Source organism: Pan troglodytes, chromosome 7, assembly GCF_028858775.2.
Source record: "Pan troglodytes isolate AG18354 chromosome 7, NHGRI_mPanTro3-v2.0_pri, whole genome shotgun sequence".
In the NCBI taxonomy this organism is placed as follows: Eukaryota; Metazoa; Chordata; class Mammalia; order Primates; family Hominidae; genus Pan; species Pan troglodytes.
In genome coordinates this window covers 24,384,349-24,528,527 of record NC_072405.2, presented here as the reverse complement: position 1 = coordinate 24,528,527, position 144,179 = coordinate 24,384,349, and the positions used below count along the sequence as shown (strand labels likewise).

General features: G+C 36.2%; 1 protein-coding gene across 2 annotated transcripts; it reads left to right on the top strand.

Moving 5' to 3' along the window:
- Window positions 1–37,113: 37,113 nt before the first annotated feature.
- MSR1 (macrophage scavenger receptor 1) lies at window positions 37,114–122,499 on the top strand. 2 transcript variants are annotated; one of them, XM_016959120.3, is made up of 10 exons: window positions 37,114–37,319; window positions 52,308–52,414; window positions 55,004–55,117; window positions 61,519–61,931; window positions 66,124–66,310; window positions 75,237–75,317; window positions 80,062–80,142; window positions 86,757–86,810; window positions 109,800–109,988; window positions 120,156–122,499. In XM_016959120.3, the coding sequence occupies exons 2-10, from the start codon at window positions 52,312–52,314 to the stop codon at window positions 120,287–120,289; spliced, it is 1,356 nt and encodes a 451-aa protein (XP_016814609.2). In that variant the 5' UTR covers window positions 37,114–37,319; window positions 52,308–52,311; the 3' UTR covers window positions 120,290–122,499. The 2 variants fall into 2 exon arrangements, with proteins under 2 accessions (XP_016814609.2, XP_016814611.2); XM_016959122.4 differs by lacking the exons at window positions 109,800–109,988; window positions 120,156–122,499 and adding an exon at window positions 89,313–91,019 and having other exon boundaries at window positions 37,116–37,319.
- Window positions 122,500–144,179: the final 21,680 nt, after the last annotated feature.

The following is a 144,179-nucleotide window of genomic DNA, read 5'->3' as shown; positions in this document are numbered from 1 at the left end:
GTCAAAGAGAATATTATGTCTAAAATTTGAAAATATATGGAATTTAATAAAAATAACACAAACATCAAAAAATTGGAAGAATGCAGCTAAATTGCCCTTAGAGATAAATGTGTAGCATTAAACATTAGAAAGGAAGAGGAAACTTATTCCAAAAAATGTAGAAAAAGTAATAATACAGATAAGACTAGAAATCAATGAAATTGGAAACAGAAAAAAAATAGAGGTGCCTTTGTTTTGTGCTGCTGTAATGGGATACCTGACACTGGGTAATTTAAATGAACAGAAATCTACTGGGTCACAGTTTTGAAGTCTAGGAAGTTCAAGATCAAGGGACCAGAAGCTGGCACAGTCTTCTTGCTGTATTATCCCATGAAATCCCATCCTAGGTTTGTTTTGTGCTGCTAGAACAGAGTACCTGAGACTGGGTAATTTAAAAAGAACAGAATTTCTTTCTTACAGTTCTGGAGGCTGGGAAGTCCAAGGTCAAAAAGCCACACCTGGTGGGGGCCTTCTTGCTGTGTCATCCTATGGTGGAAAGCAAAAGGGCAAAATACCATGTGCAAGAGGGAACAAGAGAGGGCTGAACTCGCTTTTATAACAAGCGCACTCTTAGAATAACAAACCCACTCCCACAGTAACAACATTAATCCACCCATGAGGGTGGAATCCTCATGACAATAACCTCTTAAAGGTCCCACCTCTCAACACGATTGCATTAAGGATTAAGTTTCCAACACAGAAACCTTCCAGAACACATTCAAACCATAGCAAGAAGAAATCAATAAAACCAAAAGCTTGTTCCAATACTCCAGCCAAACTAATGTGTACAAAAAGTGGAGACATAAAGTATCAATGAGAGAGAAGACATCACTCAATATTCTAAAGGCTTTAAAAAATAATTAGAGAATATCATACCAATATAGTTGCATACTTAGAAAACAATTAATAAATTTCATGAAAGACACAAACTAACAAGATTCATACCACTAAAACCATATCACCTGAAAGGCTCTATTTCTCTCAGAAATATTTAATTTGCAGTTAAAGCTTTTCCACAAAGTAAATCCGTTACAGGTATCCACACTACTGAATTCTACCAAACATTTTAGGAGGAAATATACCAATACAGGTCAAACTATGTCCGAAAATACAAATGGAGAAGACACTTGCCATCTCATTCTATGAAGTCAACATTATTCTGATACCAGAACGAGACAAATACATTACAGAAAAAGTAAACTACAGGTTAATAGTCATCATAAAACTTATTACAAAAATTCTCAACAAAACATTAGCAAATTTAATCTAGACATAAAAATAACATCATGACTCATTGGAACTTATCTATGAGCGCATGCTTGATTTAAATTTCAAAATTAGACAATATAATTAACAAGATTAACAGATTAAAGGTGAAAAACCATATTTTCATTTCAATAAATGCCAAAAAAAACTAAGCAAAGATTTATGATAAGAATTTTAGGCAAAATTGGAATGCAAAGGAAAAATTTCCTTATTTATAAAAGGTAATTACAAAAAAGAAAGAAGCCTATGGTAGAACACTTAATTCTTTACCCCTAAGTTTGTTAGCAAAGCTAGGTTTTTCGTTCTCACAACTTTTATTAAATGTCACACTATAGATAATGTGTAGTAAGTAGAAAAATAAAGTGATAAAATGGATGTTAGAAAGAAAACGTATGATTATATATAGAATACATAATTTCTTGTAGAAAAACTTAGGAAATCTATGCAAAAATCACTAGAACTTTTATGTGATGTCAGCAAGGTTATAGGAGTCAAGGTCAATATATAAATATCAATTGTATTTCTATATACTAGCAATGAACGATGTGAAACTAATGTGAAAAAATACTTTTTACAGTACATCAAATACAAAAAATTAAAGGAAAATGTTAAAAAAAATTGAAAAGGAAAAATTTAACAAAGGCTGTGCCAAACCTTTCAACTGAAAACTGTAAAACATTGCTGAGAGCAACTTCAAAAGACCTATATAATTTGTGAGCTATACTATGCTCATTGAGCAGGACACTTAATATTGTTAAGATGCTTTTTCTCCCAAATAAGTCTATAGATTTTACAAAATCTAAATCAAAGTTCCAGTAAGCATTTTATAAAATTGGCAAGCTTATTCTAAAATGTATATGAAAAAGCAAAGTATTAATAACTAAATTATGCAACTCATGCTTAAAAACCAACAACAAATTTTGCAGAAAACATAACTGTTATATAAGTTTTAAAAAATGAGTGTCGTAGTCTGCTCAGGCTAACATGACAAATTACTATAGGTTCAATAACTTACCCAAGAGAAATTTATACTTAACATTTTTGGAGGCTAGAAATCCAAGACCAGGATACAAGCATGGTTAGGTTCTAATGACAACTTTCTTCCTGGCTTACAGACAACTGTATTCTCGTGTATTCTCACATGGCAGAGAGAGAGAGATGAAGAGAGATCTCTGATCTCTCTTCTTATCAGGGTATCAATCCCAACATGAGGGCCCCATCCCCTGACCTGATCTAAACCTGTTACCTCGCAAAGTCTCCATCTCCAAATAGTGTCATATTGGGGATTAGAGTTAGGGCTATAACATATAAACTTTGGGGGGGACATAATTCAGTCCGTAGCAGTAGGCTAAAGTTACTCATAATGTGTATATTAGAAATGTGTTTTTAGAAACTTCATTAGCAAAAGTAAATGGTGTCTATTGCATCATTGTTTTAAGCAATATTTTCATGATCTATGAAAAGGATATTTCACAGCCTAATTATTTTGAGAGGCATATGTCTTAATGTTCCTTTGTTCATTTATTTATCTATTTAAACATGTATTCAACGTCACAAAAAGATGCTATGGTGTTGATCTTAAGGACCCAGTCTCTGGAGGTGAGCACACAGGGCCTGAATCCCCTATCTGCCACCTAATAGCTGAGTGACTTTGAATAAGCTTTATTAATCTCACTCTGCCTCACTTTACTAATTTATACAATAAAAGTGATAATAGCACCTATCTCAAAACTGTTATGAGTATTAAATCAATTGCCACAGAGTGTCAGATATGTATTAGATTAAAACAATTAATTCATATTAAGTAGTTATGAACATATATTATATGCCAGTAATACTATGTGACTGCACATAAACAATAAACACAACTGGAAGCAAAATATTTTGATAACAATTCCTTATCCAAGTTTTTCTCCTTATCACTTTTTCACCACTTGAGTTGCTTATGTATATCTAGATGTTTTTAATATCTTGTGACTGCCAAATATGGACCAGATTTTTAAAAGTTTTAAAACACGTGGCAGGATGTATTGCAAGTAGTTTCCAGAAATGGTAAGAGAAAATGAACATATAAAAATTTCTTATATTTTAAACAGGCATTTTAAACACAAGTAGCAGATATTTCCTGACTTTGTGTATTTTGGTCCTAAAATTTTTATCAGTAATATCATTCAGTATTTTTCTTTTTCTTTCGAGGTTTCTTTTTTTTTTTTTTTTTTCTTTATGGGAAGTTTATTAATTGTGGACTTAATTTCTTTAATACATAAGTGAATAGTCAGATACTTTCGAGGTTTCTTGATTGTATTTTTTTGTTGTTGAAAAAAAGGTGTTGTGGCTCATGTCTGTAACCCCAGCATTTTGGGAGGCAGAGGCGGGCAGATCAACTGAGGTCAGGAGTTTGAGACCAGCCTGGCCAACATGGGGAAACCCCGTCTCTACTAAAAATACAAAAATTAGCTGGGCATGGTGGCAGGCACCTGTAATCCCAGCTACTTGGGAGGCTGAGGCAGGAGAATTGCTTGAACCTGGGAGGTGGAGGTTGCAGTGAGCCAGATTATGCCATTGTACTCAAGCATGGGTGACAAGACAAAACTCCATCTCACAAAAAAAAGTATTCCTTGATGCATATATGCTGATATTTCCTTCCACTGCATTTTATTGGCATTTTTTACTTTACATTTTTAATTCATCTAAAATTTGTTTTGATTTAAGTGGTGAGGTATGGATTTGACTTTGCTATTTTCCATATATGTATAGCTATTTGTCTTCATGTTACTAAAACATCAATATTTCTTCTTTCTTTCTGAAATGGAAAGATGTTTCCAATGTTTAACTATAACAACTGGAGAAGAATGACAATTTTACTGAGATGGGAAAATGCAAAAGAATAAGAATATTTTGAAAGGAGGAGTAGAAATGATATATTTTGAAAGTGTTATATTAAAGATACTATTAGTCATAAAAGTAAAGTTGTCCAGTTAAATATTCAAAGCTAACTATATGGCTTTGGTAGTCATCAGTATGTGGATGGCTTTTAAAGCCATGGGACCAAGTGATATCTCTAGGAAGTACACATAGTTAGGGAAGAAAAATGTTTAGAAAGCTTTTCCCTGGGTCTTTCAAGGATCTAAAGCCGTGTTTTTCAGTATGGTAGCCATTAGCTACATGTGGCTATTAAGAACTTGTAATTTGTTAGTCTGAATTGAGATGTGCTAAAAGTGTAAATAACAAACCACTTGATTTAAAAGAACTTAGTATAAAAAACATAGTATTAAATACATTATCTCATTAAAAACATGTATATTTACTACATGTTGAAATGGTAATATTTTGGATACATTGAATTAAATAAAATATAGCACTAAAAATAATTTCAGGTTACATTTATGATTCAAATTAAATTTCTATTGGACAGCACTGATCTATAAACCAAAAGAAGACCTATCCAACAAAATGGGTGATATGGTTTGGCTTTGTCCCCACCCAAATCTCAACTTGAATTGTATCTCCCAGAATTCCACCATGTTGTAGGAAGGACCCAGGGGAGGTAATTGAATAGTGGGGGCTGTCTTTTCTGTGCTGTTCTTGTGATATTGAATAAGTCTCATGAGAGCTGATGGGTTTATCAGGGGTTTCCACTTTTGCTTCTTCCACATTTTTCTCTTGCCACCACCATGTAAGAAGTGCCTTTTGCCTCCTGCCATGATTCTGAGGACTTCCCAGCCATGTGGAACTGTAAGTCCAATTAAACCTCTTTTTCTTCCCAGTCTCAGGTATGTCTTTATCAGCAGCATGAAAACAGACTAATACACTGGGCTAATGAGGAATGAAAGGGAAGCGAGCAAATCAGCAAGAAAATATGATGTTCTGGAGGTTACATTACAATTTTAAAATTTTGTCAAAAGGGAAAAGATGAATTGGATTAAAAAGTGATTAATTAGGCCAGGCGCAGTGACTCATACCTGTAATCCCACCACTCTGGGAGGCCGAGGCGAGTGGATCATGAGGTCAGGAGATTGAGACCATCCTAGCTAACATGATGAAACCCTGTGAAATCCTGTCTCTACTAAAAATACAAAAAAATTAGCCAGGTGTGGTGGTGGGCACCTGTAGTCCCAGCTGCTCGGGAGGCTGAGGCAGAAGAATGGCATGAACCCAGAAGATGGAGCTTGCAGCAAGCCAAGATCATGCCACTGCACTACAGCCTGGGCAACAGAGTGAGACTCTGTCTCAAAAAAAAAAAAAAAGTGATTACTTAGCCATTAGACTTTGTAATAAGGGTAAGAGTAATTTCAATGCAGTTTTAAGAACAAAAGTCTGTTTAGGAAACAACCCAACGCGCATCACTGGTAAATGGATAAGCAAAATGTAGTGCATTTGATGCAGGAGAGGCAAACCCCCACATAGGGCCTTAGCTTGAGAGGGTTCCTGTCTTCACCCAGGAAAGAATTAAAGGGCAGGTCAGTTGTGTTAAACAGCAACTTTTGTTGAAGCAGCAGTATACAGCATCAGCAGAGGTACTCATCCTTGCAGAGTAGGGCTGCTTCATAGGCAATGTGCCCAGAGCAGCATCTCAGAGGCAATTCTGCAGTCATATTTATATGCACTTTTAATTATATGCAAATTAAAGGGTGGATTATGCAGAGATTTCTAGAAAAAGGATGGTAACTTCCTAGTCATTGGGTTATTGACATGGAAAGGGACAGTACCTTTCAGGTGTTGCCATGGCAATTGTAAACTGACATGACACACTGGTACGCATGCCTTATGGAAAGCTGTTTCTTCCCTGGCCCTGTTTAAGCTAGTACTCAATCTCGTCCAGTGTCCAAGCCTCATCTCTGGAGTCAAGTCCCATCTCCTGAGTAGAGTTCTGCTTTCTACCTCATTTTCATACACTGGAGCACTATATAACAATAAAAAGGAGTATATTACTGATACTTGTTTCAACATGAATAATTTCTTTTTAGTTTTGCTAAGTGAAAAAGATGAAAAATACTACATAGTTTATAATTTGTTTATATAAAATACCCAGAGAGGGACTTACTGACTGGGGCTTCCAGCCATGCCTGTCGATGTTCTCTGGCCAATAGAGATTTTAAAACTTCCTGGGACAGAGCTTCTAGAGGGAGGAGTGGGCCACCATCTTTGCTGTTTTGGCAATTTAGCCATACCAGCTTCTTGGCTTTGGAGAGCCCAATCTGACCAAGGGCAGAGCAGTACCCAGTACAACAGAGTTGCTCTACAAAACTATGGCTAGATTGCTTCTTTCTGCTGAACCCCTATCCCATTTCTTCTAACTAGGTAAGACCTCCCCACTGGGCTCTCCAGCCACCTCCTACAGGTGTGTTTGGGCTGGCAACAGGTCCATACCTTGCTGGGAAGGAGTTCCCAAAGAAGGAGGCAGGCTGCCATCTTTGCTGTTTCGCAGGCTTCGTTGGTGATACCTCTAGGTACTGGAAAATCCAAGGCAAATAGTGTCTGGAGTGCAACACTAGCAAACCACAGTAGCCCTATGGTAAAGTTCCCTGACTGTTAAAAGAAAAAAAAAAAAATGCTGTCCAAAGGAAAGCAACCTCAAAGATTGAAGGTAGATAAGTTCACAAAGATGAGAAAGCATGAGCACAAAAATGCCAAAAACTCAAAAAGGTAGAGTGCCTTCTTTCCTCCAAATGATGCAGCACCTCCCCAGCAAGGGTTTGGAACTGGACTGAGGCTAAGATGGCTGTAATGACAGAAATAGACTTCAGAATGTGGATAAAAATGAACTTTGATGAGCTAAAAGAGCACAATGATTTAAACCCAATGCAAGGAAGCTAAAAATTATAATGAAGCAATGCAGAAGCTGACAGCCAAAATAGCCAGTATAGAGAAGAACATAACTGACCTGATGGAGCTTAAAAACACACTATAAGAACTTCACAATGCAATCACAAGTATCAACAGCAGAATAGACCAAGCAGAGGAAAGAATCTCAGAGCTTGAAGACTTTCTGAAATAAGACAGGCAGACAAGAATAGAGACAAGAATAGAGAAAAAAGAATGAAAGAAATGAAAGAATAGAGAAAAAAATAGAAAAAAGAACGAAAAGAAATGAACAAAACCTCCAAGAAATATGAAATTATGTAAAGAGACCAACTCTACAACAGACTGGGGTACCTGAAAGAAGTGAGGAGAATGCAATCAATTTGGAAAACATAGTTCAAGATATCATCAAGAACTTTCATAACCTAGCTGTACAGGTCAACATTCAAATTCAGGAAATGTGGAGAACCCCAGTAAAATACTCCATGAGAAGATCATCCTCAAGACACATAATCATCAAATTCTTCAGGATCAAAACGGAAGAAAAAATGTTAAGGGCAGCCAGAGAGAAAGCCCAGGTCACCTATGAAAGGAAGCCCATAAGCAAAGGAAAAATAAGATCTTTTTCAGACAAGCAAATGCTGAGGGAATTTGTCACCACCAGAGCTGCCTTATAAAATCTCCTGAAGGAAACACTAAATATAGAAGGGAAAAATTATTACCAACCACTACAAAAACACACTGAAGTACACAGACCAGTGTTACTACAAAGAAACCACAGGAACAAGTCTTCCAATTAGCCCGCTAGCATCATGATGACAGGATCAAATCCACACATATCAATACTAACCTTAAATGTAAGTGAGCTAAAAGCCCCAATTAAAAGACAGTGTTGCAAGCTGGATAAAGAATCAAGACCCACTGGTATCCTGTCTTCGGAGACTCATCTCACATGCAAAGATACATATAGACTCAAAATAAAGGGATGGAGGAAAATTTACCAAGCAAATGGCAAACAGAAAAAAAAGGGATTGCAATCCTAGTTTCTGACAAAACAGACATTAAGCTAACAAAGATTAAGAAAGACAAAGAAGGGAATTATATAATGGTAAAGGGTTCAATTCAACAAGAAGACCTAACTATACTAAATATATATGCGCTCAACACAGGACCACCCAGACTTTTAAGGCAAATCCTTAGAGACCTTCAAAGAGGCTTAGGCTGCCACATAGTAACAGTGGAAGACTTTAACATCCCACTGACAATATTAGACCGATCGTCAAGACAGAAAATTTCCAATGATATTCAGGACCTGAATTCAGCTCTCAAGCATATGGACCTAATAAGTATTTACAGAATTCTTCTCCCAAAACAACAAAATATACATTCTTCTCATTGCTACATGAACATACTCAAAATTGATCATGTAATTGGAAGTAAAACAGTCCTAAGCAAATGCAAAAGAACTGAAATCATAACAGTCTCTGACACCACAGCACCATCAAATTAGAACTCAAGAATAAGAAATTCACTCAAAACCATAAAACTACATGGAAATTGAACAACCCACTCCTAAATGACTTTTGGGTAAATGATGAAATTAAGGCAGAAATCAGTAAGTTATTTGAAACTGATGAGAAGAGAGAACCCTTGTTGCCTTGGATTTTTCAGTCCCTAGAAGCCTGTGAAACAGCAACATGGCAGCCTGCCCTTTCCTCTGGGAACTCCATCTCAGCAGGGTATGGACCTGTTGCCAGCCTGAACATACCTGTAGGAGGTGGCTGGAGACCCAAGTTGGGAGGTCTCACACAGTCAGGAGGAATGGGATTGGGGGCCTGCTGAAAGAAGCAATCTAGTCACAATTTCATAGAGCAGCTGTGCTGTGCTGGGTACCATTCCACTCCTGGTCAGCTTGGATTCTCTGATGCCTGGATGCTGGCATGTACCAGAAATCTCTGGGACACAGCTAGGGCAGGGTTAAGAGGAAAATTTACAGTACTAAATGCCGACATCAAAAAGCTAGAAAGATGTCAAGTTAACAATCTAACATCACAACTAAAAGAACTAGAGAACCAAGAGCAAACAAAACCCAAAGCTTTCAGAAGACAACAAATAACCAAAATCAGAGCTGAATTGAAGGAGATGGAGACATGAAAAACTATTCCAAGGATCAACAAATTCAGGAGCTGATTTTTTTTAAAGAAAATAATAACAAAATACATTGCTAGCTAGCCTAATAAAAAGAGAGAAGATTCAAATAAATACAATCAGAAATGATAAAGGGGATGTTACCACTTACCCCACAGAAATACAAACCAACAGTCAGAAAATACTATAAACACTTCTATGCACATAAACTAGAAAACCTAGAAGAAATGGATAAATTCCTGGACACATATACCCTCCCAAGGCACAACCAGGAAGAAATGGAAACCCTGAACAGCCAAAAAAAGGCCCATGGCCAGATGGATTCCCAGCTGAATTCTACCATAGGTACAAAGAAGAGCTGGTACCATTCCTACTGAAACTATTCCAAAAAGTTGAAAAGGAGGGATTCCTTCCTAACTCATTCTATGAGGCCAGCATCATCTTAAACAAAACCTGGTAGAGATACAACAAAAAAGACAACTTCAGAGATCCAGCAAAAACAGACAACTTCAGGCCAATATCCTTACTGAACATTAATGCAAAAATCCTCAACTAAGTACTGGCAACCCAATCCAAAAGCACACTAAAAATCTTATCCACCATGAACAAGTAGGATTCATCCCTGGGATGCAAGTTTGGTTCAACATACAGAAATTAATAAAAGTGATCCATCACATAACAGAAGTAATGACAAAAACCACTTGATCATCTCAGTGGATGCAAAAAAAGGCTTTTGATAAAATTCAACATCCCTTCATGTTAAAAACTTCCAATAAACTAGGTATCGAAGGAACATACCTCAAAATGAAAAGAGCCATATGTGAAAAACCAACAGCCAATATCATACTGAATAGGCAAAAGCTGGAAGCATTCCCTTTGAAAACAGGCATGAGACAAAGATGCCGTTTCTCACCACTCCTTTCAACACAGTATCGGAAGTTCTGGCCGGGGCAATCAAGCAAGAGAAAGAAATAAAGGTATTCAAACAGGAAGAGAGAGGAAGTCAAACTATCCTTGTTTGCAGATGACATGATCCTATATCTAGAAAACCCCATCAACTCAGCCCCAAAGCTTCTTAAGCTGATAAGCAACTTCAGCAACGTCTCAGAATACAAAATCAGTGTAAGAAACTCGCTAGCATTCCTATACAGCAACAACAGTCAAGCTCAGATCCAAATGATGAATTAACTCCCATTCACAATTGCCACAAAAGGAATAAAATACCTAGGAACATAGCTAACAAGGGACATAAAGGACTTCTACAAGGAGAACTACAAACCACTGCTCAAATAAATGATAGATGACACAAACAAATAGAAAAACATTCCATGCTCATGTATAGGAAAAATCAATATTGTGAAAATGGCCATATTGCCCAAAGCAATTTATAGATTCAAGTTATTCCCTTTAAACTACCATTGACGTTCTTCACAGAAGTAGAAAAAATCATTTAAAAATGTATATAGAACGAAAAAAGAGCTCAAATAGTCAAGGCAATTCTAAGCAAAAAGAACAAAGATGTAGACATCACAATACCGTACCTAAACTATTCTACAGGGCTAGAGTAACTAAAACAGCATGGTACTGGTATAAGAGCAGACACATAGACCAATGGAACAGAATAAAGAACACAGAAATACGACCACACACCTACAACTATCTGGTCTTCAAGAAACCTGGCAAAAATTAGCAATGGGGAAATAAATGGTGCTGTGATAACTGGCAAGCCATATGCAGAAAATTGAAACTGGACCCCTTTCTTACATTATGTACAAAAATTAACGCAAGATGGATTAAAGACTTAAATGTAAAACTCAAAACTATAAAAAACCTAGAAACAAACCTAGGCAATACCATTTAGGACATAGATATGGTCAAAGATTTCATGAGGAAGATTCCAAAACCAATTGCGAAAAAAGCAAAAATTGACAAATGGGATCTAATTAAACTAAGAAGCTTCTGCACAGCAAAATAAACTATCATCAGAGTGAACAGACAACCTACAGAATGGGAAAAAATTTGGCAAACTGCATCTGACAAAGGTCTAATATCCAGCATCTATGAAGAATTTAAACAGGAAAAAAAAAAGCAAGAAAAAAACAACCCCTTTAAGGAGTGCACAAAGGACATGAACAGACACTTCTCAAAAGAAGACATATGTGTAGCCAACGTCATACAAAAAAAAAGATCAACATCACTGATTTTTTGAAATACAAAATCAGAAACTGATCTTTGGAAATACAATATCAAAAACTGATCTTTTGAAATACAAAATCAAAAACTGATCTTTTGAAATACAAATCAAAACCACAATGAGATACCATCTAGCACCAGTCAGAGTGGCTATTACTAAAAAGTAAAAAAATAACAGACGCTGGCAAGGTTTTGGAGAAAAATTAACGCTTTTACACTGTTGGTGGGAGTATAAATTAGTTAAACCATTGTAGAAGACACTGTGGCAACTCCTGAAAGACCTAAAGACAGAAATACCATTCAACCCAAAGATTCCATTACTGACTATATACTGAAAGGAATATAAATTGTTCAGTTATAAAGACATACACACACGTATGTTCATTGCAACACTATTCCCAGTAGCAAAGACATGGAATCAACCTAAATGCCCATAAATGATAGACTGGATAAAGGAAATGTGGTACATATACATCATGGAATACTATGCAGCCTTAACAAAAGAACAAGATCATGTCGTTTGCAAGCACATGGATGGAGCTGGAGGACATTATCCTTAGCAAACTAATGCAGGAACAGAAAACCAAATACCGCATATTCTCACTTATAAGTGGGAGCTAAACAATGAGAACACATGGACAGATAGAGGGAAACAACACACACTGGGGACCATTGGAGGGTGGAGGATAAGAGGAGAGAGAGGATCAGGAAAAATAACTAGGGGGTATTAGGCTTGATACATGGATGATGAAATGATCTGTACAACAGACCCCCAGGACACAAGTTTACCTATGTAACAAACTTGCACATGTATCCCTGAACTTAAAAGTTAAAAAAAATACCCAGAAAGGACAAATTTATAGAGACAGAAAATTGATTATTGGTTGCTGGGAATGAGTAGGAATGAGAATTAACTGTAAACCAGCAGTTAGAGTTACAGAGAGGTAACAGAAATGTTCTAAAATTAGATTGTGGTGATGGTTATGCAATTCAGTAAATTTATTAAAAATGAGATAAATATTTAAAACGGGAATTTTCTAGTATGTAATTTATATCTAATAAGTCTGGGTTTTTTAAAAGTATATGATAAGAGAAACTAGAGTGTGACTATAAAGACTGCTTTTAAAGAAGTATTATGGTTGTAGGCCGGGCGCAGTGGCTAACGCCTGTAATCCCAGCACTTTGGGAGGCCGAGGTGGGCAGATCACGAGGTCAGGAGATGGAGACCATCCTGGCTAACACGGTGAAACCCCGTCTCTACTAAAAATACAAAAAATGACCGGGTGTGGTGGCGGGTGCCTGTAGTCCCAGCTAATTGGGAGGCTGAAGAAGGAGAATGGCGTGAACCCAGGAGGCGGAGCTTGCAGCGAGCCAGGATCGCACCACTGCACTTCAGCCTGGGTGACAGAGCGAGACTCCATCTCAAAAAAAAATTTTTTTTAAATAAAAAGAATTATCATGGCCGTAAAGGCAAATAGAGAAATAAGTGATTTGTAGAATTTATGTTGTCAGTGATATAGTTTTTTTATTTGTTTTATTTACTGATAAGAAATTTTACAACTTTTACCTTATGTCCCCTTCATTTAGGGCATTTTATGGGGGCACAGGTATTTTTCTAATTATACATATATCTCAGGGTTCTTCAATTTCTGCGTTTGTAAAAATATCTATCTCCTTTACAACCAGTAACAACTGGGAAGAGTATAAAAATCTGTTTATATACTCTTTATATACTTTTAGGGTACATGCACATGTACCCTAAAACTTAAAGTATAATAATAATAAAATTAAATTTAAAAAAATCATTGAGTCACAGTAATTTCACTGAGGACTCTGAAGACATTGCTTTACTGTTATTTCAGCATTAAAGGGCAAGTGGAAAATTTGCTTTTTCCCTCTTTAATATGTGACTTGATTTTTCAACTGGGTATCCTATAGAATTGCTACTTTTATAGTTAATTACCATGACCAGTAATTAACTATATTGATCTTCATTGACATTCATTTTTTATTCAATACTTCCTCTGGAAAATGACCATTGTAAACTATAGATTTCTATTTTTAGTTTCAAAAGACTGAATGTTTTGGCCATTTGATTTGTTCTATTGTTTTACTTCTTAGGGATACTAATTATCTCTATGTTGTATGTAGTTTTAACTCCCTGCTCTTCACTCATTTATTTTGACCAAATTCTTCTCCCTGTGATTAACTGTGCTATCTGTGGAATGTCTTCATATTTCTCCTCTTTTCTAGAATAGGCTTGATTTTTAAATCATTTTCTCACTGATTTATGGCAGATTACTCTTTGTTGTTTAAAATAACTCTCTTCTTTGAGGTTTTGTGTCTCTTGTTTGAGCTTTTGTTTCAGATAACAGGTTTTCTTTAATTTATTTGATTTGTTGGAGTAATGCTTATTCATAATATTCACCCATTTTCTCATGAATTTTTTTCATATTCATCTGCCATTTGTTTCCATGGTTCTATCAGTGCTTTTTCTTGTAGTACTTACATGCATCCACGTTGAACCCCTTGCAGATATAACTTATCATTGAATGGGGGATTTTCATATTAAATATTTTTTAAAAGATGGCATTAAGAAGGGGTCAGGAGAGTGAAGTGCCCTTTATATCTCATGTGCTTCATTCTGTGTTCTCTAAATTTAACAACAATCAGCTTTAGGTATCACTTTGCAATAGTCTAGTTTTTCTAAACCTCCTTGGCTTTAACTAAAGCTCTGTCTTTCCATGTGTCTTAGTGCTTTTTTTTTTTTTTTTTTGGCTGTAAGAGAATATCACAAACTGGGTAATTTATAAACAATAGAAGTTTATTTGGGTCACAGTTCTGGAGCTGGGAAGTCCAAGACCATGGTGCTGACATCTGGCGAGGGTCATTCCACAGCAGAAGTATCACATGGTAAGAGAACATGCGAGAGACAAAGAGAAAAGGGGCGCTAAACTTCCACGCTAACAGCATTAATTCATTCATGGGGATAGAGCCTTCACGATCTAATCACCTCTTAAAGGCTCCACCTGTTAACCATGGTGAAATGGCAATTAAACTCCAACGTGAGTTCTGGAGGAGACATTCAAATCACAGCACTATAATTATTTTTATTTTGCCGGGTCTGTCCCACAGACCCTGGCCAATGGATGAAATGAGTACTCAGACATAGGTATGCAGTGTAAGAGCTACTAGGTGACTGCCTGGCTCCAGTGGCCAGAGAGCAGCAGTCTGGAGAGCTTGCTTTTATTCAGTGCAGGCACAATGCTGAAAACCTGGAGCCCACACAACCTGTAGGTAATTAACATTTCTTGTTCCCCTTTCAGGGAATCTCATGCGCACGCGGGATGTTCAAAGGTCAGTTCCTGGTCAACATAAGTAAACAAGCCTGTTTAAGATAAATCCCCCCATACTGCCTTGTTCCTAATCCTTGCCCTCTGCCTCAGGGTTATAGAACAGCTGCCTTCAGCTATTCTCCCCCAGGGCTCTGCAGAACCTTCCCACCTTTCAGCAGGTTTGCATCCTTTCCCTGTAGTTTTTCCCACCACTCTAACTGATCCGTCACATTATTTTTTATTTATTTTATTTTTTTAATTGAGAAAGTCTCTCTCTGTCACCTAGGCTGGAGCGCAGTGGCATGATCGTGACTCACTGCAGCCTTCCGCTCCTGGGCTCAAGCAATCCTCCTACCTCAGGCTCCCAAGTAGGTGGAACTGTAGGTGTACATCACCACACCTGGCAATTTTTTTTATTTTCAGTGGAAATCAGGACTCGCTATGTTGCTCACGTTATTGTTTATTATTTTTATTCCTTGCAAGATCGAAGAGACTGTGTTGTTCATATTGTAGTTTTGGTCCCATAGTCTCCACTATGCTATTCCAGCAGCCTGCTTTACATAAAAATTATTCCTCTTTGTTTCTCACGTTTCAAGTTAGTAATACAAAATAAAGATCTAATGTGTGGCAAGCAGCGCCAACTACTGAGCCAGATTCTTTTTTCCAAGTGAGGGAATTCTGATGGAGCTCATGATACGATGTCTATTTTGGGGTAACTTTCTGAGTTAATATTTGTGTGTGCCTTCTCTCCATGGAAAAATTTTACTAAAATTGACAATTCTATCTTTAGAGATTGTAATTAGGAATTACAATTGCTTTCTTGTCAAAGGTGCAGTCGTCTTTTTATGAAATTGTTTTCAATTGATTTTAGAAAGATTACTTTTTCCACGGTTTTATATTTGAACTACTTAAACTAAATTTTGTAAATGTTAAATTTAAAATACTTTCAGGAAATTGAAAGGTGAAAATATCTAGAAAAAATGTATATGTGAATTTCGACTTATACTGTCGAAGTAGCGTGTGGACTCTGGATCTAGAGACATGAATTGGGGCCTCTTTTATAGAAGTGCTTCTAAGAATCATGAAATCCCTGAACTTGCATGGGCAGACAGCATTTTGTGAAAAGTAAAGCAAAACATAAACCAAAAAATAGATAGTGAAATTGGCTGAGAAAGAAAGTTCAATGGTATGGGAGCAGAAACAGAAGTTAAAGGAGGAGAAATTTTTAATGAGTGATTTTAGGCTCAGTGGTGGCTTTAGAACATTTTCTCTGATGATGAGGATGAAGGCACATTGCAGTTGATTGAGAAATCATGTGGTGGCAAGAATGAAAACAAAAAAAGAGTGAAATAGAATGAGGAGAATGTCAACTAAAGAAATTTTAATTTTAAAATATTTATTTGCTTACTTTTATTAAGACGTTTTCATAAACCAAGGAGAAGGTGCTGGAAGAAGTAGAAAATTGAAAAAAAAATCAAGAAAGAGCACAGTTGATCGGAAAGACTTATGAGGCTACAGAAAGTGGTAGAATTCAGGACAGAAGGGAATATGTTATTTATCTCTGAACAGCAGGGGTTGTAGGGATAAAGTCACCCTCTGGCATTAGTGGCAAGGCTTACGAAAGCATATCTAGGGAAGTGTGTATCTTTGAGTCTGTATCTGGAGGAAGGTCAAGTTTCTTAATCTCATTTTTCTCAGGAAGGCATGAAATTTGATATTTTGCTAAGTGTAAAGGAAAAGTGAAGTTTGATTGGAGCTTGAAGAGATTACCAAAAACCTTAGATTAGATACTGAAGGGATAAATAACAAGTAAAGAGACTGGCCTGTTAAGGGGCCTCAATTAAATTGGAAATAATAAATTTGTAGTGCAGACCCTATAGCATCTCACGTGTCTTTCACTGGCCCTAGCAGCCCGGGAGTAGAAACCAAAAGTTTACAACACAGGTTTGATGAAAATTGGAGATTTGAAAGACAGCCCCCGCAAAAGATAATGGAAAGTTTGGTGAACCTGTGAGTGATCATAGTAGTTCTAATTGTTAAAACTTTGTCTCCTGGATAGTCAGGAAGAATAGGAACCAAAACTTGGAGAAAATTTAAAGACCAAGTGCAGGATTGCCTACAAAGGTAAAATAATTTTTAATTGGTCTTAGGTAAACTTCTGACAAATTCTTTCATTCTCAATTCCAACTACTGAATATTAATCTATGTCCCATATTGTCTGTCAAACATTTTAAAATGAAGATATATCCTCTGAAATATTACAGGACCACGTTTTAAAACTTTATGCATTTATGTCTAGAATGTGTACACGTGAGTGGTGGTTTTTTAAAATCACAGCATGACAATTATTTATGAATAGTGTTCCTCCCAAATCAGAGGAATTCACATGCAAATATAGTTAAGTTGCCCGTAGTTGTCCCAAATTTTTGAAAGGCATCAGTGAAATGTAAAAGAAGCAACTTAGAAGTTTCCAACACTTTAAGACTTAAATGAGTACTCGAAATGTGATATTGAAACAAGAGGACAGCTGGATTACTTAGGTTTAATAGTGGTTGAGCCAGGTGCAGTGGCTCACACTTCTAATCCCAGCACTTTGGGAGGCCAAGGTGGGTGGATCGTTTGAGCCCAGGGATTTGAGGCCATGCTAGGAAACATACGGAGACCCTATCTCTACAAAAAATACAAAAATTAGCTGGACTGGGTGGAACATGCCTGTGGTCCCAGCTGTTTAGAAGGCTGAGGCGGGAGAATCACTTGAGCCCAGGGGGTTGAGGCTGCAGCAAGCAGAGATAGCAATATTGCGCTCTAGCCTGAAACATGGCAAGATCATGTAAAAAAAAAAAAAAATAGTTGAGGGTAAAGATAACTAATCATGAGAAAGACCATTTATTTTATGTCAAATAATGAAAAGTTTTCACTTTTTTCATTATTCCAAATTTGAAGTTTCTATGTCTTAAACAATGCTGATAATCATGCTACTGTATTTAGAATCATTGTTAAACAGTTCTTATCCCATCTGGAAAGACTGTAAAATGTGTATGTTGTAATGTCATTATTATATATATTTTTTATTTATGGATGCTACAATTGTGTTCTTCCCCTATCTATGAATCTCTGCTTAGATTGGTGTGCAGGCCAAATCTGGTTCCTTCTCATGCTCTGATTTAACAAACTTTATATTTATTTCTGATAGTGATGCACATCATTATGTCAAATTTAGAATACACAGCTATTAACTTTATTGCTCCCCAGATCAAAGTCAGCAGTTTTTCAGTTTGTTGGATTTACAACCCATCCTTGTAAGACTTGAGATTACTACATTCATCAGACAACAAACAGAAGGAATCAATATTATTAAAAAATGGATGGCAGGGAAAAAAATTCAACTCTGGAACAGAGGTTGGGTTAAACGTTAAAATACTTACCTTAAACATCTTATTTCTCTATTTTAAAATCTGAGAATCCAAAGTATATTCTCATACTTCCAAGCTTCATTCATGTCTTTTGATAGGAGTTAAAATTGGATACAGTTTGATTCTGTGTTCAACTCAGAAAAGTTTTCAAAAAATATGTGTCTGATAGCTCAACAGAAACATAAAATACTGAGAATATTCTATTTTAGAATAAGAGTTTACTAGCTTCAACCCTGATACAGATGTTACCTCATAGTAATTATAACCATTTTTTCTTACTTTCTGATTTATTAACATGACATTTTCTAATTTGAAGACTCAGTAGTTCTAGCTGAGCTTATTCTCAGCATCATCTAAAATTTTAGTGTCAAAAGATTACCAAATGATTATTTAGTCAGAATCTATTTCAAAATTGTGTAATTTGAAACAAGATATCTAATTCACTTTTTTTGTTTAGAATGTATTTTTTCACATGTACTATAGATCCTATGGTGATGAAATATTAAATAATTTAGTGACTTTTTTATATATCCAGAAAACATTGGCTTTTTTTTTTTTTTTTTTTGAAGAAAATGTTTTTAGTGAATATCAGAGACCCACATTTACCTGGCTTACTCCAGAACCACAATATGTGACTTTTTCACAGCAAACACCGCATCTCTGAAAACTTATTTTCCTCCTGATATTTTGATGATTCCTTTCCTGAATCCTCATAGTAGCCATCTCAAATTTAATTATTGCATTCTTTTCAATGTCTTATTTCTAAATCAAATGTTCTCCAACTCGCTGTCTTTATATCCTTACTTCCTTGCTTTCATTCTGTCCTTCTCAGCTACAGCAATTCTACGTATGATGTAAGAGTCAATAACTAGCCATGTTTTGCTCTGACCAAATTATCAATGACCTCTTCATAGCATTTCCTGTGTCAACTAACCGGGCATTAACCATATAGATATTAATTATGTAGAAATAGGTATAATAATAACATACATATTTGTATACTATTTTAGTTTGCTAAGAGCCTTTACATGTTTTCTAATTTGATTGTCATAAATGAATACAGTCATGACTGCATGCATGAACAAATTAATGGATGTCATTAATATCTGGAAAGCAATAAATATATGCTAATTGTTTAGAAAACTTCTTTTAACTTAAGCTCTGATAATGTTTAGTTCAACCTAATACATTTTGAATCTATTACTGTTCAAAAGTGAAACAGTGTTAGGAAAATTACAAGGTCCAGTGTCTACCCTCAATTTCTAAATGAGAGTAAAAGTCATAGAGTTAGACTTGGATTTAAAACTACCAAGGTCACCTAGGAACTCTCATAATTAGGGGAATAGACTGTTTTTCTTCTCTGAAATAAAATTTCCCTTCTAGCAGTAACGCACACATGGATTTTACCAAAAATTAATAAGATTGAAAAATCTATATCAAAAACAGGCTATACTATCTTTTTTTTTCTTTTTTTAAGATGGAGTTTCACTCTTGTCACCCAGGCTAGAGTGCAATGGCTCAATCTCAGCTCACTGCAACCTCCACGATTCTCCTGCCTCAGCCTCCCAAGTAAGTGGGATTACAAGGTAATTTTTGTATTTTAAGTAGAGTTGGGGTTTCACCATGTTGGCCAGGCTGGTCTCGAACTCCTGACCTCAAGTGATCTACCCACCTTGGCCTCCCAAAGTGTGTACAATCTTTTATCTTTAATCAACATTTGTAATTTAACATTTGTTAACATAATTTTTGGGCTATTATCTAAGTTTTTAATTGTATGTGTCCTGAGTCAATTTTTCTTATCAGCACCTGAAGATGACGTTCTTTTCAGAGGTCCTGTTCAATAAAATGGAGAAAATATTTAGAAGTTTCTCTGTATATAGCTGAATAATAGAGTCTCATTGAAGTTGGTTCAGTGATGATGGTGTGTGATCCATTAGGTTGTTTCTAGCTAAGTAATGCTCCTGTACACCAACCTCACAGCATCTGTCATCCAAATTTCTTTGTCAGCTAAATTGCAAGTTAGTACATATTCTGAAACTTCAGGTCATTTTTTCAAGTAGTCAAGCCTCAAATACCAACAGTCTATATTACCTTTTCTTGAGCTGATATGCCTTCTCATGATCTTAGGATTCTGTCACTAGAGAAGGGTTTAAAAGTAAGCTTCTTTCTCAGGCATGCAAATTACAGGGCAGATGGTTAAGTGCACCTCGTTATGCTATCTTTGGAAAAGATAAGGAGAATGGTGACCCATAGAATTAATAATAGGTGAAACAAATTAAGCAATAACTTGCCAGGCAAAAAAAAACAAAAACAAAAACAAAAAATAAATAAAGTGAGCATCATAAGTAGAAGAAATTTTATTCCACACACAGTGAGGGTTGCACATGGATGTAGAAAAGAAAAGAGTTATAAAAAACATAAAAATTCTCTTCTCATGTGGCTTTTCAAATCTCTAGGGAAAAAATAAACCATTTCATAAGCAATGAGGGAGAATCTGACTATCATTTGTGGAAGAAAAACTAGACCCTTCCTCTACACTAACCAAGATTAGAAAAGAAATACAAACACACTAGAATAAATGTTAATTCATCAATTTTATTACCTAATTTTGACATGTGATATCAATACAGAAAGGTAAATGAAATGATACGTACAGTTTAAGAAATTATTATAAAATAAACAACTATGGAACCACTCAGATCCAGAAATAGATCAGCGGAAATAGATGGGCTCCCAGAAGCCCATCATCTGCTCCTCCCCGATTACAATACCATCCCTTCGCAGGAGGTAACTACTGGTACAACTTTTGTGATGAGCATGTACTTCAGTGTTTCTTTGGCTTTATCACATCTATGCATCCCTAAGCAGTTCTATTTTCAACTTTATGTGTTTTGTAAGCATTGCTTCATTGTTTTCAAAATTATAGCCAGGAGATTGAGTTATACTGTTTTCTACATCTTTATTTTGCACATTTTCATTGCTGAGTAATATCCCATTAAAACAATATACTAAAACAGTAATCCTCAAAGTGTGGTCGGCTGATCTCTTGTGTTCTCAAATCTTTTTCAGGGGGTCCACAAGGTCAGAACTATTTTTATTATAATACTATAATGCTATTTGACTTTTTTTATTGTTTCATTTGCATGAATGTCGCAAAGTAACAAGCAGGTAACACAGCTTCTTACTTAACATGAATCAATGCAGTGGCAACAAACCGTCACAGTAGCCACCGTGCAATAGTTTAAATTGTGAACTAAACTCATGACTTTTTCATGAAACAGTATTTTTACTAAAATCATCACTGACAGTTGCGTGTAATCCCAACACTTTGGGAGGTCAAGGCAGTTAGATCACTTAAGCCCAGGAGTTCAAGACCAGTTTAGGCAACATGGCAAAACCCTGTCTCTACAAACAAACAAAATGAAAATTACCCCGGCACGGTGGTGCATACCCATAGTTCCAGCTACTTGAGAGGCCATGGCAGAAGGATCACCTGAGTCCAGGGAGGTCGAGGCTGCAGTGAGCCATGGTCGTGCCACTGCACTCCAGTCTGGGCGATAGAGTAAGACCGCAACTCGAACAAAACAAAAACAGATAGATAGATAGATAGATAGATAGATAGATAGATACATACATACATACATACATACATACAAACATACATAGATACACACACATATTCTCAAGTCTAAACTATATATATCGTGTATATAATATATGTAATTTCTAATGAGATAAATAATTATATGAATCAGTGCACTACAATATATTTTAATTTTATTCTTAAGTGGTACTTGGGTTTTTTCCAATAGGGTTGTAATGAACATTTCTTTGAAGATTATGGTACATGTTTCTTGGTACACATGTGCAAAAATTTCTCTGAGATACTTACCTAGAAGCAAAATTACTGAATTACCTTATCTCCTATTGCTAGGTAATTATTTTTAGAAATATTTTATATAGTCTGAATACTAGGCCTTTTCACATTAGGTATATTACGAGTATTTTCTCTCGTTCTGTTTTTTTCTGTCAATTTTTCTTACTAAAACATTGTTTATATGATACTGAGTTAGGAAAGATCCTTTCCAAAAAAAAAATAAGGGCAGGAAATAAAACCATAGAAGATTGATAAATCTGAGTACAAGGATTTAAAAAAATCATATTATTAAAATACCACAATAGACATGGTCTTCGGAGGGTGTATGTGTCAAGGAATTTATCCATTTCCTCTAGATTTTCTAGTTTATTTGCATAGAGGTGTTTATAGTATTCTCTGATGGTAGTTTGTATTTCTGTGGGATTGGTGGTGATATCCCCTTTATCATTTTTCATTGCATCTATTTGGTTCTTCTCTTTTCTTCTTTATTAGTCTTGCTAGTGGTCTATTAATTTTGTTGATCTTTTCAAAAAACCAGCTCCTGGATTCACTGATTTTTTGAAGGGTTTTTTGTGTCTCTATGTCCTTCAATTCTGCTCTGATCTTAGTTATTTCTTGCCTTCTGCTAGCTTTTGAATGTGTTTGCTCTTGCTTCTCTAGTTCTTTTAATTGTGATGTTAGGGTGTCCACTTTAGATCTTTCCTGCTTTCTCTTGTGGGCATTTAGTGCTATAAATTTCCCTCTACACACTGCTTTAAATGTGTCCCAGAGATTCTGGTATGTTGTGTCTTTGTTCTCGTTGGTTTCAAAGATCATCTTTATTTCTGCTTTCATTTCATAATGTACCCAGTAGTCACTCAGGAGCAGGTTGTTCAGTTTCCATGTAGTTGAGTGGTTTTGAGTGAGTTTCTTAATCCTGAGTTCTAGTTTGATTGCACTGTGGTCTGAGAAACAGTTTGTTATAATTTCTGTTCTTTTACATTTGCTGAGGAGTGCTTTACTTCCAACTGTGTGGTCAGTTTTGGAATAGGTGTGGTGTGGTGCTGAGAAGCATGTATATTCTGTTGATTTGGTGTGGAGAGTTCTATAGATGTCTATTAGGTCTGCTTGGTGCAGAGCTGAATACAATTCCTGGATATCCTTGTTAATTTTCTGTCTCGTTGATATGTCTAATGTTGACAGTTGGGTGTTAAAGTCTCCCATTATTGTTGTGTGGGAGTCTAAGTCTCTTTGTAGGTCTCTAAGGACTTGCTTTATGAATCTGGGTACTCCTGTATTGGGTGCATATATATTTAGGATAGTTAGCTCTTCTTGTTGAATTGATCCCTTTACCATTATGTAATAGCCTTCTTTGTCTCTTTTGATCGTTGTTGGTTTAAAGTCTGTTTTATCCAAGACTAGGATTGCAACCCCTGCCTTTTTTTTGTTTTCCATTTGCTTGGTAGATCTTCCTCCGTTCTTTTATTTTGAGCCTATGTGTGTCTCTGCACGTGAGATGGGTTTCCTGAATACAGCACACTGATGGGTCTTGACTCTTTATCTAATTTGCCAGTCTGTGTCTTTTAATTGGAGCATTTAGCCGATTTACATTTAAGGTTAATATTGTTATGTGTGAATTTGATCCTGTCATAATGATGTTAGCTGGTTATTTTGCTCGTTAGTTGATGCAGTTTCTTCCTAGCATCAATGGTCTTTACATTTTGGCATGATTTTGCAGTGGCTGGTCCTGGTTGTTCCTTTCCATGTTTAGTGCTTCCTTCAGGAGCTCTTGTAGGGCAGGCCTGGTGGTGACAAAATCTCTCAGCATTTGCTTGTCTGTAAAGTATTTTATTTCTCCTTCACTTACGAAGTTTAGTTTGGCTGGATATGAAATTCTGAGTTGAAAATTCTTTCCTTTAAGAATGTTGAATATTGGCCCCCACTCTCTTCTGGCTTGTAGAGTTTCTGCCGAGAGATCCACTGTTAGTCTGATGGGCTTCCCTTTGTGGGTAACCCGACCTTTCTCTCTGGCTGCCCTTAACATTTTTTCTTTCGTTTGAACTTTAGTGAATCTGACAATTATGTGTCTTGGAGTTGCTCTTCTCAAGGAGTATCTTTGTGTCATTCTCTGTATTTCCTGAATTTGAATGTTGGCCTGCCTTGCTAGGTTGGGGAAGTTCTCCTGGATAATATCATGAAGAGTGTTTTCCAACTTGGTTCCATTCTCCCTGTCACTTTCAGGTACACCAATCAGACGTAGATTTGATCTTTTCACATTGTCCCATATTTCTTGGAGGCTTTGTTCATTTCTTTTTATTCTTTTTTCTCTAAACTTCTCTTCTCACTTCATTTCATTCATTTGATCTTCCATCACTGATACCCTTTCTTCCAATTGATCGAATTGGCTACTGAAGCTTGTGCATTCGTCACGTAGTTCTCGTGCCATGGTTTTCAGCTCCATCAGGTCCTTTAAGGACTCCTCTGTATTGGTTATTCTAGTTAGCCATTCATCTAATCTTTTTTCATGGTTTTTAAGTTATTTGCGATGGATTCGAACTTCCTCCTTTAGCTCAGAGAAGTTTGATTGTCTGAAGCCTTCTTCTCTCAACTCGTCAAAGTCATTCTCTGTCCAGCTTTGTTCCATTGCTGGTGAGGAGCTGCATTCCTTTGGAGGAGGAGAGGTGCTCTGATTTTTAGAATTTCCAGTTTTTCTGTTCTGTTTTTTCTTCATCTTTGTGGTTTTATCTACCTTTGGTCTTTGATGATGGTGACGTACAGATGGGGTTTTGGTGTGGATGTCCTTTCTGTTTGTTAATTTTCCTTTTAACAGGCAGGACCCTCAGCTGAAGGTCTGTTGGAGTTTGCTGGAGGTCCACTCCAGTCCCTGTTTGCCTGGGTATCAGCAGCGGAGGCTGCAGAACAGCGAATATTGCTGAACAGCAAATATTGCTGTCTGATCGTTCCTCTGGAGGTTTCGTCTCAGAGGGGTACCCAGCCATGTGAAGTGTCAGTCTGCTCCTACTGGGAGGTGCCTCCCAGATAGGCTACTCAGGGGTCAGGGACCCACTTGAGGAGGCAGTCTGTCCGTTCTCAGATCTCAAACTCCGTGCTGGGAAAACCACTGCTCTCTTCAAAACTGTCAGCAGGGACATTTAAGTCTGCAGAGGTTTCTGCTGCCTTTTGTTCGGCTATGCCGTGCCCTGAGAAGTGAAGTCTACAGAGGCAGGCAGGCCTCCTTGAGCTGCAGTTGGCTCCACCCAGTTCGAGCTTCCTGGCTGCTTTATTTACCTACTCAAGCCTCAGCAATGGCAGGCGCCCATCCCCCACCCTCACTGCCACCTTGCAGTTCAATCTCAGACTATTGTGCTAGCAATGAGCGAGGCTCCGTGGGTGTGGGACCCTCTGAGCCAGGCGCGGGATATAATCTCCTGGTGTGCTGTTTGCTAAGACCATTGGAAAAACACAGTATTAGTGTGGGAGTGACCTGATTTTCCAGGTGCCGTCTGTCACAGCTTCGCTTGGCTAGGAAATGGAATTCCTGACCCCTTGCGCTTCCCAGGTGAGGCGATGCCTCACCCTGATTCGGCCCACGCTGGGTGCGCTGCACCCACTGTCCTGCACCCACTGTCTGACAAGCCCCAGTGAGATGAACCCGGTACCTCAGTTGGAAATGCAGAAATCTCCTGTCTTCTGCGTCGCTCATGCTGGGAGCTGTAGACTGGAGCTGTTCCTATTTGGCCATCTTGGACTTATCACCATTTGATTCAAGTGTTTTGAGAAGCTTAAATATATTTTTAGAAGGAAATTATTTTATTCAATCCAGTGATAGATACAACAATAACATTTCCACAATTTTGTTTTAGTAGATAACAAAAACAATGACTTGCGTGCCTGTGATTTAGAACAAAAGGGTATTCTTTTTCACAGAATCTATGAATTTCATAAAGTTTAATTCATTTTAAAGATATTTCAAAACATTTCTGAGAGTTCCTTAAAACTCATTTTATTTATTTATTTTAATATTACTGAAGAGGAGTTAATGTTGGTTTTATAATTTCAAATTTTAATATCTTAATTTACTGTTTACAATTTTACAATACATTTATAGATGGAATACTAAAGGTCAGGCATGATTATATATATATTTTTAATGAACTTAATTCTGAGAGGTTCTTTTCTAATTATGATTTTACTTCTCAGATGTCACACAATTAGTGAATTCCAGAGGCAGGATTCTTCATTGTTATTCTTATAAAAATTTTGGTATAAAAATGAATGAATTATAAAATATAAAAATGTTTGGTTCCTGGAAAACATTGAGATTCTACAATGCATTTCTTATGTAAATAACACTGTTTCTTCATTGAAATAGTTTTTTACTAGCTGATTTTAGAGGTCCTACCTTGCTCATTTTTCATGTTGTATGAATATAGCAAGGAATTTGGATGCAAGGAGTTTATTTCAAGATGTAAATATAATCATGTCAGTAACCAGTTTTCTAACAATTCTCCTTAATCTGCCTTAGCTAGTAGTTATTTTACAAATTTAAGAAATGCAGTGTTTTTGTTATAGATTTTAAAGTCAGCCTGGAACATTTGATATACTAGTCTCCACTACTGTAAAACAAAATAAAATGAACAAATAAACAAAAATCTCTTCCATATGATGTAAAAACAGCCAGAGAAGACTCTTTGGTTAAGATAGTTTCATGTGAAGTACTGTGTAAATTCGCTGTAAGCATTATGACAGACAGGAAAGAACTGATTTACATTTTGAGAAAGCTTCTGCCTTGCAAAGGAATTTTCTTAAGATAATTTGTATTCATATCTAAATAATAAGAGGCTCAAGATTAAGCACTGGAATTGCCATTCATAGTGTAAAGAAAAATGCAATCTTGAGCCATTTATGTTAGTTCCATTTTTTTTTTTCTATTTTTCTGAATCATCATCTTCTTTGAACAATTATTCAAAAGATAGTGTTTTCTTTTTGTCCTTTGTGGGGTATCCTGCACTTTGGCTGATGATTAAAAACCTGCCATTTCCTTTCATCCTCATTAGCATACTCATTGTTCTCTTTAGTTAGGTGCTTTTTGGATGCCATCCTTGTCCTGCAGAGAGCTGCAGGATTCCATCAGATCTGTTCAGGCACCTGAGCCTAATTAAGGAAGTTCTCACTTCTCTTTTTATCATAGATTTGGTAAATGAGGATGTTTACAGCTAAGTGTCTTAGGATTGAGTGAATACTTTAAAATACATCAGTGCTAAAGATCATAAAGCATATCACATATCCACATTACATATGTAATAAAAAGAAATAGAACATGACACATTTTCATGTAAGAATCTGTTTATTCATAGTGCCCATGATGTGGTAGAGATTGCATGCCATTTATAGCGTTACAGTTGGAGTAGTGTAAACTGCTACATTGTGAACTATAACAACTGAACTGAAAAAGAAAAGAACAAAGACAGAAACAGTCCTGGACAATGGAAATTAAAGAAGAGTGATTGGTATTCTTTTGATCCTCTGGTTTCTCTATGTCGGCTTCTCTTTGGTTACATCAAGTATCATTAGTATTATAGTTGTAAGAACTCTGGCTAATGTAAGCAGCAAAGAAATGTGCTGGAAGAATATCTGATCCCTTAGAAAATCATTGGGGAGGCTGAAGAGCCCAGCTAGAGAAAAGGGCATGCAGGAAGCAAAGAATGCTAAGCACACAGGCCCGGAGCCTCCTGAAGTTAAGGAGGTTGCTAATAGCACGACCAGCACAGGATGCGAGATAATCAGTCTTCCACTGGACTCTCATTCTGGACATTGCTATGAGTTGTTTATTACCTATTTTAACATCTTCGTATTATTTTTTCAAGACTCAAAATCCAGGCAGGATTAAATAGTTGGCTTGACCCAGGTCACAGCCTACACTGCAGTTGTCAAGGAACAGACAGAGAGCCCTCGGTGCTGTCAGCCTTGTGATGGGGAAATGGACCCTGCTTCCCCAAAAGGCATTTGCAAGGAGGGATTTGAAACTGGAAGGATCTCAAGTGTTGTTTAGTTGAAAGACCATGGCCCATGTCAGTCATCACTGTCATATCCACAGATAATAGAGTGATGGAAAGAAGCTAACTGAGAAACAACGTGGGTTCTATTCAAATTCAGTTATTAGCGTTGTGTGACCTTCTCTAAGCCTGGGTGTCCTCAGTTTTAAACTGGGATAATATTGTTTTGCCCAAAATATCTCATTTCATTGTAAAGAGTGAAATGAGATAATTTATGCAAGGTTTCTTTCCATTTCTTTTCATTCAAAAAAAATTATAGGTAGTAATGGTCTACCTGTGTGAGCAAAATACAAAAAAAAAGGAAGAAGTTAATAAGTTAGTAATAACCATTTATTTGCTAAGAAATATATAAATGTGAGGTATGAGGTATTATCAGCAACGTTTTTATTTACAAATATATAGAAAAGATACATATTTATTTTTCATTGTTTGAAAATTAAGACAAATGGATGAAAAAAACAGTGCTATGATAAATATGAAACAATTAGGAGAGCAGAAAATTAATGTTGAGGTATTCCCCTGCATTGGGGATCTTTCTCCCAATCCAACCATCCATTTTTGTGTGTGAGGGAGTTGACATTCTTATAAAACCCCAACTGTAGAACGAAGTGACTGGTCTAACAATGGATCTTTCACCGAACGTGACCCATCAGAACTAATTCCTAAAGCTTTTAAACTTGGAACCATCTATAAAATGTGCTGCTGGTCAGAAGCAGTACTGTGTGGTATGCATCATTGTTGAATATATATGCAGTGTGTCTGCTCATTGTGGTGCTAGGGTAATCACTGAAGCAGGAAAGGAAAGTCCACATCTTTAGCAAGTGCTTTTTCCATAGAGGATTAAACATTCCTTCCTGGAAGAGATCAGGTGTAATCACTGTGCTGCCAGATTACTGGCTGGGCCATCTCAGGAGTTTTCAGTATTTGTCTCTGCTATTTGCATATTAGAAACTCAGGAGTACCAGTATCCAGACCAGCTTTCTGAGTTTTCAGCCTCTGCTATTTGCATTTTGGAAACTCAGGAGCACCAGTATCCAGATTGTCTTGTTGAGAAAAGCCTACGTTGTTCAGCCCATGAACCACTTCAGTCTCCTCTGCATGGCCATTTCCCATATGCTATGGCTAGGGCAAAAGCTGACTGACTTTGACCAGATAGGTCATCTTGTCAGCCAGATTATCGACTCTACATAGTGGTTGCTGTCTAGTGGACATTTGCACAGAAAGTGGATGTTTTCACATTGTTGCCCATTTTGAGAGTTTCAGCCACATATCATTACCCCAGAATCGCAATCTTGCAACATTAACATTTGATGGTGACCCTTATGTCACCAGTTCTCCCAGAGATGCAGTATTGTTTTCGGATTACCATCCTGGTGGGGAGGGGTCGTTTCAGTGGCTTCCATTTAGTCCTTCTACCATAAGAGTTTTCACTCCATATATCAGGAAACGAATATGGATTCTGCCAATAATTAAATATATATCTTCTTAGTTCGCATTTTGTATCTGTAGAAATAACAGCCAGTTGGGTCTACAGTTCCGTAGGATTTACTATGAGATGCAGTTGGGTCAAGACTTTCCATAGTGCTCAGGATGGTCAGAGTTCTGAGCCTCAATTAATGAGCCCCAGTACATAGCTTTGTTTTCTCACTGAGACACCCTCTAGACATGGCTTCAAGGAAGGTTTTATAATATAACCCTTGTTGTGAGCTGAAATGTGGCCCCCAAATCCTAGCCCTGAACATCTCAGGATGTGACTGACTGTATTTGGAGATGAGACCTTTATAGAGGTAATTAAGCTAAAATGAGGCCATTAGGGTGAGTCACAATCCAATCTGACTAGTGTCCTTATAAGATGAGGAAATTTGAACACATTAAAAACACACACCAGGGGCACTCATGCACGGAGTGACAACCACATGAAGAAAGAGAAAGAATGCAGGAATCTGCAGGCCAAGGAGAGGGGTCTCAGGGGAAGCCAGAGCTGCTGACACCTTGCTCTCGGTCTTTGAGACTCCTGAATTGTAAGATATAAATTTCTGAGTTTTAAGCCACTCAGCCTGAGGTATTTTGTTGTGGCACCCAAGCAAATTAATACAGTTCTGCTGCTATAACAAAGCAGCACTAACTTGAGTGGCTTAAAATAACACAAATGAGTTATCTTATATTTCTACAGGTTAGATGTCCAAATGTGTCACCCTGGGCTAAAATCAAGTTGTCAATGTGGCTGCATTCCTTTCTGGATACTCTAGGAGAAAATCTATTTCTCTGCCCTTTCCAGCTTCTAGAGGCCACCCACATCCTTTGTTCTGTGGTCTTCTTTCTTTCATCATCAAAGTCAGCAACCTTGCATCATTCTGGCCATTCTTCCCCTCATTACATTATTTTCTCTGAATCTCTTCTGCCTCCCTCTGCTGCTTTTAAAGATCCTTGTGATTGAATTGGACTCACTCATATAATCCAGAGTAACTTCCCTCTTTTAATGTCATCTGAACGAGCCCATTGTAACCATAATTCCATGTGTAATCTTAATTTTCCTTTGCCCTGTAATGTAATATTGTTCTGGGAATTCAGATGTGGACACCTTTGTGAGGAGGGCATTAGTCTGCCTACCCCAGTCCTAATAGCTAAGATGCTGGGTTGCTTCTCTAGGGGCCGATCATTGAAGAAGTAGTGGATTTTTGAACTGGTACAGTTTTTGAACTAAGATGTTATGAATCTCCACAATAATGAGAATTAGGTTTATCCTCAGCAGACTTGAACATTTTTGGATTGTATAAGCCAAGTAACTCATTAAGAGGCCATCCAACATTCCTAGACCATAAATATTTATTTCATTTTTAGGTAATTAATATGGAGGATTCACTCTCCTCTGTCTCACAAATCTCCTGCTAGCCTACCAGTCTGCCAAACCTAATCAGGAACCAGAGGTCAGGGGATTCATTTGATTCTGTCCAAAAAGATCATCCTTTTGGAGAAAATAGAAGGGTGAAGAGTGGATCTGGAGTGATAAATGAGAAAGGTTCTATCCCCCAACAGAGACCAGGAGACAGAAGTCTTATCCTTCCTAATGACTACTTTTCAAAGGAATGGCTTTCAGGTCCTTGAAAAAAAATACTCCCAGGTCATTGAAGAAGACAGTCCTAGGTGATAGGAAATATATATACCTCTCAAAAGGACAGAGAAATAATTCAATGTTGTAAGCCCTTTTTTAGTAAATGTTCTATTAAAGGAGTCCGGGGACTTATTGTCAGGTATTGGCTAGAACAAACAGTAAATTCAATGACAGTCCTGAGCTATCCTAGGCAGGAACCCAAAAGGGGGTTGGATGGTCTCAGAGATATGGCCTTGAGCTGCTAGAAGCCATGTTAAGGTTTGGTGATTGCTTCTTGAAGAGTAGATAATAGAAAACAAAACAAGTTTGTTGAAGTCTCTCAGTGCAGGTGTTTAAGTGGAGTGTCCCTATCAATCATTTTTACAGTTCTCATTACCACATTAGAATTTGCCAATGAGTGGTGCTCCCAAGTGATTTGGGGAGCAAAAGAGAAAAAGACATGTATTGTCTGATAGCAGGAAGATCAAACAGCAAATGACAGGTTTGAGCTTTGGAAGTGCAAACCAAAAAGTATCTGAGACAGGTCTCAATTAATTTAGATGTTTATTTTGCCAAGGTTAAGGACATTCCAGGAAAAAAAAAACACAGTCACAGAAACCATTTCTGGTCTGTGACTTTCTCCATAGATGATATTGAGGGCTTCCATATTTAAAGGGGAAAAGCTGGCTGGAGGAGGGTATGGCAATCCACATCTTGCAAGAGAAATGGAGCAGGTAGAGGGATAATCAATCATATATTCCTCTGTTGCTCACTAAATCTACACTTTGCATAAGATAAAGTGAACATGAAATAGCTACCTGTGGGGGTATTTAACCTTTTATCTGTAGCTAACTGCTTAGGAACAAAATGAAAGGCAATTTCAGCTTTCAACTTAAATTCTTTTTTCTTTTGGCAAAGTTAATTGGGTTCCTGAGTTCCTATTTCCCTTTCACAAAGGCCATCTTGGAGCTTTAAGCAGTAGTTTGTGGAGATATTTGGAGGGGAACTGAAGATGTATAGAATAAGCAATTATGTATGTTTATGAAGGCGACGTGAGCCATGTGGCTTAGAACATCACAGAACATACATTCTAGTTCATGCTCTGTCACTAGCCAGGTGGCCCTAGATAATTTATTCAGGAGTCTTTAAGTTTTCTCATTGCAAAATAAAGAGGGTTTGCTATGAGAATAAAAGGCAATCGAGCATGTGAAATTGCTATAAAGTCAATGGTATCCACCTTGCAACAATCCTTTTGGCTATAGCATAAATTCTTTTCTCTCATTTGGGCCCCTAGGCTGACATTCCATCATGATTTCACAGACTTCTGGTTAAGAATTTGCTTAATGCATTTTGCTCTGGCTTAAATTAATTGACACTTTTACAACTTTGAAACTCATTTAAACTACATGGGTCTTTCCTACAATTCTGAAGCCATAGTTCCCTAAACACAGTGCAATGTGCATTTATGTTTTTAAAATAGCACATAAAAGTGATCTCATATTCACTTTCATTTCCTTGCATTTTTGTATCTTCTTAGTTAAGACATCATCACGAGGAAAGGGTGAATTGTCAAATGTTGCTTGCAGGAGACAGCTGATCTTGCAAGGAAATTAGTCATTCGTATTTTGGGCATATGTTATCCATTCTACTTCCCTAACTGTCTAAGGACAGTGTGACTTTTAGGGTCTTAGGTATGCTTACTTGCCTTTTAGTGTGAGGTTGTATATTAATCTAGCTCGGAGCTGGGTTACGTCTAACATTTCCTGTAGATACAGCTGTCAGAAGGTAAAATTACCTGTAGTGTCTCTTTGTTGCCTCTACTGTATTTAGGTTCCCCTACAAACTTCCCTTTCAAAAAAAACCTTGCATCTCTTTCACCTGTCATCCACTGTTATCATACGGGAGCTCTGTTGACGGAGGGGTGAGATGTGGGGGCGGGGGGAGGTGTTCTATAGTCTTATGATTAAATCTCAGTCTTTTAGTGGGCCCTTGTCCCTGGACTGTGACCTTCATGAGCGTTTCTAAACTTTTTTTTTTTTTCCTTTTTCTCCGTCAAGTTGAACTGCAGCTGGAAGACTAGAGGGAGCGAGCATTGAATAGTTACCCTTCAGCTGCCTAGCTAAGATAACGCTCTGATAAACTCTTTTCACTGGGGAGTAAGCCTTTGTTACAGGAAATGCTCTATGTATATTTTAAAATCATTAGATTTCCCTTCTCTCTGCCAGGGACATCAGGTGATATTTTTTGGTATATACTGTGAGAACCAAGTTGTATTCCTGGAAGTAAAGCCTGTAAGTGTTTAGGGGGCGCCTTGAAGACTGCAGCCCCCAGGAGGCTCCAGTGCTCACACTGGTCCATACTCAGCCTCTTGCCAAATTCCTGCTTAGGTGTTCCTGCCAGTTTGTGGTTCCGCTGGCATCACCTGCAGGTGATCTGGTCTCTGCTGTGATGCTCTGTAATCTCCTCTCTCTCCCGGTTTCAGGCTGGTGGTTTCCTTGAGACCTCAATTCTCTGATGGGTCCAAGACGTCATTGATTTTTAGTTTCTCCAGTTTTTTTCGTGGTGTCGAGATATGAGTGATGACTTCCAACCTCTTTAGATGTTGAAGCTGCAACTAGAAGTCTTCCATGAACTTTCTTTTAAAAATAGACAGTATGGCATAGTGCAGTGTTTCTCAAAAGAAAATAAATATATTGATCTCTATACCTTATTAAGTGTTGATATATTATTTTATTATAATTTTATGTTAAAATAGAGAAACACGAATTTAGACCTAAACACTGTAAGCCTACAGTTCTTAACCAAGTTTTTGAAATATAATGCATATGTTAATTAAATTTTAAAATCTCGCAAAAAAATTAAAATTTTAACTAACACCACCAATTTAAGATTGTGTGGGCAAGCCAAAATATTATTATAGGTTTAATAGAAGGAAGATACTATTCAATTATGATACTATCCTTGGTCTGTTTCTGTTTTTTGACTTCAGTAATTCTCATATAGGAAAGTTCTGTTTAATAAGGCTATATAAAATGTTACTCGTACCTTCACAGTTTTCTGCTTATGATTATCAAAGAAAAAGCTCTGCCAATATGCAATTTTTCAATGTCAATTTTAATAAAGAATGTTTTGATAATTCTGTAAATGCTTTATAATCCCACAGCAATATCTGTCCATTGCAGCGTTATTAAAATCTGTATTTAAATCACTATTTACTTATTGCTTTGAATTAAGAACATGAAAAATTTTATCTCAAAACTTTATCATATATATCATACAATAAATAAGTCATAATGTATTAACTATATATTATGACTAACAACCTGTTGTAACTTTAGACATACAAAAATACCTCTTAATGAGTGTAAAATGTTAAATCTTCTTTTGAGTTCAGTATACCTGTACTACAATGAGCCCTAGGACATTTGAATCAATTCTCTCAAGCCATTTGTCTATTTGATTATGAATCTCTATTTGGTCACTGGACATAATCTTACATAGACCTCATTCTAGACACATATATCCATAAGCAAGAAAAATAAAGTAATTGGGATCCATCACAATAACTATGAACAAAGTAACTATCCACATGATCTGGAATTTGCCCATATTTGTGGTTTGTTTTCTGTATACTGTTTTTGATGGAGATATTATATAGTCCCCTAATAATACATATACCTACTTCAGCTTAAGAAAAAACTATATTTTGCCAAATTTTGTAATCAGACTGGGTTTAAATACCAGCTCTGATGACTCATAACTCTGATCTCAAGAAATGTACTTAACATCTCTAAACATTAATTTCTCAATTAGGGAAGTGATATGACAAAGTTGCTGTGAAGTCAAATGAAGGAATGAATGCAAAATCCCAACCCTTTACACATTACCTCTGTTCTCAATTAATCATTGGCTTGAACTGAACATTTTTTACATGGTTCCCTGCTAAAGGTGTTTTTACATATAGTAAGACCTAATAGATAATATTATGTTACATAATCTATAATTATTATATATAAAACTATATAAAATTATATAGTACCTATTTAGACATATAAAAAGGGAAATTTTTTAATGAAAAATTAGATTGGCTGAAGAGTGTGGAAATCATCATATAGGGAAGTGGTTAGCACTGTGGATATACACCAAACAATATTACGGAGACATACTGAAAATAAAGCACACTGACAGAAAGAAACCTCATTAGGATAGAATTTTGGGAGGTTGGTGTCTTGTTATTCCCAGAGTCTGACTTTTCTAATCACGTAGTATTGTCAGGGATATCTAAATTTTAAACTTCAGATTTTGTACAAAAAAACCTAAAAGGACTATATTTTAAAATAAGAAGCATATACAAATAATTGTAAAGGAAAGAGTGTGAGTTTTGTAGTCTCCAGTTCTCTGTCAGTAAGAATTTGATGAGGAATAGCCAATAGCATTTATGCTGGTCCAGGCTGGATCAAATTGTGATCGTACTTCTAGTCTTAAAGCTGCCTGGTTAGAAATTATGCAGCTTACTTTGATGCCTGTCCTACTACTACTATTAGCCTTTTAGTGGTTACCTTAAGAATGACTGAATAATACTGTTACTTTGCATCTCTCAAAGACCGTGCGCTGCCCCCACATGCTTTCTTGCAGACGTATTGTCTTCTGAAGGATGGTGCCCATGGGCACAGCAATTTGGGGCATCTTTTGGTAGGAAGCATGATTTCTCCTATTTAGGCACAAAAGAGTGACTACGGAATATAAGCTAAACACCTTCTCCCAGAAATATCAGTTGTAAAAGTTAGCTCATTAATGTAATGTTGAACGTTTTCATGTGAGTCATCCTTGAACTTCTTGAATGTGAGTAAAAAACGGAGTTGAATTGTATAAAACCCTGATGGATGGCAGAAGGGAAAGAACATCCCTTTCATCTGATCCATGCCTGAGATTCCTTCCCTCTACTATACTACTGGAAATAAACAACTTGTCTGGTGCTCTAAAAATTAATGCTATTATCATTATAGAGAGAACAGGAGTGAGTGCTTTTAGGTTATTGTTCTTACTAAGGCATCTTTTCTTTCTTCACGTGTTTTGTGTTTGAGGCTAGGGATAAAGGTACAGGAAAAAGGACTTAAGAAAAAAACCCGAATCACTAAACATGGAGTCTTTTTTTTTTTTTTTTTTTTTTTTTTTGAGGTGGAGTCTCACTCTGTTGCCCAGGCTGGAGTGCAGTGGTGCGATCTCTGCTCACTGCAACCTCCGCCTCCTGGGTTCAAGCAATTCTTCAGCCTCAGCCTCCTGAGTAGCTGGGACTACAGGCGCATGCCTGGCCAATTTTTGTATTTTTAGTAGAGACTGGTTTCACCATGTTGGCCAGGCTGTTCTAGAACTCCTGACCTCAAGTGATCCAGCCACCTCCGCCACCGAAAGTGCTGGGATTACAGGCATGAGCCACCACACCTACCCAAACATGGAGTCTTTACTCAACATTATAGTAACATGAAAGAGGAGATCATGAGAATTAATGTATGTTTTAGAAGGCATAGATTACTTATAAAAAAGGAAAGATCAGGCTGGGCACGGTGGCTCACGCCTGTAATCCCAGCACTTTGGGAGGCCAAAGCGAGCGGATCATGAGGTCAGGGGATCAAGACCATCCTGACGAACATGGCAAAACCCTGTCTCTACTGAAATACAAAAAATTAGCCGGGTGTGGTGGCGCACGCCTGTAGAACCCGGGAGGCAGAGGTTGCAGTGAGCTGAGATCACACCACTGCCCACCCTGGTGAGACAGCGAGACTCCGTCTCCAAAAAAAAAGGAAAGCTCAATCTGCTGTAAATTATGTGCTTGTTTCAACAACCCTTGTTTCTTTTCCTTTTCACTTCTCTTTTTTTTTTTTTTTTTTAAAGCGGCCTAAATGGGGTGAAGAGTGAGTTATCTGACAAATTTAGATTTTGCAAACCTGTGCATTGATGAGGGTGCTATTGAAACACATTAAGAAAGATTTTCAACGCAGGAATGTGTCATTTCCTTTCTTCATGTACCAGATGCTGAAATACTATGAGATAAAGATTTTAGGTTTCAATTGTAAAGAGAGAGAAGTGGATAAATCAGTGCTGCTTTCTTTAGGACCAAAGGTAAAGAAAAAAAAGGCTTATTTTAATGTTTTTTCCAGAATTGTTTCTATTCATTGTTATGTGTGTACTCTGTGTGTGTGTGTGCATGCATGTGTGTGATATATATTTGTGTGTCTGTGTGTGTATGATGAGATGAATGATTTATAGTAGAATGCTTTATTGTATCAGCAATAATTTGGTTTGGTTTTTTTCAATAATCAAAAAATAGGGATTTCTGCTAAATTTTCCATGAGTGAAAAACATATATGTCCACAAGTACATATGAAATACACCAAATGCTTTGTAGTTTGAACTAGCAATGGGGTTTTTTCATATAATTAAGCATATTTTGTTTAAAATACTGGTTTTATTCAAAGTATGATTTGATATATTTCACCTATTCTCCTTTCATAACTTTTCATGGAACATTTTTGGCTTTAATCTAATGCCTTTTATTATCTTTCCTTGATTATATAGCAAATATTGGCTGGGTATCTACTATATGCACTTCATTGAACTAGATGTGGGGAAAGGATACAAAAAATAAAATATAGTTCTTTTTGTGCTCAGGAATCTTACGATTTAAAACATATCCCCAAATAGGCATAATGTAATTTGAGCGCCTTAAGTAGTATGAAAGTACTATAGATAATTACTAGCACCTTAAGTAGTATGAAAGTGCTATAGATAATTACTATGAAAATATAGGCGAGGTCAAAATTACTTCTATGGGAAAAAAGTCTATCAAAAATAAATCTTCATGGAGATGCTAGAAATCTGATTAATCTTGAAGACTAAGTAAGATTCACACAACATATAATGGGAGGTTGGCATTTGCACTGACCAGGTAAAAATACTTATAGAAAAACCATAGAACTGAGATTACGAATGTTTTATGCAGTGATTAGCAGTTTTATGCAGTGGGTAAGAGCTGATCTTCTGGGAGTAGACTGCCTGTGTTCAAATTCCAGCTCCCCTGCTCCCTAGTTGAGTAACTTGACTAGTTACTTACACATTTCAGTTCCCTAACCTGTAAAATGGAGAAAATACTACTGTGTACCTCATGAAGATTCCGTGAGAACAAAATAAGAAAAGCTCATATTTTAAAAAAAGTGATATTTTAAAATAACAGAGATTCATATATTGATGGTTTTCTGTGTACCAGGCAATTTACAAAAATTATTTTTAATTCTCGCAATAATTCTTTAAATTTATATTGTGATATTTTACATATCTAAAGAAACTTCAATTCAAATAAGTTAAAATATTTGCCTAAGATCACACAGCTAAATGATGTCACAGTGAATACTCAAATCTAGATTTCAGGTTCAAAAGTTGATGCTCTTTCTTCTTTGCTACCAAGGATGAATATCAGTGACATCAGGCACAATATAAATATTTCCATTTCTTACTAAAATCTTTCTTACAGACAGTTTCCTTAAGCATAAAGCTGTTAGTTTCACAAATAATCTTAATTTAATTTTCATTTTATATACACATTCAACTGCTGTTACAAAAATCAAAGTTATTATTTTATATAATAAGGAGTATCACAAGCTTATTATTTATTCCAAATCTTGAAGATAAAGTTGACCTTAAGAATATGATGGGCCGGGCACGATGGCTCACACCTGTAATCCCAGCACTTTGGGAGGCCAAGGCGGGTGGATTACCTGAGGTCGGGAGTTCAAGACCAGCCTGACCAACATGGAGAAACCCTGTCTCTACTGAAAATACAAAATTAGCCGGGCGTGGTGGTGCATGCCTGTAATCCCAGCTACTCTGGAGGCTGAGGCAGGAGAATCACATCAACTCAGGAGGCGGAGGTTGTGGTGAGCCAAGATCACGCCATAGCACTCCAGCCTGGGCAACAAGAGCGAAACTCCATCTCAAAAAAAAAAAAAGAAAAAGAAAAAAGAAAGAATATGATAAAAAAACTAAATAGGGAAAAATCTTAGGAAAATGAATGCATGTCAAGTATGAAAAGACAGATGGTAAATATGTATTAAACATAAAGAGCTGATTCACATGCATAGGTAACAGAAACCTGTGGGGATGTATAAGCAGTGAATATGAATAGATAATAACCCAAGAAGAACAATGTATGACAGACAATTACAGTGAAATCTCTCTCTTACATTAATAATAAAAAATAAAAATGAAAACCACTTTTAGGTATTATTTAACTCTTATCAAAATCTAAATGATTCCAAAATAAGCTTTATTATTCAATGGTAGTGAATTTTGCTTGAAACTGCCATATTCATATATAAGTCTGGAATATTTATAAATTTATGTTATCTTTTTAAAGATCACTAAGACAGTAGAGCCCAAGAAGTTCAAAATAGTTTTCCTTTCACTTTTTAGTTTCACATATGGTGAATTATCCTAAAGAAACATTTTAAAAGAAGAAAGCTAAATTATGAAAACAATGGCCGGGGCAGTGGCTCACATCTGTAATCCCAGCACTTTGGGAGGCCAAGGAGGGTGGATCACCTGAGGTCAGGAGTTTGAGACCAGCTGGATGAACGTGGTGAAAAATGCAAAAATGAGTTGGGCATGGTGACAAATGCCTATAATCCTGCTACTTGGGAAGCTGAAGCAGGAGAATCACCTGAACCCAGGAGGCAGAGGTTTCAGTGAGCTGAGATCACACCATTACACTCCAGCCTGGGTGACAAAGCAAGAGTCCATCTCAAAAAAAAAAAAAAAAAAAGGAAATATTTATTACGTCATTATTTATATCAGTGAAGCATTGCCCCCTGGCAAAAGGAAAAAAAGTTTAAAAGAAAAAATTATATTTTAGAAAAATGGCTGTATTTTTTATTTAGAAAAATGGCTGTATAAATAAGATTTTATATATATAAAATATATATATAAAATAAGATTTTATATATAAAAATATATATAAAATAAGATTTTATATATAAAAATATATAAAATAAGATTTTATATATATAAAAATATATAAAATAAGATTTTATATATGTAAAAAATACATAAAATAAGATTTTATATATGTAAAAAATACATAAAATAAGATTTTATATATGTAAAAAATACATAAAATAAGATTTTATATATGTAAATATACATAAAATAAGATTTTATATATATAAAATATACATAAAATAAGATTTTATATATATAAAGTATACATAAAATAAGGTTTTATACATATATAAAGTATACATAAAATAAGGTTTTATACATATAGAAAGTATACATAAACTAAGGTTTTATACATATAGAAAGTATACATAAACTAAGGTTTTATACATATAGAAAGTATACATAAACTAAGGTTTTATACATATAGAAAGTATACATAAACTAAGGTTTTATACATATAGAAAGTATACATAAACTAAGGTTTTATACATATAGAAAGTATACATAAACTAAGGTTTTATACATATAGAAAGTATACATAAACTAAGGTTTTATACATATAGAAAGTATACATAAACTAAGGTTTTATACATATAGAAAGTATACATAAACTAAGGTTTTATACATATAGAAAGTATACATAAACTAAGGTTTTATACATATAGAAAGTATACATAAACTAAGGTTTTATACATATAGAAAGTATACATAAACTAAGGTTTTATACATATAGAAAGTATACATAAACTAAGGTTTTATACATATAGAAAGTATACATAAACTAAGGTTTTATACATATAGAAAGTATACATAAAATAAGGTTTTATACATATAGAAAGTATACATAAAATAAGGTTTTATACATATAGAAAGTATACATAAAATAAGGTTTTATACATATAGAAAGTATACATAAAATAAGGTTTTATACATATAGAAAGTATACATAAAATAAGGTTTTATACATATAGAAAGTATACATAAAATAAGGTTTTATACATATAGAAAGTATACATAAAATAAGGTGTTTCCTATATATAAGGTTTTATATATGTAAGCAAGTCTTTGCTACATAATAATTCAACACATATATATATATGTTGTTTTATATATATATACATATGTGTTAAATTATTATGTAGCAAAGACTTGGAACCAACCCAAATGTCCCTCAGTGATAGACTGGATAAAGAAAATGTGGCATATATACACCATGGACTACTATGCAGCCATAAAAAAGATGAGTTGATGTCCTTTGCAGGGACATGGACGAAGCTGGAAACCATCATTCTCAGCAAACTAACAGAGGAACAGAAAAACAAACACTGCATGTTCTCACTCATAAGTGACAGTGAACAATGAGAGCACATGGACACAGGGAGGGGAGCATCACACACCGGGGCCTGTCAGTGAGTGGGAGGCAAGGGGAGGGATAGCATTAGGACAAACTCCTAATGCATGTGGGACTTAAAACCTAGATGATGGGCTGATGGGTGCAGCAAACCACCATGGCACATGTATACCAATGTAGCAAACCTGCACATTCTGCACGTGTATCCCAGAACCTAAAGAATAATAAAAAAAATTTCAAGTTTGAAAAATTCATTTGAAATATTAAAATAATGAAGTGATTTTAAGGAAAATGCGTAATACCAAATGATACATGCATGATGATATGAACTATGTTACAGGTATACATATATCCAAAGACTCGAGTTTCATTTAAAAAATTAAGGGTTTTTTTCCTTTATTAGGGTGATGAGATGACAGAAATTTCATCCTAACATATCTATAATATTATTAAAATGTTTTATAATAAAAACAAAAAAGTAAGGTATATGGTTCCCAACAAATTAACCTTGAAATTCTTTCATTATGAATTTCCTGTAAACTTTTCATCCACTTGATAAAAAGCTGATATTACAGAAACGTGTTTCACTTCTCATGAGCACGTGCTTTTAATAGATTACACAAACTCCAAGGATTTCACAATCCTTTATCAGCACATTGACATTTAATAGGAAGAGTAACTTTATGTGAAGCTACTTTTTGTCCTAACTTTGGAACTGATATTAAAAGGCACACTTGAACAGTGTGAGTTGTTCACTGCCTGCTAATGAAGGCTCATGCATGTATGTATGTTCACGTTACTAAAAAATTACAATGATTATAACCAGAGTAAGCAGCTGAAATAATCTGGTAATTTTAATAATAAATGCTTTTGAAGCAAAGTGAGTTCACTGAGGGTAATATTTTTTGTTTCAGTTTGCTAGTTACGTGCAGTGCAGAGAGAAATATTTTATTTTCCAATATGTAACAGAAGAATTTTTAAAATCCCTACTTTAGTGAACCACGAAGTTTTCTTGAGGCATAACCTAAGATATAAAATCTAGTCATCTTGAAAAATATCTTGCCTTTCATTTATTTATGTAATTTTAAATACAGCATTATGTATGTAATGAGCACCTTCAGGAACTCTCTGATCCCTGAACCAAAGAGATCAAAAGTCCACATCATGGATCTGGCTTGGATGAGAGAAGACAGATGATAGACAAGACAAATAAGGAATATATGTTTTTGGGGGAAAGAAAATGAAAATGAAGCCAGGATGGGGAAGACAAAGCCCCAAGGGGTTGTAGGTTGAAAATGGATGTTCAGGAACAGTCAGCTTGCTTGCTTGCTTGCTTTTTCTTTCTTTCTTTCGTTTTTTTTTTTTTTTTTTTTTTGAGACAGAGTTTTATTCTTGTTGCCCAGGCTAGAGTGCAGTGGCCTGATCTTGGCTCACTGCTACCTCTGTCTCCCAGGTTCAAGCACTTCTCCTGTCTCAGCCTCCTGAGTAGCTGGGATTAGAGGTACCCGCCACCACACTCAGCTAATTTTTTGTATTTTTAGTAGCGACAGGGTTTCATCATGTGGGCCAGGATGGTCTCGAACTCCTGACCTCAGGTGATCCACCCGCCTCAGCCTCCGAAAGTGCAGGAATTACAGGTGGTCTGCTTTTTTGAGTCAGACTTTAATGAGGGCCTGAGTGAGACGAGAAGGCATTCAGGGGCTTTGAGCATGGGAGTGACTCAATCTGCCTTACTTTTTAAGAGGATTCTTCTGGAAAGTGTGTGGAGAATTAATTCAAGAATGTAAGCGTGAAAGTCAGGGAGCTATTAAAATCAACAAGGTGAGGCCGTGCTCAATAGCTCATGTGTGTAATCCCAAAAATTTGAGAGGCTGAGGTGGGTAGATTGCTTGAGGCTAAAGAGTTTGATATCAGCCTGGGCAACATAGCAAGACTGCATCTCTAGAAAAAAATAAAATAAGTAACTGGGCATGGTGGCATGCACCTGTAGACCCAGCTACTCAGGAGGCTGAGGTGGAAGAATCACTTGAACCCAGGAGGTCAAGGTTGCAGTGATGTGATCACATGGCTGCACTCCAGCCTGGGCAAGAGAGCAAGACCTTGTCTCAAAAAAAAAAAAAAAAAAAAAAGTCACGGTGAAAAGGATGATGGGGCTTGGACAGGATGCTAGCAAGGAAGTGACAGGAAGCCCTCAGTTTCTACATAGCGTTTGAAAACAAAGCAACAGGCTTGGATGAGAGATTGGATGTAGTGGATGAGAAAAGGCGAGGAAAAGAAGACCTCTAGGTTTGCACCATATTAGAATTCTAAGCAGGGGTGTTGTTAGGCTGTGCATATATGGGTCTGGAGTTGAGAGATGAGCTATGGGCAAGAGATAAAGACTTAAGAGTCATCAGCCTTCTAGATTATATTTAAAGCAATGAGGCTAGTGAGATCACGAAGGGAGTGAAAATAGAAGGAGAGAAAACAGAACAGAAACTGGACCCTGGCTCACTCTGCTGTTGAGACTTTGGGGAGATGAGGAGGAATACCCAGAAATAAATAAAACTCCCCTGGATGTGCTATCTCAGTGCAATTATCAGTATCTCTCTTCTCAACAAAAAACCATGAGCATGAACAACTTTCATTTATGCACTCAGGGACTTTCATTTTTATACATTTATTACTGCCAATCTTGCAAGGTTTTATTTCTGCTTCTACCACACAGGAAAAACAACTTAAATTCTATGTGGCAGGTTATGGATTTCTTGCAGGCCACGAACTTCTTTGTTCTTTTCCATGACCCTGACTGCTTCTTGTTTTTCTCCTGCAGTGTCAAAAAGTTCTTCCTTGTCTTTTGTGCTGAGTCTTCTTCCTCTACTCACCCACTGAATATCATGTTTTTCAAGTTTATGTCTGTGGTGTTTTTTTTTTTCCTGAAAAAAGGTATCTTCTACTGTTTGACTTTTTCCCTACTATTCTTTGTTAAAATGCTGTGTTTTAGATGCTATTAATTTGTCCTCTCTCTTAATGCCCTTGGATTTTCCTCTTAATTGTCTGCACCATTGCTGCTACCCAAGATGCCTGGCTGGATTAGATAAAAATAAGCCGAAGTCCAAAAATTGGAATAGAATGGAAGGAATGGATCAAAGGAAATCAGGAGTTTTTGTGCAGTCGGATATGGATCTTATAGATGAGAGCGGTCTAGAAAAGAAGCTCTGGCTTCAGATTGCGTGACTGTGCTTTGCCGGCATATGCCTAACTATATCACATATTCTCCACTATACAGTAAGTAGATGATAATAATAAGTGGGTATGATAATAAATAGATGATGTAAATGGATGATATACCCACAGTGAAAATCCTGGAAAAAGAAAAGTTAGGTTGCTATAGAAACTCCATGTTTGTAGCTAGTTGTGTTATGTAAAACAAAAGCTGATGCTGAGATTGAGGTCTGGGTTGGCTATATTGGCTTGATCAGGACACAGGCAGTAGTTCTAGCCATGGAAGTAGATGAGATTCTCAGAGAGACTGTGCAGACTAAGAAAAAAGACAGTAACATCAGAAAATGCCACAAATCCTATGGCTTCATTATCTCTGATGATTGTGATCTTTTTTTTTTTCTGGAAAATATACATACCAACATTTCGTGCAGTTCATGATAAACCAATCCCTTTTGAACACTGCCCAGAAAGCAAACAGACTTCCCATGGTGCACAAATGTAGCCATAGGGAATATTGTTCATTCCTCATTGCACTGAGTATGCTTCAGTGTTCACCTCCCTTCTGGCCCACTACACCTGTCAGGGGTATTTTATAGACCAAATAGTGTCAGTTAGTCTAAATCACTCATAGACATGTACACGGTGGTTTTCCTTTTTCAGAGATTAAATAAATATTCCCAAGGTAACCACAGTTTAAAATATAGTAATCCACAAAATATTTATTATCACTTCTATATGCTAAAAAAAAATAAATCAAAGGTTAGAAACTTAAAGAAAAACAAAATCAAGCTTCATCTCTAGTTCAAAGTGAAAGAGAGAAAAGCAAAATGTTTAATAAACAATATATATCGTCTCACTAATAATATCAATCCAGGTCACTACTGCCAAAGCAAACAATAAATTTTTACTTCATTTGTATAGATAGTAATTCAATGTTATATTTTGGGTAGGTTGTGAAAGCCAGATCAATTTATGTGATCAGAAAAATAAAGGAAGAAATTGATGAGTCGGATGCTACCGGCTACATGCCTCTCCAGCCTCTTCTTTTTGAACCTCCTTTGTACCTGTTTAGAGAAAAAGCATAAAGAGTGTACTACCAACCTAACTAAGGTTATTATAGTCTGTTTGTTTAAAATACCATTTTTTTCTCCTTTTGTCTTTTTCCCACTCTCCAAGGTACTCAAGAAAATTGAACAGATGTAATAGATCAAATTAAAACATTTTATTTCCTGAAAGCCTTTTTTGCCTGTTGTAATGTGCAGGACCCCTCTCCTTTAATGGGAGAGACAGGAAGTTACCTGAATCTAGGCTGAAAAGGTTATGTGAAAAGAAAGTATAATAATAAAAGGGACACTTGGCTTTTTAAATCTTTCTTTTCTCTTAACCTAAGTAAGGCATATTAAAAATAAATATGTTAAGGTGAAAAATAAATGTTGTCTTTATGAAAAATTAAAACTGTTCTCAGTTCCATATTGTTCATACCTTCATGTTTTTTAACATGTTATTTTCCATCCTGGAATGACCTTACCCCAGATTCTGCTCATTTTCAAAACCCTGATTCATTGTCATCTTTTCTGTATTCCTACCTTGATTACCCACTTCCCCAAAAGAGTTAATCACTCACTTTTGTACTATGCCTGTGCCATATATATATATATAATTATACATTATATAATAATATAAATATATTTAATATTATATATTGCCAATTATATGATATATAAAATATATAATATATAATGTAATTGCCAACTAATATAATATATAATATATTAACATAATATAAATTACATATAATTATACATATATTTATATTATATATTATATAATTGGCAAATATATATGGTATTACATATAATATAATTGGGAAATATATATTTATAATATATGTTATATTAATATAATAATATATTCATTATATATTATATATTTATATAGTTCCCTATTATATAACATATTATGTAATATATTAACATATAATATAAACTATATATTATATAATGTATATATAAATATGTATTACACGTTATATATGTAATTATATAATGAATATTTATATAGTTATTCATCTATTCATATATGAATATTCAGCATATTCTATTTATTCAGTATATTCAATATTTATTTAATATATTCAATGTTCCAGGTTGCTTTAGGCTCTAGTGACATAATGTGGACAAAAGCAGACATGGTCCCTACTCATTCATAGTTCACAGTGTAAAGATGTTTATCAGATTCAAAAGTCTTCAGCTTTTTTCACAAACGTTCTTACCTGATAGATAGAATAATCTGAGATGTTTATTTTGCATTTCAGTAAAAATGGAGGCAGAATATCTCAAATGTGAGGATCAAAGCCATAATCAAACATATGGAGAAGTGGCCAGTAGGTAGCCTGAAAGGAAAGCTTTTCTGGTTATAGACATGCACTACATAATAATGTTTCAGTCAACACAGGACCATATGTATGATGGTGGTCCCATAAGATTATAATGGAGCTGAAAAATTCTGTCACCTATTGACCTCATAGCTGTTCTAAGGGAATAGGAAATTGCATTACTCACATATTTGTGGTGATGCTGGTGTAAACAAGCCTACTGCTCTGCCAGTCATTTAAAAGTATAGCACATACAGTTATGTAAGTATTTAATACTTGATAATAAATGTTAATGGTTTATGTATTTACCATATTATACTTCTTAATCCTTATTTTGGTGTGTACTCCTCCTATTTATAAAAAAAGATTCAACCATAAAGCAGCCTCAGGTATGTCCTTTAGGAGGTATTCTGGAAGAAGGCAATGTTATCATAGGAGATGACAGCTCCATGCCTGTTATTGTTTCTGAAGACCTTTCAGTTGGAGAAGATATGGAGGGGAAGACAGTGGCATTGATGAGCCTGACCCTGTGTAGGCCTAGGCTAATGTGTGTGTTTGTGTCTTAGTTATCAACAAAAAAAGTTAAAGAAGTAGAAACATTAAAAAAAAAAAAAGTTAAAATAGCTTATAGGATAAAGCTGTTTAGAAAGAAATTATTTTTGTACAGCTACACAATTTATGGTTTAAGCCAGGTGTTATTACAAAAGAGTAAAAATGTTGTTTAAAAAGGTTTCTAAAGTATTAAAGGTACTGTAAACTAGGGCTAATTTATTATTGAACAAATAAAATTTTTTATACATTCAGTGTAGCTTAAGTGTGCAATGTTTATAAAGTCTACAGTGTTTCACATTCACTCACCGCTCACTCACTGACTCACCCAGAGCAACTTCCAGTCCTGCAAGTTTCATTTATCCAATTGCCCTGTACAGGTGCAGAACTTCGTATCTTTTATACCATATTTTTACTGCATTTCTCTATGTGTAGATATGTTAGAAACACACATACTTGCCATTGTGTTCCAACTGCCTACAGGATTCAGCACAGTATAACATGCTATATAGGTCTGTAGCCTAGGAGCAATAGGCTAGACCACACAGCCTGGGGTGGGTTTGTTGCCTAGCAGCAGTAGGCTAGACCATCTAGGTTTGTGTAAATGCACTCTATGATGTTCACACAGCCATGAAATTGACTAGCAATGCATTTCTCAGAACGTATCTTTGTCCTTAATTGACACATGTCTATACATACCAGGTATACTTGAACACAATTTTTGCGAATCCATCTTTTACAAACTGAGTTCAAAGTTAAAAAGCATTAGTACATAGTTCCAATTGCCTTAAACTATAGGGTTTTCGTTTTTCTTTTTTTTTTTTAAATTATACTTTAAGTTCTGGGATACATGTACAGAATGTGCAGGTTTGTTACATAGGTATACGCATGCCATGGTGGTTTGCTGCACCCATCAACCCATCATTTACATTAGGTATTTCTCTTAATGCTATCCCTCCCCTTGCCTCCCACCCCCTGACAGGCCCTAGTGTGTGATGTTCCCCTCCCTGGGTCCATGTGTTCTCATTGTTCAGCTCCCACTTATACGTGAGATCATGTGATGTTTTGTTTTCTGTTCCTGTGTTAGTTTGCGGAGAATTATGGTTTCCAGCTTCATCCATGTCCCTGCAAAAGACATGAACTCACTCTTTTTTTATGGCTGCATAGTATTCCATGGTGTATATGTGCCACATTTTCTTTATCCAATCTATCATTGATGGGCATTTGGATTGGTTCCAAGAATGGCGATCATTAAAATTCAAGAAACAGCAGATGCTGGAGAGGATATGGAGAAATAGGAATGCTTTTACACTGTTGGTGGGGTGTAAATTAGTTCAACCATTGTGGAAGACAGTGTGGCAGTTCCTCAAGGATTTAGAACCAGAAATGCCATTTGACCCAGCAATCACATTACTGCGTATATTCCCAAAGGATTATGAATTATTCAACTATATTTTAAAGTGAATTTTGCTAAGTTTTATTGTCATGTCAGTTTTTTTTAATTATTTGGATTTTTTGTTCATTTGTTTTGTTTGGTGAGTAAAACTGCTCTTTAAATCTAATAAAGGGAGGAAATAGAGAAGAGTGTGGATCTAAATAATCCAGTTTGGCTTCTTACAATAGTTCATTTTCCCAGATAATTGTTTATTTATTTTGCTTTGCCTCTACCTGAGAAAGGAGAAGATTTGGGTTCTATGCCTACCTCCCTTCGTTCTCTTCCTCCACAGTGGTCAGATCCGTTAAAGAACACAGTCCTTGGTCAGATCAACATAGGATTCATGAAAACCAACTCTCAGAAAGGAGGAATATGCAACGATTGTCACTGCAAACTTCCAAATAAAGAATCTTCTTAGTGATATTTTCAAAATATATTGACAGGAGTTGAGTCATATCCTTGCATGTCACTGCCTCTCCCCACAGTGGGATGAACATTTGCATCTGAATGATCGCCCTTCATTTCCTGGGCTGGATTTGACTTTGCTGTCCTAAAGATGCCAGTGCACTCAGTTAGAACTGTGCTGTGCTAAGTCCATTACACAGCATTCAAGAAAATAAGAAATGATCAGAAGATGTTGGCTTTATGCTAAATTTGTCAATCACATGAACGGAACTGTGTCCAACAAAAGAAGTCATAATCACCTTTTATGGAAAAGGTTCTTAAAATGTGGTCCTCAGACCAATTGCATCACCTCTTGAGAATTTGTTGGAATTGCAAATTCTTGAGCCCCCACCCCAAATATCAGAAACTCTGGTGGTGAGGCCCATCAGTTTCTTTTTATCAAACCTTTCCAATGTTTCTGATACATGTTAAAGAGACACGGGAACATTTTTAAAAGCTGCTTAGTATGCACATAAAATAGAGATTTTGCTGGAAAAGGTACAAGGACATATTTATATGGCTGCCAATGTAAAATGAGAAAAGCTCTGGAAAGTGAAAGAGTGAATGAGAGAAGAGAGAAGGGAGAGAGAGAGAAAGAGAGAAGGGAGAGAGAGGAGAGAGGGAGAAGGGGAGAGAGAGAGAGACAGACAGAGAGAAAGAGAGAGACCAGGTACAATGGCTCACACCTGCAATCACAGCACTTTGGGAGGCAGACTTGAGGTCAGGAGTTCAAGATCAGCCTGGACAACATGGTAGCAGTGAGCTGAGATTGCACCACTGCACTCCAGCCTGGGCAACAGAGTCAGTGAGACTCCGTCTCAAAATAAGTAAATAAATAAATAAATACTTTTTTTTTTTTTTTTTTTTTTTTTGAGACACAGGGTTTCACTCTTCTTGCCCGGGCTGGAGTTCAGCGGCGCAATGTCGGCTCACTGCAAGCTCTGTCTTCCAGGTACAAGCGATTTTACTGCCTCAGCCTCCCGAATAGCTGGGATTACAGGTGCCTGCCACCATACCTGGCTAATTGTTTTGTATTTTTAGTAGAGCCGTGTTTCACCATGTTGGCCAGGCTGGTCTCGAAATCCTGACCTCAGGTGATTCACCCATCTCAGCCTCCCAAAGTGCTGGGATTACAGGCGTGAGCCACTGTGCCCGGCCAATAAATAATTTTCTTAAAAGATCCAGGAAATATTTATTTAGTCCAAATATGCAAAACTATTTGTTCTAAGGGAAATTATTGTTTTTTCAGCAAATAGAGTAATTAAAATAATACTAAGGAAATTCCTTATTTGGCAGTTCGCAATGACAATTTTTATGTGCATCATTTCTGAGAACTGTTTTTTCTGAATCCTATGTTGATATGGACAAGGACTATGTTCTCTAATGGATTTAAACATTGTGGAGGAAGAGGATGGAGGAAGGCAGGCATAGTTCCCAAATCCTCTCTTTTGTCAGATAGAGGCAAATTAAAACAATTATCTGGGAAAATTGACTTTTGTAAGAAGTCAAATCAGATCATTCAGATCCAGACATTTCTTTATTTCCTTCCTTTTACTCTATTAAATTACTGATTAAATCATTTTACAAGTTATTTTCTGTCACTTGTAAAAAAGTTTTCAGCTAAGAAAGAAGAGATACCTCTTTTTCCACACTCAAAAAACACACCTCTAAAAATAGACATACATGTTTGTAAATAGAAAGATACATGAGAGGGTTCCACATACATCTGTCTTTTTACGTGAAAGTTAAAACTTATGGGTAAGTTTAATACATTGCTGTATATGAGAGATATACACATTTAACTAATTATGTTTTTTTTGCTAAAATTAAATGTTATTTATTACAGATTGTGTCATAGAATATAGATTCCATTTCATTTTTTTTAAATGCTCATCATCACTGGCCATCAGAGAAATGCTAATCAAAACCACAATGAGATACCATCTCACACCAGTTAGAATGGTGATCATTAAAAAGTCAGGAAACAACAGGTGCTGGCGAGGATGTGGAGAAATAGGAACACTTTTACACTGTTGGTGGGACTGTAAACTAGTTCAACGCTTGTGGAAGTCAGTGTGGCAATTCCTCAGGGATCTAGAACTAGAAATACCATTTGACCCAACCATCCCATTACTGGGTATATACCCAAAGGATTATAAATCATGCTGGTATAAAGACACATGCACACATATGTTTATTGCGGCACTATTCACAATAGCAAAGACTTGGAACCAACCCAAATGTCCAACGATAGCCTGGATTAAGAAAATGTGGCACATGTACACCATGGAGTACTATGCAGCCATAAAAAAGGATGAGTTCATGTCCTTTGTAGGGACATGGATGAAGCTGGAAACCATCATTCTCAGCAAACTATCGCAAGGACAAAAACCCAAACACCGCATGTTCTCACTCATAGGTGGAAATTGAACAATGAGAACACATGGTCACAGGAAGGGGAACGTCACACACTGGGGCCTGTTGTGGGGTAGGGGGAGGGGGGAGGGATAGCTATTAGGAGATATACCTAGTGTTAGATGACGAGTTTGTGGGTGCAGCACACCAACATGGTACATGTATAATATATGACAGACCTGCAGGTTGTGCACATGTACCCTAGAGCTTAAAGTATAATTAAAAAAAAAAAAAGAAAAACTGAATAGATTCAATTTCAAACTGAAATTTCAGTTTAAAACATTATGCAAAAGAGCCCTAGCCATTTCATGTGGAATTAATATATTTTTCCATTTTGTTTCATAGAAGTATGGAGCAGTGGGATCACTTTCACAATCAACAGGAGGACACTGATAGCTGCTCCGAATCTGTGAAATTTGATGCTCGCTCAATGACAGCTTTGCTTCCTCCGAGTAAGTAGAGGGGGATGGGCTGCCCATGGAGGTTGTTCTTAGAGTTATTGACAAAATATCAAATTATAGTCTTGAGACTTACCTTAAATGTATGTGGATGTTAAAATAATACTTATTTGACCAATAGGGGTATTCTTGAGACAGAATAAAAATAAGCTTAAATAAAAGTAAGGCAGTATTATATGAAATTAAATTAATCTACAACACTGATTGAGCCTTCTGGCTTCCCAGCTACAATATTAGGTTGTGGAGATAAATATGATCCTAGAACCGTGAGCTAATATTTGAAAATCATGGGTGGTAGGTGCCTGTATTAGTTTTCTAGAGTTGTTGTAACAAATGGGAGGCTTAAAACAGAAATTTATTCACTCACAGTTCTGAGATGCAGAAGTCCAAAATGCAGGTGTCAGAAAGACCATGTGCCCTTTCGAAGGCTCTAGAGAAGAATCTTCCTGTGCCTCCTCCCAGCTTCTACGGGCTCCTGGCAGTCCTTAGTGTTCCTTGCCTCTGTAGCTGCACCACTCATCTTTCCTGCCTTCTTCGTATGGTCTTCTCTGTGTAGCTATTTGTTCTTTTCTTACAAAGACATCAGTCATTAGATTAGGGTTCACCCTAATCCAATATCACTTCATTTTAACTTGATTACATCTCCAAAGACCCTATTTCCAAATAAACTTACTTTCACTGGTACCTATGGTTAAAACTTTAACATATCTGTTGGTGGCACACAATTCAACCCATATAGCAGTGGAGAAACATGTTTGCACAGGTTACGACAACAGCTAAAAAGTAGCAATACTCAGCTGTATCTCAACAGGATCATTTAAGATGTCAGGAGAAAGTTACTTATAATTCTGCTAAACCTCAAAATATAAATACATATCGCTAAGGGGATGGGTGGAGGCAGAAAAGAAAGAGAAGATATTTCAGTGTGAAGAAGCAGCATATACAAAGTTAAAGCGTCATATATGAGTTCTTACATAGCAAACCTGAAATACAGACCTCAACTCCAGGGCACAGTGGATCTTGTGCTCTGTGTAAAGGATGGATGGGAGGATGTGGCACAAGTGAGACACATGTAAGAAAAGATAATAGTGAGGGCTGTTACAGACAGAAATGATGAGAGTTTGAAGAAGAAGGAGAGAGACATCGGGAGCAGAGAAAAAGCAATCAAAATGTTTGAGAGCTATTTAAAAGGTAGAATTTACATTTGTGATGATAAATTAGAGATGAGAAGATGACTCCTACTTTTCAGGCTTAATCAACCTGGCAGGTGGACTATATCTCCACTTGCTTCTATTATGGGTTCTTTTTCTTTTTTCCTTCCATCATTTCTTTCCTTTCCTTTTCTCTCTTTTCCTTTTTTTTTTTTTCTTTTTGAGACAGGGTCTCACTTTTTCACCTAGGCTGGAGTGCAGTGGTGCGATCATAGCCCGTTGCAGCCTCAACCTCTTGGGCTCAAGCAAGTCTCCTACCTCAGCCTCCTAAGTATCTTGGATTACAGGGACATGCTACCATGACTGGCTAATTTTTGTATTTTTTGTAGAGACAGGGTTTCTCCATGTTGCCCAGGCTGGTCTCAAACTCCTAGGCTCAAGCCATCCTCCCGCCTTGGCCTCCCAAAGTGCTGGGATTACAGGCGTGAGCCACTGCATCCAGCTCTTTTCTTTTCTTTACTTTTTAAAAACTGTCTCTTATTTTCTTTTCAATACCTTAAAATAAAAAAGTTTGTTTTTAATTTAACAATTTGCAACCTGAAAGCAACATTTACTTTTTTTAATTGATCAATGAAAGCAATGACCATAGAAACTAAATTTTTAATGACCATTGTATTCAACTAATCAGAGAAATGACTTCCTCATCTACTGTTTCCCCTCTATATTGATTTGTCTCTACTACAATTAATATCCCATTATATAAATCACAGTGCCATATAAACGCATATGAATAAAAGGTTACTGTTATTAATATGTTCTGAAATATAGAGAGAGTGGGCTTCATTGATCCATTCTAAAGATTAGTAAAAATGTGAATCACTTTGTTTATTTCATTTTTCTTAAATATTGTTTACACTGTATTCAAATCATAAGAGGTATCCAGATACAAAACTATTGAGAAGGAATTGAACAAGAAAATTATTTTAACATCATAGTCATTGAAAATAAATATTTGCCCTATCTGATTTTAAAATATTAGAAAATTGCATAGTTACTTTAGAAAATTTTATTGTCACCCAGAATATTTTCCCATATGAACATTGAATAAAATTTATGTTTGTATATGTAAGTGTCGATATTAAAATTTACCAACTGATTCCAAAAGATCAGACAAGCACAACTTGTAGAGCACAGTAACTTTCTTGTAGATGTTTAGTGAGTGGATAAGTCAATCAAGTGTCTATAATGATACCTGGATTGGCTTTTCCTGTGACTGTCCTTTTGCTTTCTACTGCAAAGATGTGGAACATTTTTTCTTCTTTTTTATTCCAATAGGCTTGGTAGTAAGAATATAATTGGAGATTAAAACAATTTTAATTATGGAAGAAGACAACACTTTCTAACAGTAGGCTGGGCTTTTTTGTTTTATTAGATCCTAAAAACAGCCCTTCCCTTCAAGAGAGACTGAAGTCCTTCAAAGCTGCACTGATTGCCCTTTACCTCCTCGTGTTTGCAGTTCTCATCCCTCTCATTGGAATAGTGGCAGGTAACGTAACCCAGAGTTTTGAAATCTAGTAACTTGTCCTGTGAATTATTCATTGCCAAAGCAAAAAAGAAGCATTCAGTCTTTTGTATATGGTACATTCATAAAGAAAATACTGCATTACAAAGTGTCCTTCAAATTTGTTAAGTTAAAAAACAGATTCCGCAAAGTTAAGTAGAAAAAAATAGTTTTTAAATTAGAAAAAACAAAATAGAATGGAAAAAAAGAAGTGCAAGATAAAAATACAGATTTGTAATAGTAAAATGAAAAGGGCTAAACTCTTTCAAAAAGATATTATCCTCTAGAGTCCTCTCCTTCTAATGTGGGTGACAAATTTTAAAAGTATTCATTTTGCCAATGTGAAGAAGTAAGATGATCATTTACATTAACAATAGCTATAATATTAAAAAAAGCCTGTTGTCCAGGAGAAGCTCTTCTATTCTTAGTACTGAGAGCAGAAAAAATATTTCTGTCAGTTTTTAAAGAGCGGAGACTTTGTAGAATAATGGCCTACAACTTAGTAAAATCCAGCTTATATGACCACATTTTTCATAGGGATATTATTTAAAATATCTCTAAAAATAACCTGATAGTATCTTCTCAAAGAAAAAATATACAACGTGATACTTGGGCTCAAAATGATGTTCCTGAGGTATATATTTCTTTGGAGAGTCTGACTTGAACCGGAGATAGATTTGACTGTTTCTACAAGGGTAGATAGCTTGTATACGCTGTAAGCACTTATGTAAATATTATTCCCCTCGTAGCATTTTGGATGGATTTGATGTATTTCGATTGGCATTTGAATTTATATGCCTTATAGCTCTCCTCTTCTCTATATATGACTGATAAAATGTCTTCCCATATGCTTTTTTTGATTGGCATTTGAATTCGTATGCCTTATAGCTCTCCTCTTCTCTATATGACTGATAAAATGTCTGCCCATGTGCTCTAATAAGAGATAGGCTGGGAATAAGATACATTTTTATGTGCATACTAAGCAGTTTAACAACAACAACAAAAAAGTTCCTGAAGACCAGGCCAAAGTTCCTCTGCTACAGGGCAGTCTAAGGAAGTATTCCAAGACAGAGCAAAAATTCCACTAAGAAAGAAATAATGAAAACAATAATACACCCTTACAATTAACCTCTCTACAGAGACTGTAATTATTCTCATTATGCACATAAGAAAATTCAGACAGCTCAGTATTGGAGCTGGAGTTCCCATCCAAGACTTCTGAACCCTAGTTACTCTGGTCTCTTGTCTCCCAGTTTAATTAAGTCTTTATAAAACAACATGGTTGGCCAATAAAAAAACAAAAAAGTCGGCTGGGCACGGTGGCTCATGCCTGTAATCCCAGCACTTTGGGAGGCCGAGGCGGGCAGATCACGAGGTCAGGAGATCGAGACCATCCTGGCTAACATGGTGAAACCCCGTCTCTACTAAAAATACAAAAAAATTAGCCAGGAGTGGTGGCGGGTGCCTGTAGTCCCAGCTACTCGGGAGGCTGAGCCAGGAGAATGGTGTGAACCCAGGAGGTGGAACTTGCAGTGAGCCGAGATCGCGCCACTGCGCTCCAGCCTGAGGGGACAGAGCGAGACTCCGTCTCAAAAAAAAAGAAAAAAACAAAAAAGTCGCCACAGGAAAATATTTTCCAGAGGTAACAATTAACTTCTTTTTGGCCATTAAAAATAAACTAAAACAAAAATCCAACCATAACAACCAACCAACCAAACTATTGTTGTCTGAGTAAAAGGACCTGACACGTTTGGCATTAAACCATCAATTTCCTGGTAAATCAAGGTTATCTGTATGTTTATTTATGTCTATGCTTATCTGTAATTTGAAATGTATAACTAAATGATGCTTCATTGTTGGGATTATTACATATAAACCAATTAGAATTTGAGTAGATTTCATCACCTTTATGCAAACCACTGCTTGCAGTACCAGCACCAGGGACCGCAGCTTCTGATAGGCTCGTGCAGAGTGCAGACAGGAGTCGGAAAATAATTCAAGGTTCTAACCAAGTTCAAAGTCCCCGAGCTATTAGAAAATACTACCAAGTCAACACATTTATTCTGGAGTTTACAATGAGTGATTTGAAGTAGTTTGTTTACTGAAACTACAGTAGGTACTGATTAAAATTGACTAGACACTAAGAATGTTCAAATTGTATAAGTTCACATCAGTATCAGATTCACCAGAATTTGGAAAAGGCCTCACTATGTTTATTATGTATTAACAATAAACAATTCACAATCCACTTACAACTTTAATTAAGTTGTAGATCAGTATATTTTTCAAAAAGAAACTAAAAAGCAATATATATCTCTACTTGGCATAAAAAATTACAAATGTAGACAGAATATATCCCTAAAATGGTAGAAGTTTGGCAAATATGAATTCATGGGTGAAATAGAATATTATATATAAAACTCTGTGAAGTGAATTATATATTGAGGGGTATTTTCTTAATTATAAGGTTTATTCCATTTACAGTCTTTTCTTAAAGAAGCTGCTGAAACACTGTCAGAGTGTAACAACATAATACTGTGTCAGAACAATAAGATAAAAATCAAGAATTTATGTATATATATATATAAATTGTTACTGAAATACTAAAAATTCTTTAGCTGAAAACAATATCCATTTGGGGTATGAAAAGATAATTCCAATATGAAAGAGTAGATATGATCTGTAGAATCAAATATAACCCTGTCCGTAGGTTGTTGCACAGACCATAAAATTCTGTCTCCTTTCATATGTGAAACAGAAAAGTCACAAAATGCCATCTCTCCAATAAAAATAAGTGAACTTTTGAAAATATAAACCCTGGCATTCTTTACCTAGATATATGGTAAAAAGTTAACATTTTGTAGAAAAATTAGTTTTCACTCAGGGTTCGATGAAACAGGCAATTTGTGTTTTTAGATCTATTAACAAAATGTAGCATTTACTGTCACCTCATGTTTAACTTGTTGTCAAATTAAAAATAGTTGGTCATATGACCTTAGTCACATTGGGGCTTCTCTTTCCATATTGTGAAAAATATTAGCTTTACTGATAAAAAATAAATCTTATTTCCAGTGAAAGTAAAAGTATATGGTTGAGCAATCAGAGCAATGTGCATAGTAAAATAAAGCAGAGAGATGAGTGTGTTCATATGAACATCCAACTCCAGAAAAAGATTTTTATCACACAATGCTACTTCCCCATAGTTAATCAATATTGGGCATATAGGTACTTGAATCCAAATATTAATCATAGCAAAAACCTGAAACTTTTCAAGCGCTTATTACATGCCAGGAAGTGGTCTAAGTATTTTACATATAGTTCATTTAATTATTTGGACACTGACTATTAGTACCCCATTTATACAGGTGATGAAATAGAGGCAATAACAGATTAAGTAACTTGTCCAACGCCATAGTTTATAAAGGGCAGAGCCAGAATTGCTAACCCAGGCAGTTCTATTCTAGAATCTAAATTCTTAACTGCTACTTCAAAAGAAATAATAATCAAAAAAGGACAACGTGAGAGGAAATTTTTGAAGTAATTTTGATAAAATTGTTTATTTGGGCTCTTCATTGTTACAGTCAAATTCCATTCCCAGTTGTTCTTTTATTCCCAGAGTAACTCAAGCAATACTTTCCACATAGTATATAAGAATTAAATCATAGAATTAATGAATGCATGGATGAGGCTGTCAACCCAAAACTTGGTCCCCACAATGAATTTAATAAATGTGATGAGATACAGTTAAGAAATATACTTTTGTTTCCAAGGTATTGATACGTTAAGACATATAGAGTAACATACTCAATACAAACTCTATTGTAGATCACATCAAAATATTGTCATATTTTGTTATTTCAAATAAGCTAATATTAAATTAATAAAACAAGGAAAAATATGGTATCATGTATTCTTTTAAATTAGAATTTAACTGCATATTTAGGATGACACTCTTAATGTAATAATAGCTACAGTAGTAATGCTCATCAAACAGCTTCTTTTTTTTTTTTTTTTTTTTTTTTTTGAGACAGAGTCTTGCTCTGTCAGCCAGGCTGGAGTGCAGTGCAGTGGCACAATCTCGGCACACTGCAACCTCCGCCTCCTGGGCTCAAGCAATTCTCCTGCTTCAGCCTCCCGAGCAGCTGGGACTGCAGGCACCCACCACCACGCCTGGCTAATTTTTGTATTTTTAGTAGAGACGGGGTTTCACCATGTTTGCCAGGCTGGTCTCGAACTCCTGACCTCAGGTGATCCACACACAGCCTCTTTAAGTAAAGGTAGTAAATACGGTGGACTCTGTAACTGAGATAATGTCTCTCATGTACAAGGCACTTTAGAGGAATAGATATGCCTATTTAATTTGTGCTCAGCACCACTGTTGAGGTAATTGTTACTTTTACAAATTGAGAAAACCAAAGCAAGGAGAGCGATAAGTAACTTGTTCAGAGTAGCCTAGTTGGTAATGGAGGAGTGTAGGAAGATTCTAGAATCAGGGAACTAGATCCTATGTAAACACCAAGCTGTTGGTTATTGAACAAAATCCTTGAGTTAGGGGTAGAACTAAATGTTTTTCATGTGTTGTTTAATTCTCAAAAATCTATAAAAATGGTACTATCACCATATCACTTTTATTAGAAAATTGATAGACTCAGGTGGAGCTGCATATATTTTTGAGCAATATGAAATTATTCTTTTTATTGTTCCATAATTGTCAAATGCGGAAAATCTTATACATCCAATCTAATATGAATATGACTAACATGCATGTAGGTAAAAGGTATAAATAGATACATATAGAGAGATATAGGAAAACAGAAAACCTCAGCCATGACTGAATAGTGATAAGATTGTGTTTAACATTTTCCTCATTGTCTATAATTATTCTTGTTTTGTTTTGTTTGTTTTTTGAGATGGAATCTCGCTCTGTTGCCCAAGCTGGAGTGCAGTGGCGTGATCTCGGCTCACTGCAACCTCTGCCTCCCAGGTTCAAGTGATTCTCCTGCCTCAGCCTCCTGAGTAGATGGGCCTGCAGGTGCCCGCCACCACGCCTGGCTAATTTTTGTATTTTTAGTAGAGACGGGGTTTCATCATGTTGGCCAGGATGGTCTTGATCTCCTGACCTGGTGATCCACCTGCCTGCGCCTCCCAAAGTGCTGGGATTACAGACATGAGCCAACGCACCCGGCCTATTTTTGCATAAAAAGTTAATGTTTAAGCCTTTTATTTTTTTGAAACTAGAAAACATATTGCTTTAGATTATTTCAGAATGATAATTAGCTTGTTTAGAGAACATATGCCCATTTGGGAATATCTATCAGCAGCTCAGTATGTTCCTAAAATACTATTTTAGAATATATTTTTTTTTAATTTGGGAAATAATTAATCACAAGATTGTTCATCAAAACATTGACTATATTACTGAAAACAGAGGCAAACTAAATGCAGCTATTTTTTAAATAAATCTGGCAGATCCATACATATACTACAATGGAGTTTTTAAAATTATTTTTGTAGAATAATATTAAATAATATAAAAAAGTACTTATGATAGAGCATTACATTAAAAAGTTGTTTCCAGATTGTTTAAAAATGTCATATTTTAAGATAATAATATGATAAGGGTTGAGACACGTACACCAAAATCCTAGAGTTTAAGCTAGGATGGTGAGATTCATGGTAAATTGTTTTTCCATATTATCTATAATTTCTAAATTTTCTGCTGTGAATATATATTTTATAATAGTTAAAAAGGAGTCTTATGAGAATCGTACCTTTATAAAGTGAAAAAATGTATTTGCCCAATTTCCTGCTCCACCAACTGTGAATTAGGTCTGTATTAACTGAAAATGACGTTTTTCTGGCAGCTCAAGTGAAAGAATGAAGAAGATAAACCAACAATTTATCCATATTATGCATGACACCACTATTTCACCACTTATTGCTTTTGTCATCATCATGATTATCACTGCCATTGTTAACATATTCAACATGCTTACTTCAGAAACTGTATTAAGCATTAGTCCACTTTATTCTAACAGCAGTTCCGTAGACACATAGCCTTTCATAATCTATAGAATTTTTTTTTAATTGGCAAGGCCAAAATCAATGGCCAAGAAGATTCATATAAGCAGCAATTCAGAAAGCATGATATAATCCTGGAATCATCTTAACGTAAAATAGGAAAGGAAGAATGTATGCTTCTCAGCAATATACTTAGCGTAGTTCACACGTTGTAGATTAAAAAAAAAAAATACTGGATTTAGCCTAGCCTTCAAAATGTTGGAATGGAATGGAATAAAATGAACGGAATGGAATGATATGGGATGGGATCCTGTATGCATTCAAGGATCAGGCCATGACTGGTTTATTTTTACTTAAATATACAGCTCAACTCCTGAAGTGGGAAACGAAGAATTGCTCAGTTGGTTCAACTAATGCAAATGATATAACTCAAAGTCTCACGGGAAAAGGAAATGACAGCGAAGAGGAAATGAGATTTCAAGAAGTCTTTATGGAACACATGAGCAACATGGAGAAGAGAATCCAGCATATTTCAGACATGGAAGCCAACCTCATGGACACAGAGCATTTCCAAAATTTCAGCATGACAACTGATCAAAGATTTAATGACATTCTTCTGCAGCTAAGTACCTTGTTTTCCTCAGTCCAGGGACATGGGAATGCAATAGATGAAATCTCCAAGTCCTTAATAAGTTTGAATACCACATTACTTGATTTGCAGCTCAACATAGAAAATCTGAATGGCAAAATCCAAGAGAATACCTTCAAACAACAAGAGGTAAGAGTTTGTGGACTGCAAGGTCACTTGCTGGAACTGAATCCATCCAAGTCTCGTCTCCTTAGGCAGTACAGGAAAGCAAAAGTTGCAAACCCTGTTTCATCATCCTGTTTACCCTGATTTCTATGGCTAACTTATCCAGATTTTAAACGAATGTTAAGGGATTTAAAATGGATTCGCCTTCTCTAAACTCTTAGAAAAAGGGGAAATTTTTCCCATTGAATATAGACTCCCTTTACATATTTTATAAATACTGTTAAAATGTCTTTTTAGACTGCCTAAACCAATCATAATTTTTAGATTATCTTAGCAGATCTTGAGAAGTGAACACTCTGTATGTGTGAATTTTGCGACAGACACATTTGATATGCTTAGATTTTTTTTTATTTGTAAGTTTCACTCAGAACTTTTGAACTTATACATGGTCCTCACCTTAAGGTGTCAGAAGACAATGGTATTACAGTTTTTGTATGGGGAGTCTGTTGGTGAACCTCATCCCAACATGTTGATATTCCGTTTCTATTCCATGTCACGTCTAAAATCTATCAGTGTTTCCTACATTGTTAATAAGTAAGCATATCAAAGGGTATTGGGATATCAAAGCCTTGGGCTATAGAAAGATTAGAGAAAGTGTACAAAGAAGAAACTGTCCATAGTTTTGAATAATATAAGAAAGACAGGAAGCGAAAATGTTAGTTATCAGGATAGACATTGATTAAGTTGGGGGGAAAGAAGAATGGAGAAGAAATACTATTTATGTAGAAATAGGGTCAGAAGAGCACTGAGATGAGGTAAGGACAGAGGGAAGGTGGATGAGATGGAAGAAGAAGGATACATTTGATTCTGGCAGTGCATTAAATCCTGCAGAGACCATGGAATGTTTTTGTTTGTTTGTTTGTTTGTTTTTGAGATGGAGTCTCACTCTGTTGCCCAGGCTGGAGTGCAATGGTGAGATCATGGCTCACTGCAACCTCTGCCTCCCAGGTTCAAGTGATTCTCGTGCCTCAGCCTCCCATGTAGCTGGGATCAAAGGCACGTGCCACCTCACCCGGCTAATTTCTGTATTTTTAGTGGAGACAGAGTTTGCACCATGTTGGCCAGGCTGATCTCGAACTCCTGGCCTCAGGTGATCTGCCCGTCTCAGCCTCCCAAGCTGCTGGGATTACAGGCATGAACCAGTGCGCCTGGCTGACCATGGAATGCTTTTGAACCCAAACGTGAGGAATTGAAAGCAAATTGGAAACTATCTGGAAGGTGGTAGAAATTTTGAACCTGTTTGAAGTAATAATTTAATGGAAACAATCAAAATCTGGTGATCAGTGAGCTGTTTGAGTTTCGATAGATTACACTTAAATTTTGGAGGGAATTCCAGCATTAGAAAAGGAAATGCAAGGGAATGATGAAAGTTTGAAAGCTATATACATCTTTAAAAACAGTAGTCACTCACAGAGACTTAGAAACTAGGTCAGTGCCAGTGCGTGTGTGTGTGTGTGTGTGTGTGTGTGTGTGTGTGTGTGTACTCCTGTGTACACTGAAAAACAACATTGGGACGCTCATCCCCATTGCTTGAATAATTTTATTGACCTTTGAATCTTTAGCTCAATGTAGGAATAAATAAATTAAATGAATGCCTGAATTTGTAAATGGCGTTTGAGGAAATAGGTTATAAGTGACACCAGCATAACACTTATCAAGGACACACCAAAAATTAATTTGAAAGAAAGAGGAAGAACATTGGCACCAAATGAAAGACAGGGGTGGCATTTATCATCATCCGTAGAGGTGAAAAGGACTGTACGACTACAAAATTAAATGCCTGTTTCTAGGAGGGTCACTGGTGGTAGCATGTGGAGGGAGTGTGTGGATGCTATATAGGATTTTTTGAAATTAAATACACTTTTCCTCCTCCCAGTAAAAATAATTTCCAATGAAATTTGACAAATGTAAATACCATGTGCAGTTTTTAAAGAAGGGAATAATAAGGTAGCCTCAGCGGCCAGGCGCAGTGCCTCACGCCTGTAATCCCAGCACTTTGGGAGGCCGAGGTGGGTGGACCACGAGGTCAGGAGTTCGAGACCAGTCTGGCCAACATAGTGAAACCCCATCTCTACAAAATTAAAAAAAAAAAAAATTAGTCAGGTGTGGTAGTGTGCACCTGTAATCCCAGCTACTCGGGAGAACCACTTGAACCCAGGAGGTGGAGGTTGCAGTGAGCCGAGATCATGCCATTGCACTCCAGTCTGGGTGACAGTGCGAGACTCCGTCTCAAAAAAAAAAAAAAAAGAAAGAAAGAAAAAGTAGCCTCAGCTTTTAGGTATGATGAAAAACCTGGATGATTCCTCGTTTCTAGGAAGCAAAATCACTGTGTAGTCACTTAACACTTTATGCTGAATGTCTGGAACTACCCGACATACTTGCAGCAATTTTTAGCCCCCTAAATTAAGTCAAGTGTATTTATCATGGTGGTGTGCCCTACAAACATCCATGCTCACTATTTCACCTTTATTGTAATGATGGTATAGTACAGAAAATATTAAATGGTCAGGGAAGGAGGAGGTGCAAGATAGAGAAATTCTAATCTAGAATAAGGTTTTGTTTGGGAGAAGGCACAGTTAGAGCAATGAAAGCTGATAAGTCTCTCTGCTTAAGTATAGTGTCATTGAAGGGGCAAATCTAGACGCACATTCATTTATTTTCGAAGGTCCTACACTCTGACCATCTTGATCCTCTCACCTAAGCTTGTCTAGTCTAGTCCAGCTCAAGAGAGTGTAATATTCTTTTTACTTCTGGATTAAAGAAAAACATACCACTGGCTTATTTCCCCATGTGCAAATCGGAAATGAGTATCTATCAACTTTAGAACATAGGAGTACTTAATACAATAATAAAGCATACAATGAAGACAGAAAATGGGATAAAAGTAGAACAGAGAGACAAAAATTATTACCAGAATAGATGAGAAGATTTGGTTCATCAAAAAGAAAAAGCCCAATGCTGAAAGAGAAAACCAAGCAAAAAGAAAAATTAATAAATATTAATCGTCAGAAATTTAACGACTGGATACTTTAACCTCACTATAATTTGAAAAACAAGTTAAATAATAATGATTTGCTATGTACCTACTCTTACTATGCAAACTTAAATATATTAATGGTACCCAGTATTCAGCTGCAAAAAGTGGACGCTGATACGCAGTAAGAGGAAGTAAAATGGTAGCATATATTTGGAGAGTAGTACGGCAATGGTTGAACAAAAATGCTGTTTAATGTTTAGTCCCTTTGGTCAAATCCACTTCAGGAAGATGTTCTTTAGAAGTACTTCTATCAATATACAAATATATTTAAAATGATGTTCATGGCAGCATTGTTTAGTAGTAGAAAAGTGCACAGCTCAAAACACTATGAATAGGAATCCTAAATAAATTTTGAGAAATAGATTCAATTCCACTAAATTACTGAAAATATCAGTCTCTAAAGTATTTTAATAGATAAATATCCTTAATATATTATTGAGTAAAATATAAAAGCATATTCCAGGATATAGGTAGATCCTCTGTCTTTTTCACACTCTTAAGTATATGAATGTGTACGTATAAATATACACAAAATATACGTGTATTTGAAAACACAAAATACTAATGCCTCAAATACAGAGGCAATGCAAACTGAAAGTAAAGCACTGTTAATATGCGAGTTCGAGGTTTTATTGAGCATGAAAATCTATTGTCAATGATCATCACCACTGAGGATTATGACATTAAACTTCACTTATTACTATAAAACAATTTCCAATATAAATCTATCAAATTCACGAAATTTGACTATGTTGCCACTGTAAGTACAGTATGAAGACATTTTACTTCAGATAAATTAAGACCTTATGGTGTTTATTTAATTTTATTGTTAGCATTTTGACATCTATATATATAGGAATAGAAACATATCATAGATACATTAAATTGATTTTTGAAGGGGGTTGTGATTGTAAACATTCAGCCATTCAGTCAAAAGAGGAAATGTTTCACAATTAAAGAATTACTACTTTCAAAACAGTTTTCTAATTTCTATATTCTTATTCCATAACACTCCCATAATATGTTTTTAAAAACCTGAACTCTGAGGGTTTCTTGAACTTTCATATTTGATAATTATGTATGTAACAAAGGCTGTGAATGCTCACTTATGTTTTACAGGAAATCAGTAAATTAGAGGAGCGTGTTTACAATGTATCAGCAGAAATTATGGCTATGAAAGAAGAACAAGTGCATTTGGAACAGGAAATAAAAGGAGAAGTGAAAGTACTGAATAACATCACTAATGATCTCAGACTGAAAGATTGGGAACATTCTCAGACCTTGAGAAATATCACTTTAATTCAAGGTAAAATGTCTTGTCATTTCTCCAGAAAATGATATATATATTAAAATATACTGATACATCCAGAGATTTGATATTTGAAATCCTATGGTTTGAAATAAATAGTTTTTGAGCTTACATTTACTGCAAATACCCAAAGGAAAGAATATGAAAATCAGATAAAGACAGGGTACGATAACCAGTAGCCTGGTATCACTTAAATAGAAAGGGAAAAGCAAAATATATCTTAAGGTCTAATGATTTTCTCATTGTTAAAAACTACCTCATAAGTACTGAATACAAGTTTTTTGTAATTACAAGTTTCTTCACATGTTCACAAACCAAGCTTGTTAATATTGCTTTTCCAAAACTTCCAGTCTTTTTTATTTCTTACTTGACTGTATTATTAATTAAAAGGATCTTTTGAACTCTCCAAAATAATGATGGATTTGTCCATTTCTTCTGCAGTGCCTGTTAGTGAAATAAGGTGAATTGAATCTTACTTATATATATAAATAAAATATATGTATGTATGCTTTCTTTATATATATAGGCTTTCAGTTTTAGCTTTACATTTTAGATATTTTAGTTTTAGCTTTACATTATAGATTTTTCTATATTTTGATTTTTTGATTTCTATATTTTGATTTTGATTTTCTATATTTTGATTTCAACCATTTGCATGTATTTTTCTATATTTTGATTGCAACCTTTTGCCTGTTGGTATTCTTTGTTTTAGGTTAGTCTCTTGTAATGAATACTTACCTTTTCTTTTTAAAAAAATACACAATCTGACCGTCTCTTTGCACTGTATTTATTTCCACTATCTTATCATGTGCTCTGGTATTTTCCAGTTTATTTTATGTTTCTTTTGCTTTGCTGTATTGCCACTTTTGGATTGATTAAGATTTTTCTCTTGCTGAATTTTTCTCTCTACCAAAGTTACCAAACAGGTTTTAGAAACTTTGTAGTATATTTCTATTTCTTACTGATTGTTGACCTTAACATTTATCTTGAAGTCTAAAGTTGATCAGTATCTTAACATTCATCCTAAAATACACAAGGAACTGAAAGTGCTTTGATGATCCTCTTCCCTAGTTTCCTGCTAATATTTTTAGTACAGTTCATTCTACTTTATTTTTTTTTAATCGAGAACTTAGTCAATATTATTTTTCTTTTTTTATACAGACAATCTTGTGGAGCCTTAATTAGGGAAAAGTAGTCAGGCTGGTAGGACCAGGGAAAGCAAAGAGAAAGAAGATAAGCTATAAATCTGCCTTTCTTCTTGGTCCAGAACATGTAGGTCCCTCCTGCAAGAAACTTGTCACCAGATACCTGCACGTTAACCCACTGTAACCTTGGTTTATCAGTACTGCACAAGCTCTCTTCAGCATACGTTATAAACACTATTCTATAAAATCTTCAGCAAATCTTTGTTTCCTGGCAATCAGTTTCTCTTCTGCTGGCCTGCTCATTGCCTCCTTGCAACGTATTTTCCTGCTTTTGTTAATAAATCTGCCTTTCTTTACCTACAACCATCTTGGTAAATTATTTAACCCTGCACCACTGGCTTAGATAGTCATCACTCACCCACAACAAATATTTATTTAAATTTGCGCATGAATTTACCAATTGTTCTCTGTTCTAAAAGCACCTCGGGCATTTCTTCTGGGATTATTTTCCTTCTGCCTGAAGTATATCTTTTGGAAGTTCATTTAGTGAAAGTAAATTGATCAAGAAACCTTCTGATTTTATTCTCTCTATTTTGACTTGATCTTTGAAATTGTTTTACTATATACACACTTATTAGGTTGACAGTTATTTTGATTCCTTCTATCAGTGTGCTGAAAAAATTGGTCCCCTGGCTTCAAGCTTTTCTTATGGCTCTTAAAATGACTGCCACCAATCTGTTTGTCATTCTCTTTGTCTTTCATATCTGCAGTTTTACTTATCTGTGGTTTTGTATTGATAATTTATCCATCTAACATTTGTTGTACTTCTTATATTAGTGGATTTATGTCTATCAGTTTGGGAATATAACCAGCTTCATTCACTTTGACTATTGCTTCTTCACGATTCTTTCTCTCCTTTCCTCTGTAACTTACATGAAATTCATATTGGATGTTCTCATTCCAGCTTCCATGTCTGTTAAGCTCTATTTCATGATTTTAATATTTTGTCTCATTTTATATCATTAGCAACTAGAAAAATAGAACTAAGAACTTCATGTGACTTCATTTCAAATACACTAGTTTGAGAAAATTAAGAAGCCTAATAATCAAGTGATGACAATGAAAAAAAGAATAAAAACAAGTCCCAGAAAACAATACATAGACAATTTTTACTTCTAATGCTTATAGTTAGTAAAATTATGTAAATTTACAGACACGTAAATATGTAATATAATCATTGTTTTAAAATTTAAGAAAATGATAAACACAAAATTCAGGGTAATATTTATCTATGAAAAGGAAATAGATGAATGAGATAGGGGAACATCTAGGTAGATAGCGATTTCTTGGATTGTGATGTTGCAAGGGTATTCTCATTATTGTTGTACTTTATGGCTTGCTTATACAGAACACATATCATATATAGTATTTATCACAGTAAAACAGATGATAAAGAAAAATTTGAATTAATCAGATTTTTCTCTAACAGTTAGATACCTCCACTTTGGATTTCAAATAAATGTCCGAAGCTTTACAAATTCAAAACCAAATCCTTGCTTCTTAACTAGCCACCCGCATCTGCCTCCCCAAATCTGTTGCGTTTTCAGTCTTTTTGTTGGTTTTGTCATTTTCCAACTACCTGCTCACTCCATGATCTTGGAAGCTGTCTTTGACTTCCTTGCTCTCATTCTCTACGTAATCCATTTGTAAGTCCTACTAATTCTTATTTCATGCAATATCTCAAACCAAACTTCTTCTTACTCTCTATTACTACTCTAATTCAAGCAACCATATCCCAGTGTGGTGTATTACATCCGCTTCTCAGTTGATGTCCCTGGCTCTGCTCTTAGTCCATTCTAAATAGCAAAAAAAAAAAAAAAAAAAAAAAAAAAATGCTATTTAAGAAAACTCACACAAATTACTGGATGTGTGTGGTTTCTCTCTTTACACTAGATGTGTCTTTTCTCTCTCTTGCTTAAATCCTCCAATGTCTTCTCATTAGACTTGGGATAAAATCTAAACTTCTACTTGGTCTGTCACCTGTCTACTTCTCTGCCCTAATTTTCTCAATCTTCCCTCTATCATCCTTCTGCCTAGCGTGGAAATGTGGAAGAATGAAGTGCCACGAACAAGTAAAAGTTAATATGGAAAAAGTGCTTGTTTCATTTCATGCTGTCCATAATGAACACTAGACATTTTCTCTTTCTCTTGAAAGGTTCTTCTCTACGTCTCTACTCCTTCTTGGCTCCACTTGAAGTTACCTCCTCCACCTTCCACCATTCTTATTCTAAACTCCCCCATCTCTCTCTACCATGATTTGCTTTAATTTCCTCATAGTATTTACCACTATATGAAATCATGTCATCTCTACATTTGCTTACTTGTTTAGCTTGTATCTTCTCCAGCGGAATGTGAGCTCTGTGAGGTTACGTCTTCTCCTTCTTGTCTACCTCTGCAATCCCAATGCCTTTTAGAGTGCCTGGAAAATAGTGGGTGAGCAGTTATATATGTGTTGAGTGAATAAGTGAAACTAACACTTTTTTCTTAGCAAGTTACACTCTATAATAGCAGTGTCATTCTTCCTGGTTTCCAAGCTATCAATTTTAATTATTTTATATCTCCCAAGACCACCATTAGTTCTCAACATTCTGTATTCTCTATTCCTTTGTCATTTCTTTATATCCTCATATAAATTATTCTTATCACTTCTTTGCCAGAGTTGCAATTGTTTCCTGCCCAGACTGTAATCCTTTTTGCACCCTTGTAGAATACAGCCTTCCTAAAGCAAGTCTTAGATTGCATAAAGACTCTCTGTTGACCCGTCATTAGACATACAGTTTTGCCTGTAGCACTCAAGGTCTTTTTCAGTGTGTCTCTTAACTAGTCTTGAATGCTTCATTCCCTCGCTTGTCTTTTTTGTATATCAAATATTTCAACTGATTTGACTGTGATTCTAATGTACCCAGTACTTTGTGCATCCTGCCTCATGTCTTTTCCTTTATTTGAAATATTTTCTCTTTGATTTGTATTCGAAGATATCTTGTTTATCATTCAAAGTCCATCTAAGATGCCACCTCTTGCATGAAGCCTTTGCTGGTTCTACCGATAGTAAGGCCCAGCTGATATTTATTTCTGTCTTAATATGGAACATTAAGTATTCTCTCACAAGAGAATACTTAATGTGATAGTTATGTATAAAAGTATCTCATATTCTCTTCGAGAACAGTGTTCACTCTTCCTGGACACAAGTTACTTCCATTAGAAACTGTCCTTTATATCTCTTATAGCACCTAGCCATAAAATATCTATTAATTAAATTATAACTTAAGAACCATATTTTAGAAATTAATGAGTGCTTTATCCTTTATCATGTGTTGATTGCAGAGTTAGTGGAATTACTTTGTGTTCTCTTTTCCCTTATATTAATAATCACTAAATAATTATACAGTTAAAAGAGACAAAGATTTTTTAATACATTTCTCAAATAGTTATAATAATTAGAGCCTTAAAGAACTACATAAAATTTCATTGTGGAAATGGTGAAGTAGAGTTTGGTGGAGAGTTGGGGATAACATGATTTAAAGAAGCAAAGATGAACTCTAGAGAAAGGTATTTAAGAGAAATAAAATATAATATGACTCTGTAGTGAGAATAGCTAACATTTTGTTTATTTGGAAACATTTTAGATATATTGGCTTCCTAGGATATAAAAGCACCAAAAAAGAAATATTGATTTTTATAGTAGAGAAAATGAAAAAGCAACTGAGGGCATTTGAATTTGGAGTTTTGTACAATTAATTACTGAGATTGTAACAGCTGGACTGTAGGCTAGAAGTGGTGGCTCATGCCTGTAATCCCAGCGCTTTGGGAGGCTGAGACAATATAATTCCAGCACTTCAGGAGAGTGAGACATGAGGGCCTTTTGAGCCCAGAAGTTCAAGACCAGCCTAGGCAAAGTAGCAAGACCCTATCTCTGAAAAAAAAAAAAAAAATTAACCAAAGGAAAAAAACTGAATTGTGAGTTTGTCTAACCACTATGTAAAGGAAAAATTCAGCTGAGGAATAATGGAAGAACAGATGCGGAAAATGAAGTCAATTAAATTTAGAACATGGTAGCAAAGGATCAGGAAAGAAATGAAATTCTTCTAGTTCTGATTTTACCCAACTAGCTTTAAGACCTTGAGCAACTCACTCTCTGACCCTCTATAAATATGTTTAGTTAAACAATGTTTAAAGTGTCTTCCAGATTAAACATATCTAAATCAATGAGCATGAAAACTAGAGAAAAAAAAAGAAGCAGGTTTAGGCAGCAATAGACTAGAAGATGTGGCAGATTTTTATGATGATCTGAATATGAGACAAGATTGAAAACAAAGTAGAAGATTAATGCTCATAATGAATAAAAACTAGAGAAGCATAGCTCTGGAAACTTAGTCAGATATTATTAGTGCTATGTTATCGTCTGAGGATTTTAAATGATATGATACACCTGGGTTTGTTTTTCTAGTAAATTGTGTAATTTTGTTCTATGATATTGATGATTATCAAATATTATATATCAGTACTTTTTTGTGGTTATATAGAAATATTACTTTTCCTTTTTAAGAAGTAATCATGGAGGAAGCTACATAGTAGATTTTGTGCATGTGTTGTATAAAGGTAATTCTTCATGGCAGATTATTGTGATAGTATTTATGAATTATTCCTGTAACTGTAATTGGAAATATTAAAGATGAAAAATAATGTAAATCCTATGGCTTCTTGAGCTAGAATAAATCATATATTTTGGCCAATATTAACCCATTTTTTTTGACATGTATCAGCAAGGGAGCTGACGGGTAGCATTTTGTCCATTTATTGATGCAACGAGGCAGTTATTATGTCAGTATGGAACAAAATTTTGAAAAGACTAAATGGAAACTATGAACAAAAGGTGACTACAAGAGACTCTAAGTCTTTATTCTTTTTTCCATAATATGACAGAATAGGTTACTGCATTTCCTTAATTTGATAGAGACATTGCAAAACGGATTCTTATCAAAAAGAAGAAGAAAGCCAACACTGAGGGAACTAGGAGGTGAAACAGATAAAACACATTCAGACTAGATTAAAAATCTCTAGCAATAGTCCAGCTGTGTGATGGTGAAGACGTGAACTACAATGGGAATGGAGAGGAGGCTAGTTTTGGAAGGTGGCAAGGTAGTGGATAGTGTTCTCAAAAGTTCTGCATCAGAAACTAAGAGTAAAGTGGTATATAATTTGTTATTTTATTCCCCAATGAATCTAAAAGACACTTAAAACATTTATTGAGATCCTTCCAACATTTTGTTAGAAACAGTAAAAGAGCTATAACAATGTACAGAAATGAAACATAATGTGAGATTAATGTTACATGAAGAATAGAATGACAATAAAAAGGTACATTCAACATGCCTAGTTAGAACTCTAACAAAAATCTTTACCTGTTTTTCTTATTGTAGGATTCGAATACCAGGTATCAGTATTTTTATATAAAAATACAGAGAGGGATCTTTAACTCCAAATTTTGTAAAATAATACTGATCTATTTGCTGTGATTGAACTAATACTCCAAAATTAAGTATACAGTTCCCATAATTACGTGTAATATAATTGAAAGGATAGTTAGTAATTAGGAGAGTTCCTTCCGTCTCTTACTTACCAAAGAAATGGTGAGAAGTCCATCTCAGAGGCTAAGAGTCTAGATCTATTCTCTGTGTCCCTTGTTTCTTCTTGTTTCATGTTCTAGTTTTTCCTGGAATGTCTGCGTCTTGCTTTGGATCCTGAGTTACTAAACTGAAATATTTGCTTGTGCACTTTTTTCAAAATACCATCCTTGAGTACTATCCCTGTGCTTCCCTTCAATTAGCTCAACAAAATTCAGGCATAAATTGAGTGTCTGTCCTGCTTGCCCCCCTCCCCTGGGATTCATTGCTATGTAGTGTTGAATGGATGCAGCTGCGTTCATGGTTATGGAAGTTACCATAACTCCATTTTCTTGGGAAGTACTACATTCTTCTGCAGGGAATAGGGGGCACATAGAGATTCCCTTTGATATAGAAATCTTACATTTCTTGTGCAGCATTTAAATATATGTCTCGCAGCAATTAAGCTATACCTTAGAATATAATACACCGGTTAATTTCTAAAAGCCCTGTAACATGTTGTTTGCATGACGATTATGTGAAAAAAAAAATACGTACACACTTAGGAAAGAAATGGTAAAGATCTTTAGTTAAAATAACACAACTACGAATTATATTTTTCCTCACGCTTTTTCTAGGCTTTTATGTTTCCTATAAGTAGAGTTGCTTTTATAATAAAAATACAATTAAATGTGTGTCCAATGTTGCATATGAAGAGAAAGGGACATTCTATTGAGAAGAGTAATAATGATATCTTGGGCCTCTAAAACCCAAATTGTACCTTGAAAATGGGACATACCAGAGGAATAGACAGAAGTAGAGTCAAGGATGTCAAAATAAGCAACAACAAAATGTACAAAATATACTTATTCATGAGATAATCTTTATTTATTTATGTGGTTCCCCCTCTTAGATTTCTTCAGGTATTATGTCTCCCACCTGATTAAAATTTGTAAACAAGTGCATTCTAACCAGGGATGCTGTATATATTTGTATGTTTTCCTTGGACTATGTATGTGTCCAAACTAGCAATTGAAAATGCTTCCTTTAAAATATCACTATTTCCTTATTCTGTGGTGAAGCTATGGAATAATGTTTCTTTCTGTTTCTTTCTTCTGGTGTTGAAAAGGAAACTAAGTGCTCTTCTTTAGATAAAGAAGAGATTATTTGTCCTCTGTACTCCATATGGAACATGGTGTTTAGGTAGGATTACCTTTGAGTTCTAAAGACATGCTAGGTATAATCATTTTAAAGGCATGATGAGCAGATATCTGTTCTGCTGGACACAGAAAATACAAATGGCTAAATCAGGGTTGTTTAGTTACAGCTCTCAGGAGAGCCACCTGAAAAAAAAATGATGAGACCAAAGTTTTCCTTGCAATGTCTCCATTTTGTTTATAGTATTTATAGCAACCTAGAAATTCTACTTAATATTTTACTTGAAAAAAGAATTCCTCTACTCATTTTCACCTTCCTGCCTTTCCTCATGCCTTTCTCAATCCCTAGGAATTGTCTTCCTTCCCCTTCCCTTCATTCTTGAAAGTACCCCTCATATCCTACTTTCTCAATGAAGACTTCAACCATCACCATTCACGCCGATCTACAGTTCACTGACAAATATCTGAGTTTATGGTCAGTTCCAACAAAGTGCTTTCTGGTTGTCTACCATGTGTGAATTTTCCTTTCCCTTGAGGGTATCGCAAATGTCTTTTAAGTTCTTACTTATAGATTTTCCGTATAGTAGCTAACTCCGTATTATATCTAACTCTATGTCTAACCGCCTAGGATGCGTACAACACTAATGTGACTTTGTGCCAGCCTGCTGTCTTTTCTCTGCCCCCAGGTTCTCAGAACATAGAAAAGTGTTAGGCACACTCACATTTAATATACTGTTAGGTTGTTTACTTTGAGGCAATGTCATCCTCATTAGTATAGGGCGTTATATTCCTGAATAGCAGAATACTCCTCCATTCATGAAGTTCAGTATTATACATTCTATATTATTGCACAACAAATAGAAGACTTTGGATTTCCTTATATAAGTACCTTGACAGATGACTAACCCATTTTTCCTATGCTTTACAACTATGATCAGTAACTGTAATTTTTTTAAAGGTCCTCCTGGACCCCCAGGTGAAAAAGGAGATCGAGGTCCCACTGGAGAAAGTGGTCCACGAGGATTTCCAGGTCCAATAGGTATGGTAATTATAGCTGTTTAATCATACACTGTGAAGATAGATGATATACATCCAGGTACATGTGTAGGGGAGGATTGCTATTTTATTTATATCCTGCAGAGGATGTGTATGTGTGTGTGTGTATGCACGCACATGTGTGTGTGTGTGTGTGTGTGTTGGGGGAGTAGTAAATGTTCTAGTAGCCTAATCATATAATATATTGAATGATAAGCATTACTCATGACTTTTGAAGAAAATAAATGCTTTAACCAGAGTAACCAAATGGAATTGTTCATAAGTCTAGAGAGTGACACGTATATAATAGACAGCAAACAGTATAAGGCAGACCTAACCATAGATCATATGTGAAGGGGAGTACAACAATTATCTTTGCGTTGAATACATCATCTTCACATTTGCAAGCTATCTCATTTTTAAGACATAAAAACTCACACTAGTAGTGAGTTATGAATCACAAGCAAATTGGACTATATTTCTTATATAGTATTTGGAATATATCTGTTTAAACTAATGAAATCTGAATGTAAATATTGGCTAAAATATGGATGACACTTACCTTGCTGACAGTCACTCTCTGTGCTTTACTAAGAGCAAACCTGTTTCAAATTATTTTCCTCTAAGTTGTAATCTTGAAAGAAATATTTTGAAAGAAGACAATAGAAGACACAGAAGAGAGAACACGAACTTTCTTTGCTTGAAAAAATAAAAAAGATAATAACATGATTGTCATGTTAGCCTTGGCTTGAAATCAAATATCCTGCATGCCGTTTGATGGTAGGAAGTATACTGCAAGGTCTAATTATAAGTAGAATGGTTTGTGTTACCAAAACATGTCTAAATACCATGTACTTCATCTTATTTTTCTGTCTTTTGATTATATAAAAGGTTCTTCTTTCTGATCAGTGTATTGACTAGCCCTGGTCACATCAGAAAAATTTTTGAAAATGAGAAGCATGAACTTGATACCTGCCTAAGCACATATATGTATATATATGTATATAAATGTATATGGCATATTATATGTGAAGATAGATGATATACATCCAGGTACACATGTTTTATATATATAAAATAGCAATCCTACCCATATATATAATATGCCAAGTCAGGTGGTATTAGTATTGATGTGCTTTTGAATGCCTTGCCAGGAAAGAATTTTTATTCAGGAAAGTCTTTCTACTTGACTAATGCTAATCAGATATTAACAATGCTGCATTAATGTCATAAGCAGAGGAAATAACCAGTATTAAATCTGCTGCCAGAACTACCATTGTCAAGGGTCTATCACCCCCTCCATACAGGCTGCAATTGTCAGAGCTTTATAACTCAACCATAAAAGTTCAGTCTGGGCTACATCTTGCCATACAGTGCTTCATCTTGGGAGAATCTTCTGCAGCTGTTTCTGAACTATGAATGTATGAAATAGAAGGATTTATAAATTTCAGCTTGTGTTAATGTTATAAATAGACACCATTGCAAAGAATCTTTGATTTTGTTTTTTTTTATTGTAAATTAACGATTTGTCATGGTTTAAATTTACAGGGTAAAAAGTGATGTCATAATTTGTTGCTTTTGGTACTGCTCATTTACACAAATAGGCATTACCCAGTTCCTCATAAAAGACAGGTCGAGTTCCTGGGGTAATCAATGACTCTTCTAGGTTATCAGGTTACCATTTAGTTTGGTGCACTACAAGAAAAGTATTCAAAATACCAGGCATCTTTCCTAATGAATTATTTCTGGATGTCTTGCTACATTCTGTTCGTTTCTCCACCTTATATTTATACCTAATTGCCTTATATTTGATACCAAAATCAGGAAGCAAAGACTATATGATGGACAATCATACTAATTCTGCTTTCTAATCTGAGCAGGTTTATTGCTTCCCCATCTCTACATCCATTTGAGCCTACTAAACTCAGCTTGACCAAGTCAAACTCACCTAGACTCACAATCATGATGCGAATATCTGCAAAACCTAAGTGGTTGTCCTAGTAGCCTCGAATAACTAATACATTAAATATAGTAGAATTATTATTCATATACTAGGGTGGATATTATGTTTAAATATGCTTTATTCCCCAAAGAATAACAAATTTATTTTAGAGGGCTATTTCCTTGAAAGCATGCTAGGGAGAATGACCTATCACTTTTCACTCAAAAACTATGTGCTGAGCACTTTCTCCAGGCCTGGTGTTCTGCAGTACCCTATAGAGTATGTGTAAACAGATACAGAATCTCTGAATTCACAGCGCTTCCAGGATGATAAGTAGTAATATAAGGGAGGCAAATGTCATGATCAAGGATTTTTTATCTCATGTGAGTTTCTTTTAAGGGGCTGATTTTACCCATGACAACAATGTTTTGAAGGAGAAGCAACTTTCTTTTCTAAAGGAAACTTTGTGTGGGCCATCTAAGAAGCTGTTTATGCCCAATGTGATCAATAACAAGGTAGTTTGACCTGTAGGCATGGGCGGGGCTACCTACATGAGATGCCCTGGGAGAGAACTGAAGGCTTCTCTGGCTGCAAACTTTTCATCATCAACCAGTACTATTTACTTCCTTATGTAGTCTGAATTTTCCACCATAGGAATCGTGCTTCCAGAAGAGAAAATAAAGCTCATCTTACCCATAGATATTGGAAGAGAGGAACCATATTTTATTAATGTTTATATCCACGTATATCTTTACCCTGGCCCGCCCCTTCCCATAGGCTATGGCCCCAAGGAGGCCCCTCCCTAAAGCTTCAGCAAGGACAGGATCCTTAAATATACACCTGAGTAAGGAATGTTGCCTGGCTGCAGGCTGTCGCTCTACACCTGAGTATTGAAAGTGGGTTTTTTCTGGAAGTAACAAATTGTGCCCATGAATCAAAAAATGTCACTGCTAACTGTGTACGTGTCATTTAATAAAACTAAATTTAGAAGCCTTTACAACAGGCTGGTAAAAATAATGATTGTATTACTGAGGAGGAGGATGAGGAAGAGGGGGAGGAGAACAAGAAAAGCTAACATTTACAAAGTAGTCATTACATGCCAGGCACTTTTCTAAGTGTTTTACGTGTATGAGCTCTTTTAACTATCACATCAGCCTGATGATGCAGAAACAAATAATACACCCGTTTTACAGGTGCAGTGCACAGTAAGGTTAAATGACTTGCTTGAGGTCAATCAGCAACTGGTAAGTGGCAAAGCTGGTATTTGAACCCCAATGGGCATGAGTGCAGAGTCCATGCCCTTAACCAGTCTGCTACTTTGCAGAAAGGAGCCTGAATGGAGCAGGACACCTAGGACATGTGAATAATTATCAGACCAGCTTTATGTAAGTGATTTGATCACTCTGGTCTCATGGAACTGTCTCTAAAATGATGGATTCTGACTTGATGATGTCTAACGTCTCTTTGAACATCCCATGGCTGAGATTCCATGTAATTGTACTTACGTTGTCCATGAGTTAGAAGCAGGTGCCAGACCCTTTCCCATTGCCACAGATTATTGTAGAAAATTAGTTAATTGCCTCCTGAAAGCCTCAGGGTATCTGATCTTATGGAATAAAGTTCAACAGCTGTGCTTATATTTTGGGGACTACATTTTGAACCATCATTAAACAAACAAGTCACATAACTCCATAGGCCATATAGAGTCTGCTTAACCATCTCCGAGAACAGAGGTCTATGACTGCCTGATTTCTATGAAAGTATCTCATATGCTTCATTTACAGAGTTATTTGTTCATTCATTGAAAATGTACTTGATTTGTAGTTGAACAACCTTGATTTTTAGTTGAACAGCTGTGTTCTGAGCATCACTGTGAGGTACTTGAGAAGTCAGCATTGGAGGGGCTTCTCTGATGCTCTTATGGCCCCAAGATGCTCCTGTCTAAAGCAGGCACCATGGCATTCTCTGCCATGGGATCAAGTGAGACTGGGTGAACGAGATCTCTCTGAATTGATAATGACAAAATAAGATGCCTAAACTGTTACAATAGTTTATCAAGAACTACTGAACTCTAGCATAAAATATTTTATTTCACAGGAATGTAACATTTTCTTTTATATACAGTTGTTATGATCACCATAGTAATATTGGGTAAAAAAATAGCCATTTTCAGTTTTCATTTAAGCATATGAAACCCTGGATTTGTGTAAGTATATAGTACATACTCATAAGTAAATCTGTGTATCGCGTGTGTGTGTGTGTGTGTTTATGTTTATGTTTATTTACCCTGGGATTACAATGAAATATGTAAGAACAGGTCCATGATAGATAAAGTAATACATTTCAGAGCCAAGACACCAATTTATTTTATAAAACACTCGTTGATACTTTACGTTGCTTGAGTTGCATTTTTTTCTAAGGCAAATCTTAAGAATTCAATTTTCAGCTTATGCATTTTAAAGTTATTATTTCAGCTACAGCAAGATCCTGCTATTTGATGATTACTGGTTGACTACATAAGTCTTCTGGTTAAAACTCCAAGATCTATTTTTCCTAATGTGCTTTTATTTCTACCAATAATATGTTATTTATTGAATAGCTACAATGTGCTGAATGTACTAAGGTTTATATTTATTGCTTATATTGTCTTTCAATGTCAAACATTAAATTTTAGGAAAGATATTATTCCTTCATTTGAAGATTCTCTAATTTCATATTCACTTATAAAACTAGATGTTTTCATTATACTCTCAAGTCTGTATGAAAATGAATTACTACCTTATTTTTTTCTTCGTTAATAATGTAGGTCCTCCGGGTCTTAAAGGTGATCGGGGAGCAATTGGCTTTCCTGGAAGTCGAGGACTCCCAGGATATGCCGGAAGGCCAGGTATTACAATAATGTGTATTTTCTTTATAGAATATGTAGAAGAAACACCAGATAATTTTCATATATATATATATATATATATATATATATATATACACACATAATGTTATATATGTAGTATACATATTTTTAAATTCTTGGATGATAAAAAGTGGTCATTGTGTGAATACTAGTATTCACATGCAGTTATTTTGTGGTCTAGAAATGATTTCTGAAATCAGATTTTTGAAACTGACTTCTGTTCACCCGAGGAAAGTCTCTATATCCCAAAGGAAAATCGTTTAAAAAAACACACAGGAGTTATAAACTCCTCACAATCATAAATCATCACGAACAATGATATCCATCTTTGAACAAAGAGAGTTGAAAGACTGGCAAAGAAAAAAAAAGAAGCAAAGTGTAAATACCCGTTTAACCACAACTGGCCAGACTTTGTGAAGTTACTGTTAGCAAAATACAGAGAAGTCTGAAATCCTATCCTCTGCAAAATAAATTGTCTGCCATTATCTACTAGTGCTTAATAATCAAGGTTGCTCAGCATTTTGAAATGTACACACATGATGATATTATTTCCATCAGCTCTGCCAGTAGCCTAAGCTTAAATTGCAAACTTTGAACAGCAATCTTAGAAAGAGCTAGGCTTACTGTCTCCTCATTTCAAAGTGAATTATCATCAAGAGAATAGAGTCGGGCGAAGTGCAGAGGTGAGTACCTGTAGTCCCAGCTATTTGAGACACTGAGGTGGGAGGATTGCTTAGCTCAGGAGTTTGAGACGAGCCTGAGCAACATAGTGAGGCCCTGTCTCTAAAAAAATAAGAAAAAGAAAAAAAAGGAATAGGGTCCCTATCATTGAGGTATTTTTAAACTACATTTTATTTTTAGAACAGTTTTACATTTATAGAAAAACTGCACAGAAAGCATAGAGAGTTCCCATAAACCACCCATGCACACATGGTTTCCTCTACTATTAACATCTTGCATTAGTGTGGTATATATGTAACCATTAATAAACCAACACTGACATATTATTACCCAAAATCTATAATGTACATTAGTGGCCACTCTTTCTGTTGTACATTTTATGTATTTCAGCAGATGTATAATGTCGTGTATCCATCATTACAGTATTAGACAGAATAGTTTCACTGCCCTAAAGGTCCCCTGTGCTCCACCAACTCTATTCTTCCCCACCACAATCTCTTGGCAGCTGCTGATCTTTTTACTGACTCCATAGTTTTGCCTTTTCCAGAATGTCATATAGTTGGAGTCAGACAGTATGTGGCCTTGTCAGACTGCCTTCTTTCACTTAGCAATATGAATATAAGGTTTCTCTATATCTTTTCATGGTCTGATTGCTCATTTCTTTTTATTACTCAATAGTATTCCATTTTATGGATTTACCACAATTTGTTTATCCATTCATCTACTGAAGGACGCTTTGGTTGCTTCAAAGTTTTAGGCTGGGCGTGGTGGCTCACACCTGTAATCGTAGCACTTTTGGAGGCCAAGGCAGGCAGATCACTGAGGTGGGTGGATCACTTGAGGTCATCAGTTCAAGACCAGCCTGGCCAACCTGGTGAAACCCTGTCTCTACCAAAAGATACAAAAATTAGCCAGGCATAGTGGCATCCTATTCAGGAGGCTGAGGTGGGAGGATCACTCGAACCCAGGAGGCAGAGGTTGCAATGAACCAAGATCATGCCACTGCACTCCAGCCTGGGTAACAGAGTGAGACCCTGACTCAAAAAAAAAAGTTTTAGAAATTCTACGTAAAGCAGCCATAAACATTAATGTGCTGGCTTTTTTGTGGACAGGAGTTTACCTAAGAGTGTGATTGTTGGATCAAATGGTAAACCTATGTTTAGCTTTGGAGAGTATTATTTCATTCATTCACCCAGTTCACACAACTTGATGAGGGGTCACTGTGTGCTGGAGATAAATACAGCACAGCTGCTTTTCTTAAGGAGCTGGATACAGAAAAAAAATGCATAAGCAATTAGCTATAATGCCATGTGGTAAGTAAACAACCTTGGTGAGGTTGGACAAAATGCTGTATGGAAGTAGAGAGTAAGGAGTGATTAATTCCATACTGTAAGAAAATGTGTTAGATAGAAAGTAGTGTTTGTTAGCGCTGGACTAAAAGAGGCCTGGAATTTCTTTAGGTTTGTATTTCTAAAACTATTGTTGGTGTTGGAATCACCAGGAGGATGTGTTAAAACAGCTTACAGGACTCCACCCCAGAGTTTCTGATGCAGTAGGTCTAGGATTGGGCTTGCATCCTCACCAATGTCCAGGTGAAGGTGATGCTATTGGTCCAGGGACCACATTTTAAAAACCATTATGTTTAGGTGGAAAAAAACAGTGGAGAAAGGGTAATCACGCACAAAGAAAAACAACGGCAGAGGTAATAAGTCCCTTGACAAAACATATCCTTAGGACATCACTTCTTATTAAAAGACACCAATCTGGTAGAGATGTCAGCAGCAGTGCCAGGTGCTGCTCTGGTTGTACTGCAGACTAAAAGAAGGAACAATACAGTCTCTCCTCTACAAGAGTCTGAAGAAGGTGCTAAAATTAGAAATAAGTCCGATAATTGTCAAATATGAAATAAGTAAAAACAGGTCCATGATAGATAAAGTAATATATTTCAGAGCTAAGACCCCAATTTATGATATAAACACTCTTTGATACTTTACATTGCCTGACTTGTAATTTTTTCACAGCCTGGACTATGTGAATGATATCAAAAACATTATCAGATTCTGAAGCAAAAAGTTCAAAAAGAACGTCCTCCATCTATTTTCTTCTATTCTCCCTCCCACACTCCTTTTCTTCTCACCTTGCCCTTTCCTTCTACATGGATTAAGTACACACTGCTCGTAAGGGTACAGTGCTAGAAACAGGGAAATGAAGGGTGAATAAGACAGTCTACAACTAAAAAGATACACAAACATGAGAAGAGAAAGAGAAGACTTCACACTTTCTCCATGCATAGCAGATCTATAGAGTAGTCCATTTATAAGACCTGATATATTTACTTCAGAAAGTTTGGAGGATTTAATTGAAGTGGAACCTTGCCTGTCTTCAAAATCCGTAGAAGGTTCTGTTCTACCTTGTTCAACATAGTAGAACTTTCAGCATGCAAATAACGTACTTCTGTCTGTTTTGCCTCTTGAAGTCCATTCAAAGCCTTATTGTTTCCCTCAGGGTAAGTTATGGTCATTTTCAGGATTATCTAAAATATTACACCATATGTAGTTCATTTATTAATTCAACACGTTTACTGAATATTTTCTCTCTGTGATTCATGGAGCTATCTACAGACGGTTGAACACATGAGTCTGAAGTTTCGAGTAGAGGCCAGAGATTAAAAGACAAAGTTTATCTATGATTATATAAATATTATTCAGAACCACTGATTTTAATAATATTTTATGGGTAGAGAGTGGAAAGGTACAAAGAGAAGGGGCATAGCATAAAGCTTTAAGTAGTTCCAGAAGTACAGGCTGAGATGAACAAAGTAGCAAATGGAAGAGAAGTAGCCCAACTGAAGAAGAAAACCCAGAGAACAGAGCATGAAAAAAGACAAACACAGAGTTTCAAAGGTGGTCAAGTAAGGTGAAGTCTACAAAAAGCCCTTTGCACCTGCTGCTGTGGGGATGTTGCCATTGTTCAGAGCAGATTCTGTGGGGTGGGGTGATAACCAGATTAGGGTATGCGGAGAAGGGAATGGTTGATAAGGGTTGGAGATGTGGTAGACTCAACTCTCAAGCTGCCTCACTATGCAGAGGAGGAGGAAGAGATGCATTTTTTGTTAGTTTTGTTTGTTTCATATGGTTTTTTTTTTTCTTTGAAGGAAGGATCTGAGTACCACTTAAATGCTTATGGAAAGATAAAATAGAGGAGGAGTGGCTGAAGACAGAGGAAAGCAAAGCAAAAAGATAGTGTAAGGTTAACGAGTGGTTATAAGGTGAGGAATTCAGGGACCAGGAAGAAGCACAAGGCTTAGGAGAGAGGATGATCACATTTCAAAGTAGCTTGAAAGAAACGGGGGATGGAAAGGCGGCCTACAGCTGCAGAAATTTGGTTAGTGTAATTAAGGCATGTAAGCAGAAATGTCTAACCTAGTATCCGGCTCATATAAGAGGCTCACAAAAAATGCTTGAAATCATGATGATGTTATTGAAGACACCCCCTCTTATATTCTTTCAAGTTAGAATATCCTCCTACATATGACCTGGTTCTTACTTTTGAATGGCTTTTAGAAATATAAGTTACTTTTTATTAAAGAGTAATACATAGGATAGGAGATAGTTAACTCTAGGTTTGGACCAAGCCCTTGCATTCATTTTTAACCAAAGGTATCATTCTGAAGGACCACTACATTCCTCTCCATTAGAAAGGATATTTTTGCTGTTTTCAAGTGTGAGAAAAGATTTTCAAGTATCATCGGTAAGCAAATCTCTGAATCATGTTAAAATGATACAAAACATTTGTTTGTTTTTTTATAAGGAGATAAGGCATTTTATTTTACCATCTTTAAAAGGAAAAGTCACAGTGGTATAAGAACAAAAGCAAAATAAAAACATGAAACTAATTTTTTATTTGTCATAGAATCTGAGAGCTACAAGGACCTTTCATGGGTCAAGCATGTCTCTGGCTTAAGCATGTCTGTTCTGAAATATCTAAGACAAGTTGCTGTGTGAAAAGACTTCTCAGAACAATGCATAGTTTCTTTCTCTTTTCTCATTGTGAAGTTAATGTTGAAATAATGCAATTAAGCTTGCTTATTATGTTCTCTTTTATGAAAAGAGTTAGAACTTTGTTTTAACTCCTCCCTTCCCTAATTTTTAACAATTTCTTAGAGCTTTTTCCTCTTGGACAATCTGAAAATTTGGCACTATATTTTATTAAAGCATGTTCTCAAAATATAGGAAAGGTTTTGGGTGCTTTGTGGTAGCAATGATTTTTGCCAATTTAGCAGTACCTGAAACAACTCAATTACAATTAAGAAATGAATTTAATGATATAAAGTATAATCACATTATGCAAAGCAATTAGAGAATTAGAAATTTGATATTATGACCTGATATAAAATGGTTGGCATTTCATTAAATCTTCAAAATACAATTTCAATTGGGAATAATGTTTACTCTTTAAGTGCCTCAAGTCTCATGCTACTGATTGTATATGTTACATTATATATATGTATTTTTTTAGCTGGTAAATTAGGATCCAAAAATCTTCTCTAAGAAATACATAATGACACATGTTCAAAATAAAGCACAAATGAAGACAATGTAAACTAGAGAAATAAAAAATAAATATAAACACTAAAATTATATATAATTGTACCATATAAAATGAACTGCGATGAAAAAGTTTCTCTCTCATTCTCTGAGAATAAAATCACAAAGAGAAGATTCCAGCTAAGCTTTAGGAGGTGAAGAATAGAAATAAGAAGAACTAGATCTTTTACGTGTATCTTTTATGGGCAAAGTGCTTAATGAACAGGCAACTCTACAATGAAAAGCATTATTTTTTATTTTATAGAAGAATAAACTTTAGCTCAGAAAGATTTAAAGACTTGTCCCAAGTCACATACCCAGTAAGTAGCAGAGCAAAATAATTCAACACAGGGGTTTCTAAATTATTACTATTATTATTTTGAAGTCTATGGTTGTTAAACTACATCCTCTGAGCTCTAGGATGAAAAGGTTGAAGGTTCTCAGTTTTGCTGGAGGGAATCAAAAACATTAACAAAGGTTTTGACTTTGAGACAGAGAGCACTAGGATCAGTTCTAGATTTATGTCGAGGTAATAATTACTTGAAGATCTGATTGTATCTCATGGCTGTTGGAAAAAAAACTCAATAAGCAGGAACAGCACCAATCTTAAGAGATTTCTTGGTACTAAAGAAAGATCTCCTGCAGACCCCTTTAAAAATGGGACAGTGGGTGAAGTAGCAATCCGTTGGCAAAAAAAAAGATCTAGCAATGTTTCTGCATCCATTTGAAGCCCTGACCCTCATATGAAATATTTGTACCACACCCCTGTATAAATGGGTGAGGTTTCTCAAAACCAAAGGTGATCATCCTAGAGATGTGAACGCTCCAAGGATCTTCCTACCTTCCCCATGACTAAGAATCTCAACACTCCCAGAAATTCATTGGCAGCCCAGTTTTTGGGGATGGTACACTCTGAAGAAATGAAAACCATAAATGTAATGTGAATATAAGAACGGGATGTGGGAGCTTATGGAAGGCACTGGACTTCCTGGGGGTGTGAGTAAGATCCAGTCAAAGGAAGAGGAGAAAAGGAGGATAAATAAGTACAAAACAAACTCCTTATTCTTCAGCTTTGCTTGATTTAGGAAAATGGGGCATTTAGGGCCTTGTAAATAATTTGAAATATCACAATACTGAGTTCAGAATGGAGCTTCCTAAGTAATAACTATTATTATTGTTAACATTATACAATGTTATTATACATTTCAATATCTGTCCATTCTTATACATTTATATTTTAATTACCTTGTGATGATCTGTCTCCAGTTAAAGCAAACATTGTGAATTGCCCTGATTAAAAACAAATATTTTTCTTCTTTTCTCAAGGAAATTCTGGACCAAAAGGCCAGAAAGGGGAAAGGGGGAGTGGAAACACGTTAAGTAAGTATATAGTATTTTGTTTTCTGTGTGAATTCTTGTAATAAGTAAGTCTATGATACTAGAGATCTGGGCTTGAGGCAAATGTTGGGAACTTCAGCACAGATCCATACAGACTCTATGGAAGCCAAACATAATTTTCTACAAATAAGCATGCTAATTGGGGTAAAACAAATAGATTATATTATACAACTCTTTCAATCTCATTATCCATTTGTCTTTTGTTTTTGTGATGAATACTATTTTCTAAAAATTCCACAAAGAAAATTGTTCAATTTTCAAGTCAATTTCTATCCACTAAGGGAAAATCAAGCTTATGAATAGAAACAATTACAACCTCCTTCCTTACTAAATGAAACCTTAAATATAAGAATTTGGACAGTTTAAGAACCCTGAAAAATTAACTATCTGATGTCTGGGGCTTTTCGTTTATTTTTCTAAAAACTTGAAATGTGGTATTCCATGTTCTAAACCTTTAAACCTACAACAGAATAGGTTTCACAACAAGAATATTTGTCAATCTACTGCCGACCTCATGTTGCAATATACACAACCTGTTAATTGGACCTTAAAAACTAAATATTAGATGAGATGTCTTCTATTTGCCATGCTGTAAGTCAATTGTTGTGTCTAGGCTGAATGTATACTGATATAATGAAAGGATTATGAAGAGGAGTGTGGAATCCCCACTTAACTTCTCAGAATCAAAAGGCTCCTCCCTCTGTATTCCCAGTAGAAACTACATGTGATGTGTGTGTGTGTCTGTGTGTCCATGGGATAGGTAACACAAACAGGGTGATCATATTTAATCATCAGGGGTCTGTTTTAGGCAGATAATGGCAAATCCTTTTATGTACCAAAATCTAGCAGTTTTTATTTGTAATCATTATCTAGAAATATACAGTACCAATTTATCTGCCCTTCAAAACCTAATTATTTTAACCTAATATTGTGTAGGTATGACATATTTAGACAAAGTAGGGCATGGTTGTGAATACCAGCCATTAGAGTAGTCATTAGTGTAATCATGATGCTTTCAATGTACCACAGAGTATTGTGTGTCTTCGGAGTACTTTAGTGTTACTTAATGAGTATTACTGTTATATTAAAACAATAGAAACATTAATCTGTCTGTCTTTTCTCCATTCTATCCATTCGTTCTTTAATGTGGTCACTTTTGAATGCTGTATACTTTTTTGTTTTTTTGTTTGTTTGTTTGTTTGTTTTGAGATGGAGTCTCGCTCTGTTGCCAGAATGGAGTGCAGTGGCACCATCTCGGCTCACTGCAACCTCCACCTCCCGGGTTGAAATGATTCTTCTCCTGCCTCAGCCTCCTGAGTAGCTGGGATTACAGGCACATGCCACCACACCCAGCTAATTTTTGTTATTTAGTAGAGACGAGGTTTCACCATTTTGACCAGGCTGGTCTCGATCCCCTGACCTCATGATCTGCCCAACTCAGCCTCCCAAAGTGCTGGGATTACAGGCATGAGCCACCATGCTCGCCCACCTGCTGTATACTTTTTACTCGACTTACTTCTTTGTTTCTCCTTTTCACTCCATTTACTTTCAGCTGAGCTCCTCTTAAAAAGTTCTCCTTCTTATCCTTATGTTATCTTTATCTCTGCCTTTATTTTATCTTTTGTTTTTATCTCCTTTTCCTGAGGCTTTCTCTGAGCTTCTTAACATTGACTTTAGTCAAGTTTTGCAAATAAGAAACTATTTTTTTTTTACACTGCAAACAGCACCCCACTGTCTTCCATTACCTAAGTTTATCAAATGCTTTGAACATTTTCTTCAGATATGTTCAGAAATGTTTTCAGTTACAGATATTTTCATGGCTATTTTGGAGTTTATGCACATGCTTTCTTTGAGGAAGGAGTAAGAGAGATGTTTGTATACAGCCTCTGCATTCTCCACCATGCCCTCCCTCCTCATGCAGAGTATATAACAACTGCATAATGCTTTAAAAACAAAGAATGATATACATAAACATCTAATGTGGTATATTCTGCTTTTCGCTTATGTTAATATGTCAGTCATCTGTCCATATCATTATATATGGCTCTACCTCTTTTCTGTCAATGGCTACACATTATTCTATTACTCAGCTACACCATAATCACCATAATATAGCCATTCACTCCTCTAGTCCTGAACACTAAATGATTTTTGTTTGCTTTGGTCAGACTTTAATAAACAATGCTACATTCAACACTCTCACATGTAATCTTGTGGGAATACTTTATAATAGGGAATTTGCTAGAAGTAGAATCAATGGTTCAAAGGTTATATACATTTTACCATTTGATGAATTCTTGTAAATGGCTGCTAAAAGCTTGTACCAATTTATTCTGTATGAAAGTGCCTGATTCCCCACATCTTTAGTTAATTCTGGTATGTGAAAATTTATATTGAATTTTTTCATATGCATTTTTAAAATTTTTTAAGGCTTTCTGTAAATATGTTAAAAATAATTAATTTCCTCTTTTATATATGTGTCAGGACCAGTACAACTCACTGATCATATTAGGGCAGGGCCCTCTTAAGATCAGGTGGGTTGGGCGGGACATCCTCTGCTACCATCTCATTAAAAGGCCCTTCACCTCTGGACAAGTCATCTGCACAACTGACTTCCAAGATCCTTTTGTGACTCCTCCAAATGACTTTGGTTCCCATGTTGTACCTGACTTCCACATGGCCTTCTCTCCTGGTCCCTGGTGCTGTTTGGGCCTCTGCTCCCATGCTCATACCTCTTCTTACTCCAATTACTCCACCATCACCTCTCTCCCCTATCACCCCCAGCCTGGACACCTCTCATGCACGGACTGGAGGGCTGCTCCAACGAGTCCTCAGTTCTCTGCCACCCATTCACCTAGAGTCTTGAACCCATTTTAATTTATTGGGTTCTAGGAGAACTGCTGTGTTCTCACCCTAACTTGGAAGAGTGATGTTTCAGTCAAGCAAAGCGATTCCTACCATACAATATAACACTTGTGTGAGGCTCTGTCCTAAATATCCCAATTACCAATATGTGGTTTGGTAATATTTCTCGCCATGCTTTGCTCATGCGCAATGAGACTACAACTAGGGTGTAAATTTTAAGTATCCCATCTAAAACTCATACAATGATAGGAAAAATCCATTTGTTTTTCATTTGATTTTTACTGAGGAATCAGCTCAATCTTCAATGAATACTGGTCTCTTTCCAAAGCATTTTTGATCAAAGTAAGGACTGAGTCAAGGGCTTTTTTTTTTTTTTCTTTTTCTTGTTTTAAGAGACACAGCCTTGCTCTATTGCACAGGCTGGACTACACGCATTCACCTAGAATCTAGAACACAATTTAATTTATTGGGTTCTAGGAGAACTGTCATGAGTATTGATAATATGAGAGTTCTTTATATTCAAACATTATTCTCAACCAGAGATAGGGATGTCATAGAAGAAAATCCATTCATTCAATCATTAATTCATTAATTCACATGTCCATTATGTACCTCCATGAGCTGGACATAACAGCTAATAAGAGATAATTGTCTCTGGTTTTACAGAGCTAATTGTCCCTAAGAGATGTAGACAAATGAACAAGCAATTACAATACATCTAAGCTATACTGGGGGAAGAACAGGGCTGGATAGGTATGCAGAGGAGATAAAAAAATTTTAATTCCTTAGAATATTTTTTAAAAATTGATTCTTATTTTACCTTCTCATCTTCTTATTTTCCAAATTACAGCATATATATATATATATATATATATATATATATAATTATTATTTTTAAGTTTTGAAGTGTAGTCGAGCTTGGGCAATTTATCCAACCCATTTAAACCAAAAATAAAACTTTTCATGTATTACCTGGTCATTTCAAACAAAAATATTTTGATCATGAAAAAGAATACCAATATTCTTTTGTTCTAAAAATCTCTTATGGGATTACATGTTATATTTTTGGTTTCTCTCTACTGATCAACAGACTACATTTTCACAACTCTTCTTTCCTTTACGTTTTAACACACAGACCCAAGATTCATACTATTAAGATTCTAGTAGAACTCTAGATGGTATGCCTCTGTGTATCTCAGCATTTTTATTCCCACTCTTGTATAATGAACATGTTAACACCTACCTCACAGGGTTGTTGTGAGGATCAGGTAAGATATAGTGTGTGTGAAGATGCTCTGTGAAATCATAAAGTCCTTTAAAGATGTATGGTATGCTTCGCAGTGATCTCTCTGAACTGGAATAGCTTTTCCCCGCTGGTATAATGCAGACATTTTTAATCTGTAATCAGAATAGGAGTGAAAGCAAAATGAAAATGCAAGAAGCTGAATAAATGTCATGGCAAAAAGAGACATGCTAGAGAAAAAGAAAAGATTTTATATTAGGCAGAACAATGCAAGTGTGACCAGATTGCAAATCAATGAGTTTGTCTGAGTCAAGCAGAAGAGCATTAGTTATAAATAAAAGAGGCTACTAAACAGAGTGCACGCCAGAGGGCAGAAGGTGTCAACAGAGGTCAAAAAAAATGTCAGGCTAATAAAACAAGAGTCCAGTCTCTGAAGAACAAAGCATGGGCCCAAGACAATGCTGATGAGAAAATTCCAAGAAAGGTTGAAACAAGTTAGAGTTGTCAATGGTACTCTGGTTTTATGCCTACATGACACTAAAATCTCCAGAAATAAAAGGGAGAGAAGAATTAGCCGCTTGTTCAGATACTCCTGACTATTAGCAGGCTAGCAACATTGAATAGCCAGTTTACACAAACATCTAGAGATAAGTTGTAACTCCTTTTCCTTGGTTTAATTTTGTGAGACCTCCTGTCCCATTCTGCACTGCAAGTCAGGTAGAGTATGAGCAGCTTTCTTCAGCAGACCTTGGTCTACATCAGCCACAGGATGGCCTCGGTCCCAGAGATGCTGGGAGACAATTCCAGGGATTCAGTTAAAAAGTCATCTGACATCCTAGACTAAATATAGATTTTTCAGTGTGAAAAACTAATCCAAACTTTTCAAATTAGGGAAGAAAGGCTTCTCTCTTTAGACAAAAAATGGATGCTGAATGCCCTGTTCAAATTATTGGCACAAATGGCACAAATTTTATCAACTTTAAAAACGCATAATGAAGAGAAAAGAAGCCTTCACTAAGCTCTAACGCTAGTCATAGTGAATTGTCTGCTGTGTTCTCACCTTAACGCGGAAGAGTGATGTTTCAGTCACACGAAATGATTCCTACCATACAATACAACACTTGTGTGAGGCTCTGTCCTAAATATCTCAATTACCAATATGTGGTTTGGTAGTATTTCTCATCATTCTTTGCTCAAGTGCAATGAGACTACAACTAGGATGTGAATTTTGAGTATCCTATCTAAAACTCAAACAACGATAGGAAAAATCCATTTGTTTTTTCATTTGATTTTTACTGAGGACTCAGCTCAGTCTTAAATGAATACTAGTCTTTTTCCAAAGCATTGTTGATCAAAGTAAAGCCTGTGAGGCAAGGGCTTTTTTTTTTTTCCTTTTCTTTATCTTTTTTTAAGAGACAGAGTCTTGCTCTGTTGCACAGGTTGGACTGCAGTGGCACGACCATAGCTCCCTGCAGCTTTAAGCTCCTGGGCTTAAATGATCCTCCCACCTCAGCCTCCTGAGTAGCTAGGACTTTAGGCACACACCACCATGCTTGGCTATTTAAAAAAATAAAAATAAAAATGGGATCTCACTATATTGGCAAGGCTGGTCCAAACTCTTGGCCTCAAGTGATCCTCCTGCCTCAACCTCCCAAAATCTTGGGATTACAGGTGTGAGCCACTACACCCAACCCAACAGGGTTTTTGGTGCATTATACATTAATCCTCAGAAGAGCATTTGGGTGAAGGACTATTATCCCAATTTCTAGAATTATAAACTGAGGCTTACTGCTAATAAGTGGAAGAACAGAAACTCAAAGCCAGGTCTTTAAATCTCCAAAGTCCTTGTGACTCCATTCAATATTCCCACACTAGTATTATGTATTTTTATATATATCACAGATATGTCATGTGGAGGGTATGCAAAGAGAAAGAGAGGGAAAGAGAGAAAGAGATAGGTAGAGAGAGAGAAAGGCAGAAAAGGAAGAAATTTGTAATGAGCAGTTTGGTTTTCTAGAATGGGCCTAGTAATTTGAAGAGCTAAAGAGATAAAAATTCTTACGGCAGATCAAATTCCAAATAAGCATTCTCAGTTATTCTTTATTTGTTTGTGTTTCCACCTTCATAACTACTCCAACTATTGCCTCTAGTCTCCCTCCTAAGGATATTACTCAGAAACATAGTCTTCCTAGAATGCTCACAAAGCTTCCATTATCACTAATGAGAGCTACTTATGTGCACCTGGGGAAGAGCTACCTGTTAATATTCTATCTTTATTTTGCTAACGGGCTCAGCCTTAACATTTTTCACTATTATTTGGCTGCTCCAATGTCTCTCTTTTTTCATTGTGTCTTTTTTTTAACTCCATAATGTACTTTCTTAGTAGCACTAGTTATGAGTTAGCAGAACTGAGTGTACCTGAGTAGGGATGGTTCCAGGTAACTTAGGTAAATGCTGCTCATCCTTGACAGTTACATGGTGTTTAGAGCTTTCTGTGGGTTCACAAATTAGCAGTGGCTCACACCTGTAATCCCAGCGCTTTGGGAGGCCAAGGTGGGTGGATCACAAGGTCAAGAGATTGAGACCATCCTGGCCAACATGGTGAAACCCTGTCTCTACTGAAAATACAAAATTTAGCTGTGTGTGGTTGTGCATGCCTGTAGTCCCAAATACTTGAGAGGCTGAGGCAGGAGAATCGCTTGAACCCAGGAGGCAGAGGTTGCAGTGACCTGAGATCATGCCACTGCACTCCCGCCTGGAGACAGAGCAATACTCCTTCTCAAAAAAAATGCAGCATTCCATTAACACAATAGATGTGTTCCTTAATAGAGTGTATAGCTAATACAGGCATACTGTGGACATATTGTGGTTTCAGTTCCAGACCAAGGCAAAAAAAAGCAATTATCACAATGAAACACGCCAGACAAATTTTTTGGTTTCCCAGTGCATATAATAGTTATATTTACACTACACTGGAGTCTATTAAGTGTGGCGTAGCATTGTGTCTTTAAAATAATGTACATTCTTTAATTTTTAAAATACTTTATTGCTAAAAAATGCTAACAATCATTTGAACCTTCCGGAAGTTGTTATCTTTTTCTGGTGGAGGGTCTTGCCTCCGTGTTGATGGCTGCTTACTAATCAGCGTGATGGTTGCTGAAGATTGAGGTGGCTGTGGCAATTTCTTAAGACAACAATGAAATATGCCACGTTGATGGAGTCTTCTCCTCATGAGAGATTTCTCTGCTGCATGCAATGGATGCTATTTGATAGCATTTACCCACTTTAGAACTTCTTTCAAAATTAAAATCAGTCTTCTCATACTCTGCTGCTGCTTTGTCAACTAAATTTATATGATATTCTAAATCCTTTGTTGTCATCTCAACAATGTTCACAGCATCTTCCCTTCAGGAGTAGGTTTTATCTCAAAAAAACCACTTTCTTTGCTCATCCATAAGAAGCAACCCCTAATCCATTCAAGTTTTATCGATTGCAGCAATTCAGCCACATCCTCAGGCTCCACTTCTAATTCTAGTTCTCTACTTCTCTCATTATTTATACCACATCTGTAGTGACTTTCTCCATTAAAGTCTTGAACCCCTCACAGTCATTCATGAGGGTTGGAATCAACTTCTTCCAAATTTCAGTTAACCTCAATACTTTGACCTTCTCCCATGAATTATAAATTATTTTAATGCCATATAGGATTGTGAAACCTTTCCAAAAAGTTTTCAATTTACTTTGCTCAGACACATCAGAGGAATCACTCTCTGTGTCAGTTACAGCCATACAAGATGTATTTCTTAAGTAATAAGACTTGAAAGTAAAAATTAATCCTTGATCCATGGGCTACCCAATGGATATTGTGTTAGCAGGCATGAAAACAACACCAGTCTTTCTGTCCATCTCCATCAGAGCTCTTGGGTGACCAGGTGCACTCTCAATGAGCAGTAATATTTTAAAAGGATTTTTTTTCTCAGCAATAAGTCTCAACAGTGAGATTAAAATATTCAGTAAACCATGCTGTCAACAGACGTGCTGTCACCCAGGCCTCATTGTCCTATTTCTAGAGCACAGGGAGAGGACATTTAGCATAACTCATAAGGGCCCTAGAATTTTCAGAATAGCAAATGAGCATTTCCTTCAACTTAAAGTCACTGGCTGCATTAGCCCCTAACAAGGGAATTAGCCTATACTTCAAAGCTTTGAAGTCAAGCATGAACTCCTCTCTAAGTATGAAAGTTATAGATGGCATCTTTTTCAACAGAAGCTGTTTCATCTACATGGAAAATCTGTTGTGTAGTGTAGTAACCTTCATCAATTATCCTAACTAGATCTTCTGGACAATTTTCTGAAGCTTCTATATCCACACTTGCTAAATCATCTTTGTACTTTTATGTTATGGAGATGGCTTCTTTCCTTAAACCTTATGAACCAACCTCTGCTAGCTTCCAACTTTTCTCCTGCAGTTTCCTCACCTTTCTCAGCCTCCATAGAATTGAAGAGAGGTAGAGCCTTGCTCTGGACTTGGATTTGTCTTAAGTGAATGTCATGGTTATTTTGATCATATATGAAGGCCACTAACTAAAACTTTATATCGGCAATAAGGTGGTTTGTTTTCTTATTATTTTTGTGTTCACTGGAATGGCACTTTTAATTGTTTTCAAGAACTTTTTCTCACATTTACAACTTAGGTAAATTTCATACTTTCAGCCTCTCTTGACTTTCAACCCGCCTTTCTCACTAAGGTTTATCATGTATAGCTTTTGATTTAAATGAGAGATGTGCCACTCTTCCTTTCAATGGAACACTTAGAGGCTGTTGTTAAGGTTACTAATTTGTTTAATTTCAATATTGCTGTGTCTCAGGGAATAGGGATGCCTGAGGAGAGGAAGAGAGACAGAAGGGGGAACAGCCAGTTGGTGGAGCAGTCAGAATACACACAACATATATCAACTAAGTTTGCCATCTTTTACGGGCATGGTTTGTGGTTCCCCAAACTAATCACAGTAGTAATCTCAAAGGTCACTGATTGCCATAACAAATGCAAGGGGTCTTCAAAAAATCATGGAAAATATGTATTATGAAAACACTATACATGGATTTCAAAAATTCTGCACTAAAACAAGCTAGCTTATTATAACATGTCTGAATAGAATCTAATTTGATGCACTAAGAACAATAAGGTATCTATTTAAAAAGAGACCCTATCAGAGCCACATAAATATTGCTAAAATGGAACCAAGAACACACATGAAATTTACGATGAAACTTGTTTGGAAGAATGGTGAAATCACCGATACTTTATGAAAAGTTTATAGGCACAATGTCCCAAAGGAATCAGCAGTTTACAAAAAGAGAACTCAATTTTACAAAGGGATAAGAAAATATTGAAGATGAACCCTGCAGCAGCTGACTATCCACATCAATTTGTGAGGAAAAAAATACATCTTGTTTGTGCCTTAATTGAAAAGAACTGAGACAGCAGAACAGCAGCCAACACCACAGACATCTCAACTGGTTTGGCTTGCACAACTGTGACTTAGAAATTAAGGTTGAGTAAAGTTTTTTCTAGATGGGTGCCAAAACTATTGTGTCCAGATCAGCTGCAGACAACAGCAGAGCTTTCAGTGGAAATCTTAAATAAGTGGGGTCAATATCCTGAGGCATTTATTTGAAGAATTATAGGAGAAGATAAAACATGGATTTACCAGTATAATCCTGAAGACAATGCATAATCAAAGCAATGGCTACCAAGAGGTAGAAGTGTTACAGTCAAAGCAAAAGCAGACCAGTCAAGAACAAAGGTTCTCACAACAGTTTTTGAGGATGCTCAAGTGATTTTTCTTGTTGACTTCCTGGAGGGCCAAAGAATGATAACCTAGGCTTACTATGAGAGTATTTTGAGAAAGTTATCCAAAGTTTTAACAGTAAACTCCCAGGAAAGCTTCTCCAGGGAGTCTCCATCATGACAATGCTCTTGCTCATTTCTCTCATCAAACTAGAACAATTTTTGGGAGAGTTTCAATGGGAAATCATTGGGCATCTACCTTACAATCTTCATTTGGCTCCTTCTGACTTCTTTTTGCTTCCCACTCTCAAAATATTTTTAAAGGACAGCAATTTTTCTTCTTTCAATAATGAGAAGATTACAACATTGATATAGTTAAATTCTTAAGATCCTCAGGTCTTTAGGGATGGACTAAATGGCTAGTATCATCACCTATAAAAGTGTCTTGAACTTGATGGAGCTTATGTTGAGAAATAAAATTTATATTTTGTGATTTTTACCTTTTAATTGCTTTTTTCCACAAACTGTCTTAATCTCCCCATATTTTACTAATAATGGAAAAGTTTGCAAATCAATAAATGTGATTCATCTCATAAAACTAAAAACAAAAACTACATGATGATCTCAATAGATACAGCAAACGCTTCTGATAAAATTCAACACCTCTTCATGTTAAAAACTCTCAATGCAGTAGGTGTTGAAGGAACATATCTCAAAATAATAAGAGCCATCTTTGAAAAACCCTCAGCGACATCATATTAAATGGGCAAAACCTGGAAACATTCTGCTTGAAAACCAGCACAAGATAATGATGCCCTCTCCACTACTCCTGTTCAGCATGGTATTGGAAGTCCTGGCCAGAGCAATCAGGCAAGATAAGGAAATATAGGGCATCTACTTTGGGAGGCTGCAGTGGGAAGATCACCTGAGGTAAGGAGTTCCAGACCAGCCTGGCCAAATGGCAAAACCCCGTCTCTACTAAAAATAAAAAAATCAGCCAGTGTGGTGGTGGGTGCCTGTAGTCCCAGCTACTTGGGGGGCTGAGGCAGGAGAATCACTTGAACCTGGGAGGCAGGGGTTGCAGTGAGCCAAGATCATGCCACTGCACTCCAGCCTGGGTGACAGAGTGAGACTCTGTCTCAAAAAAACAAAACAAAACAAAAAAAGAAATACACAGCATCAAAATAGAAAGGGAAAAAGTCAAACTATCTGTTTGCAGACAACATGATTCTATATCTAGAAAACCCCATAGTCTTGACCCAAAAGCTCTTTCAGCTGGTAAACAACTTCAACAAAGTTTCAGGATACAAAATCAGTGTACAAAAATCACTAGCATTTCTGTACACCAAAAACAGTCAAGCTGAGAGCCAAATCAGGAATGCAACCCCATTCACAATTGCCACAAAAAGAATAAAATTCCTAGGAATACAGCTAAAAAGGGGAGTGAAGGACTTCTACAAGGAGAACTACAAACCACTGCTCAAAGAAATCCTAGATGACACAAAAAAATAGAAAAACATTCCAAGCCCATGGATAGGAAGAATCGGTATCATTAAAATGGCCACACCACCCAAAGCAATTTATACATTCAATGCTATTCCTCTCAAACTACCAATGACATTCTTCAAATAATTAGAAAAAAAAAAACCCTATTGTAAAGTGTATATGGAACCAAAGAAGAGCCCAAAGAGCCAAGCCAATTTTAAGAAAAAGAACAAAGCTGGAGATATCATGGTACCTGACTTCAAACTATACTACAGGGGTACAGAACAAAAACAGCATGGTACTAGTACAAAAACAGACACATACACCAATGGAACAGAATAGAGAACCCAGAAACATTGCCAACCATCTACAACTATTTGATCTTTGACAAAGCCGATAAAAACAAGCAATAGGAAAAGGACTCCCTTTTCAATAACTGGTGCTGGGATAACTGATTAGCCATATGCAGAAGACTGAAATTGAACTCTTTCCTTACACCATATACAAAAATCAACTCAAGATGGATTAAAGACTTAAAAGTAAAGCCTAAAACTATAAAAACTCTGAAAGATAACCTATGAAATACCATTCTGAACATAGGACCTGGTAAAGATTTCACGATGAAGATGCCAAAAGCAAGTGCATCAAAAATAAAAATTGACAAATGGGTCCTAATTAGAGAGCTTCTGCACCACAAAAAAAAAAACAAAAAACAAAAAACAAACAAAAAAAAACTATCAACAGAGTAAACAGATACATAGAATGGAAGAAAATATTTGCAAACTATGTATCAAAAAATGTCTAATATCCAGAATCTGTAAGGAACTTAACAAGCAAAAAATAAACCTGACAAAAAATAGGCAAAGGACATGAACAGACAATTTTCAAAGGAAGACGTACACGTGGCCAACAAGCATATGCAAAAATGTTCAACATCACTAATCATTAGAGAAATGCAAACCAAAAGCACAATGAGATACCACCTCACACCTGTCAGAATGGCTGTTTATTAAAAAGTCAAAAAATTACAGATGCTGTGGTGACGAGTTCGTGGAGAAAAGAGAATGCTTATCGTCTGCTCATGGAAATGTAAATTAGTTCAGTTATTGTGGAAAGCACTTTGGTGGTTTTTCAAAGAACTTAAAACAGAATTACCATTTGACCCAGCAATCCCATTACTGAGTATATACCCGAAGAATACAAATCGTTCTACCATAAAAACACATACTCTCATATGTTCACCACAGCACTATTCACAATAGCAAAGACATGGAATCAACCTAAATGCCCATCATTGGTAGACTGGATAAAGAAAATGTGGTACATATACACCGTGGAATACCATGCAGCCATACAAAAGAATGAGTCATGTTCTTTGAAGGAATATGGTTGGAACTGGAGGCCATTATCCTTACAAACACACACAGAAGCAGAAAACCAAACACTTCGTGTTCTCATCTATAAGTGGGGACTAAACTTTGAGTAGATACGGACACAAAGAAGGGAACAACAGACAATGGGGTCTACTTGAGGGTGGAAGGTGGGAGGAGGGTGAGGATCGAAAAGCTATCAGCTGCTATGCTTATTACCTCGATGACAAAATAATCTGTGTCCACCAAATTGCCACGACACGCAATTTACCTATATAACCAACCTTCACAGGTACGCCTGAACCTAATATAAAAGTTTTAAAAGATGAAATAAATCAATTTGTCACCATGTTAATATACTTAAAGATAAAATACAGTGCTCATCTAAGTGGGGGCAGAAGAAAGCATTTGAAACAAAGGAAAAGTTTGAAATACTGTGAGAATTTGCAAAATGTGACACAAAGACACAAAGCGAGCACATGCTATTGGAAAAATGACACTGACAGACTTGCGGGACACAGAATTACCACAAACTTTCAATTTGTAAAACATGCAGGATCTGTGAAGTGCAATAAAGTGAAGACCAATAAAACAGGATATACCTGTACGTTTTGTCGTTTGAAATAGAGATTTAAATCAATTATGGATCCAGCAGTTAGCACTTGTCCTGCTTAGTCCCTATCCCAGCTGACTCTCACAGCCTCACTCTCACCAGAACCAATTAGAAGGAAAAACATCAGCCCCATTTTTCACAGCAGCAAAAGTGGAAATTCATGCAATTATGTGCAGGAATGCAGACGAAGCAGAGGCCCAACACTCCACTTCCCTTTCCTCCATAGCCTGAGTACCAAGTACCTTTCCTGCCCTTTGAAGAAACAACTCCAGGCTTCCTATTCTGCAGTAAGAAACTTAGCCTGATACTCACACAAGATTATTTATTTTGCTCAAATTCAAGCACTGGACTTGTATGGGCTCACAGCCTATTATTTGCCCCCTTCAGCCGATCGTCTCTGGAAATGTGCTGCCCTTAAGATGTAAATCTTTTTTAGGGGGTGTTGAGGGGATAGTCTCTTTCTGTGACCCAGGCTGGAGTGCAGTGGCATGATCTTGGGTCACTGTAATCTCTGCCTCCTGTGCTCAAGTGATCTTGCCACCTCAGCCTCCCAGGTTGCTGGAACTACAGGCACAGGTCACCACACTCAGCTGTTTTTTAAAATTTTTTGTAGGGAACGGGGTTTTGCTGTCTTGCCCAGGCTGGTCTCTAACTGCTAAACTGAAATGATCTGCCTGCCTTGACCTCCCAAAGTGCTGGGGTTACAGACATAAGCCACGGCACCCAACCTGAGGTGAATCATAAGACGAGATTTCCTAGAACGACACAGTTGGCTTGTTTCACATGGAGTCTCCCAGAAATTCCCCCATTATGGCTTAGCCTACAGACTCTTAATCCTTTCCCGGATGCTGTAGTTATTTTCATTTTCTACTTCTTACTCACATCCTGCTTAATCCATGCCAAAGTAAAATATTGTACCCTCAGGTATTTTAGGGACCTATATAAAGGAATTCTAATGTGAATTATTTAGCAAAATGACCCATTTCCTAATGACGTTTTATATAATTCTGAATTTTTATTTCCTAGAAAGCTCAAAGAACAAGTAAACCTCTTTAATTGCATACAAATATTCAGTTTCTGTGTACAGTATTTTCACTAAAACTTCATATGATTTACAACAAAACTTATTTCCCCTATAAAATGATTATGTTTTATTATAAAACATCTTCCACCTCGAACTCTTCCCTGTTGCATTCTCACTTAATCCTGTTACCCAGTACATTACCTGCACCTAGAAATACTATTTCTGCACCAAAAGGACATGTGCTTTATCAATCACAGAGTGTAAGCTAACAAACATACTATTATTTTTAATGTATTAAAACATCTAATAGGTCCTTCGTAAGTACTTATGTCATTTTTGAATAAAAATCAGCTTTTAAAGTAGGTGTTTTAGGGACAAAGTGATTATTTTCGGAAAAGAGATTTTCAGTGTGTTCAAATCACAACATAGCAAGTATGGTAGCTTAACTCCACCTATAAATTAAAGAAGCAGCTTGTATTTTTAAGTTTATATGCACTGAAGTATGCTATTTCTCCTTTGCAAGTAAAAACATAAGTGAAAAAAGAAAACGTATTAGTCTGCTTGGGCTGTCAGAACAGAATACCACAGATAAAGTAGCTTAAATTATAGACATTTATTTCCTCAGAGTTCTTGACATTAAAAGCCCATGATCAAGCTGGGGGCAGGATTGGCTTCTCCTGAGGCTTCTCTTTGACTTGCAGACGGCCACCTTCTCATTGTGACTTCATGAGGCAGTTTCTATGTGAGCACTGAGCTCCTGGTGTCTTTATCTCTTCCGAAAGGGCACCTGTCCTATCAAGTTAGAATTCTGCCCTTATGACCTAATTGAACCTGAATTACCTCCATACAGCCTCTATCTTTAAATATAGTCACATTGGGGTTTAGGACTTCAGCATACGAATATTGGAGCGACACAATTCAGTACATAATAGGAAGGTATCAAGAATTGATCCTCTGTCTGTGGGCAGGATCTCTGCAGCACACGGCTGGAACTGTTTCAGGATGAATTCAGTTTTCTTTGTCTTTGTTTCTGTAACTTTGTTCTTAAAGAGGGCCTAAATTGCACCATAAGTAAATTTGATGCATTCTGGTGTTTTTATAGTTATGAGAACAATTTCACTTTTGTTTACTGCCAATATTGTGTATTTACATTTCAGTGATGTTCTTTTACATTGTCTCATGAGATAATAAAAATTACCAGAATAATGCTGTTTAAACAGACAATAACCAATGGTGATGGGATTAATGACAAACAGGATGACCTGGGCAATCACTTCTAATATTCTTTGACAAATAATCACCATGGAGATATTTGTAAGAACTGTTAAGTGGAAAGTAACAGAAACATCTTTAATCACAAAATAGAGTCTATTGGTTTACATAATTAAGAATTACAATTCCAACAGATGGCTTCAGGCATAGCAGGATCCAGGTGTTCAAAGTAAATCATTTGGACTCAGTCTCGCTCTCTCTTTCTCTTTAGATATGTTATATTCATTGTGAAGTCAGCTCTTGTTGTGTGGCATTATCTTAACATCTAGCCATGGCTAAGAAAGAATGCCGCATTTTTTCCTTCAAAATAACTCTGTCTGTACTTTTGATCCTGAGCTTTCCCCTTGACAAGCTATTGTGTGTAGAGATAAGATATACTCATTGCCTAACCCGAAGAGATAATTACCAAATGGTGGATAAGACAAGATTTGCTTTAAAAATCTCAGAATGCAGGGTCCAGGGCACTAAAAAGTGGATCAAACTCACTATCTTGTTCAATCATGTTTAGAAATAGTCTTGCTGATTGCTTATTGGGCGGCGATGTATTAGTTTAATTCTTCCATAATGCGAATGATTTGTAACTCTCTAAGTGGTCATATGTATTCTAGTATTGTTCTAGAAGGTGGGCTCAGGATATGGTGAACATCAGAATGACTCGTGAGGCTTTTATCATATAAAGATGCCTGGACATGACACACAGATATTCTGATTTCAGGGAGTTTGTGCTGTGGCCTTGATACATGTGATTTCCAAAAGTTCTCCTTGGGATTCTGAAGCACAAAGTAGTTGAGAAACTGCTATTTAATATATGATACTTTTGTTCTCCCATCACCTATTCCCCATCATTAGGCCAGAAATTTGAGTTTTTAAGAAATAATAGTATCAATAATACCTATAATGTGTAGAATGAACCCTCTGTACCAGACACTCTGAAAAGCACTTTATATACCTCCTTTACTTAATCCCCACAAGGAATCTATCACTCTGGTGTTCTCCCCATGAGGATTTAGAACCATTAAGTAAACTGTGCAAAATTATACCTATGGCCGGGTGCAGTGGCTCATGTCTGTAATCCCAGTACTTTGGGAGGCCAAAGCAAGAAAATCACTTGAGCTCAGGAGTTGGAGACCAGCCTAGGCTACATGGTGAAATCCCGTCTCTTCAAAAAATACAAAAATATCTCCTCTTGACTCTGTCCCAAATACTTGTCTCCCTGGCTTTAGGAGTAACACAATATGTTATGTTATTTTTCTAGAGAAATTTTCTGGAGAAATTTAACTCAGTTTCTTCAGGTATCTGATATTTGGGTTGCACATTTCATTGCTAAGTATCTCATTAAGGTAATTATCTTAAATAAAGAATCAGTTATCTTCTTAAAGGAATTTTGCCATGTTGTGAGAACTTTCAGGTCAAACTGCAACCAGATTTTTTTTTAATTTCTGTATTATGTTTGCATCTCAAATATCATAACTACCATTGTAATAAATTTAACCCTAAATACGAATTCCAATAAATGATACAAAAAGGAAATCATGACTATGAGTAAACAATAGGATAATAACTGTTATGCTCCTCAAAAGTCATTTCTATGTTCGATTATTTCTTTCCACTGAGTAGTGGTAATTGACACATGCAAAGAAAACCTTACATGTTCCCTGACTTTTCAAGTTTGAATGTTGTCTTTCTAACAGCGATGAATAGATTCGTAGTATCTTTTCTCTAACTTTTAAGGGTAGACTCATATATGGAACACTTTAAATAATTTGTTCAGGGTTCAGGTATGGCTCTGTGAACATTGCAGTGAATGTGTTGTTTCCTTCTTTAAATAAAATATATTTCAAAAATAAAGAAAAGAAATAATATTTATAATAAATAGCTAATACACAGTCATGTGTACCACTTGGACCTTTGAAATGTTCACATTTACCATCTTGACTACAAGTATTTGTTTTTTAAGAAATATAATTTTGGCTGGGTGCAGTGGCTCATACCTGTAATCATATCACCTTGGGAGGCCAAGGCAGGAGGATCACTTGAGCCCAGGAGTTTGAGGCTGCAGTGAGCTATGACTGCACCACAGCACTTCAGTCTGGGAGACACAGGGACACCTTATCTCTAAAGAAAAACTTTTAAAAATTTTTAAAAGAAATACAATGTTATGAGCAGAGTTGAAGTACCAGTATGTCTACCTGTCTTCCTTTCCAGGGTAAACCTTTATCCTGGAGTTTGTTTCCTTCCATTCATGTTTTTGTGCATTTAGTACATATGTATGTACTATTCTTATGTCCCAGTTCTTTCCTAAAGAAAGGATTGAAACTTCTCTGAAACTAGCTAACTCATTGTCATAGAGATGTAAAGAAATGGGGCATAAGAATAGTGAGATTGCCTTTAAAAAGTTAAACTATAGAATGAACATTCAATGAATCAGCAGAGATATGTCAAATCATTTTACCTGACTGAATGTATTAACATATATAAAGAAAAATGTGTTAACGAAAGATCATTGGCCATCCCAGAAGCAAAATCTCACTGCTAAGTCTCATTGTAAATTAATAAATTAATTAAACTAAGAGTTCACTCACTGTGATTTGCCTTCCCATGCAGATTGCCCAAGGGGAGAAAATGGCCTTGTCAAGCAGATTCAAATATTCCAGTTTTTAAGGCAATTACATTTCTCATTATAAATTGAATTGACATTTAGTCCCAAGATTCTGTTTAACATTAGTCTGCCTCTAAGAGATAGATCTGCTCACTGAGCTGACAAGATCAGATTTTCTAATGTCTCAGGCTTCTCTGATCAGAGCCTCCCACCAAACGCTCATATTTGGAGAGGCTCTCAGTAGCCAGCCATATGGGTTTTTTTCCATAAAAACACTTACGTTTATGCCAGTTAAATCAATCTTTCCTTCATGATTTTTCTGTTTCTACTCATAGAAACTATATTCTATTCCCTCTGAAGACTTATGAAATATTAAATTCAGTTTCTTCTATGATTTGATATTTTAAGCATTTGCCAATTTAATCTCACTGGGTAATGCAGTTCATGTATCAAGAGAAGCTTACCATTCATTTATTTACTCATTCATGCCATAACTCTTCCTCAAGTGACTACTAAGTGACAACTTGCATTTTGTCAGATGCTGAAAAGATGACTATAAGGGGTTTCTTTCAGTCTACTGGGAAAAACAAACAAGTTTACTGCAGTTTGGTATAGCATCTGTAATAGTGCTATTGAGTAACCAATCGAAATTTGGAGATTGAGAGTGTAGAAATGAGAGGGGAAGTGGGAAGGGAAGAAGGAACATTCCAGACAGGAACCAAAGCCCCAGAAATAAAGGAGAATGAGACTTATTTGCAAAATGTGAGTAGTTATATATAAAGTAAAAAGACAAAGCAGTGCAGGTGGGGAGAATTTCTCAAGGGTTAGGTTGGAAAGGTGAGCAGAGATTAAGCATGACCTTATTTATTCCACAAGTCACTTGACAAGAGTATTCCCAGGAAATCCTCTATCATTCTCGTCTACTATGTTTGTAATTCTACCAGGGATTCCCAAACTTTTTCTGTAAAGAAACAGCAAATATTTCCATAAATGCACCAAGATTATTAAAATATCTTTTATGGAATGGACTTAAGATTTTTTGTCTGCTCGAAACTCTTTCAACAAGGAAATGCCTCCCCATTCTCACTCTGGGAATGCCATGTTCATGCAAGTGACTCGGCCTGTTTGTCCAGTCCACAGGTGGGCATTTGGCCCAAGCTAGGCCATAGAAGAACTTCCCTGGATATTTTAGAAACTATCACTAAGAAATAGGCTGTAAAATATCAAGTTAGGTGAGTGTCAGAACTGTCAGTCTGTCACTGAGAAAGAGACAGTAACTGTCATCGAGAAAGAAACTGTAAAATATAAACTTAGGAGCTGTTAACAGACATGTTCTATCAAGTGAACAGGAGAGCAAAAATATCTAGCTTGCAACAAAAAAAGAATAATAAAGCAACCTACAGAAAGAAGCTTGAGTACAAGTTGGAGACTCCTAAGCAGATTCGAGTCTTGGGTCAGCTATTGCAGATACCTAAATATAATCTTATCCTTGGGTTCTATGAAACATCCAGTGTCCTTAAAATACATTATTATTTTGGTTTTGGTTTAAATTACTTTAGTTTCTGTTTCTGTTTTTTCACCAATTAAAAAATAATAATACACGAAATCGTTGTTTAGGCACATAGTCTATGCTTATCTGTGTTTATTTGATTTGAATCTAGAAAATGTCTACACAAATAAAGAGGAAACAGCTATCCAGAAACACACACACACACACACACACACACACACACATATACATGTCTTCTGAAATCTTTATATACAAGATAAAAATACCCAAATGGAAAAAAAAAGCCCTATCTGACTAAATATATTAGCTTGTTGCCAAAGAAACGACAGACATTCTTTACATCTTTGTGACAATGAATTAGCTACTTTCAGAGAAGTTTTGATCCTTCAGTCTTACAGAGAAAATGCTATGATCAAGGTTGATGACAAAATGAACTTTTCTACATCACCAAAACAGAGCAGTTGAATAGTAGGTGAAGCCAACTCTCAAATGAGTCTACTGACCTATTGAGACGCCTTTCCTCTATATTACTTCAGAGATGGTCAAGGATCAGCAATGTGTGGTCACCTGTCAATAGTTTATTTATAACTGAAAAATATTTCAGGTGACAGATATGGATCAGCATACCCAAGCATATTTGGCCCTAAAGAATTTGAATAGAGGGCCGGGTGCCGTGGCTTATGCCTGTGATCCCAGCACTTTGGGAGGCCGAGTCGGGCGGATCACGAGGTCAGGAAATCCAGACCATCCTGGCTAACACGGTGAAACCCCGTCTGTACTAAAAAATACAAAAAATTAGCTGGGCGTGGTGGCAGGCACCTGTAGTCGCAGCTACTCCGGAGGCTGAGGCAGGAGTATGGCTTGAACCCGGGAGGCGGAGCTTGCAGTGAGCTGAGATCGCTGCCACTACACTCCAGCCTGGGAGACAGCAAGACTCCGTCTCAAAAAAAAAAAAAAAAAAAAAAAAAAAAGAATTTGAATAGAGGTACCTACTCCCCCTCAGGATCCCTTGAGCATACGGAATTTGGCAGAAATTTACAGTCAGCCATTCTCTTTGCAATAAATGAGATGAAAGGATTGTATCAGCAGCACTCTCTGTTTCTGATATAATATCTCTCCTCTTCTGAATATATACTGCAATCATCTAGGTTAGTGGTTCTCAAAGTGTGGTCCCTGAACCAACAGCATTAGCTGTTGGGAGCTTGTTCTGCTGCATATTATTCTTTGAGAACCACTGCTCCAGGACAAGCAAGGCTCATTTATGACATTTTGGAAGCAGTAAGAGGTAAACAATGGGCAGTGAGAATGCTTACATTCACTTGTTTGGACAACAGGACAACGATGCTCATATAATCAAATGTTTGAGTATGCCTGATTTTTCATAGCATGCATGCATGATAAATATATTATGTTTGGATATATTTGACTTGTATAAAAATAAACATTTGGATATCACACTAGTTAATAAAACATGTCTCTAATATGTAAAGGCTTCTCACAATCCATTCTTGGATTATTCTTTCTCATTTTCTTTAGGCAATTACAGGAAATGATTGGGCCACTCAGGAATTTTACTAGTAAATGAAAGTTGAAATACTATAATAACAAATTATTTTCATGTTTTAAAGTGTTTTTAACTTATGCTTATTAAGTGAAGAAGGACTTATCCACTCAGGCATGCTTACACTAAATCAGTATTTAGCACTGAATTATATTTTGGAAGAATCAAGAGAATAATTATAATTATATATATAGTAACATGCCACCTTTTATGTTTCTGCATAGCTCAGGTCACTCAATTTCATTACAGGAAATTGTCAGTAATCTAATAACTTTAAATGTTATTAAATTACTGTTAAAACAGTAATAAGCATAAGTTAAAAACATTTGTTGAAACAGTAATCTAGTGACTTTAAATGTTATTAGATTACTGTTCTAACAAAATGAGTTCAAACTGGAGAAAAAGAAGTTACTGAATATTTCTTCAATTAATTGAGCTCCAAAAACCCATTCCTTAAAACTCCATTTTCACATTAGAAAGATATTTTTGTTATGAAAATTACATCTTTTTTATAATATAATATTCCTCAAACTTATATTTGAAAAGCTATCTTTTGTTTACCTAGAATTACATTTATTAGTTTTTATGATTATTAGAAAATATTATTTTTAATATTAACTAAATTTTTAAAAGTAATTTTTCATCTCTGCCTTTCATTCTGTTCTCTAGCCAAATAATTTTCTAAACAAATACTTAGCAGAATAATACAGGCTGTTGAGAGATTTTTCATACGCCAAGTGAATTGCTCTTATAATATTTGTTGCACTATTTTATTTAATCTGTCACTAGGTCAAAGTGCATATATATTGGTTTTTAAAAATAGAAAAGAGCCATTTCATATTTATGTAAATCTTTCTGTAGCATGATCAAGATTTTACAAAAGTTTATTGTACATATGGTCATTTTGATTAGACATTACAGAACAAAATTACTTTTATAATTATAAACAAAGTTTATTTCTTTGTAGTTTACTATTTGAATCACTTCTAAAAATAAACAAAATTGTCTGATTTTTTATCTCGTTAATATTTTTTTCTAAAGAGGAAAAACACAAAAATCTTTATTACAGAATCCAGGAACCTCACAACAAGGAAAGTCTTTGCTATTTCTAAATGAATGTTGTCACTATAGTTCCCTTGTTTCCCTTGGTAAACGATATGAAGTTTGATCACCTATTTTTGTGTTTATGATATTCTAAAATATCTGCTCCTCGCCCTCCTATAGTATTGAAAATCTCTGCATTGTATATTCATAAGTTTGTATGTTTGTATGTCAAAAAAATAATGAACCATTTAGTTATAATTTTTCAATGGTATGAAAAATCTAAGTGACAATAAACTTGTATCTGTCAAAATTCAAACTCGTTGGAATATAATCTTTGACGTGTCCTCGTATATATAACTTACATGTAAGACAGATTGGATTTTGCTCTTAACAGCTGTTAAAGCTGCAATATTTGCAGTTAAACTCTTTACCAATAGGTGGTGCTAGAAAGTTTAATATTTATTCCAATAGTTGAAGTTATTTGGAAAATGTGCTAAACATTTTTTTGTGTTTAAAAAAAAAGTGCTATAAAGCAGTATGTACATAATTAGTCCTAGCTTGCCTTTTTTTTTTTTTTTTTTTTTTACTTTACAGCTCCATTTACGAAAGTTCGACTGGTCGGTGGGAGCGGCCCTCACGAGGGGAGAGTGGAGATACTCCACAGCGGCCAGTGGGGTACAATTTGTGACGATCGCTGGGAAGTGCGCGTTGGACAGGTCGTCTGTAGGAGCTTGGGATACCCAGGTGTTCAAGCCGTGCACAAGGCAGCTCATTTTGGACAAGGTAATTTAAAGAAAATCTTGTGAGGTTTGTTGTTGTTGTTTCAAACAGAGTCTCATTCTGTCGCCCAGACTGGAGTGCAGTGGCGCGATCTCGGCTCTCTGCAACCTCTGCCTCCCGGATTCAAGCGATTCTCCTCCCTTAGCCTGCCTAGTAGCTGGGACTACAGCCGCGCGCCACCACACCCGGCTCATTTTTTGTATTTTTAGTAGAGATGGGGTTTCACCGTGTTAGCCAGGATGGTCTCGATCTCCGGACCTCGTGATCTGCCCGCCTCGCCAACCTAAAGTGCTGGGATTACAGGCGAGAGCCACCGCGCTTGGCCAGAAAATTTTGTTTTTTAAAAAAATGAAATGTAGGCATTCTCTAAAGACAGAGAATAAAGTAGTGACAGGAACATAGTCTAGGCTTGGTACAGTGGCTCACGGTTGTAGTCCCAGCACTTTGGGAGGCTGAGGTGGGAAGATCACTGGAATAAATGAGTTCAAGACCAGCGTAGACAACATAGTAAGATCCTATCTCTACCAATTTAAAAAAAAAAAAAAGCCAGGCGTGATAGCATGCACCTGCAGTCCTAGCTACTAGAGAGGCTGAGGTGGGAGGGTCGCTTGGGCTCAGGAGTTCCAGGTTACATGAGCTATGGTCACGCTGCTGCACTCCAGCCTGGGTGACAGAGCAAGACCTGTCTCTGAAAAACAAATTTTTACAGAAAAGTAGAAAAAGGTAAGATGAACTTCTCAAATGCCTAGAAGATATTACCAAGTGCTAATATGCTATGATTTATTGAGTAATGACTATATGCCACGCATTGTGTTAAATACCTGCATAGTGTTAATAATAGGTCACAATTACATCCTTTACTATTTTACCTAAAATAATTTTCATATTGGGCTGGGCATGGTGGCTCACACCTGTAATCCCAGCACTTTGGGATGCTGAAGGTGGGTGGATCACTTGAGGTCAGGAGTTCGAGATCAGCCTGGCCAACATGGTGAAACCCCATCTCTACTAAAAATACAAAAATTAGCCAGGCATGGTGGTGCACGCCGGTAATCCCAGCTACTTTGGAGGCTGAGGCAGGACAATTACTTGGACCCAGGAGGTGGAGGTTGCAGTGAGCCGAGCTGCACTCCACCCTGGGTGACAGAGTGAGATTCCATCTAAAAAAATAATGATAATAATTATCATATTAGGTTTAAGAGATGGATTTAAGCAGAAGTCTCAGGTTCTAGAGTCTTTAGGTCCCAGAAGGATAATTTAATTTCATGAAGAGAGGAGATGTCAGAAAATAGACTGGTAATGTGCAGAACTTCTGTAGCCAGTTTCAGCCCCTGGCCCTAGTTTTTAACTTGCACCCTAAAGGTTTACATAGAAGAAACAAAGGAAATAAACAGCTTCAGAGAGATCTGTGGAGTTTCCAAATTTTCCATCCCTGTCCCATATTTAGAACATTTTTCCCAGGTTGAAAAGTGTGGGTTTGAAATCATTCTTGCACCTATAAAATTTATCTCCAAAAGTAAAATAGTAAGATATTCTCAAGGTCAACAGCTAGATTTTTGCTTTTGTTTTCTTTGTTTTTCTTTTTTGTTTTTCTGGAGAAGAGGAAAAAGAAAAAATGCTCAACTCTTCATCCCTAGAGAATTGAATGATGCCATCAGTTATTTAACAAGACTGAGCTCCCAATCTGAGTTTCCACATTGGTTTTCTGTTTTGTTTTTGTTTTTTTGGTTTTGGAGACAGATCTCCCTCTGTCACCCAGGCTGGAGTGCGGGATGTAATCTCGGCTTACTGCAACCTCTGCCTCCTGGGTTCAAGTGATTCTTCCTCCTCAGCCTCCTGAGAAGCTGTGACTACCAGCATGCACCATCACACCTGGCTAGTTTTTGTATATTTGGTAGTTATTTTTGGCTTCCCAAAGTGCTGGGATTACAGGTGTGAGCCACGCCACCCAGCCCACGTTTCCAAATTGTTTTGTGGGAACAGAATCCATTTCTAGGATAACTAACATCCACAGAATGAAAGACCATTTATTTAAAATACATAATTGTATAAAACATTTCAAGTGACTGTTACCATCTATGAAGGGGACACCCACAGTTCTAATAGAGGACATAACGAGTCTTATCCATGCTCTTAGTCACCTGGTAAATGACTGATGATTCTTCAGCTTTAGAAATAAAAGATGTTTTGGATTCTCAAGAAGTGCTTTTGTTGACAAAATGAAGTATAAAATTTGCCAGTTATTTAGATAATATAATCAATGCAGGCAAGCTCAGTATAAAAAAAAGTATCCTAAAATACCACTAGTCTGGATGAATTATTTTGATGCTTACATTATGCAGAGATCTGACAAGTCTGTATTTAGCATTGTTTCTTTAAGACAGTGGTTCCCAACCTTTTTGGCACCAGGGACCAGTTTTGTGGAAGACAATTTTTCCACAGACCAGGGGTGGGAGAAGGTTTGGGGATGGTTCAAGCACATGACATTTATTGTGCACATTATTTCTATTATTATTATACTGTAATATATAATGAAATGATTATACAACTTATTATGATGTAGATTATTCCACTCACTATGTGGAATCAGTGGGAGCTGTCAGCTTGGTTTCCTGCAACTAGACGGTCCTATCTGGGGCTGATGGGAGACAGTGACACCTGAAGTGTGTTGCTTATGTACAGTCTACTCCATAATCTCACTTTGGTTGCTGTCACTGTAGAAAACCCTGCTTCACTAAGATAGCATGTTGGAAATGGAAGCAGGCTTTTCAGTGCTTTTGTGGCAATTTCAGGATATTCTGCTTCGAAAGTTTAATCCAGAATGTATGGAAATTTGAAGTTGTCTCAAACATACCTTTAAAGGCACCAAAAGCAGCTGTACAACTGAAGTACATCAACTCACTTTCGACTCTAAAGCCTGCCATCAGATGGAGCTTGTCACTTTCCACTCACTGACAGGGTTTTTGATATGAGTCTACAAGCAATTGATTTACTATTGTCTCTGTGCCGTCACACCTCTCTGCTAATGTTAATCTTTATTTGCAGCCGCTCCCCAGCTCTAGCATCACGGCTGCAGCCCCACCTCAGATCATCAGACATTAGATTCTCATAAGAAGCGTGCAACCTAGATCCCTCACATGTGTAATTCACAATACGGTTTGTGTTCCTATGAGTATCTAATGCTGCCACTGATCTGACAGGAGGTGGCACTCAGGCGGTAATGTGAGTGATAGGGAGCGGCAGTAAATACAGATGAAGCTTTGCTCACTCACCTGCTGCTCACCTCCTGCTGTGCAGCCTTGTTTCTAACAGGCCATGGACACTATTGGTCCATGGTCTGTGGGCTGGGGACCCCTGCTTGAAGAAACTAGCCCAGTAGTACAGTGGCTGAGGTGAGGCTTTTTCATCTATTACAAAGAGAAAATCAAATGGAGAGCAACAGTAGTAGTATATGTACTTTAATTCAAGGAAAACTAGTAAGTGCTGGCAACATACAGCCTGTAGTATGAAAGTGAACAAGACGTCATCTCTAGCTTTATTTCTTCTCTGAGCATGAAGCTTTGCCATGGACTTCAAAGATATTTTTCCACTGGAGTTACAAACATAGGTGAGAAAAACATAGCTGAAGACTATTGTCCTAAAACTGTATTAACTTTAAGGCTTAGTCTCATGAGTAAAATAGTATTTTCCTCAAAACTTTTATTCATTCCTGCTTATATGTCTATAAAGTAGGGATTTCTGGTCTAAAGAACTGGTAAGAAAGGAAGATAATAAGTATACTGAGATACTAAGAAGAAAATGGTTTTTTTTAAACAAATAAGGAATAGAATGACAGAGTTTAGTCTCATGTGAAGTTACTTACTTGGCTATATGGAGATAAGTCTCTCAAGTTTTCTTGACATAATTTGTCTAAATTTTCAGGAGGCTGTTTGTTTATGGTAGTTGGTGATTCTATACATTGTCCCAGAGTTTTATTATCATCAAACAATAAAGTGGGTCAGGATTTTGGTTTCCTTTTACATTTTTTCAGCATCTAGTGAAGCAAACTGGAAAGATTAGGAGTTTTCTAACTTAAAAAATTGCAAGTTTAAACTTTAGCTGTGGTTATTGTGTTTCAGAATTTCAATTTCCTTTCCAATAAAATGAGAATAATACTGACCTGGCAGATTTGTTTTGAAGCTTGAGTTAACTAGCATATGGAAAGCACCCACTACAAAATCTGACTCACAATGTTGTATTGCTCACTACTGAAGGAGATCACTGCTAGCAGCAACACAAACTGTGTTATCACACATTTATTTGCTATTCTCTTTGAAAGAGTCAGATCACTATTACATTGTATATTGACATCAGTGATATTCCAAGGCTAATTCAAAGTAGATATCCCACTAATATGACTTAGATTTTTTATTTTATAGACAGGGTCTTACTCTGTCACCTAGGCTGGAATACAATAGTACAATCACAGCTTAATGCAGCCTCAAACTCCTGCTCTCAAGCGATCCTCCCGCCTTAGCCTGCAGAGTTTCTCGGGTCCACAAGCCTGCACCACATACCTGGCTAATTTTTTTTTAAATCTTAATCTCTTATAGAGACAGGTTCTTGCTATGTTGCTCAGGCTCATCTAAAACTCCTAGCCTCAAGCAATCCTCCTGCCTCAGCCTCCCAAAGTACTGGAATGACAGGTGTGAGCCACTGAACCTGGTTTGACTTAGCTCTTGTTTCCACTCCCTACCTAGAGTTCAGTACCAAACAACTAAAGAATAATTATGAGAATTTTAAAATAATAAAGCAAAATGAGCTGAGAGAAAAAATAGAACCAACATTATTTGTTCTGAAGAAAATGATTTGAAAAGTAAGTTTTATGATCTACTTCACTGGATATTGTATTTTAAGAGACAGGCTTACATTATTCACTGATTGGGGATTAGACATGGCAAACGAGGTTTTTATGGAAAGCTGTTTAAAACATTCCGATTTTTTCACTCCTCCACCTTAAATTCACAGTTTCACTCAAGAGGAAAAGAAAAAGCAATTTTAAAAGCAGAGTAGAGACAAGAAAAGAAACTTCGAAAAATGAGTGGATGAGTAAAGAAGTAAAAGAGAAACATGCATTAATGTTTTAATTATTTATCATTCTCTTAGGAAAGTGAGAAGAATCAGGTTCATATCATATTGTACATCATTACCAAAATTGAAACAAAAAGAAAACAATTTTTTTTTTTTCGAGATGGAGTTTCGCTCTTGTTGCCCAGGCTGGAGTGCAGTGGCACAATCTCGGCTCACCGCAACCTCTGCCTCCCAGGTTCAAGCGATTCTCCTACCTTAGCCTCCCAAGTAGCTGGGATTACAGGCATGCACCACCACACCCAACTAATTTTTTGTATATTTAGTAGAGACGGGGTTTCTCCATGGTGGTCAGGCTGGTCTCGAACTCCTGACCTCACGAGATCCACCCACCTCAGCCTCCCAAAGTGCTGGGATTACAGGCATGAGCCACCATGCCCAGCCAGAAAACAATTTAAATGAACCCTCTTTTTATAATCCGCCATTATAGAAAGAATATAATTTTTGGACGGTCTCCACATATTTTTTTCTGGTTTTAAATAGCAAACCTGGATTAGCAGATAGAATCCTTAGTTTTAAGAACAATTAGTTTTGCAGCTGCAGGTAAAATGACTTATAGGAATAAAGTTTCAAGCATGCTCCTTTAAATAGGTTCTCTCATTTGGATGCACCTTTTTTTCTGACTAGACAAAACAAGTTTAATTAAGGAAGCACTGAGGGGCATCTACTGTTTATCAATGCACAGGGCAGGGAAAGGAGAGTGAGTCACTTTTTGCCCCGTATCCAGGCTTTCCCAGCTCTTGTGCCTGTGGTCTCCCTGCAGCAAACTTGGATGAGCTTTATCAGACAACAGTGGTACCTCCAAGAATTTGTTCCAGCTATATCCGAGCCTTTATGGATGCTGATGAGGGAAGTAAGATCTGGAGTAACTATTGCATCTTCTCCTGAGTTTGTAGTGCTGAAACTCCAAACCTGAAAACAGAAACAAAAGTAATATATAAACATAAATGCCATTTAAAAGTTATTCTTAGCTGTCTTTTCTTTGCTTTTTTATTACCACTTTTACATGCCATAATCAATTTTCTATGTGAAATTTTCAAAAAAAAAATAAGGGTAAACAGAAGGCAATCAAAAAATGCACCTGTATACCTCTGAACTATAATGAATGGGAGTAAATATAATCTCAAAGATAAATAGATATATCAAAGGGTTACAACTCAAATTTTTACATACTGCTCCTTGCACTTTGAATGTTTTAAAATGTAAACGTTTGAATGTTAAATATTATGGAAGGTAATATAGGGCCGGTCCATAGAGCTGGGTAATCACAGAAAAATAGCATATTTTTTTCATAGAGAAAATAAGTAGGGGTAGGAGAGGTCACCAAAGTTGCACAAATTTACGTAGTCATTATGGTGATTGGGGGTGGGTGGGGGTGGGAAGAAGGGTCAAGATTCATGCCTTAACCTTTCTCTCATACCATGCTTTCTCCACCAGATGGAACATCCTTCCAAGTCCTTTATACTTAAGATCTTCATTTCTAAAGAGCTTGCTTCTTCAGAATCTTAGAATCATGAAATATTAAAGGTAGACAAAGTCTTAAAGCTATGTTAGCCTTACTCCTTTATTCTGCATATCATAAAATTGAGGAAAAATGAGTGGTTTCTCTATAAGCACAAAACTACAATCCAAACTATAGGCTATATTGACCCATTCTTCTCTACTTTGATTCCCAAGGTGTTTTCAACTTTAATTTACAATGTTTTTCTCAATGCAGACACTGTTCACAAAGCACTTCTCAACTAGGCTTAAAAGTCATACAAATTTATGTCACTCAGTCATGACTAGAAATAATGAAAATACACATTCAGGCACTTTTAACTATTAATGATATTTGCTCTCCCATTTATCTATTCAGCAGCTGATCTCAAATCTCATCATTTTATAATATATCTGGATGATGTATCAAACTGATTACCTTTTATTTTTCATAGAAATACTGGTAAGATTAAAGATACTCAAATCCACCAAAGAAATATCAGTGTCTTTCATTTTTTTATAAAGAGGTGAAGAGGAGGTCAGGCACAGTGGCTCACCCCTGTAATCGCAGCACTTTGGGAGGCTGAGGTGGGCGGATCACAAGGTGAAGAGATCGAGACCATTCTGGCCAACATGGTGAAACCCCGTCTCTACTAAAAATACAAAAATTAGCTGGGCGTGGTGGTGCACACCTGTAGTCCCAGCTACTCAGGAGGCTGAGGCAGAAGAATCATTTGAACCCAGGAAGCGGAAGTGCAGTGAGCCGAGATCACACCGTTGCACTCCAGCCTGGGCGATAGAGGGAGTCTCTGTCTCAAAAAAAAAAAAAAAAAAAAAAAAATTAAAAAAATATATAATCAATATCAATCCCTACAACCCTCAAATTATAAAGGAAATCATAGATATATATATGGCTAGGTATATAGGTGGAAAGATGAGAGAGAGAGAAAGAGAGGAAGAGGATTAGAGATTAAAAACATATCTAAGAAACACACGTAATATTTGTATAGCTTTCCACCGAATAGAAAGAATAGTTCAGAGGCACAAAAAAAATAATAACAGTGACAGCCCCAACAATGAAAATCCTTGAATAACAGTTATTATCTAAAGAAATAAAAACAAATTTGTTTTTTATCTCATTGGTTTACACAAGGATAAAATTTTATGAATTTTATACTATCTGCATTAACTTTTTAATGCAGAAAACAATTTGGAATGAGATGGAAAATGTGTATTAAATAAATTTTTCCCCTGGGCTCAATAGTCTTGAATATATTAATATAAAAATAAAACAACAAATCTTTGGAAATTACTTCTATAATTCTATCTAGACATCTATGTAACCCATGAATATCACTAAGCTTTAAGTGTCATCATGTTCTGTTGCCTGGATCTATTGTTTGTAAATTTGAGAAAGTCATACACCCTTTCTCAGTCTCAGTTTATGTATCTATGAAATGGAGATAATTATCATTATTTAACAAGGTTATTATAAGAAGTAAATTTAGAAATGTATGTGAAAAGACCTAGCATATTACCTTATACACAAGCACTTAAAAAATTTTCACTGTGTCTGAAACTGTTCCACATAGCAAAAGACAGAGATACCAAATTCCACAATACATTTGTCACATCCATGTGTCCTCAGAGGAAAAATAACCAGAATAAGAATCAGAGGCTCTAGATGCCAGTATTTGCTCTGGCGTGATTGCATATGTGATCTCAGTTGCTTCATCTACCTAGAACATAAGCCCTCCCAGGAAGTCAGTCCACAAGAGTATGGAGTTTGGTCTTGTTCACTCGTGTAGGCACCCAAAGCAGATTTGCTAAATAAGTAAGTCTAATAATGAAGGAGGTTGCAGTAAGTCATTGATTTAAGGCAGTGGCTCAGGGTGGATACAGGATGAGAATCCTGTGCGACTTTGAGCACGCACAGTTCCTTATCCTTGCTGATTTTCAGTTTCCTCAACAGTAAAATGACACAATAATGGCATTCAATTTTTGAAAGTTATTTGAGGATTGCATGGAATAATACATCAAATGTATAAGTGTTTCCTGCCACATAAGAAATTCTTAAAAGAGTGGACTTAAATTTTCATTATCAGGACCACAACCTTGGTATTCTAACATTCGTGAATTCCCTTACTGCAGTTTCTAAAAACATGTGCTTACATGTCAGCACACTAATCAACTAAATTATTTCTTTCCTTTGCTGTTCGTGTTGGGATGGCCTTGCTGTGCTGTAGACATTGGGAGAATTCCCACTCTCAGTTTCCTTTTCCTGGATTGTACAAATTCTGCACTGCTGAAATCTAAATTCACTGAGTAGACCTACAAAATATAATGCGAAAGCATCACAGTAGCCCGGGTTCAGAATTCATGGAGCCATTCTCGCACTCTCCAAATTATGACAGAGCCATGGCTTTCACCAAAAGTTTAATTTCTGTTTGTTTATACAATTTATAAATGACAATAAATATAATAGATATAATTTATAAATGTCTCATACTTCGGCTTCCTCCTGTATTAACATGGGAATAGTCTTACTATTTGTGCAATTGTTTTTATTTGCCTGTATTTTTAAGTAGCCCTTTGAGGCTTTCAAAAAGCTTTTATAGACTTTATGTACTTATAAGGAAACACAGATATACAAACACATATACACATACAAACATGCTCACACATACAATCACAAACACAATAGGAAACATGCCATGCCTAGTACGATAATTTGGGAACTAAAAAGTGTCCCTGGCAAGGTTTCTGGTTTTGAGATCATATTCCTTTATTCTTTTCCTTCTTCTGCCTTAAAATTTCAAGTAAAAAAGCCTCAATACTGTTATAAACACCTCAAAAAATACTTGGGCTCTCCAACTTACTGTTAACACTCTTACAATTGATCAGCTCAGGAAAACCTTTGCTTTGTCATTTTCTTGCTGTTTGTTTGTGTTTGCAATCAGTAGCATTCTTAATCCGTGGTTTCCTTACAGGATGGTGTGTAGGCCCTTTGCTGATTAGATTAGTTCTACTTTAATTAAAAACAGATAATGTATTTGATAAACCAGGCACACATAAATTGAAATACACGGGAAGATAAGAAAAGGTGGAAGATGCTGATATTAAGTTTTCCTTTTTCCGGTTTATCTTATGTGCAAATATACCCCAAGACCCTTTGACATACAGATAAGCTTGGATCATCAGGTTATTACATGTACCCATGATTATTAAGGCTGAAACTTTCGTCTTTATTTTTAGAGTAATAATAAAACTAATTTGTCAAATCCTTAAAAAAACATTCTTAATCTCTACTTTTATAGAACTGTGTAGGTAACTTTGTTAGAGCTCGTCTTACTTTGCATTTTAGTAGTTTACATGTTAACAGAGTATAAAGTGTTCTGAAGCAGGAGATTAATTTTTGATTCCTACTAGAGAGCACAGAACTTGCATACAGAAAATAATCAACACTTTTTTGTTTAATTAGTGAAGGAATTAATGGCTTTGCCCCACTCAAAGAGAAACACTAAACTCTAAACTTACTAATGCAGTTATACCTCATTATTGCAGGTACTGGTCCAATATGGCTGAATGAAGTGTTTTGTTTTGGGAGAGAATCATCTATTGAAGAATGTAAAATTCGGCAATGGGGGACAAGAGCCTGTTCACATTCTGAAGATGCTGGAGTCACTTGCACTTTATAATGCATCATATTTTCATTCACAACTATGAAATCGCTGCTCAAAAATGATTTTATTACCTTGTTCCTGTAAAATCCATTTAATCAATATTTAAGAGATTAAGAATATTGCCCAAATAATATTTTAGATTACAGGATTAATATATTGAACACCTTCATACTTACTATTTTATGTCTATATTTAAATCATTTTAACTTCTATAGGTTTTTAAATGGAATTTTCTAATATAATGACTTATATGCTGAATTGAACATTTTGAAGTTTATAGCTTCCAGATTACAAAGGCCAAGGGTAATAGAAATGCATACCAGTAATTGGCTCCAATTCATAATATGTTCACCAGGAGATTACAATTTTTTGCTCTTCTTGTCTTTGTAATCTATTTAATTGATTTTAATTACTTTCTGAATAACGGAAGGGATCAGAAGATATCTTTTGTGCCTAGATTGCAAAATCTCCAATCCACACGTATTATTTTAAAATAAGAATGTTATCCAACTATTAAGATATCTCAATGTGCAATAACTTGTGTATTAGGTATCAATGTTAATGATATGTCTTGGCCACTATGGACCAGGGAGCTTATTTTTCTTGTCATGTACTGACAACTGTTTAATTGAATCATGAAGTAAATTGAAAGCAGGACATATGAGAAAACTGACCATCGGTATATTTGTCCAGATAATTGGTGGATCAAAAATGCCACTTAACAGGAAGTTTAGTTTGTTATGCACTTTAAATGGAATAATTAGCTTGTTACAATTCTAGGACATGGTGTTTAAAATTTAAATCTAATTAATCCATTTTAACAAGCAATGCAAACATCTTCAGTGCAGAAGGAAGAGTGGTTTCAACTTTTTGGAGTCTTTTATGAAGTCAGTCAACATTTACAACCAAAGGGCGGCAGGGGGGGCGGGGGGGGGCGTCTTTGGTCCTAAAGGGACAATAACTCTGAGCATGCCCCAAAAAAGTAGCTTAGCAACCTTTTGTTGGTAGTCAACCCATCCCCAGGGCCATAGTGTAGAGTGTGAAAAGCTACCCTGAAACCCAGTAATTCTACCCTGAAAGTGACTGTCTGCAGAAAGACCAGTAGTTGATATTAAAGCGCAAATGAATTCAACCTCAGCCCTGAAAATAACAGAATTCTGAAGTTTCCTATGACTAATTCACAAAAAAAGTAATTGTAAACTAGTACTATTATGGAATTATTCTACTGTTCTTTCTTTAATAGTGGGAAATGAAAGCATAAGCTTAAGCATTTTTTCATATTCTGAAGCCTCACCACACATAATAACCAAGTGGTAGACTCACAGCCGTCCAACTTAAAAAGGCGAAACCTTACCTTGGAATTGGAATTACTGTAAACAGCCTACTGAAAATGCATTTTTATCATGTAACATTCTTCTACTTGTTTAACATTGCTGATTTTCTCTGGCAGCATAATTTTGTGGTTAAGAGAATGAATTCTGAATGTACACTTTCTGTCTCAAACCCTGGCTGTAATTTTAGCTAGTTAATAATTCTTTGTGTTCGGTTCCACTATCTAGGTATTTTCTTCAAAAGGTAAATACAATGGTTTCTGAAAGAATCATTTGCATTACCAGCCTGTTTGGGATGTCTGAGATCAGTGCCTCTGGGTTGTTAATACTGTATTGCTGTATGGTATATGTATGCTGATTTACTACTTATGCATAAGTGGTATGCATGGGATGTCTGAAATCAGTGCCTATGGGTTGTTAATAGTATTAACTATTAGTGTTAACTGTTAGTATTAACTATTAGTATTATTAACACTAATAATAGTACTATTACTATTACTATTTTTATTTTAAAATAAAATTTACTTTTAAAATAATAATAGTACTATTGCTAGTACTAGTACTAGTACTATTGCTAGTACTGGTACTAGTACTAGTACTAGTACTATGACACTGTTAATAGTACTATTAACAACCCATAGGCACTTGGGATGTCTGAGATCAGTGCCTATGGGTTGTTAATACTATATTGCTGTATGGTATATGCATGCTGATTTACCACTTATGCATAGATATATCTTTAATAAGTAATCTAAAAATCCTTTTTGTATTTGAGAGAATCTACTAAGTTCAGTCCAGTCAAGAAAAGAACCTAATAGCACCAATACAAATTGAGGACTTAATTTACTTTGGAATGTTGAATTGCATTTGCTCCATTAAAAAAACAGAAATTTGCGATTTGGTTTTTTTTGAAAAAATAGCTCAGCTGACCAGAATGAATGTATTCTACTTGTTGAGCCATCCAGCATCACGTTAAATGCAAAATGTATATTTAAATAAAAGAAGAAGAAAAAAGAAAGACCAAAGGGATGTAGAAAATGAAGAATAACCATTAATATCTAAGGGCCAAACACATTCCACCTAAATTATCTAAATAGTTTCAAATCAAAACTTTCCATTTTTTCAAAACGTATAGACCATAGTAGTTTGTACTTAAGTAAAGCATTACATTAATTTGTAATGTGCCTATTACAAATAATATACAGTTGACCCTTGAACAATGCAGAGGTTGGGAGCACTGATCCCTTCACAGTGAAAAATCCACATATAACTTTTGACTCCCCCAAAACTTAGCCACTGAGAGCCTACTGGTGACCAGAATCCTTACCAATAACATAAATAGTCAATTAACCATTTTTTGTATTACTAATAATGTCAACTAACACATTTTAGATGCATGATGTACTGTATTCTTACAAAAAAATAAACTAGAGGAAAGAAAACATTAAGAAAATCATAAGGAAGAGAAATATATTTACTATTAATCAAGTGGAAGTGAACCATCATAAATGTCTTCATCCTTCATTGTTGTTTTCATATTGAGTAGTCTGAGAAGGAGAAAGAGGGGGAGTTGGATTTGCTGTCTCAGGAATCGCAGAGGTGGAAGATCCATGTATAAGTGGAACAGTGCACAGTTCAAACACATATTGTTTAAGGGTTGACTGTAATAATATTTGCTATTAAGGGTAAAATGAAATATTTGTACCCTCAGTCATTTGTTTGATCAGTATGGCAGTGATATGTATGTCCAAAGCCATCACACTCAAGAGATACAAAATTACCATCACTGGGTTACAATGGTAAGCATTATTTACTCTCCGGAGTTGGAGAAGCTCAAGGCTGGTGAAGCTCAAGATCTCATGTTAACTAAATAAAATCAAGATTATGGCAGAGAGGAGGAAAAAGTCAATGTCTGTCAGGTAGACAATTAACAATGTTCCCTCAGAAAAGCACAATTAGGAGATGATTACGTTGAGATTTTTTTAATTCATTGAGACAGTATATAGGAATTTTAGGAACATGTGTTTGGCACTAGATGTAGTTTTGGCTTTTAATCACACATATAACCATAATATAGCCTGATTTTTTTCAACTATGCATTTTCTTTGCACTTTTTCTTTATTGAATGTTAGGTAATACATTTTAAAATGTTTTTCTTTAACCACACCAATCTTCTGGTTACATAACATACTGAAATATGTATTCCTTTCTGTTATTTATCAGCTATTTTCCTTTGCAGAGTAATTTATATTTAAAACTCTTAGAATTTATATTTTTAAAATGTTAATATCTTAACAAGAACTTATGTATATGTTATTATTGAGTACATTTACTTAAACAAACAAACAAAAACAAAGAGCAATAGTAACAAAATGGTGGAGTAGGCAGCTTCATGAATTCATTCTTTTAGAGAAATATCAAAAAATAAATAGAAACTGTCAGAATCAACTTTGTCAGGACTCTGAAAAAATTCAAAATTTTACAGCAACTAAGCAAATGTTGAGTCAAGAAAAAGGCAACTTTGAAACAACAGTAAAGTTTGTGATATTTTTACCTGCCTTCCCCCTACCTCCTCCTGGATGCAGCAATGTTTTTTTTTTGTTTTGTTTTGTTTTGTTTTTTTGTTTTGAGGCAGTGGTAGGCAGTCTACATTCGTAGCTTGGGCCCTTGGGCCCTGGTTCCATGGGAAGCAGAGATGACCTTCCTCACAAACGGTTGTGTTTGTCTGTTTTAATCTGTCTAAGAAATTCCCTGAAGGACTGATGCAAAGCATTCAACTGTTTCACTTAATTTTGAATTCAGGTTGGTAAAGCAGTGGCCGTTGTTCAAAAACACTGTTAGCTGAAATAACAACCCTCAAATGCATGGGTCACAACATTATAGTTGAAACATGAAATAGAGAGCATAAGGCCTGGTAGCAAAAACTGAAGACAGTTTCTTTGGGAAATTAGGGTGTTTAAAAAAATGAATGCAGGGAAATTTAGAAAGCCCCATGCATGCTCAGGGCAAAACACATGCCTTGAAAAGAACCTAAACTTTCACCTTGGGCTGATCTCTAGGATTAGTGCAAATCTGGCTAAGTGTTAAAGGCGTGCCCAGGCTCAGAAACAATCTGCAAATACTGAGGGAGATGGATTGTTGTTGGTTGTGTTGGTTGCTGCAGATTTTGTGTTTTGTCTTTTATTTCTGTTTTTAGTGCTTGGCATTCAAAAACACTAGCTTAACGCAAAGTAAGGAACAGAGACTCCAGTGATCATCAACAATAAGGAACACAGTCCTGGTAAAAATCATTCAGGATAGTCACAAAACAAAAATAAGCAAAAGAAATTAAAAGAACGGTCACTGAGGAAGTACAGATGTTGTACCTACTTGACAAAGACATTAAAACAACTGTCTTAAATATGCTTTAAAAAGTAATGGACAAAGAATGAAAGGAAATATGAAAAATAATGTGTTAGCCATATTAGAATATCAATAAAGATACAAAAATTACAAAAAATAGAGCCAAACAGAAACTGCATCTGAAAATACAATTACTAAAATGAAAACGTTATTAGAGGGCTTTAACAGCAGATTTCAACAAGAAAGAGAATTAGTTCATCTGAAAATAGGACAATTTAAATTGAGTCTGAGAAGCAGATAGAAAAAAATAATGAAGAAAAGTAAAAAGAGCTTAAGGGACATGTGGGACACCATCAAGTGGGCCAAAATATGCATTTTGAGAGTCCCAGAGACAGAGAGAAAGTAGAAGAAAGAATAGGTAAATAAATACTAAACAAAACTTCCCAAATTTGATGGTAGGCATGAATCTAAAAGTCCAAGAATCTCAAAAAACTCTCACACCAAGACAAACTGGTCAAACTGCCGAAAGAAAAAGACAAAGAGAGTCTTGAAAGTAGCAAGGGAGAAGCAACTTGTCATATACAATGGACCTTCAAAAAGATTAATAGCTGATTTCTCATCAACAGAAACCATAAGGCCAGAAGACATTTGGATGACATATTTAAAGTACTGAAAGAAAAAGAAGAAGAAACAAAACCCCCAAATCTGTTAGCCAAGAATATCATGTCTGGTAAAACTGTCCTTCAAAAATGAGAGAGAAATTAAGACTTTCCCAGATAGGCTGGGTGCGGTGGCTCACGCCTGTAATCCCAGCACTTTGGGAGGCCGAGGTGGGTGGATCATGAGGTTAGGAGATCAAGACCATCCTGGCTAACATGGTGAAACCCTGTCTCTACTAAAAAATATAAAAAATTAGCTAGGTATGGTGGCGGGCGCCAGTATTCCCAGCTACTTGGGAGGCTGTGGCAGAAGAATGGCGTGAACCTGGGAGGTGGAGCTTGCAGTGAGCTGAGATCGCACCACTGCACTCCAGCCTGGATGACAGAGCAAGACTCCATCTCAAAAAAAAAAAAAAAAAAAGGCTTTCCCAGATAAACAAAAGCTGAGGAAGTTTATTGCCAGTATGTCCTGCCCTTGCCCTCTGAGATATGTTAAAGGGACTCCTTCAGGTTGAAATGAAAGAACACTAGACATTAAACTAATGTCATATGAAGAAATAAAGATCTTCATTCAGTAATGGTAAGTACATGAGAAAATATAAAAGCTAGTATTGTTGTATTTTGTGTTTATAATTTCATTTTTTAAATTTCCTGCATGATTTAAAAGATCTAAGTGTTAAAAATAACTATATGTTTATTGTATTATACACATATAAACATGTAATATGGGCCAACAACAAAGTGTGAGAAATATGGAGTACTTAGAAGCAGAGATTTTAAATGTTATTGAAGTCAAGTTGGCATCAATTTAAGACAGATGTTATAAATTTAGGATGTTAATCACCATGGTAGTCACTAACAAAACATCTAAAAATATATTCACAAAAGGGAATAAGAAGAAAACAAAATGGTTCACTACAAAAAAAAGTCAACTAAATACAAAAGAAGGCAGTAATGGAAGAAATGAGAACCATAACGGTATGATGCATATAGAAAAATGTTGGAATGTCAAAAGTTAGTTCCTGTCAGAATTACATTAAATTCAAATGGATTAGGTTCTCTAAGGCAGCAATTGGCAGAATGAAATTTTTTTAAATGATAACTATATGTTGTCTGCATGAGACTCACTTCAGATTCAAAGACACAAACACATTCAAAGTGAAGTGATGAAAAAGGTATTTCATGCCAATAGTAACCAGAAGAGAAATGAAGTTGTTATTTTAATATCAGACAAAATATAATTTAAGTCAAAAACTTAAAAAATGAAAAGACCATTATATATCAATTAAAGGACATTATATATTGATAAAAGAGAGAAGACACAAATTCATCAAAAAGATATAACAATTATAAACATATATGCACCAAAACCCTGAGCCCCAAAATATATGAAGCAAACATTGACAGAATAAAGTGAGAAATAAACAGTTCTACAATAGTAGTTGAAGACTTCAATACAATACGTTCAATGATGCTTAACACTTCTAGAAAGAAGATCAATAAGGAGATAGAGGAATTGAACCACCCTATACAACGACTAGACCTAACAAGCATATATGTATGTGTGTGTATATATATACACACACATATATACATATATATACACATACACATATATATACACATATACATATATGTATACATATATACACACATACACATATATGTATACATATATACACATACACATATATGTATACATGTATACATATATACACATACACATATATGTATACATGTATACATATATACACATACACATATATGTATACATATATACACATACACATATATGTATACATATATACACATACACATATATGTATACATATATACACATACACATATATGTATACATATATACACATACACATATATGTATACATATATACACACATACATATATGTATACATATATACATATACACACATACATATATACATATATACATATACACACATACATATACATACATATACATATATACATAGACATACACACATATACATATATACATACACATATGTACATATATACATGCATATACATATATACATATGTACATATATACATGCATATACATATCTACATATCTACATATATACATATACATATGTACATATATACATATGTACAAATACATATGTATATATACATATGTTCACATATACATATATGCACATATATACGTATACATATGCACATATACACATATATGTACGTATGTATATACATGTATGTACATATGTATATGCATGTATGTATGCATATGTATCCATATGCATATACATATATGTATACATGTGCGTATACATGTATGTATACATATGTATATATGTACATATATACATATACATACATATAGACATATATACATATACATATATACATATATACACATATACATACATATATACATATATATATATAAACATTTCACCCAGCAGCAGTAAAATGCACATTCTTCTCAAGTGCACATGAAATGTTATCCAGCATGCAACCTATTTGTGATTGAATGGCTACCATAAAATCTCAATAAATCTTGAAAGACTGAAGTTGTACAAGTATCTTTTCTAGCTACAGTAGAATAAAGCAAGAAATTGTCATAATTATTGCATTATTATACAAGGAAAACTGGAAAATGTATAAATTTGTGGAAATTAACACACTCTTAACCAATGGGTCAAAAATAACTCACATGGCAAATTAGAACTACTTGGAGGACATGAATGAAAATTAAAACATAATACACCAACACTTAGGGAATGCCGTATAAGCTGTACTCAAAGGAAAATTTATAGCTGTAAATACATACATTAAAAAGAATGATCTTTTGGTGTTATGATATGTATGTTAATTTTCACCCAAGGCTCCTGGCTTATAACTTCCATAGGCCTTGTTACAGTCTTTTGTTATAATGTTGGGTGTGTTAGGCCACAGGGGGAGGCTGCTGACCTTTTCTTACCTTCTTTTCACCTGCCCCCAGGCAGGACTGTAGCCTTTCCTCAGCTTTCTTATTGTGGGTCTTAAGGCCTTCCAACAGAAAGAGTCATGACCTATACTTTGGGGGAAGGAATGCTGACATCATGAAGCTTTAATAAAAACCAAAAAGGAGTGAGTTTGAAGGGCTTCCAAATAACTGAACATGTGGAGGTTCCTGGAGGGTGGCATGCCCAGGGAGAGCGTGGACGCTCTGCACCCCTTCCCCCATACTTAATTGTATGCATCTTTTTATCTGTATCCTTTGCAATATTCTTTATACTAAACTCGTAAATGCAAGTGTTTCCCTGAGTTCTGTGAGCTACTCCAGAAAATTAAATGAACCCAATTATAAGAAGGAGATGTGGGAACCCCAACTTGAAGCCATTTGTTCAGAAACTTGCAACTAGTGTTTGAGGGTATGGGGGACAATCTTAGTGACTGAGCCTCCAACCTGGTACTGTCAGAACTGAAGTAGAAGGCACTCAGCTGGTGTCTGCTGGTTAATGCATAAGGAAAAACTCCCCACATATTTGGTCACATAATTCTTCTCCTGTGTCAATGATCATTGTTTTGGTGTGACAGTAGAGGAAAAATGCAGTTAAAGAGAGGCTTCCCTACATAGATCTCAAATCAAAAACCTAACTTTACACATGAGGAGTAAAAGAAGAGCAAGGTAAACCTAAAGCTAGCGGAAGGAAAGAAATAATAGCAATTAGAGCAGATATGATAAAATATGATAAAATAGAGAATAAAAATACAATAAGGAGAATTGGCCAGGTGCGGTGGCTCATGCCTGTAATCCCAGCACTTTGGGAGGCTTAGGAGGACGGATCACGAGGTCAGGAGATCGAGACCATCCTGGCTAACATGGTGAAACCCCGTCTCTACTAAAAATACAAAAAAATTAGCTGCGTGTGGTGGCGGACGCCTGTAGTCCCAGCTACTCGAGAATCTGAGACGGGAGAATGGCGTGAATCCGGGAGGCAGAGCTCGCAGTGAGCTGAGATCGTGCCACTGCACTCCACTCCAGCCTGGGCGACAGAGGGAGACCCCATCTCAAAAAAAAAAAAAAAAAAAAAAAAGAAGGGTGGGCCTCATGGAGGGAGCAATGGCGAGAGTACACAGAACAAAGAAGGGAAGGATTTTTGTCTCTAACATAGTCAGTCCCTGCTACTGTGTCCAGTCTCCGTAGGTTGGGGTCGGACGACACAATCTAAGCTGATCCTCATTGACTACTTCAAATGGAGCAGGGGTGGGGGCTACAGAGCAATTTCGGAACTAAGGGTACCAAATAAGGAACAGATGTGAGTTGTTACAGATTGGGAATGGATGTGGGTTACAGATTGGGAACAGATGTGGGTTAATGGATGTGGGTTACAGATTGGAAATGGCTGGAAGGTTGTTTATCCTAACTAGGGGCAAGGAGGCAAGGAAGTTAGGCTTTGAAAACAGAGGACGAGTGTAACCTCTGAAGAGGAACTCGCTGTTTCCAACAACTTCTCCCTCTTGATTTTCATAATTTTTCCTCTTCAAACTTTTTAGAGTCTACCTACAGGAATAAGTACATCTATAAGAACAGTAAGAGGTAAGGCGTTGTAAATACTTTTGTAATTGTTCCATCGGGGGCTGTGTTATTGGGATGGAATAAGGACAGACTGGTTGCTAAGCTCTTGGAAGGGCTTAAGCTCACGGCATCCCATTCGGTCTCCAAGGAATGCTAAATTTTCCCCCTGTTGTGAGAGTCACAAGGTAAAATTGGCATCAGGAGACGGAGGCTGGATGGCCCTAGGGGGCTGACCCGCAGGGTTGTCAGACTTCAGGGAATAGCAGAGAGAGAAAGAGGGAGAGCTTGGCAGAATTTATTACCCCAGGCTGCGGGGTCTTGGAAGAGAGCTACCATACAGCTCATGTCCTGTCAGCTGGAAGGAATAAAGGAGGTATCTTAGTTTTAGTTTGGTAGGACTCTCCCCAGAACAATGGCCCATGACTCTGGATGTGGCGATGCCTTCTTGACTTGGGTATGATGAGTCCATCCGCTTTCTGCTGTTTGGACTGTGGTCTCGGTGGTTGGAAACAGTAGGTATGGTTGTTCCCAAGCCGGTTCAAGTTTTCTTTCCTTCCAACTTTTGATGAGGATGTAATCCCCAGGCTGATGCTGGTGTGCTAGGAGCTCTAGGGGTGGCACCTGTGCTAAAAGACCTTCAGTTCTGAGGGAAGAGCAAGTGGAAGATCTGATCTTTTGTTTCAAACATAGGAATGTCAGCAGTGGAGTGTCAAAAGGGCAACCCAAATAGCATCTCACAAGGAGATAAACCAGCATCTTTCTGAGAGGCAGTTTGAATTCTTAATAAGGCAATGTGAAGGCATTTAGTCCATGGCAGCCGAGTCTTTAAGACTAATTTGGTTAAGTGACTCTTCAAAGTTTGGTTCATTTTCTCCAGTCTTCCTGATGAAGGTGGGTGCCAGGGAGTATGGTATTCCCATGTTATGTCTAGTGCTTGAGTTAATTTCTCAATGACTTGTGCAGTGAAATGAGTCCCATTATCTGCCAAACCTGGGTATAATATTTTCCATCAATGCTTTACCTACATTATTCGTAGTTGCGCTTGAAAAGGGAATAGCTTCCACCCAGTGAGTAAGACGATCTGCTATCACTAATAAGTAATCAGTATAAATAATCCCTTCCTTTTTTTGCAAGTGATTTGAAGCCTGATTTAATGCAAACAATTCACAAGTTTGGGCGGACCAATTATTAGGCAATCTTCCTGACTCTATGCCTGCGAGAGCTTCCCCATCAACTACTGAATACCCATTGTCTTTTTCCTTCATTTACCCGGGAAGAGCCATCTATCAGTAAGTGCTGCCCTATTTTGAAAGGAATCTCTCTTAAATCAGGCCTGACTTTTGTGTGATAATCAATTAAATATAAACACTGATGCTTAGGGCCTTTTAGATTTGGATTCCCTGTTAGAAAACCTACTGGGTTAAGTGAATTATCAGTGATTAGTGTTAAATCATCTCTTCCTAGTAGGATAGCTTTATACTTTTAAAATCCTTGAGTCAGTGAGCCATCTTCCTGCTTTCTGGTTTAAAATAGTTCTAACTTGATGGAGTGTGCCGCCTTACATATTTTAAGTTTGGGCTAGAGGTTTCTCCATACATAGTGAACTGTAACTTAATCAGATATGTAAACAGACTGTAACTTACTCTTGTACCAATCATGAGTTGTGGCCAGCTGTTGAAACTGTGTTCCAATCAGGCAAACACTGTAACCAATTAGGCTGTTTCAGTACCTCAATTCCATTTTCTGTGTATCACTTTCCTTTTTCTGTCCATAAATCCTCTGCAGCCATGAGGTAGCCTAGAATCTCTCTGAACCTATTCCATTTCATTGGGCTGCCTATTAGTGAGTTATTCTTTGCTCAATTAAACTCTGCTAAATCTAATTGTTCTAAAGTTTTTCTTTTAACAAGATGTACAGGAAGTTTTAACTGTATTTATAATGTTTTAATTCTCTAGATAGATGGTGGCCACATAGGTGTTCATTCTATTATTTTTCAAACTTTTTTGTAATTGCAATTATTTCATTACAATGATTAAAGGAAAAGGTATTATAGTGCTGTTACTGGAAAGGGGTCCTGATCCAGGCTCCAAGAGAGGTTTCTTGGATCTCGTGCAAGAAAGAATTTGGGGCAAGTCCATAGGGTAAAGTGAAAGCAAGTTTATTAAGAAAGTAAAGAAATAAAAGAAAGACTACTCAATAGATGGAGCAGCAGCATGGGCTACTCAGCTGCTTATACTTTTTGTTACTTTTTAATTATATGTTAAATAAGGGGTGGATTATACATGAGTTTTCCGCAATGGTGGACCATTCCCAGAACTAAGAGTTCCTCGCCTTTTAGATCATATAGGGTAACTTCTTGACATTGGCATGGAATTTGTAAACTGTCATGGCACTGGTGGGAGTGTCTTCTAGCATGCTAATGTATTATAATTAGCATATAATGAGCAGTGAGGATGGTCAGAGGTCACTCTTTTCACCATCTTGGTTGTCATAGGATTTTGTCTGGCTTCTTTACTGCAACCTGTTTTATCAGCAGGTTCTTTGTGACCTGTATCTTGTGCCAACCTCCTATCTCATCCTGTGACTAAGAATGCCTTAAGCTACTGGGAATGCAGCCTAGTAGGTCTCAGCCTTATTTTGCCCAGCCCCTATTCAAGATAGAGCTACTCTGGTTCAAACGCCTCTGACAGGGGTATATTTGAAGGTGGTTGTTTGCAGAGAGAGGGAATGGTGGCAGTATCAAATGCTGCAGAGAGTTCAAATGCGAGAAGTAACAAGTGTCCTTTGGATTGAAGGACCTAGTATATTCTTGTTGACTTGGCAGTTGTTTGAGTGGTGTAGTAGGAATGGAGGTTGAGAAGAGATAGGAAATTGTGAGGTAAAGACAAGGAATAGCAACAACATATAAGAAAGATATGTTTATTCTAACAGAATTCTATTGTAAGATGGCCTGGACACAGTTCAAAAATAGACCTAGCTTGAAGAGGTTTATCACATGTGTTTTTCTTTGTGTGTATTCCCATTGCACTTTAAACCAACACACATTGTAAGCAGTTTCTCTGCTGAGAAGCAGTAAAGATGCAGCAAGTGCTTATAGTCATGCAATATGCATTTTTAGAGACCTTGATTGCTTTGACTTTAGGCCACTATATGTAAATGACAGGCATGTAATAAAAGTTCAACAGGATGGGTACATTTGGGGCAGATTTACCTTAAGTAGGAGTGAACTAGAGGTGGAAGGAAAGTTTCCAATTGTTGACTCAGTTTAAGGAGTTAGGAGGAAAATGAAAGATGGAGAGGATTAGATCCAAGAATCAGGAAGAGACAAATGAGACTAGGAGAAATAAAATAGTATGAGAAATGAGGATTAGGAAAAACCTTCCTCAATTTGCAATTCTTGACCCATGAGAGTACATTTAATACTTCCTTTGCCTTCAATAAATTAATTCACAGTTAAAAATGAATTATCTGTGTATAACACATTGTAAAACTATGTGCTCTCTTCTTGAAGCAGCCAAGCTGAGGTATTTAACTAAATGCTTACAAAAATGTTAATCCTGTGGCAACAACTACCAGAAGATTTAGTATACCAAGTAAAATCAGAAAGAAATTATCACAAATGAAGGTTAAGTCAGACCACCATTCTAAAATGTGAAAGTGGAAGATAAGAATTTAATAGTAGTAATCAAAATAAAAGATAGTCAATGATCTGTTCTTCATAGGGTTGCCAGATTTAGCAGCGATGACAGGATAACCAGTTACATTTGATTTTAAAATAAAAGACAAATAATTTTTACAGTATAATTATGTTCCATGCAATATGTAGAACAGACTTACATTGAAAACCTTAATTTGCTGTTTATATGAACTTGAGTTTTAACTGAGTGCTCTATATTTTAAACCTGATTGTTCCATTTCGCAGATGCTCTCACTGATCTTCAGAGTTAAACAGTTGCCTTTTTCTGTTTCTTACTCAATTTCATTTTCAATTTTTCTGTCATATTCCCTTTTTTAATATTATATATCTTTCAGAGTAGTAACAAATAGAATGAAGTTTCAATTCTCTGAGATCTTATGTTTTGGACCAATTGCTTTACTTAGAACCTTTTCTCAATTATCTAGGCACACTTTGACATATTTCTGGTAATAGAGTTCATTAGTATTCTACTTCCCTTAAAATTAATTTTGTTCAGAAGACCTAGTTCTAAATTTTGTGTCTCTGAATTTTGGCTTTTCAGTAAACTCAGTTGAAAAACGCTTTGGTTATACTACCATGCATTTTGTTACAGATGCAAGAAATGTTAGCATCATGTTGACAAATGACAAAGATTCTCTCCTTGACTGAACTCTAGTCAGGCTCCTCCTAAATCTCCTCTCAATTAGACCCTGACATTTGAACTTTCGTATTTATCTGTACGTTGTCCAATTTTAGCAAGAAATCTAAGTCAGTTTAGCAATAATCCCCCATCCGCAATATCTGGTCACCGTTGATATCTAATGAGGTTTCTCCTCCTCCACCATCCCAGAGGTGAGGTCTAATCATCCTGGCTGGCCTTCAGCAAGAATCATGGTAGGTCAGCTTAGCCAGAATCCACCCAAACTCCTGAATTTTCCCCCACTGGCTCCCCACCTTTACCCTGATCCAGCTACTTGGCTACAGATTTTCACATTTCCTTGTTATATTCAGAATTGAGCCCCATCTCTCTCCTCTATTACAAAACCTTATTATGGTAGCCTCTCTCAAATGAAGTCTTCCTTACTGTTTTTAATGAGTGTCATGAATAGTTTTCCGTCCAACACAGAAACAAGTAATTTTTAAAAAACTGAAAAAAGAATTCTGAAATCTACTCTGGGAAATAGACATGGCTGACTATGTTATTAAGGATTACTTTTGCAAATGTGGCTCATGTGGAACTCTATACCAATTTCCATCAACCCCCTTCTTTGTGCAGTAAAAGAGAGTCAAGATATTCATTTAGGGAAATCAATCCTCCAAACCTAAGGTAGATTTCATTGCTTAATACTCTCTCCAAATACAAATATAAAAATGGATTAAAATGATTTATTCCAAGAGCAATGCGTTTCTCTTAGTAAATTTTAAATGCATTAAGTTTTACTTTGTTACATGAAAAAGATGTTAAAATACATTGGATTTTACAAAAACTTTCCATGCTTTGCAGTTGTATTCAAATCTGTATCTTCATTTCCCTTGAAATTATCGATGTGAAATAAACATTTGTAATTTGATTCTCACTAAATGTAACCTATTAACATTTTAAAGTGTTCTTCTTAAGGTAAATAGCTTTCTAAAGATCAATAACATTTGATTCTTTTCCAAAGAAAGTATGCATCCATATTATTGATTATATTGATGTATATTCCCATTATCACCAAAGAAGAAGTACAAGGCTTTGTAGTAAAACTAACGGGGGACTTAGCCCTAGCTCCACTCAATTCTGCTTTGTGATATTGTATGAGCCACTTAAACTCTGTATCTCAATTTTTATTTGTGTAAAACTGATCTAATTAGTACTGCTTTATAAGGCGACTGTGAAAGTTAAAAATACTAATGAAGCAAAACACTTTTAATGCCAGGATGATTCTGAGTGTTCATAGTACCACTTATCAGTGCGGAATCTTATATCTGACTCTTTTTTCCATTTAGGAGGCATTAACGTTTATTATATGGACATCCGCTATCATTTAGGATTCCTTACACCTTCCCTACAGAAAGGTGAATACATAGCAAAGTAGAAAGAATGTTATCAGGAAACCTTCCGATGCCTTTTTCCAGTCATGTTTTTCATCTTGCCATCCTCTTCCCCTGTCCCAGCTACTTGATATCTTTATGTTGGCTCTCATAAGATGTACGAGAGGAGGATGGAGAAAGAAATTTTCTTAGTGGCATGTCACCTCCCTGGGTCTATAAAACTTAGATCTTCAGAACTACTCTCTTGCAAACTCCTACCTCTGTTAGCTTTTATATGATGCATTATTTACAACCCAACTGTGAATCTCAGATCGGATCTCTTTCCTTTTGTGGCCAAAAAAACAAACAAAAAAAGCTACCACCAAATCTGCTTGCCTTCCTCTTAGTAATGCAGGTACAGATAGGAAGGAGTATGCTACTGAGTTCTAACTAAAGAAATGTCGGAAGAAATAATATAAACTACTCACAGGCATCATCCATAACATTTCCTGCTAAATCTTTCTGTCCCTCTCTCATTCTTCCTCCATTTTCAGCCTGAAATATATCAACGAAGAAGCCAAATCATAGAAATCAGACTCTCTTCCAGTATTATGAACTGAATGTTTGTGTTTCCCCCAGTTCATATGCTGAAATCCTAATCTCCAGTGTAATGTCATTAGGAGGTGGGAGGGGGAGCCTTTGAGAGATAATTAGATCATAGTGCAGAGCCCTCATGAATGGGGTTATTGCCCTTCTATGAAGAAACACAAGATAGATGATTTCTCTCTTGACCATGTGAGGATACAACAAAAACACGACCACCTGTAAACCATGAAGAGAGACTTCACCAAGAATTGAGCATTGTGGCAGCCTAATCTGGAACCCAGTTCCAGCCTCCAGAATTGTGAGAAGTAAATATTGTTCAAGCCACCCAGTCTATGGTACTCAGTTATAGTGGTCCGCACTGACTAAAACAGAAACTGGTACTGAGAAGTGGTGTGCTAATGCAACAAATACCTAACGATGTGGACGGAGCTTTGTTACTAGGTAATGAGTAGAGAGGCTGGAAGGGTTTTGAGCTGCATGCTAGAAAAGGCTGTTATTATCATTAAGTGACTTATAAAGGTGATTCCGGTGAGCGCTCAAAAAGAAAAGGGGAGAGCTGAAAATTCCTAGAGAATACACAAAGAATGAGCTATAGAATGTGGGTAGAAATATGAATATGAATGGCGACTCTGATGCAGTCTCAGACAGCAATGAGGAACATGTTATTGGGCAATGGAGAAAAGAAGATCCTGATCACAAAGCGGCAAAGAGCTTGGCTGAATCGTGCTTGTGTTCTCATGTTTTATGACAAGTCAACCTTGAGAGGATGGAAATTGGATGTTCAGCTGAGGAAAATTCTAAACAAAATGTTGGAGGAGCAGCTTTGTTCTTCCTGACTGCTTATGGTAAAATGTGAGAAGAGAAGAAAACAAATGAGTTGAAAATGGAATTGTTAAGCAAAAGGAATCAGAACTAAAGATCTGGCAAATTCCCATCCTGTCCACATTAGAAGAAATATGAAAGTACATTGGGAAGAGAACACAAAGGGTGTGACACACTTGCCATTTGATAAAGAGATTAGGGTGGATAAGAACCACAGATTCAATCACCCATCTCAATAGAAGCAAGGACTAGAGATGGGCTCTTACCAGCAGATACCCTGACAACTGGGACTAATGGAAACACAAAGTGAGACAGAATGAAGAAAGACTGTGAATGTGTGCTGTCCTTCAATAAAGGGGAAGAAGAACCCCAAAGGTGATTTGGAGACTATCTGGGCCACTGCTTAGGTTTCAGCATGGCAGATGGCCTCCAACAGAAGTCGTGGGAATGGGCCATCTGGAGTTGTGGGCAGGGGGATGCACAGCAGAGCCTTTGGGGCAGTATCTCAACCCCAAGGAGCAGTGATTTGGGCAGGGCCTTGCTGAGTCACGGGGTCGATGTTGTCACCCTAGTGGGTCCAGAAGTCAGCTCATCAAGCCAAAGAAGATTATTAACAAGACTTAAGGTCTCATAGTTTGCCCTGCCAGGTTTTGGGCTTGCCTGGGGCCCAGCCTCCCTTCTTTTCTTATTTCTCCCTTTTTGGATGGGAATATTTATCCCATATCTATCTCACCATTGTATTTTGGAGGAAGATGACTGTGGTCATCCTGCATTTGGTGCTAACAAGTAGTGAGTATGTATGATAAACTACTATGGAGTAACAACTGAGAATTTCACTATTCCCAGAGAAGCTTAAAAATTAAGACAAGTCAGGGTCCAGAGAAATAGGTATACATGAACTCAGACATCAAGAATACTAAACTAATATGTCTGTATTTATAGTTACACAATAGCTACATGTCACAGAAAACTAGAAAGATAGAAATATTTATTTGAGGTAGTGAAATTATTGAAGTGAAAATGAGCAAATGGAAGCACCCTAGAACAGCTTTCAAGGAGTTTAACAGTTAAGAATTTTGGAAGGAAGTATTTTACAGGTAATAGAAAAGTATAGAGGGGTGGCTTAAATTCAGTACAATATGTGCAAGGGTTAAGGGCATTGAAGATTGTTATAGGAGGATGCAAGATGAATACCTACCCATCAAAACAAGGGAGTAGGAGAGAATTCCTGAAGGAAGTGTTTTCACCTGCTTCGGTGATTAAGAACCTAAAGATAATTTAGAGGAATTTTGGAATGTTTATACAGGAGTAAAGATGGTCGAAGATACTCACTTCCTTCTTCCTTGAATCCATAAATATGTTACATGACAAAGAAAATTAAGTTTACAGGTAGAATTATAGAAGTAAAGATGGTGAAAGATGCCCACGTCCTTATTCCCAGAAGCCATGAGTATTATATTTTGTTGTATGGCAAAGGAAGATTAAAGTTACAGATAGAATTAAGGTGCTTGTCAGCTGACTTTAAAATAGAAAAACTATCCTTATGAGCCCAGTGTAATACTTTAAAACTAGAAGAGGAGGCAGAAGAGGAGGTGAAGAAATGTGAGGAGGCCTCTCTCCACCGTTGCTGGCTCTGAAGATGGATGAAGAAAACCTTGGACCAAGGAATGCAGGAGCATCTAGAAGCTGGAAAAGGTAAGAAAATGGATTTTCCTTCAGAACTTCCAAAAAAAAAAAAAAAAAGCAAACTGCTGAGATCTCGATTTTTGCCCATTAATATCTATGTCAGACTTCTGACTGCGTTTGTGTTGTTTTAAACCAGTAAATATGTCCTAATTTCTTACTCTTCCAGCTTCAGGCAGCTTCTTGACTTGTAGTTGTATCACTGCACTCTCCTCCTCCTAGGTCGCATTGCCTCCTCCTTCTTCATTCTGTGTCAAACCTCTCTGACACACAAATGTAATTAGATTTAGGGACCAAACAGGAAAGTCCAGGATAATCTTCTCACATGCAAAACTACCAGAAAGAAAGAAAAAAAGCTATCCTGTTCTGTCTGATTTCTAAATTCTGAAAATATATTGTATGCTACTGAGAAGCCAAAGTCAAAATTCTAGGTAATAGCAAGCCAATAAATTTGAAACAAAAATGCCAAAAATAACAAATGAAAAAATTTTTAAAGAATCATGTCTTTAGACAGCACATATATTATAAATTTAAGAAACATATTAGTTTATAATTTTTAAAAAATATATTGGTAGAGAGAGGAGAGGAGAGACAACTATACAATATAAACTTTGGAGGAAATGTTTGCCCTTTCTAATCTAACGGGTTCTTCTGTTTGTTTCGGGAATGTTTTTTCTCATAGTTGGGAGAAATCATAATTATTTATATTAATTTTTATTAATTTAAATGACAAATATCAATTAATAGACACTTTGAAACATTACAACTGAGGCATTCAATCCCGCAATTGGGTAAGAGCCCATGTTATAATCCCAATTTTATAGATAAAAATATTAAAACTAAGGGTTTAAGTCGTGTAGAATACAGAAGAACTAAAACTTGAACATAGTTCAAGTTTTACACTGCTGTGTAATACCACACTGCTTTTAAACTGTTATACCATTTAACACTGCTATTTTGAAAAAATGAAGTTTTCTTATATCCCACTGCTATTTTTTGTTGTTGTTTTGTTTTCTTTTGCACAGAGTTTCGCTCTTGTCACTGCCGCTAGAGTGCAGTGGTGTGATCTCAAGTCACTGCAACCTCCACCTCCTGGATTCAAGTGATTCTCCTGCCTCAGCCTCCTGAGTAGCTGGGATTACAGGCGCCCGCCACCACACCCGGCTAATTTTTGTATTGTTAGTAGAGACAGGGTGCCATGTTGGCCAGGCTGGGGTCTCAAACTCCTGACCTCAGGTGATCAGCCCGCCTTGGCCTCCCAAAGTGCTGGGGTTACAGACATGAGCCACCATGCCCGGCCCCCACTGCTATTAAAGAAAAGAAAGTTTTCTTATATCTACAAACTTAAAGATAAGTACAATATTATGCAGAGCTTGTGTTGAACTTACCTCTAATAGATCTCATGATTCCTTTCTCTCCGAATTCAGGTACTTCAAGCTACCTTACTTGTAGAGAATTTTCTTTGATGCTACAGTTTCAGGGAGAGCATTGGCATCAGAAAACATAATTGCTTCACTGACCCAGTTCATGACATGAGTTATATCCATGTCCACGAATTGAGAGGATTGACTGTTGCAGAGTCACCTCACTGAGTTCAGGATCTCATTACCCACACCCTGTTGGGGACTGCTCATGGTAGGAAGCTGACCTGGTCTCAGTTGCTGTGGTTGCCTAGTATATTTTATCTTAACTTCTTGTTTAGGTCTTTGATCCATCTTTATCTTCCTATTGATTATCTTACTACTTGACTAGTTTTGACACATTGTCTCATTCCCATTTATGGTGAAACAAGTTTCTAATGACAGTGGTGCCCCCTCAGAACTAGATTAGGATTAAGATATTACAAAGTTTTAGAAATTAGCTTATTAATGTTTTTGTTGATTTTTATGATGATGTTCCCACTTTAGTAATCAGTTAAATTCAACTTTAAGTTATCTAGATCCAAAATAAAGAAGAAGAAATCCCATTAACTCTGTCTCTCAATTGTTCCTCTCCTACTCCTGTTGACATGATTCTGATGCCTAGAGAGGTCCCCACTCCCAGGCTGTCTTCTTCCCTCAGTAGAATCACAGTCCTTCTGTCACTATTCTGCTGTCTTAAACTATGATTGAAATGCCATTTTCTTCTCTTGGCTTTCATGTGTTCTGTTTTTTTCCATCTATCTCTTTCAAAGGACCTCTCTCTTACCCCATTTGTCCAAACCAGAGAAGACCCTCATGCTCTATAAGAATTTTACTCCCAAATCTTCCTCCACCTCCTTTTTCTATGCATTCTGTTCATAATGCATTCCCCTCCAGTTAAGAAGATCTATAAAACTCGTAAGTACAGGCAGTCCTGACTTAGGATGATTTGACTTAATTTTTTGACTTTACAATGGTACTAAATTGTCACAATTTTGACAAAATATACAGTTTTCAATAAATTACATGAGATATTTGATACTTTATTATAAAATACCCTTTGTGTGAGATGATTCTGCCCAAGTGTAGGCTAACGTAAGTGTTCTTCGCACATTTAAGGTAGGCTAGGCTAAGCTATGGGCTTGATAGTTTAGGTGTATTAAATGCATTTTCAATTTATGACATTTTCAGTGTGTGATGGGTTTATTGGGACATAACCTCATTCTAAGTCTTGAAATATCTGTGTAGAGTTTTGCAAATGAAAATTATAAAGTAAAAAGTTAAACATATATAAATCCATATACATATATAGAATAATTTCCTCTCTGTAAAATGTCTAAGGTGATGATAAAGAAAGGAATAAAGTAAAGTGGTAACAGATAAGATCAGGGCAAAAGCAGTGACAGGAGACAAATTTATATTTAATACTATGTTAGAACCATTTGTCTCGGTGTGGGGCTCATAGTACTGAGATGATGAGTAGGAATACTCCTCCAAGAGATTTGGAAGCAAGGATGTTTTGATAACCGGGACTGATAGGCCAGGTGTCTACCAGTCATTTCATTTGCTATAGCTACTTTTAATAAATGGACAGAACTTTAATCAGGCCACCCAAGATAAAGCAGCCTCTCAGATCACTTCTATCTCAGTATTTCCTGAGTAGGCCTCATGATAACGTTCATCTACCCGTAAATCAGAAAACAGTTGGCTCCAGCCTGCAATCCAAAAAGGGTCTCATCTTTTGTTAACCAAGAGCAATTGAAAAGTGTTCCTTTCCCTCTTCTTCCACCCTTTTCTGTTACCTGTTTTTTCTCTAGGTCAAAATTTGTAGGAGGATAAAGGAGAACGAATGATATCTTTGTAGAAAGCTTCTGCCTTTGTTTTAGAGTCACTCGTAAGAAAATGTTTGCACAAAATTATCTATTTGACAGAAAATTTAATAGGTGATTCAAAAATCAAAGGTACGACAAGAAGGATTTTATTTGAGTTCCAGAATTAGATTTTTTTTTCTTTTTAATACAGTACAAAGGCCGGGCACGGTGGCTCACGCCTGTAATCCCAGCTCTTTGGGAGGCCGAGGCGGACGGATCACGAGGTCAGGACATCGAGACCATCCTGGCTAACAGGGTGAAACCCCGTCTCTACTAAAAATACAAAAAATTAGCCGGGCGCGGTGGTGGGCACCTGTAGTCCCACCTACTTGGGAGGCTGAAGCAGGAGAATGGCGTGAACCTGGGAGGCGGAGCTTGCAGTGAGCCTAGATCAGGCCACTGTACACCAGCCTGGGCGACAGCGACATAGTGAGACTCCGTTTCAAAAAAAAATAATAATAATAATACAGTACAAAGCCTAGACTATGCTTTGTAAAAATGTGGAAGTATAAAGCATGGCAGAGAAGGGGCCTTCTCTGCAGACTCTGTCTCATGGGTGGACACGTGATAAATCCCTTAAATTGTTTCCCAGGTGCTCACAAGCCTCAGTAAGAAAGCTGAATGGCGTGGTTTCTGCTGGAATGACTGCTCGAGAACTGTAAACATTACTGACTCTGGTTGGTAGAGTGGAAAAGGAAGTACTTGCTAAATGACTAAGAGAGCTATGCTCCAGGATGGAGAGAAGGAACTACTCCTGCTTAATAGACAGTATAGAAAGAACAGCTATTTGAAGCTGCCATGTTTGCAAGTTTCTTCTAAGATGCAATTTATGGTTAAAAACTTTAAAATTATTAGTGCTTTCAGTTGACTCTTTTCTATAGATTATATTTTAATTGAGAAATTATTCTCTCTGCAGGTGTAAAATCTGTTAGAATATATTTTCAATTCTATTTTCTGTATTAAAATGCATAAATACTTCAGCTACAATATTTACAAAAATATTGTTTTTTGCCTCCTTTCAGAGTACCTTTATTCTATAAACATTTTTGCAAGACCAGGATAATTCGTTCCTATTTTATGGCACTTTTAAATGTTTTGTAAAATTTAGATGCTACAAAAATCATAGTCCTTCTCATTTCATTGCAGTGCAGAGCTGAGTACAAATGTATCCAATTATAAGAAGGAGTACCATTAAAAGATTCTTCCCACATGTTGAAATATTCGAAAGCATACATATAATTTCAAAATTATATATTTTACCCTGAGCTCTCATCAGTTAATTTGCTCATTTCCACCCTTGCTCTTGCTGGGATAACTTTAATCATCTTTGTGTTTGCAGCCGTTGTTTTTAAAGATATTTCAGCACTTGTTGATATTTTTATCTGATTTTTGTGATAGCATTGACAATGATGTCAGCTGGTTCATCTTTGACAAGAAAAGCCCTGGGTTACTGACAACAATGGATACGTAGGTACATCTTGTGAATGTATAAACATTCAAAATTATGAGAAAACAGCCTAAAAGAATCTGTGTCACATTTCCAGAGTTCGTAATAAGGAAAACCGTTTCCTTCCCATCTGTTTTCCATATTGATTTAAAATGAGTACTGGCCAGAATTCTTGACTGATTGATTTATACTCAAATCATTTTCCACATAGCACCAAAGTGTTTGACTCCAAACCCCTACATTAGATGAAGATGCTCCTAACAGTTCTGGTTATCAGGAAGCAGCCTCACATCTCAAGCTTCGGCCAAAAGCAAAAGCAAAAAGTGGGGTCAGTCGTGGCTTTTTAATGAGAAAAATGTGTAGGCATATTCCTCACTAACACTGCATGGGGAACTTTCGGTTCCTACGAACTTACGCAAATTGACTATTAAAAGAAATACAAGTTTGGACTCATAATGGTACCAAAAAAAAACTATATTAATAAAAGAGGATATAGGTAGGTATAAAC

Bases quoted from the DNA above. Each gene is read 5' to 3' on its own strand.
- MSR1 (XM_016959120.3), top strand. From the start codon at position 52,312: ATGGAGCAGTGGGATCACTTTCACAATCAACAGGAGGACACTGATAGC. The intron at 61,932-66,123 runs GTAAGAGTTTGT...TATGTTTTACAG, and splicing joins ATACCTTCAAACAACAAGAG to GAAATCAGTAAATTAGAGGA. The intron at 66,311-75,236 runs GTAAAATGTCTT...ATTTTTTTAAAG, and splicing joins AAATATCACTTTAATTCAAG to GTCCTCCTGGACCCCCAGGT.